Source organism: Heterodontus francisci, chromosome 2, assembly GCF_036365525.1.
Source record: "Heterodontus francisci isolate sHetFra1 chromosome 2, sHetFra1.hap1, whole genome shotgun sequence".
In the NCBI taxonomy this organism is placed as follows: Eukaryota; Metazoa; Chordata; class Chondrichthyes; order Heterodontiformes; family Heterodontidae; genus Heterodontus; species Heterodontus francisci.
In genome coordinates, this window is record NC_090372.1 from 214,108,738 (window position 1) to 214,252,916 (window position 144,179).

At 45.2% G+C, this 144,179-nt stretch overlaps 2 protein-coding genes across 4 annotated transcripts; both read left to right on the top strand.

Moving 5' to 3' along the window:
* Nucleotides 1–9,462: 9,462 nt before the first annotated feature.
* Nucleotides 9,463–16,812, top strand: si:dkey-12e7.1 (uncharacterized protein LOC557553 homolog). Its single transcript, XM_068052254.1, has 2 exons — nt 9,463–9,641; nt 13,506–16,812. Exon 2 carries the CDS (start codon nt 13,653–13,655, stop codon nt 14,784–14,786), a length of 1,134 nt encoding a protein of 377 aa, XP_067908355.1. The 5' UTR covers nt 9,463–9,641; nt 13,506–13,652; the 3' UTR covers nt 14,787–16,812.
* Nucleotides 16,813–21,880: 5,068 nt separating this feature from the next.
* Nucleotides 21,881–55,231, top strand: LOC137350958 (leucine-rich repeat-containing protein 14-like). 3 transcript variants are annotated; one of them, XM_068015732.1, is made up of 5 exons: nt 21,881–22,019; nt 30,485–30,856; nt 32,073–32,114; nt 39,779–40,420; nt 52,022–55,231. In XM_068015732.1, exons 2-5 carry the CDS (start codon nt 30,531–30,533, stop codon nt 52,593–52,595), a joined length of 1,584 nt encoding a protein of 527 aa, XP_067871833.1. In that variant the 5' UTR covers nt 21,881–22,019; nt 30,485–30,530; the 3' UTR covers nt 52,596–55,231. The 3 variants fall into 3 exon arrangements, with proteins under 3 accessions (XP_067871833.1, XP_067871834.1, XP_067871835.1); XM_068015733.1 differs by having other exon boundaries at nt 21,881–22,014; XM_068015734.1 differs by lacking the exon at nt 32,073–32,114.
* Nucleotides 55,232–144,179: the final 88,948 nt, after the last annotated feature.

A 144,179-nucleotide genomic window follows, 5' to 3' on the forward strand; every position in this document is an offset into this window, starting at 1 on the left:
CTCTGCGTCCTGTCCATTAACCAATCATCTACCAATGCTAATATATTACCCCCAACTCCATGAGCCCTTATCTTGCCAATTAACCTTTTATGTGGCACCTTATTGAATGCCTTTTGGAAATCCAGGTACACTACATCTACTGATTCCCCTTTATCTACCCTACTAGTTACATCCTCAAAAACTCTAATAAATTTGTTAAAATAAAGTAAAGCCATATTGACATGTTCTAATCATACTGTGCTTTTCTAAGTGCATTGTTAAGACTGCCTTAATAATAGATTCCAGAAGATTAGTGAAATGAATACGTGGCTCAAAGACTGGTGTGGAAGAAGTGGGTTTCGGTTTGTTGGGCACTGGTACCAGTACTGGAGAAATGGGGGCTGTACTGTTGGGATGGTCTGTACCTGAATTGTGCTGGGACCAGTGTTTTAGCAAACCGTATAACTAGGGAAGTAGAGAGGGCTTTAAACTAAAATTTGTTAGACATGATTTCCCCCTGACAAAGCCACACTAACTATCCCTATTTTACACCTACATCGTCCTTCTCCGTAGTGAACACAGATGAAAAGTAATCATACACCTACCCAAGCTTGATCCCTCTCCCCCCTTGTTTAGTTTAAAGCCCTCTCTACTTGCCTAGTTATACGGTTTGCTAGAACACTAGTCCCAGCATGTTTCAGGTACAGACCAGCCCAACAGTACAGCCCACATTTTCGAGGAGGTGACTAGATGTGTAGATGAGGGTAAAGCAGTTGATGTGGTCTACATGGACTTCAGTAAGGTTTTTGATAAGGTCCTGCAAGGGAGATTGGTTAAGAAGGTAAGAGCCCATGGGATCCAGGGCAATTTGGCAAATTGGATCCAAAATTGGCTTAGTGACAGGAGGTAGAGGGTGATGGTCGAGGGTTCTTTTTGTGAATGGAGGCCTGTGACCAGTAGTGTACCGCAGGGATCGGTGTTGGGACCCTTACTGTTTGTAGTGTACATTAATGATTTAGACGTGAATATAGGAGGTATGATCAGTAAGTTTGCAGATGACACGAAAATTGGTGGTGTCATAAATAATGAGGAGGAAAGCCTTAGATTACAGGACGATATAGATGGGCTGGCAAGATGGGCAGAGCAGTGGCAAATGGAATTTAATCCTGAGAAGTGTGAGGTGATATACTTTGGGACGACTAACAGGGCAAAGGAATATACAATGGATGGTAGGACCCTAGGAAGTACAAAGGGTCAGAGGGACCTTGATGTACTTGTCCATAGATCACTGAAGGCAGCAACACAGGTAGATAAGGTGGTTAGGAAGGCATACAGGATAATTGCCTTTATTAGCCGAGGCATAGAATATAAGAGCAGAGAGGTTATGATAGAGCTCTATAGAATGCTGGTTAGGCCACAGCTGGAGTACTGTGTGCAGTTCTGGCCACCACACTATAGGAAGGATGTGATTACACTGGAGTGAGTGCAGAGGAGATTCACCAGGATGTTGCCTGGGCTGGAGAATTTCAGCTATGAAGAGAGACTCGATAGGCTACAATAGTTTTCCTTGGAACGGAGAAGGCTGAGGGGGGACATGATTGAGGTGTACAAAATTATGAGGGGCTTTGATAGGTTAGATAGGAAGAAATTTTTTCCCTTAGCGAAGGGGTCAATAACCAGGGGGCATAGATTTAAGGTAAGGAGCAGGAGGTTTAGAGGGGATTTGAGGAAAACTTTTTTCACCCAGAGGGTGGTTGGAATCTGGAACACACTGCCTGAAGAGGTGGTTGAGACAGGAACCCTCACGCCATTTAAGAAGTATTTAGATGAGCACTTGAAACGCCATAGCATGCAAGGCGGGAAAATGGGATTATATTGGACGGGTGCTTGATGTTCGGCGCAGATGCATTGGGCTGAAGGGCCTGTTTCTGTGCTGTATAACTCCATGACTCTAAGTAGCAAATCATAGGGTTGAGTCAAGGCAGGAGAGCAGAATAGTAATATGGGAAATGAAGGTCAGAGAATGGCAGGAAGGGAGAGAGAAAAAAACCTTAAGACCACACCAACAGTCAAGACTAGATGTTACAAAGATAACAAAAAGACAAAACTAAAGGCTCTGTATCTGAATTCACGTAGCATTCATAGCAAAGTAGACGAACTGATAGCGCACATTGAAGCAAATAAATATGATCTGATAGCCATTACGAAGATGTGACTGCAGGGTGTCAAGGATTGGGTCCTGAATATTGAGGGGTATAGGACATTCAAGAAGAATAGGAAGCTAGGTAAAGGTGGAGGAGTAGCACTGTTAATGGTGCAATAGTTAGAGATGACCTTGGTTCAAGAGATCAGGATGTAGAATCAGTTTGGGTGGAGATGAGGAATAGTAGGGGAAAGAAGTCACTAGTGGGAATAGTCTACAGACCTCCTAACAGTAATCATAATGTAGGATGAAGTATAGAAGAAGCAATATTGGGTGCTTGTGATAAAGGGACGGCAATAATCATGGGTGATTTTAATCTACATATAAACTGGAAAAATCAGATTGGCAATCGTAGCCTGGATGATGAGTTCATGGAATGCTTTCAAGATAGTTTCTTAGAGCAGCACGTTCTGGAACCAACCAGAGAGCAGGTTATATTAGACTTGGTATTGTGTAATATTACAAGATTAATTAATGACCTCACAGTAAAGGCAACTCTGGGTAGTGGCGACCACAATATGATTGAATTTTAAATCCCGTTTGAAAGAGAGAAGAGTGGGTCTAAGCCTAGTATTTTAAACTTAAATAAGGGCAACAAGCATGAAAGCTGAGCTAGCTGAAGTGAACTGGGTTACTAGGCTAGGAGATAGATCAGTAGAGAAGCAGTGGCAGACATCTAAGGGGATATTTCAGAATACTCAGAATAAGTATATTCCTACCATAAAGAAAAATTCTAAGGGGAGGATCCACCATCCGTGGTTAACTAAAGAAGTTAAGGAAAGCATCAAACTTAAGGAAAAAGCATATAATTGCACAAAGATGAGTGGCAAGTCAGATGATTTGTCAGAATATAAAGAACAGCAGAGAATGACAAAAAGGTTAATCAGGAGAAAGAAATTAGAGTGTGAGAGGAAGCTAGCTACAAATGTAAAAACAGATAGCAAGAGTTTCTACAGGTATTTAAAAAGGAAAAGAGTAAGTAAAGTGAGTGTTTGGTCCTCGAGAGAGTGAGAATGGGGAGTTGATAGTAGATAATAAGGAAATGGCAGATGAAATGAATATCTTGCTTCTGTCTTCACTGTAGAGGATACAAAAAACATTCCAGTAATAGCTGTAAATCAGGAGGTGGAAGGAAGAGAGGAACTTGGTGAAATTACAATCATCAGGGAAGCGGTACTGAGCAAACTGATGGAGATGTGGGCTGACAAGTCCCCGGGTCCTGATGGACTTCATCCGAGGGTTTTAAAAGAGGTGGCTAATGAGATAGTAGATGTGTTGATGTTAATTTTTCAAAAGTCGCTTGATTCTGGAAAGGTTCCATCAGACTGGAAAGTAGCAAATATAACTCCTTGATTCAAGAAGTGGGGGAGACAGAAAACAGGTAACTATAGGCCAGTTAGCTTGACATCTGTCATGGGGAAGGTGTTAGAATCGATCATTAAGGAGGCTATAGCTGGGCACTAGAAAAACTCAAAGTAATCGGGAATAGTCAGAATGGTTTTGTGAAAGGGAAATCATGTTTAACCAATTTATTGGAGTTCTTTGCAGGAGTAACATGTGCTGTGGATAAAGAGGAGCCTGTTGATGTACTGTACTTAGATTTCCAGAAGTTATTTGACACGGTGCCACATAAAAGGTTACTGTGCAAAGTAGGAGCTTGTGGTGTAGGGGGAACACGTTAGCATGGATAGAGGATTGGCTGGCTGGCCGAAATCAGTATGCATAAATGGGTCCTTTTCTGACTGGCAGGATGTGATGAGTAGAATCCCACAGGGGTCTGTACTGGGGCCTCACTCTGCATTACGGAAGGGAGGGGGGGGATACACAGGGGTCTAACACCGCATTCTTAAAGAGAGGAGGGAGGGGGGATACACAGGGTCACACTCAGTATTCTGGAAGGGAGGGGGTCTGGGATTACTGGAGGGAAAGCTGTGCTGGCATGAAGGGAGGTACCATGTACCATCCCTTTGTTAACAGTGTACGCTCTGTGTTTGTGAGGGGGCAATGGCACACTAGGCACCTGGTGTGTGGGGAGGGTGCCAGAAAGGGCAGGAGTATGAAGGTTTTATGGATGGTGGGAGCAATCGATTCAGCTGGTAGGATCCTGATATGGTCATGCTGTGCCACTCTGAGTGTTGGCCAAGATGGGCAATGCCATGGCACGCCACATAGTTGATCCATGAAAGCAGCTGATGTACCCGTCAACACCAATCCCTGCCCTGTTAGGAACCTTCGAATACATGCAGGATTCAACTTTATTTATCACATGGAAATAGGTATGGCTCATCCTACATTGTGTGATCCTCTGCACGTGAGGATCTGTATGTGCCAGAGGCAATATCAACAGGCAGGTGTGATCCATGTAGAGGCCCCTGATTGTGAGCAGCAGCCCCCAAGGGTGGCCCACCATTACGGTTGCCGTGTATCTACAGGCCCCACATGACATGCCATCGGATGTCAGAGCACCAGTGTCAGAGGTGATTGTGCATAGAGAGAGGGTGGTGACACGTCTCTGTGCCCTGCTCAAAGATGACCTGCAGCCCATGGGCTCCTGTGGACATCCCATGCCTTTGTTCCTCATAGTGGCAGCGGTTCTCAAGCCTGACGCCTCTTAGAGGTCCTTTTAGAGGTCCACCAGAGATCTTTGTGGGGGTCACACAGTCAGCAGTGCACCGCTGCATCAGGACGGTCACCAATACCCTGCACCGGAGGGCCAGTGAGGATGTCTACTTCAGGACGGACTCTCACAGCCAGGCCCAGAGGGCCAGTGGTTCTGGCACCATTGACAGAGAACCATAGGTTGTAATGTTCATAGACTGCACTCATGCAGCTATCAGACCTCCCGCCAGGCAACCATCTACAGACATAACCATTACAGGAACTCTCTCAATCTAGGTGAAGCTGGTATGTGAACACCGCAGATGCTTGCAGCGAATGTGTGACCGTTTCTCAGGCAGCTGCCATGACACCTGGGTCTTGCACCAGTCTCGGCTGCCACCGCTGTTCACTGAACTGGCTCAGATGGGAGGGTGGCATCTTGGAGATAAGGGTTATCCTTTGCAGACATGGCTCCCGACACCGGTGAGAGACTCCACCACTGCTGCAGAGGAGAGATGCAGTGCCAGCCACTGAGCTACATGAGCCACCATTGAGCAGGAGATGGGCATGCTGAAAGAGCACCTCCAATGCCTGTATGGATAGGGTGATGCCCTGTACTACGGGCCGAAAAGGCCAGCTCCTTTCTTTGCTGCTCTGCACAATTACAGGCCTGGCATGATGAGGAGAGATGTCAACAGGATTCATCCTCGGACTATGAGGACGCTGAGGACCTACAACATGAAAGACGTATGGGAGGGCAGATGCACCCAGGCTCTGCACGCAGGGCTAGCAGTGAGCTAGGACATACGGAAGTGGCTTATCAGACAAAGGCTCTCCGCTCCATAGGAACCGACATGAGCTCTGCAAGCCACACATCACCCTCGCTCACCTGCTGTGCAACAGTCCACATCTGCAACATCCCTGTGTAAACCATTAGAGGCAGCAGCTGACTGAGACAATGTTCATGTCACTGATTCCATGATGGCATGGCAATGTTGTTATTGCATACGTTGGCTCTCCTGAAGGGCCAATGATGCAAAGGGATGTGACATTGGCACACATGCTGGCGGCACAGTGGCGCAGTGGTTAGCACCGCAGCCTCACAGCTCCAGCGACCTGGGTTCGATTCCGGGTACTGCTTGTGTGGAGTTTGCAAGTTCCCCCTGTGTCTGCGTGGGTTTCCTCCGGGTGCTCCGGTTTCCTCCCACATGCCAAAGACTTGCAGGTTGATAGGTAAATTGGCCATTAGCAATTGCCCCTAGTATAGGTAGGTGGTAGGGAAATATAGGGACAGGTGGGGTTGTGGTCGGAATATGGGATTACTGTAGGGTTAGTATAAATGGGTGGTTGATGGTCGGCACAGACTCGGTGGGCCGAAGGGCCTGTTTCAGTGCTGTATCTCTAAACTAAACTAAAATCATTCACACAGAGAAAAGGACACACATGTTGGTGAGGAACATTTAGTGAAAGACGTATTACATTGCTGTGATACCCGTGCATTCGCATTTGTGTCAGTGTGTTCTCTGTAAACCTCTGTAATACCTTTTATGGTCTTTTTAAGTCTCATGTCCTGGAATGTGCAAATTTAAGATTATTCACCCAGGTGCGGCATGCCTACAAGAAGGAATATTACACTTGAGTGGAAGAAGAGGATTGCAACTTCACAGGACACTGGGACACAGCAGGGTAAGTATGTGGCAGCAAAGCAGAAAGTGCTGGGGTAACTCAGCAGGTCAGGCAGCATCTGTGGAGAGAGTAGAGTTAACTTTCAGGTCTGTGAACTTGGTCAAGTTACTCTGCTTCTCTCTCTACAGATGCTGCCTGACCTGCTGAGTAACCCCAGCACTTTCTGCTTTGCTGCCAGATTGACAGCAGCCCCACTCTTCAGCAGTCAGGTAAGTATTCCTTTGACAGCTGTCAGGAAGCAGGTGCTGGGGTATTTAAAATAGAGCCTCAGCACCTGCTGCACAGCTGTCAAAGACTCTCTCTCTGCGCCGAATGTCCCGCCTCTCCTCACATAATATGGGGAGGGTGGCTCGGCGCCGTGATTCTAATGATATTAATTGCGGGGACTCGGCGGTGGCTGGTGAATGCGGTGGCTGGTGAATGCGGTGGCTGGTGAATGCGGTGGCTGGTGAATGCGGGCATGCCACCAAGTTCAAAGGGCGCTGCTGCACTTGGCAGCGCCTCAATAAAATTCAGCCCTCTGTCTCCTTTGTCATCCAGGGAGCTCTGGATTTGTTTACCCTATCTTTCCCCTTCGAGGGAACATAGCTTGACTGTGCCCGAACTATCTCTTCTTTGGAGGTAGCCCGCTTTTCCTGCCAATCTTTGATTTACTCATCCCAGATCCATTCTTACCCCATTGAAGTTGGCTTTCCTCCAGTTAATTATTCTTACTCTGAATTGTTCTTCGTTTCCACCGTCAGCCTAAACCTTATGATACAATGATCACTATCCCCTAAATGTTTTCCTACAGATATTTAATCCACTTGGCCCACCTCATTTCCAAGAACCAGGTCTAGCAGTGTCTCCTTTCTCATTGGACTAGAGACATACTGCTGTAGAAAATTTTCCTGAACACACTCTAGGAACTCTTGCCCCTCACTGCCCTTTACACTACTATTATCCCAGTCTATGTTTGGATTATTGAAGTCCCCCATTAGAACCACCCTATAATTTTTGCACCTCTCTGAAGAACTGGGGATGGTTTATAAACATTGCCCACATCCTGAAAAAAAGTTATTCGATATGTTTTTGAGAGTGAGACTGTTTTTTCTCTATTGTTGTTTTTCAATGAGATACTTTCTATGAAGGAGAAAAAGGTTTGAGGGTTGGTCATTCCAATTGAGAAATTGCCTGTGGGAGAGATCACTCTGAACCACACAGGTGAGTTGATTCCACCAGGGCTCCTTTTGCTGAAGTTAGCATTGGGACCATTCTCTTGTTATACTCCAATTAGTATTTACAAGGTCCTGTCTTGAGCTGTGAAAAGCCATAATACAGCATATGGAGCACATGCCAGGATAACCGGCTGATTAATCTGCTGCTGAAGGTGGTGATTTAAGTGCCAACTCACAATGTGAAAAAGATTGTCACATTTCTTTCAGCTTACCTAGGAGAGAGGATCTTCTTCAGTACATTGATAATACAGGGCATTGTATTGCAGTCAATCTTACCTCACTCCTTATTCCAGAGAAGGAAGCGATTATCTTCATCTACCCTCACATCGATCTTGGAGTCCACACAAGGACGAGGTGATTCCAAAAATGAGGTGGTGCCCTGTTTCATATGTGTTTCTCAAAGCCATAAGGGGACATGTCGTGACCCCACAGGTGAGATACTGTTGGGAACCACATAGTCTGTGCTCTCACCCTTTGGTAAGTTATCCACATGGGAGTTTCATCACTCCACAGGTGAAACACTAAATGGAACACCGCTGAATGGAATTTAACCTGGAGAAGTGAGAGGTGATGCATTTGGGGAGGTCAAACAAGGCAAAGGAATACAAGATTAATGGGAAAATACTGAGAGGTGTAGAGGAAGTGAGGGACCTTGGAGTGAATGTCCACAGATCCCTGAAGGTAGCAGGACAGGTCGATAAGGTGGTTAAGAAGGCATATGGAATCCTTTTCTTTATTACCAGAGGTATAGAATATAAGAGCTGGAACTTGATAACTCATTGGTTAGGCCACACCTTGAGTACGGTGTGCAGTTCTGGTTACCTCATTACAGAAAAGATGTAATTGCACTAGAGAGGGAACAGAGGAGATTTATGAGAATGTTGCCAGGACTGGAAAAATGTAGCAATGAGGAAAGATTGGATAGGCTGGGGTTGTTCTCTTTGGAACTGAGAAGGCTGAGGGCAGATTTGATTGAAATGTACAAAATTGTGAGGGACCTGGATAGAGTGGAGGTGAAGGGTCTATTCACCTTACCAGAGAGATCAGTGACTAGGGGCCATAGATTTAAAGTGATTGGTAGAAGGAGTTGAGGGGAAAATGAGGAAAACGTTTTTCACCCAGAGGGTAGTGGGGGTCTGGAACTTACTGCCTGAAAGGGTAGTTGAGGCAGAAACTCATTCAAAAGGAGTCTAAATATGCACTTCAAGTGCCGTAATCTGCAGGGCTATGGACCAAATGCTGGAAGGTGGGATTAGAATGGGTGGCTCGTTTTTCGGCTGGCGCAGACATGATGGGCCATAAACTTTCTATGATTGTTTGATTCCAAAGGGGGTGCTTTAACCCAAAGGCGAAACATTGCTGTACCTGCCGTGTCCACACGGGGGCGCTTTGCCCCACAGGCGAAATGCTGCTGCACCCACCGTGTCCACACGGGGGTGGTGTCGTTCCACAAGCGAAATGCTGCTGTACTCGCCATGTCCACACGGGGGCGCTTTGACCCACAGGCGAAACGCTGCTGTACCCGCCGTGTCCACACGAGGGTGGCGTCGCTCCACAGGCGAAACGCTGCTGTACCCGCCGTGTCCACACGGGGGCGCTTTGACTCACAGGCGAAACACTGCTGTACCCGCCGTGTCCACATGGGGGTGGTGTCGCTCCACAGGCGAAATTCTGCTGTACCCGCTGTGTCCACACGGGGGTGGTGTCACTCCACAGGCGAAATTCTGCTGTACCCGCTGTGTCCACACGGGGGTGGTGTCACTCCACAGGTCCAGGTCGATCTCCGCTGAATCGCGGAAGCTGCCTGGATTCTGGATCCACCTTCGGGGAGGTTCAGTGCATCGCAGGCACTTAAACAGGAGAAGAAATCTTAAGCAAGACTGAGGCCTGAAGTACTGAGACACAAAATGCTACCAGTGTACGTTGCAGAGAAGAGAGGGTTTTGCAGGGAGGAGCTGGTGAGTGTAATTTCTCTAAAGCAGCAGAATTTCTTTGTGTCTTTATTCAGGATTTCCCCCACAGGCAGGATTTGTAGGAAATAATTCCTCCTACTTTGACTTGTTTTTCTTCTCTCTGGTTACCTTGCCTTCTTCCCATAGGGAAACCGGTTGCTTTTAAAGAGGACCTGAACTCAACAAACAATAAACACACAAGGAGTCGATTACAATCGAGTGCAGCTGACGTGTCTGCCAGTGTCCTGGCTTCTGAGATGCCTGGACCTTGGTTATTGGTTGAATTCTGGTTCGGGGGCTGATTCTAACTTATTTTCACTGGATCTGACCCATCACACTGACCTGAGATTACACCAAGTCGTTGGGATATGACTGGGTGTGGGGGTAAAAGCTGGGGTAGATGGGGTAACACACAGGGAGGACTCGAATGAGTTTACCAGTAGAAGTGATCGCATTGAAACATAAAATTCTGAAGGGGCTTGACAGGGTAGATACTGGGAGGTCGTTTCCCCCTGGCTGGGGAATCTAGAAGACAGGGTCACAGTCTCAGGGTAAGGGATTGACCATTTAGGACCGAGATGAGGAGGAATTTCTTTACTCAGAGGGTTGTGAATCTTTGGAATTCTCTACCTCAGAGGGCTGTGGAAGCTCAGTCATTGAGTATATTCAAGATAGAAGTTGACAGATATTTGGATACTCAGGCAATTAAGGGATATGGGGATAGTGCAGGAAGGTGAAATTGATGTAGAAGTTCAGCCATGATCTTATAGTCATAAATAGTTCCAGCAGAGGAGCAGGCCATTCAGCCCATTGTGTCTGCGCCAGCTCTTTGCAAGACTAACTCACCTAGTCCCATTCCCCTTCCTTTTCCCTGCCGCCCTACAAATATTTTCTCTTTAGATAATTCCCTTTTGAAGACCATGATTGAATCTTCCTCCACCACACTCTCAGCCAGTGCATTCCAGATCCGAGCCACTCACTGTGTAAAAAGGTTTTTCCTCATGTCGCTGTTGTTTCTTTTGCCAATCACTGCCCTCTCGTTATTGAATGATGGAGCAGGCTCCAAGTGCAGAATGGCCTTCTCCAGCTCCTATCTCTTATGTTCTGAAGAAAAGTGGCTCGACAAAGGAAGACCAGGGTTCACCCACCATTCTGATAGTTACATATACCCATAATAATGTAGTTGTTAACTTGGGAGGCCTTGAAAAAGGAGATGGTTGAAGTACAGACTAGACACGTTCCCACAAGGAGGAATGGAAAGATAAAGATATGACTAAAGATATAGAGTTAAAATGAGATGGAAAAAGGAGGCTTATGATAAATGTTAAGTTCATAATTAAGTGGAGATGAAGCTGAATACAAAAAGTGCAGAGGGAACTGAAAAAGGTCAGGGGCAAAGAGAGAGTATGAGAATAGATGAGCAGGTTAACATAAAAGGAAACCCAAAAGTCACTTATAAACACATAATAGGGTAGTAAAGGAAGTGTGGGGACCAAAAAGGAAATCTTGGGTGGCAGAGAGCATGGCTGAGGTACTGAATGAGTACTTTGTATCTGCCTTCAATGAAGAAGAGGATTCTGCCAATGTCACAGTAAATGAGGAGGGAGTAGAGAAAATAGATAGGCTAAAAATAGATAAAAAGGAGATCCAAAGTCAATGGTTCTGGCTGGGATGCATCCTAGTTTTCTGAGGGAAGTAAGGATTGAAATTGCAGAGGCTCTGACCTCGATCTTCCAAACATCCTCAGATCTGGGATTGGGGCCAGAGGACTGCAAATGTAACAACACTGTTTAAAAAGGGGTGAGATATAAACACAGGCCAGTCAGCCTAATGTCAGTGATGGCAAAACGTTTTGAGGCAATAATGCGGGACAAAATTATTTAGTACTTGGTAAAATATGGGTTAAGTAATAAAAGTTAACATGGATTTGTTAAAGGAAAATAATGTTTGACTAACTTGATTGAGTTCTTTGAAGTAATGGAGAGGGTTGATGAGAGTAATGGGGTTGATGTGTATATGGACTAAAGCATGGCTACCCGACCCGAACACAACTGGACCCGACTACATGTGTCAGGTCCGGGTCAGATCGGGTCGAGTCGAAATTCTGAGTCCAGCATTCGGGCTCAGGTCGGGTCGGGCTGGACAGTGCTGCTTCCGGGGAAGTCATGGGATCAGGCTTACTCATGATTCCCCACAACTCCAACTGCAGGAATAGCCTGCTGTCAGTATGGGTGAAAGATATTCCTGTTGGGTCTTGTTGGGCGCGAAAAAAATTAAAGGACTCGGGCCTGGGTTGGGTTCGGGTTGGCTGTGGTCGGGTTTTAATTTTATACCCAAGCCAGGATTTAATATGGTCTTTCAAAAGGCTTTTGATAAAGTGGCACGTGATGAATTTGTTAGCAAAATTGAAGCACATGGTTTAAAGGGGTAGTGATAGTCTGGGTATGAAATTGGCTAAGGGACAGAAAGCAGAGAGTAGTGGTGAGCGTTTGTTTTGAGACTGGAGGGAAATGTGCAGTGGGGTTTCCCAGTTGTGGGCGGGGAGGGGGATGGGGGGAGTGAGTATTAGGACCACTGTGCCTTGTGGTATATATTAATCTTGTGTTCGATATACAAGGCATTAATTCAAATTTTGCCAATGATATGAAACTTGGAAATGTAGTAAACAGAAGGGCATTAAAAGACTTCGGGAGGGCATAGACAGACCTGGGGAAATGGACGGACACATGGCAGGTGCAGTTTAATGCAGGGAAGTATGAAGAAATTCACTTTGGTAGAAAGAATGAGGTGAGACAATATAAATTAAATGGTACAATTATTAAAGGGGATGCAGGAACAGACAGACCTGGGGGTGAATGTACACAAATGTTTGAAGGTGGCAGGACAAGTTGAGTTGGTTGTTTAAATGAGATTCTTGGTTTTATAAACAGAGGTATAGAATACAAAAAAAGTTATGATAAACCTTTATAAATGACTGGTTAGGCCCCAGCTGGAGTGCTGTGTTCAGTTCTGGGCACAGCATTTAAGGAAGTTATGTGGAGACTGGAGAACGTGGGATTGTTCTTATCAGAGCAGAGATTAAAACAAAATTCATTAGAGGCATTCAAAATTATAAAAGGTTTTGATAGAGTAAATCTGGAGAAACTGTTTCCTGTGGCAGGAAGGTCAGGGGATACAGATTAACAAGAAAAACAGAAGGGAGATGAGGAGGAATTTTTTGACACAGTGAGTTGTTGTGATCTGGAATGCACTGCCTGAAAGGGCAGTGGAAGCAGATTCAATTTCAAAAGAAAATTGGCGTTATAAAGGAAAAACTTTCAGGGCAATGGGGAAAGAACAGGATGGGAGAAGGACTAATTGGATAGTTCTTTCAAAGAACCAGAATTTTGAAAATCACTGATTTTAATCGCTCCACCATTAGCAGTTGTGTCTTCAGCTGCCTGGGCCCTAAGCTTTGGAATTCCCTCCCTAAACCTCTCCGTGCCTCCCTCCTCTCTCTCCTCTTTAAGACCCTCCTTCTAACCTATCTGTTTGATCAAGCTTTTGGTTTCTGACCTAATATCTCCTGATATGTTTGATAATCATCTTGCGAAACACCTTGGGACATTCTACTATGTTAAAGGTGCTATATAAATGCAAGTATACACTATATCAGTTAAAAATTCAACAAAGGTAAAAGGTACATTCATTGTCACAGGAACCCTTCCCTCTTTACCTATCCCCCACCCTTGTATATAGAGGTCACTTGGATATCAGAGGATACCTGCTGACTGCAGAATTGGAGGAAAGGAGGAATTGTGTGGACAGTAAACTGACATTCAGTTGAATCATTTTCTTTTTGTATTCCCCCTCCCCCCTCTCCCCCTTTAGGAGTTTCCATCAGTCAGGGGGGTCTGACACTGCTGATTCTTTTATATCCAGTTGGAAAGGGTTTGCTCCCCAGTGAGTGACGAATGGACGTCTCAGCCGGACTAAGACTGTGATGCCTCTGACCGCTGCTCTCAGGACCATCTGGCAATGCCACGGAAGAGGAAACGAGCTTGTATTCCTGCCAGTGACACGCAGAGGGGGGCGAGCAGAGAGGTGGTGGGACTCAGGCATTTCCTGTTTAACGCCTTGCCACCTGAGTGCCAGCTGAACTGTTTCTCATTCCTGTCAGAGATGGAGAAGTGCCGGGCAGCCCTGGTCTGCCAGGGCTGGAGCCGACTGATGAGGACCTCCAGGCTGTGGCGCCAGGCGGACTTTGCCTGCCTGGGTGCTTACCGCGATGGGGAGGGAGCACCACTGCCCACCGCCGGAGACCATGAGCGCTGGAAGGAACGGGTCAAAGACTATGCATACCACCTGATGTCCCGTGGTGCCAGCCTCCTGGTGTTGCGTGCCAGCTTTGACCTGGGGGATGAGCAGTCTAACTGGACTCAGTTTCTCCTGCAGTTCTTGGAGAGGGTGAACTGCCGGGAGCTAAGGGAGCTGAAGCTGAACTGGACACTCACTCCGCTGGAGCCCCTGCCCACTCACCGCCAGCCCAGCATGATCCAGGTGGGCTTGGCCAAAGCAGAGCAGGTCAACAACTTCCAGAGCCTACTGGAGAAGCTGGGCCGTATCTCACCAGGCCTGCAACAGGCCAGCCTGCCCTTTGATTGGTCTGAGCTCTCCGTGAAGCTGCTGACTGCCTTCCAGCAGCTGAAGAGTTTGGAGTTGAACTACTTCTGGGTCTTCAAGGGAATCTGTCCCAACAGCATGCAAGAGTTGACCCGAGCCCTGCCCAACCTGAAGAGCCTTACTCTGCACGTCATGATCCCTGTTAAAGACCTGGAGGTCACCTACACCTTGGAGTCCAGTTCATTGGAGTTCCTGGATGTTTCCCAGAGCAGGGGCCTGGTCTTCAGCCTATTAAACTTGCCTCAGCTGAAGGAGCTGAAGGTTAAGAAGACTATCAGGGGGATCATCCTGAATCGCCAGACCCATTTAGCTGTCCAGAGCCGCTGGCCTTGCCTCTATAACCTTCTCCAGGAAGGTGCGCCCAAGCTCCAGGCACTCAACCAGCACCAGCTGCTGCCATCTTGGCAGCAAGAGGCTGATGGGGAGCTGGCCGAGGTGCTGGCACAGGCGTGTTACTGTGTTCAGCATTCGGACACCTGGCTGCTGTGATCATCTGCAACCCAAACAGAAACGTCCACAACTCAGCATTCCTCTCTTCATTTCTATATTATGTTATTATGAATTATGTTACTCTCTCCCCCTCCCCCCCTCCTTCACTCCCCTCCACTCTCACAACCCCCCTCTCTCACTCCCCCTCCCTCACTACCCTCTCTCCCCCCTCTCACTACCCCTCTCTCTCTTCTCCTCCCCACCTCCCTGTCCACCCTTCTCTCCCCCTCCCTCTATAGTGTAGAGGGAGCTTGACTCTGTATCTAACCTATTTTAAATTTTTTTTTTTATTTGTAGAGGAACTTTACTCTGTATCTAACCAGGTGCTGTACCTGTCCTGGAGTGTTTGATGGGACAGTGTAGAGGGAGCATTCCTCTGTATCTAAGCCTATGCTGTACCTGTTCTGGGAGTGTTTGATGCTGAGGGAAGTGGAAAGTTCTATTTCCCAGCATTAACATCTTTTATCTCGATGAACACAAAAATGCCCCAATAAGTTGAACTTTAACCTGGAAGAGCTTGTGATCCAAGGTCAGGAGTCTTCAGCAGCAACACACCAGTTGTCTGTGGTTCATCAATCAGGACGTGTGATATAAACGCAGGAAATGTGTTAAAGGGATTAATGGTTTCTGCAGTAGCTGTGTGTCAGCATAAACTACAAGAACTAATCCTGGAATATTTAGACTGGGATCCTCCATGTTTGAGAATTAAAAAAAAAAATCACCACTGTGGTTATGATTCTACACTCTCTCAAGCTGCTACAATCCCTGTGTAATGGGTTTGTTGCATGGGTTTTTTTATTTGTTTGTTGGATGTGGGTGTCGCTGGCTAGCCCAGCATTTATTGCCCATCCCTAATTGCCCTTGAACTGAGTGGCTTGTTAGGCCATTTTAGAGGGCAGTTAAGAGTCAATCACATTGCTGTGGGTCTGGAGTCACATGTAGGCCAGACCAGGTAAGGATGGCAGATTTCCTTCCCTAAAGGATATTAGTGAACCAGATGGGTTTTTACAACAATCGACAATGGTCACCATTAGACTAGCTTTTTAATTCCAGATTTATTAATTGAATTTAAATTTCACCATCTGACGTGGTGGGATTCGAACCCATCTCTCCAGAGCAATTACCTGGCTTTCTGGATTACTCGTCCAGTGACATTACCACTGTGCCACCGCCTCCCCAACCTTCACGTTGTAATCGGGCCATCGAGTGCGGAGATGGCACTTTGTCCTTTGTTGTGACTGACTGCTGAGTGGCTGTTTGATGTGTTTTAAATTCAGATTCAGTAAAGATAAGAAAAAAGAAATCCAGAACCAGGTTTGATGTACTGTGCACAGCTCTGGTCTCCAATATTATAAAAACGATACAGAAGCACTTGAGGTACAAAAAGGATTTACAAGGATAATACCAGAACTGAGAGGTTAGATCGAGCAGCAAATACTGAACAGGTTGGAGCTCTTTTCCCTAGAAAAGAGAAAACTGAAGGGTGACCTGGTGGAGATCTTTAAAATGATGACAGTACACCAGGGTAGACACGGAGAAAATGTTACTGTGAGAGAGTAATATATTTGTACCTTGTCATCCAGTATTTGGTTGTCACAGATTAATGAGTCCTGCAGTAGGAAGGTCACTTACAGATTGAGGAAAGGCTTTTCCTAACACTTGTTTTTATTTATAAGTATGAGCTGAACATCAAGGAATAGGTAACAGTAGCAGAGTAGTTATGTTGCTGCCACGCAGTTTCTGTATTTCTTGACCAAGGGAACAATTGAACAGTTGCTCTCAAGCTACACCAAATGCGTCTCTGGCCACTGAAAGAGAAAATTAAATCAATGACTCCCCTTTCTCCGGGTATTTCATTTCCTCAATCGCCCACCAAGAGCCACAAATTAACTGCTACTAGATTTTGCTTTGTTGCACTTAGTCTACTTAAAAACAATATTCAACAAAAAGGGTTTTACTGCAAGAAATTTCATGTAAACCTCTGGTATTGTGTTTCTATTACTGCACTAAATAATGCTGATTAAAAATGTGATATTGTTTGCAAACTATCTCTCAATACTTACAATTCACTGGCTCTGAAGCACTTTCAGATATCCTGAGGTTATGAAAGGTGCTATATAAATACAAGCTCTTTATCAATTTTTTCTGTGCCCCCCCTTCCCCGAAGGCACTGGCTCGCATGACAGGTCTAGTTCCACAGATGCTGTACATGCAGTTATTATTACAACTATTGGAGGAGAGAACTCGGCAGTTACTGTGAATTCACTGCAAGATGTCTGCACAGCTCCTGTCGCTGTTTGCCAGTATTAGGTTCACATCACTTCCAGCCCCATACCCTCTGCCAGTAAAAAGGACAAGAGCACCAACATCCCCTACAAATAACACACCATCTTTTTTTATTCATTCATGGGGAGTAGGCATTGCTGGCCAGGCCAGTATTTATTACCCATCCCTAATTGCCCTTGAGAAGGTGGTGGTGAGCTGCCTTCTTGAACCGCTGCAGTCTATTTGGGGTAGGTACACCCACAATGCTGTTAGGAAGGGAGTTCCAGGATTTTGACCCAGTGACGGTGAAGGAATGGCGATATAGTTCCAAGTCAGGATGGTGTGTGACTTGGAGGGGAACTTGTAGATGGTGGTGTTCCCATGTATTTGCTGCCCTTGTTCTTCTAGGTGGTAGAGGTCGCGGGTTTGGATGGTGCTGTCTAAGGAGCCTTGGTGCATTGCTGCAGTGCATCTTGTAGATGGTACACACTGCTGAACGCTATGCGTCGGTGGTGGAAGGAGTGAATGTTTGTAGATGGGGAATCAATCAAGCGGGCTGCTTTGTCCTGGATGGTGTCGAGCTTCTTGAGTGTTGTTGGAGCTGCACGGATCCAGGCAAGTGGAGAGTATTCCATCACACTCCTGACTTGTGCCTTGTAGATGGTGGATAGGTACTGGGGAGACAGGAAATGGGTTACTCACCAGAGAATTCCCAGCCTCTGACCCATTCTTGTAGCCACAGTATTTATAGGAAAATAGGAACATAGGAGCAGGAGTAGACCATTCAGCCCATCGAACCTGCCCCACCATTCAATATGATCATGGCTGATCATCCACTTCAATACCTTTTTCCCACACTATCCTCATATCCCTTTATGTCATTTGTATTTAGAAATCTGTCAATCTCTGCTTTAAACATACTCAATGACTGAGCTTCCACAGCCCTCTGGGGTAGAGAATTCCAAAGATTCACAACCCTCTGAGTAAAGAAATATCTCCTCATCTGTGTCCTAAGTGGCTTCCCCCTTATTTTGAAATTGTGTCTCCTGGTTCTAGACTCCCCAACCAGGGGAAACATCTTAGCTGCATCGACCCTGTCCATCCCTATAAGTATTTGTAGGTTTCAATCACCTCTCATTCTTCGAAACTGTAATGAATACAAGCCCAGTTTCCCCAATCTCTTTTCATAGTACAGTCCCGCCATCCCGGGAACAAGTCTGGTGAACCTTCGTTGCACTCCCTTTATGGCAATAATATCCTTCCTAAGGTAAGGGGACCAAAACTGCACACAGTACTCCAAGTGCAGTCTAACCAAGGTTCTATACAACTGAAGCAAGACTTCACTACTCCTGTCCTCAAATCCTCTTGCGATAAAGGCTAATATACCAGTAACCTTCTTAATTGCTTGCTGCACCTACATGTTAGCTTTCAGTGACTTATTGACAAGGACACCCAGGTCCCTTTGTACATCTACACTTACTAATCTCTTACCATTTAAGAAATACTCTGCACATCTATTCCTTCTACCAAAGTGGGTAAACCTCACATTTTTCCACATTATATTCCATCTGCTACATTCTTGCCCACTCACTAAGTCTGTCCAGATCCCCTTGAAGTCGCTTTGCATCTTCCTCACACCACACATTCCCACCTAGTTTTGTGTCATTCGCGAACTTGGAAATATTATAATTGGTCCCCACATCCAAATCATTGATATATATTGTAAACAGCTGGGACCCAAGTATTGATCCTTGCAGTACCCCAGTAGTCACAGCCTTTAAATTAACTACCTTGTTGCAAATTCTGCATGCATTCAGGTAGAGTGCTCATAACCTTGGCTTTTTGACATTCTGCATTCTAAGCCTAGTTGATATTCGCCTTTGTTTCGCCTGCCTTCTAATTTCGCTTGCTACTTTTCTACTTCCTGTTACCAGCTTTACTTCCTTCCAATTTGAGCTACCCCTCAGGTTCCTATCCCCCTGTCAAGCTAGTTTAAACCCTCCCCAACAGCAAATCTCCCTGCAAGGATATTAGTCCCAGACCTGTTAAGGTGCAGCCCATCCATCTTGTATGGGTCCCAGAATCGGTCCCCATGTCTCAGAAATCTGATGCCCCTTGTCCTACACCAACTCTCCAGCCACATGTTCAATTGCTCAATCCTCCTGTTCCTATGCTCACTAGCACGTGGCACTGGGAGTAATCCTGAGATTGGCTGGTGGCTGGTCCAGTTCAGTTTCTGGTCAATAGTAACCCCCAAGATGTTGATAGTGGGGGATTGCGCGATGGTAATGCTGTTGAAATGTCAAGAGGAGATGGTTAGATTCTCTCTTATTGGAGATCGTTATTTCCTGGCACTTGTGTGGCACGAATGTTACTTGAAACTTATCAACTCAAGCCTGAATGTTGTCAAGGTCTTGCTGCATATGAACACAGACTGCTTCGCCCCTGTCTCTTCTAATTATTGTTCACTCCTGCAAGGTTCTGATGAAATTGGACTAAATAGGAAGTAGAGAGTAACAGTGCAAAATGCAATAAGGGGAAGTTTTGAGTGGAGTACTGCAGGGGTCAGTGCTTGAATCCTGTTTACATAAATGACCAAGATACAGGTTGTAAAATCCCCAGAGAACAGTAAAACAGTGAGTGCTACAGGAACGGTCAAACAGGGAGTGCTGTAGGAACAGAGGATGCCTTTAAACGTCTGCAGAATGATTTGGAAATTTTAGGTAATCGGATAGACAAATGACGAACTAAATTTACTACTGATTGATGTGAGGTACTGGTAGAAAAAATGAGAATGAGTGAAGGAAGTGGAATTAGCACAGGGAGACTTAGAAACAGATCTTTGAAAGTCACAGTCGATTCCTCACTTTCAATATGGAACCAATCAACCACAACTGGGCCTGAATGATTCAGTACCATTCCATACAAATCTCCTGCTTCGACAGAAAAACTAATTAGAAAGGATGATGTACCCAGATATTTTACTGATGCAGAGTTTACTGTAGTTCCTGAATAAAAGTTCTTTGAAATACTGTCAGTATGCACAAATTACATTTACTGAAGTGAATAAAACTAACCAGTGCTTTAAGTCAGCAGCACTGATTAAGTCTGATGGTACTTAAAATTGACTTAAACTTCTTTGCTTAACAGGCAAAGGATAAAGTTTATCGTCTACTAGTAGCAGTAGAACATTAGATGACTTAAGGACAGTCTGATTAACCACTTCCTTGCCTGCTCACGTTTCGACCTTCTCCTGACCTCTGTACATTACCCATCGCTTTCCAACCCATGATAGATTTTTAGATTAGATTAGAGATACAGCACTGAAACAGGCCCTTCGGCCCACCGAGTCTGTGCCGAACATCAACCACCCATTTATACTAATCCTACACTAATCCCATATTCCTACCAAACATCCCCACCTGTCCCTATATTTCCCTACCACCTACCTATACTAGTGACAATTTATAATGGCCAATTTACCTATCAACCTGCAAGTCTTTTGGCTTGTGGGAGGAAACCGGAGCACCCGGAGAAAACCCACGCAGACACAGGGAGAAATTGCAAACTCCACACAGGCAGTACCCGGAATCGAACCCGGGTCCCTGGAGCTGTGAGGCTGCGGTGCTAACCACTGCGCCACTGTGCGCATTTTGTTTCATAATTGTTAACCAAATATTAAATCTATTATCAGCCTCACTGTAAATGTAGTAATTAATACCTTTTAAAAAGGAACTGAATAAATCTTTGGAAAGGAAGTTTGTAGGGAAAGAGGAGGGGATGTGAGACTACTTGAAAAGAAAGAGCTGGCACAGACACAATGGGCTCCTCTGTCCTTTTTTTAATTATTTGTTTGTGGGATGTGGGTATTGCTGGCTAGTATTTGCCCTTGAATGGAGTGGCTTGTTGGGCCATTTAAGAGTCAGCCACATTGCTATGGGTCAGGAGTCACCTGTAGGCCAGACCAGGTAAGGATGGTAGACTTCCTTCCCTAAAGGGTATTAGTGAACTAGGTGGGTTTTTACAACAATAGTTTCATGGTCACCATTAAACTAGTTTTTAAATTCTATATTTTTATTAATTGAATTCAAATTTCACCATCTGCCATGGTGGGATTTGAACCCGTTCCCAGAGCTTTAGAGTATTCGTCTAGTGACATGACCAATATACCACCACCTCCTATGAGTCTACGGTTCTACTTTGTACATCTGAACTATTATTCTTTTGTAATTATCACTTTCCTGTTATTTTTGTCGGTTTTATAAAAGGGCTCATACTGTTCTATAGCTGTTCTGAAACTGTCCCACCTGAATTTATATTCTTTCATGATGTGGGTATCACTGGCTAGGCCAGTATTTATTGCCCATTCTGAATTGCCCTTGAGAAGGTGGTGGTGAGCTTCTTGAACCGCTGCAGTCCATGTGGTACGGCTAGATCCACAGTGCTGTTTGTTGCAATCGTTTGATATAACCGTGTGGCTGGTTAGGCCACATCAGAGGGCAGTGCAGCGTCAACCACATTGCTGAGGATCTAGAGGCCAGACTAGGTAAGGTTGGCAGATTTTCTTTCCCGAGAAACATTCATAAGTTGTTAACCTGCTCTGTCAGGTACTGAGGCCTGTGCTGCACTTTCTCGCCTGGAGCTGCAGTTCCAGTAACCACCTGGACTTGGCCCGCAGTGAAGAAGCGGCGGTTGTGACCTCCAGCCTGCAGGTGGCGCTGTGGGCGGCAGGCAGTCATGGGCCCGGCCTGGCGAGGGCGCTCTCTTCCTCTGTCCCGTTGGCAGCCGCCATTTGTCGCCGGGCGCTGACGTCACAATGCGGAGAGCAGGCCGGGAAGGCAATGTAGTGCGCAGGCGCCTCCCCGCCCCCGGGGACATGGCAACGGCCCCGTAGTCATGGAGTCTCAGCGTTAAGGGAGCAGTCGGCCTGTCCTACTCAGTCTCAAGCGCGGCCGAAGAACAGGCAAGGTGCGGCCCTGGGGAGAGAGCGGGGCCGCGTGGGAGGGAGGGAGTGAGTGAGTGAGTGTGAGGCGGTGGCCTGAGTTAAGCTGACGCCTGGGGGTGTGGGAGTGGATAGGCCGCCCTGCGCTCCTGGCCGCAGGAGCTTCCAACCTGCTGGGCCAGGGTGCAGAGAGCGAGATGATCACCCAACCACACCTTATATTCCCCACAGTGTATCATTTGTATATCGGTGTCTCCCACAGAACTGTCACAGTCACATGAAATCTCAGCTTTCTTCCCATTTCAAGTAGCAGCTGCTTTTATTTGACGGGTCTTCCTGCATTTCACATGTTTCCTTTTGAGGAAGGAAACAAACTGTTTACAGCCTCTGCCTCCCAATCCTCTTAAACTTTCCTGCTCGTGTCCGAACTCCAACCAACTCCATTCCCCTATCACCCCTGTGCTCGCTGACCTACTTTCGCTCCCGGTCAAGCAATGTCTTGATTTTAAAATTCTCACCCTTGTTTTCAAATCCCTCCATGGCCTCATCCCTCCCTGTCTTTGTCATCTCCTCCAGCCCTACAACCCTCCGAGATATCTGCGCTCCTCTAATTTTGGCCACTTGAGCATCCCGAACTTCACCCTTGGTGGCCGCGCCTGTGTTGTTACAGTCTTTGCCCACCAACTCTAGGGAAGGTGCCCATTTCAGTATCTACTACACTGATATCTGTGAGTAATGTCAGGCTTCATCTGACCAGGTTCTGCTCAGCACTGAAGCAGTTTAAATTTGGCAACAGAATTCTGATCAGGTTCATTGACTACCATAGAAATTAACAGTACAGCCTGTTGGTCGGGATTTTGCCACCACAAGGTAAGTCCCAACATCGGGAACCAATGTGGGATCCGAGCCTCGGGCAGCAGGACTGCGGCAGCAATCTTCTTGGCGGCAGCCAGTTAAGAGGACGCCACTGCGAATGTTGTCAGCCTGCTGTCTTCGAGCTGTTGGTCCAATTGGAGGGCTGGCAGCTCTGCAGTCTTGGCAGTGCCGCTGAGTGGCCATGTCTCGGGGAAAAAAATGCCTCCGTAGTGAGGAGTCCTCGAAAGGGAGGCAAGAAATTTTGTTGTTGTGCTGAGACCAGGCAGGACCTGCCGATCAAAAGTGACCCCCTCCAGCGTTGGGATCACAGGGGTGGCCGTTGCTGCTGGAAGTCCCCTCTTGGGGGCATGGAGCCTCTGAAAACAAGGTCTCCGCTGGGAGGACGCCACCATGCAGGTGGCGGCCTCCCCTTGCGGTTTGGTGGGGTTGGGGCTGTGCTGTTGCTGGCAGCCCCGGAAAATGGCCGTCAGTTGGTCTTTTAATTATGTAAAGTGGCCAAACCACTGTGAATATCTCCCGATGGCATAAACATGTTGGGCTTCCCTCCCGATGCCTTTCACTGCCATTTTCCCATCCCTTTCTCCTCTCAGCCTATCTCCAATGGGCTGGTAAAAACACGGCCATTCTGTCTGTGTTGCATTTTTGTTTGCGTAATCCAAACCAGTCCCATAGCCTTGCTTTCTCTACTGCTCTATATTAGCTTCAAATACTTAGCCAGTTTTCCCTTAAACAAAGCAATGGTGCATGTGGCAAAGCATTACCACCTCATATGCAGGGCTGTTTACCGCCTGGTACCTTGTCCAAGTGTCCACTACTTTTTTGCAGATAGACTGAGCATTTTTTCATATTTTGATTGTTTGTAGTATGTGGATGACGTTGATGAGGAATCTTTTATTGTCCATTCCGGGTTACCCTGAGGGAGGGTCCCTTTCTTAATTTATATCCTGAAGGGTATGAGTGAACATGTTGGGTTTTTAAAATAACTGACCTTTTTTTGTCAGCTTTCCTACGTGGGATTTGAAATTCCAACCTCTGTTGGTCCATTCCAGTAGCTCCATGCCCATTGTAATCCTGTGTGCTGTCAGGATATAACAACCAAACAGATTCTTTCTTCACCCGAGGTTGGTATATGCACTTCAGTGGGTGGCTGGATAGTTGATCAATACATTTGTACTTTGGGGGTTTATATATGTAACACTTCCTATCTAATGCGTATCTCGTTCACACTTTGGGCAGGAGTACAAAGAAAGAAAGGCAGTCAACGGCATCAACAAATACTCCTGTACTAGAAAATGCCAGAGCCATAAACTCTTTCACTAAAGAGCACTTTGACCATATAGGTTTGTACATCTCCCCAAGAAAGCTGTTGATGCTGGGGCATCAGTTGCAAATTCCAAAACTACTGATAAATTTTTGTTAGGCATGGGTATTATCGGATGTGGAACTAAGGCGATTAAATGGAGTTAAGATACAGATCAGCCATGATCTAATTGAATGATGGAAGAGGCCCAAGGGCCTATTCCTCCTCTGAAATGGGACACACCTACACTTTAGCAGAAAAAGAGTACACTCCAAAGGGTTTCTGCTTTTACTTTCACTGAAACCCTACTTGGCACGGCCCAGTGGTGGAACAGGAGGAGTTCTGAGGAAATTCTTGGTGACTATGTTTTAAGAGAGTGCATCCTCTCATTGTTAGCAGTACCACAGGAGATTTGCTGCATATTTTATATAAGATGCTAGCAGATCTAATTACAGTGTAGGCATGTTATGCTTTGTAACAATGCATTATCAAATTTGCAGTGACTGATTCAAGTTCTCGTTCTAAGTGATTTTCTGCGATATATATTGGTGCTTTGTCGATCTGTTGTACTGTCGCTCAGGAGCAGTTGGAGGATTACACAATGTCAAAGTCCCTGCTTCAATCAGTAGTGAATTCCACAGACATGCAATCCTCTATATATAAAAAAAAATACAGTTCCTCTTTCTGGGTTTCAGGTTTACAAGACATTAAAAGCAGCACTTCAAATGGGTAAGGTTAATGAAATGCTGAGTTTTATGAATGGAGGAAAGAATGTAAGAGTTGATATGTAATGGTAAACCTTAGGAAGACCACAATTGGAGTACTGTGTGCAGTTTTGATCTTCACGATACAGACTGAGGATGATGAGGAAGTAGGGAGGGTCCAGCAAAGACACTCTCTGGTATGAGGAAATAATCTAGACAAACTCTGAGAAAAAATGGTTTTCATTAAGGGATGATTTAATTGAGGTGTATAAAATTCTAAACAATAGGACAGAGTAGATACATTGAACCAATCTAAGAAATTTAGGACCGAGCGAGAGCACAGATTTGGTGATTGAAGCAGTGACCATGTCAATATTTAAGAATAGGTTAGATAATTGGGATTAGGAGGGGCATGTGGAATTAGGACTCCTCATCTGTAATATGGACCTGTTGGGATGAATGGCTCCTTCTCTGTTATTTTTACATAAGTCTATGTTTTCTATCCTAAATTTCTTACCTTTATCTTATGTCTATGTACCCTTGTTCAAGGCCCCTTCAATCACTGGGAACAATCTTTCCCACCCCGTTGTGATTTTAAGAACTTAGACCAAATCACTCCCTAATCTGCTTTCCAATGAAACCAGCCCCAGTTTGTCTCACATGCAAATCAGGATAAAACATTCTGGCATAGGCAACCATTGCATGAGATCCAGCTCTCTGAAAGAGCCATGCACTTAGACCCATATCCTCAAAAAAATTTCAAAAATGTAATCACTATACCTTTAAAAATTATTCAGAATCTTTGTTTCTGGTCGAGCATTTCATCTCCAAACAATCTTCTGCACGTAGATAATTCTCCCTAATTGTTCTTTTAATAATCTTTAAATCTTTAACTCGACAGTTGGTGCAAGTAACTTTTTTTTTACCTTATCCTTTGATACCTTTGATTTACCTTATCAAAACACCCTTTTTTTGGAACATCTCCATCATGTCTCCTTGTAACCATCTCTGTTCTAATGAAGGGAGCCTCAGTTTATCCAGTAAAGTGCCTATGTAAACAGATGCTTGTACAAAAATGAGGATCTTTGAGAGAAGGATTCCTTGTGCATTAACATGGTTGTATATTGAGGCACAGAATTTAAAATGCTGCTGAGTAATTATATAGAAATTGAAGTTGAATAAACTGGTAAATGTGATGAGAAGTATTGAGCCATAGTCATTTACAGCACAGAAGGAGCCCATTTGGCCCATCGAGTCCATGCCAGCTCTCCATGGAGCTATCCGATCAAAGAACAAAGAAAATTACAGCACAGGAACAGGCCCTTCGGCCCTCCAAGCCTACGCCGATCCAAATCCTCTATCTAAACCTGTCGCCTATTTTCTAAGGGTCTGTATCTCTTTACTTCCTGCCCATTCATGTAACTGTCTAGATACATCTTAAAAGACGCTATCGTGCCCGCGTCTACCAGAAGGCTTTCAACAAAGTCCCACATAAGAGATTAGCGTGTAAAATTAAAGCGCATGGATTGGGAATAGTGTATTGCGATGGATAGAAAATTGGTTGGCAGACAGGAAACAAAGAGTAGGAATAAATAGGTCTTTTTCCGAATGGCAGGCAGTGACTAGTGGGGTACTGCAGGGATCGGTTCTAGGACCCCAGCTGTTCACAATATATATTAATGATTTAGATGAGGGAACTAAATGTAATATTTCCAAATTTGCAAATGGGACAAAACTGGGTGGGAGGGTGAGTTGTGAGCTGGATGCAGAGAGGCTTCAGGGTGATTTGGACAAGTTGAGTGAGTGGGCTAATATATGGCAGATGCAGTATAATGTGGATAAATGTGAGGTTATCCACTTTGGTAGCAAAAACAGGAAGGCAGATTATTATCTGAATGGCTATAAACTGGGAGAGGGGAATATGCAGCGAGACCTGGGTGTTCTCGTACACCAGTCGCTGAAGGTAAGCATGCAGGTGCAACAGGTGGTAAAAAAGGCAAATGGTATGTTGGCCTTCATAGCGAGAGGATTCGAGTACAGGAGCAGAGATGTCTTGCTGCAATTATACAGGGCCTTGGTGAGGCCACACCTGGAATATTGTGTGCAGTTTTGGTCTCCTTGTCTGAGGAAGGATGTTCTTGTTATAGAGGGAGTGCAGCGAAGGTTTACCAGACTGATTCCTGGGATGGCGGGTCCGATGTATGAGGAGAGATTGAGTCGGTTAGGATTATATTCACTGGAGTTCAGAAGAGTGAGGGGTGAGCTCATAGAAACCGATAAAATTCTAACAGGACTTGCCAGGGTAGATGCAGGAAGGATGTTCCTGATTGTGGGGGAGTCCAGAACCGGGGGTCATAGTCTAAGGATACAGGGTAAACCTTTCAGGACTAAGATGAGGAGAAATTTCTTCACCCAGAGAGTGGTGAGCCTGTGGACTTCGCTACCACAGAAAGCAATTGAGGCCAAAACATTGTATGTTTTCAAGAAGGAGTTAGATATAGCTCTTGGGTCTAAAGGGTGTGGGGCGAAAGCGGGAACAGGCTACTGAGTTGGATGATCAGCCATGATCATAATGAATGGCGGAGCAGGCTCGAAGGGCCAAATGGCCAACTCCTGCTCCTATTTTCTCTGTTTCTACGTATTTATATAGCACCTTTCATAACCTCAGGATGTCCGAAAGTGCTTTAGAGCCAGTGAATTGTAAGTATTGAGAGATAGTTTGCAAACAATATCACATTTTTAATCAGCATTATTTAGTGCAGTAATAGAAACACAATACCAGAGGTTTACATGGAATTTCTTGCAGTAAAACCCTTTTGTTGAATATTGTTTTTAAGTAGACTAAGTGCAACAAAGCAAAATCTAGTAGCAGTGGTGGGTGATTGAGGAAATGAAATACCTGGAGAAAGGGGAGTCATTGATTTGATTTTCTCTTTCAGTGGCCAGAGACGCATTTGAGTCAGAGTCATAGAGTTATACAGCACAGAAACAGGCGCTTCGGCCCACTGTGTCCATGCCGGCCATCAAGCCTATCTATTCTAATCCCATTTTCCAGCACTTGGCCCGCAGTCTTGTATGCTATGGCATTTCAAGTGCTCATCTAAATACTTCTTAAATGTTGTAAGGGATCCTGCCTCGACCACCTCTTCAGGCAGTGTGTTCCATATTCCAACCACCATCTGGGTGAAAAATGTTTTCCTCAAATCCCCTCTAAACCTCCTGCCCCTTACCTTAAATCTATGCCCCCTGGTTATTGACACCTCCGCTAAGGGAAAAAGTTTCTTCCTATCTACCCTATCTATGCCCCCTTATAATTTTGTATACCTCAATCAGGTCTCCCCTCAGCCTTCTCTGCTCTAATGAAAACAACTCTAGCCTGTCTAGTCTCTCTTCATAGCTGAAATGCTCCAGCCCAGGCAACATCCTGGTGAATCTCTTTTGCACCCTCTCCAGTGTAATCACATCCTTCCTATAGTGTGGCGACCAGAACTGTACACAGTACTCCAGCTGTGGCCCAACTAGCGTTTTATATAGCTCCATCATAACCTCCCTGCTCTTATATTCTATGCCTTGGCTAATAAAGGCAAATATCCCATATGCCTTCCTAACCAACCTTCCTACCTAAGCTGTTGCCTTCAGTGATCTATGGACAAGTACATCAAGGTCCTTCTGACCCTCTGTATTTCCTAGGGTCCTACCATCCATTGTATATTCCCTTGTCTTGTTAGTCCTCCCAAAATGCATCACCTCTCACTTCTCAGGATTAAATTCTATTTGCCACTGCTCTGCCCATCTTACCAGCTCATCTATATTGTCCTGTAATCTAAGGCTTTCCTCCTCACTCTTTGAGACACCACCAATTTTCGTGTCATCTGCGAACTTACTGATCATACCTCCTATCTTCATGTCTAAATCATTACAAACTGCAAGGGTTCCAGCACCGATCCCTGCAGTACACCAATGGTCACAGGCTTCCACTCGCAAAAACAACCCTCGACCATCACCCTCTACCTCCTGCCACTAAGCCAGTTTTGGATCCAATTTGCCAAATTGCCCTGGATCCCATGGGCTCTTACCTTCTTAACCAATGTCCCATGTGGGACCTTATCAAAAGCCTTACTGACGTCCATATAGACTACATCAACTGCTTTACCCTCATCTACACACCTAGTCACCTCTTCGAAAAATTCAATCAAATTTGTTAGACATGATCTCCCCGACAAAGCTATGCTGACTATTCTTGATTTATCCCTGCCCCTCTAAGTGGCGATTAATCCCGTTCCTCAGATTTTGCCAATAGTTTCCCTACCACTGATATTAAACTCACCGGCCTGTAATTACCTGGTTTATCCCTACTACCCTTCTTGAATAATGGTGCCACGTTTGCTGTCCTCCAGTCCTCTGGCCCCTCTCCTGTGGCTGGAGAGGATTTGAAAATTTGTGTCAGATCCTCTGTAATCTCCTCCCTTGCCTCACATAGCAGCCTGGGATACATCTCCTCTGGGCCTGGGGATTTATCCACTTTTAAGCCCGCTAAAACACCTAATACCTCCTCCCCTTCAATGCTAATTTGTTCAAGTATTTCACAGTCCCCCCCCTCCTTGACCTCTACACCTACACCGTCCTTCTCCATAGTGAACACACAGATTACCACTTTGGTCCTTAATGGGCCCTACTCTTTCCCTGGTTATCCTCTGGCCCTTAATATACTTATATAACGCTTTGGGATTTTCCTTTATCTTGTCCGCCAGTGTTTTTTCATGCCCCCTCTTTGCTCTCCTAGTTAATTTTTTAAGTACCCCCCCCCCCCCCACACTTTCTATACTCCTCCAGGGCCTCTGCTGTTTTTAGCCCTCTGAATCTGCCATAAGCCTCCTTTTTTTTTTTCCTTATCCAATCCTCTATATCCCTTGACATCCAAGGTTCCCTGGACTTATTGGTCCTACCCTTCACCTTTACAGGAACATGTTGGCCCTGAACTCTCACTATTTCCTTTTTGAATGACTCCCACGGTCTGATGTAGACTTTCCTACAAGTAGCTGCTCCCAGCCCACTTTGGCCAGATCCTGTTTTATTATATTGAAATCGGCTTTCCCCCCAATTCAGTACCTTTATTTCCGGTCCATCTTTGTCCTTTCCCATAACTAGGTTAAATCTTAGAATTATGGTCACTATCCTTGAAATGCTCCCTCACTGACACTTCTACCACTTGTCTGGCTTCATTTGCCAAGATTAGGTCCAGTACCGCCCCTTCTCTTGTAGGACTTTCTGCGTGCTGGCTCAAAAAGCTCTCCTGTATGCACTTTAAGAATTCCGCCCCCTTTAAGCCTTTGGTGCAGCTTGAGAGCAGCTCCCTTGGTCAAGAAATATTGAAAGTGTGGCAAAAATGAACTATTTGAAACAGAGTAATGTAGAATTAATGAAGCTCATTAATGGACCACATTAATCTCCTGCATGGCTCTGCGAAGCATTTGACCACAGTTCAGCTGGGATCAGATACTCCTGTATGGTAACTACCTGTCTATACAAGGTGCTTGCACAGAGATTCAGTAGCGATAAGATACAAAAAAAGTATTTCTTGGGACTGACACGTCTTTTTCTCTCCCTCCAGCCATCCACTGACTGCAACGTCAACTTGATCTGGGCTGTTTGGAAGGATGCATTCTCTGGTCTTCTTCTGTGCACAGAAAGTAATCTCAGACCACGTCTCAACCCGCAAAGCCCTAGACTACATCCCCCGTGAGATCTACCCAGTGTTGTTTAAAGCTGCATTCCTGGACATACGAACACTGGTGCTGCGCGATGTGGTGCAGAGGTGGCCCTTCAGCATTCTCAACTTCTCTACCATCCTGAAGAGGTGCAAGCACTGTGACCGTGATGTGATCCGGGAGAAGCCCAACAAGCAGTGCTTGCAGGCGGTGATAATGGGAGTGAAGGACTATCTAATGAACGAGCTACGACAGAACCGCACCCCCACCAACAGGTACTAACTAGGATGCTTCCACTTGAAGTGTACTGGTTATTAGTGTTTATTATTATTGGCGCCTGTTAATGATTTGACAACTGGTAAATTTGTTTTTAAAAAATTAAAACAATTTTGGTTGCTCCACTGATGCCTTAACCAGCTGAGTGACTCAGACGAGGAACTTCGCAACACTGTGCTCTGCTGAAATTTCTAATCTCAGCGGTGGGCACTATTAGAATTGAGCTTGCCTATTCCACCCTAGCCCGTGGGGAGTAATCGGCCAGAGTTTCCTGCCTTCTCCACCCCATGTATGAATAGCTGCTGACACTCATTGACTTGTCTCACACATGAGGAATGGCTTCTTAGCTGAGGTGCCCTGGGTGCCTGTTGTTATGTGAACCTATACCCCGGAAGTGAATGCCTTCAGTAGAGGACTGGCAGCAATAGAAGCAGAACAATATCCAGCTGAGCTGGACTGAAATTTGTATTGTGGTTGGACAGCTGATCTGGAGGGAGAAGCTTCTTATATTTATACGAAGATTAATCTGGAGCAAGATAGGTTTTTGGGAACTGATGAAAATTACAGTTGGGGTTTCGCATGATCCCAGTTCTTTCACAGGCCATGCTCAGGCACGGCATGACCTTGCTGTCTGGTTCTGCTGTAGTTGCCAGGCACATTGTGACTACTTCTCTATTTCTGCTGGGCTCCTCTCTATCAGTGTCTGTCCTGGCATATCACAGAGCATCAGGCTGCTGGAAAGTGGACCTGAGTCTTGTTTTTCTTGGCTCTCCATCTCAGCCATGCTGCTGTGAGGAGGGAGAAAGGAGGGAAGTAAAATTGCAAGGAGTAGCCTTGTTCATGCAAACAGCAGCCCTCAGTGTCGCCACACCATGCAGTGATAAGTCAAAGGGATGCACGAAAATAAGAATTTTGACACCTTCCTGAAAAGAAATCCTCTTCCTGTTAGTTTTACATTCATGCACACTCAGTCCATTAGACTGGCTGACCTCTACTTATCCAGGGTGTAGTGTGTGGTTTATTACATTTTTAGTTGGACTGTAACCCTTCATGGAAATGGAGGGTTGGATTAAAGCAGGAAGTCTGGCAGATGGAACTAGGGTTTTGGTGATCTTAGGAGGGGACTGGGAGTGTTCCTCCACTTGTAGAAATGTAAGGGTGGGGGCAAAGGAGAGAGGAGCTGGAATTTTTAACATCGTTTTTGTTATTTTGCAGAAAAACAAAAGCATCAACATCTCAGGACAATTTCAAGCTTAGGTACAGCAAATGTTATTAATCTGTATGAGAGAAAGCACAGAGAGAGAGTACTTTGTGATGTAAAGGGCTTCTCCTTTATGTATCTCAGTGCAAGTCTTCAAAACAAATCCTTACCTGCTCAGAATAATTTGGGATGAAGTCCTGTTCCTGCTTGTACTGCTTTACAGGCGAGTCTTTGAGCTTGTTCCCTCCTCTTAAACTGGAGGAGGGTACTCTACCTGTCTGTGGTGTGCTGTGTGGGGGAGTCTTGACCCTTCCTTCTATCCCAGGGTCCTTTATACAGCCCAATGCGAGAGTTGTAGACCCTTTCCATCCTCTGGAAGGCTGCCCTGGAAGGGAGGAGAGGGAAGGAAGTAATTTGGCTGTTCTATGCCAAGTTAGCATTAATGCCCTGTTGGAATATTCTCTTGCTGATAACTGTAAAAGTCTTGATGGAGAATGAGGTTAAAAATGAAAAATGTGGTTCCTGTTTAGCCAGTGACTAGTGCATCTGCCCCATCAGCATTTCCTTTCCCTGCCGGATGCTGTTGAAATATATCTAACTGTCCAATGTTAGGCAGCCAGGATGTGCAGAGGAGTGCTTTCAAAAGACTTGTGGTTCTATAACATAGATGAGAAAAGACCTTGCATTGAAAGTACTCTGTCCATCCTAAACCCTCCAGTTACCTAAAGGTAAGCTTGCTGGTAGAATTGACGTGTAGATTCTTTTTACATTGAGGAGGGTGCGATGTATTGGTTGTCCAACCCAGGGTGGTAGGACATAATGACCAAGATTCCTGATCTCCGGTCTTGAATCTCGAAGGAGCTCTCAACTATTTCCTTTCGAGAGTGGTGAATCTGAAGACACGTCCACATCTCTCTTTACTGCCAGACCCAAGACTAGTAGCAGACTTGGGCAGGTTTTTACTTGTTGACACTCTCGGTAAGGGAATGGTACAATGCAAAGGGCGGCACAGTGGCGCAGTGGTTAGCACTGCAGCCTCACAGCTCCAGGGACCCGGGTTCGATTCTGGGTACTGCCTGTGTGGAGTTTGCAAGTTCTCCCTGTGTCTGCGTGGGTTTTCTCCGGGTGCTCCGGTTTCCTCCCACAAGCCAAAAAAGACTTGCAGGTTGATAGGTAAATTGGCCATTATAAATTGTCACTAGTATAGGTAGGTGGTAGGGAAATATAGGGACAGGTGGGGATGTTTGGTAGGAATATGGGATTAGTGTAGGATTAGTATAAATGGGTGGTTGATGGTGGGCACAGACTCGGTGGGCCGAAGGGCCTGTTTCAGTGCTGTATCTCTAATCTAATCTAAATCATTTCAGATAGCAAAAAAAAATGCATATAGCTGTAAAAACAAAAAAGAGGATTTTTTCCCTCTAATTTATCACACTATTTAGTTGCTGGATGAGAGATGTTTTGCAGTCTAATCCAGTTGAGAGAGCTTTTATAGAACAATGCGACAGCAATATAAAACTATAATGGAGAATGGTCAATTTAACAAGGAAAGGTCAAGGCTCACAATGAAATGTAAGGTGAAAAAGAGCAAAAGAGAAGATAGGTTGGGTCAGGTATTGGCTGGTTGAGGTCCTGTGAAAGGAGATTCAGTTCATTCACAGAATGTGAGTATCATTGGCAAGACCACATTTATTGCTCATCCCTAATTGTCCTTGAGAAGGTGGTGGACCACCTTCTTGAATACATTTGTGTGGCTTGCTGGGCCATCTCAGCGCAGTTAAGACATTGCTGTGGGTCTGGAGTCACACATAGGCCAGATCAGGTATGCACGGCGGATTCAGATGGGTTTTTATGACAATCTGGTAGTATCATGGTCACCATTACTTGGCTTTGAATTTCAGATTTATTTAATTATTTGAATTTAAATTTCCTAGCTGCCTCTTCAAAAGAGCTACCAAATTAGTCCCACTCCGCTGCCCTTTCCTGATAGCCCTGCAAGTTTTTCTTCAATTCCATTTTGAAAGTTGCTATTGAATCTGCTTCCAACCCCCTTTCAGGCAGTGCATTCCAGATTACACTTGCCTGCTTAAGAATGTTTTCTCCTCATCTTGCCTCTGTTCGTTTGCTCACTATCTTGAATCTATGTCCTCTGGTTACCAACCCTTCTGCCAGTGGATACAGTTTCTCCTTATTTACTTTATCAAAACCATTGATGATTTTGGATACCTATTAAATCTCACGTTAACCTCCTTTGCTCCAAATACAACCCCAGTTTTTGTAGTCTCTCCATGCCGCTGAAGTCCCTCAAGCCTGGTACCATTCTAGTAAATTTCCTCTGCACCCTTGATATCCTTCCTAAATTGTAATGCCCAGAATTGGGCACAATATCCAGGTGGGGCCTAACTAGTGTTTATAAAAGTTTTGCATAACTTCCTTACTATTGTACTCTATGTCTCTGTTTATAAAGCCAAGGATTCTATTATGTTTTTCTAATAGCCTTTACAACTTTTCCTGACACCTGCGAAGATTTGTGTACATACGCCCCTCAGGTCTCTGCTCCTGCATCCCCTTTAAAATTGTCCCATTTAGTTTATGTTGCCCTTGTCATGCTGGGAAAAATTTGAATAGTTCTAGGTATAGGATCTTAGAGTCATTTTTGGCACAGAGGCGGCCGTTCAGCCCATCGAGTCCACGCTGGCTCTCCATGGAACTATCCAGTCAGTTCCACTCCCCCGCTCGATTCCTGAAGCCCTGCAAGTTATTTCCTTCAAGTGGCCATCCTTTGGAATTCATTGATTGTCTCCACTTCCACCACCCTTGTGGGCAGCGAGTTCCAGGTCATTACCACCCGCTGTGTTTAAAAAAAAGTTCTTCCTGATATTCCCCCTGCATCTCTTGCCAAAACCTTCAATCTGTATCCCTTAGTCCTTGTACCATTAGTTAATGGGAACAGGTTTTCCTTGGCTAAGTTATCTAAGCCTGTCATAATCTTGTACACCTCTGTTAAATCTTCCTGAATCTCCTTTGATGTAAGGAGAACAACCCCAGCTTTCCCAACCTAACATTGTAACTAACATCCCCCATCTCTAGAATCATTCTGGTCAATCTCCTCTGTACCCTCTCAAGGACTCTGACATCCTTCCTCAAGTGTGGTGACCAGAACTGAATTCAGTACTCCAGTTAGGGCCTAACCAGAGCTTTGTAAGGATTCAGCATAACTTCCCTGCTTCTGTACTCTGTGCCTCTGTTTATGAAGCCCAAGATCCCATATGCATTACTAACAACTCTCTCAATATTTCCTGCCACCTTCAATGATCTATGCACATGCACCCGCAGGTCCCTCTGTTCCTGCACACTCTTTAGCACTGTGCCATTAAGTATATATTGCCTCTCCCTATTCCTTCTGCCAAAAATGCAACACCTGACATTTGTCAGTATTAAATTCGATCTACCACCTGCCTGCCCATTCTGCTTGCTTATCTATGTCCTGTTGCAGGCGGGTCATATCATCCTTACTGTTTGCTACACCTCCAAGTTCGGTATCATTGGCAAATTTTGAGATTCTGCTCTGTATTTTAAAATCCAGGTCATTTATATATAGCAAAAAAGCAGTGGTTCCAGCACTGACCCTTGGGGAATACCACTGTTGACCATCCTCCAGTCTAAAAAGAAACCATTTACTATGACTTGCTGTTTTCTGCCCTTAAGCCACTTTTTTATCCGACTGGACACTGACCCTCCTATTCCATGAGACTCAATTTTTTAACCAGCCTTTTACGTGATACCTGTAAAATCCACATAAACAACATCCACTGCATTTCCTTCATCAACCTTCTCTGTTCATCAAAAAATTAAATCAGATTAGTCATACTTGATCTGCCTTTTACAAATTGTGCTGGCTATCCTTAATTAACTCAAACCCCTCCAAGTGTCATTTTTTCCCTGATTATTATTTCTAAAACCTTACCCACCATTGATGTTGAACTAACTGGCCTGTACTTGCTAGGACTGTCTTTACACCCTTCCTTGAATAAGGGTGCCACATATGCCACACTCTCACTCACACTCATCACCTCCCCCAAAATTCGGTACCTGGACATGCACCTGAAGTGCTGTAACCTGCACAGTTAGGGACCAGGTGCTGGAAGGTGGGATTAGATCGGGCGGCTAGTTTTTTCAGCCGGTGCAGACACGGTGAGCTGAATGGCCTCCTTCTGTGCCGTAACTTTTCTATTGTTCTATGGTATCCAGGGAAGATTGGAATTTTATGGCATGTGCTTCTGCTATCTCCATCCCCATTTCCTTTAGCAACCTGGAATGCAAGCCATGCGGACCAGGTGATCTATCTACCCTAAGGATAGTCTGCCTTTTTAGTACTCACTACAATTCATATTGAGAGGGGGGAGAAAATGCATGAACTCACCTTGGCAAGGGGGGAAGGGGGAGATTAGCTCGCTGAGTGAAGTGAGTTAAGCTGAGAAGCAGAGATGTCAGAACTAATGTGTGCACATGCACCTCTGTTGGATTGTGGATTGTTGTAGAAAGGGTGTGAGTCAAAGAAGTGAACCTTGGGCTTCAGTGAAAATAGTTGAGGGTGAAACTGGAAATAGAAATTGAGAGATTACAGAAACTGGAAATATTTAAGATAAAGGTCATGGAGAACTTCTTAAAAGGATACACAATGGTAAAAGTAAAGAGAAGCTTTAAAGAGAAGTTAGGGGCCGCGCAGTGGCTAGCACCGCAGCCTCACAGCTCCAGCGACCCGGGTTCAGTTCTGGGTGCTGCCTGTGTGGAGTTTGCAAGTTCTCCCTCTGACCGCGTGGGTTTCCGCCGGGTGCTCCAGTTTCCTCCCACAGCCAAAGACTTACAGATTGATAGGTAAATAGGCCATTGTAAATTGCCCCTAGTGTGGGAAGGTGGGGATGTGATAGGGAATATGGAACTAATGGATTGATGGTGGGCCGAACGGCCTGTTTCAGTACTGTATCTCTCTATGACTCTAAGCTGATCTCTAATACTGAATAAGGGACACAGATTCAAGCACAGAAGCAGAAATGTGTACAGAGGGTTTATATAATTTTTACAGAGACTGGTGAACATGTGGAATAGACTGCCAGGTCAGGTCTTGGACTTGCATTGTGTTAAGTTTGAGAGCTTGGTGGACATTTGGCAAGGGAAGTGATTGACTGGTAAGGTAAGATGGACTGCAGAGGTCTTCCTGCAATTATATAGGGCTTTTGTGAAACCAAACCTGCAGTACTGTGTACAGTTTTTGTCTCCTTACCTAAGAAAGGATGTACTTGCCTTAGTGGGGTGCACTAAATGTTCACTGGACTGTTTCTAGGGATGAGAGGGCTGTCCTATGTGGAGAGATTGGAGTAGAATGGGCTTATATTCTCCAGAGCTTAAAAGAATGAAGGGTGATCTCACTGAAATGTATAAAATTCTTAGAGGGCTTGACAGGGTAGATGCTGAGAGGCTTTTTCCCCTGGCTGGGGAATCTAGAGCTCGGGGTCATGGTCTCAGAATAAGGGGCCATTTAGGATAGAGCTGAGAAGAAATTTCTTCACACAATGGGTTGTGAATCTTTGGAAGTCTCTCCACAGAGTGCTGTGGTTGCTCAGCCATTGAGATTGATAGATTTTTGGGCACTATGGGAATCAGTGTGAGAGTGTAGAGTTGAGGTCGATTAGCTACGATCTTGTTAATGGTGGAGTGGGCTTGAGAGGCCATATGGCCTACTGCTTATGTTCCTACTGTGTTCCAGGATTTTAATATTCACAACAACTGCACCTTGTTGTATTGACATTTGACTGTTAAGTAACAGTGTTGGTACTCCCTAAATCTTTCTCAGTTGTGATTATAATTAAGATGTAAAACCTTTCTGAAAAATTAAATTCCTTTAATCATCAGGGTTTATGCCAAGATGTCCTTTATTTTTAACTCCCATCTTTAGGTGAATTTTGCGCCTGTTATGGCCAGGGATATCACTCTTCAGGCATGACACGCTTTCCAATTACTATGTCAACTGAACCCAAGTCAGTTATAGGGTGAGATGCAAAATAACACTGCCTGATAATTGCATTTTAATCTCTAGGTCAGAAGAGTATCCTGCAATTTTAATTGTAATGTGGACTATTTCACATAGGAGCCTTGCAATAAATCTGGCCTCTGGTTGAATCTCGTCTCTTCTCCCTGCTGGCTGTAAGGATCCAGTGTGAAACGGACAATAAAAGTGTTGCCCTTCAACCTGTTGTTCAGACCACTGGCAGACTGGATGGCACAGTGAAGTAGCTATTTTGTGGATTGGTATTTTAATCTGAATATCTGGCTTAACACTAAAAAGAAGCAGGAGGAATACCTGAAATAAAAACAAAAAATGCTGGAAATACTCAGCAGGTCAGGCAGCATCTGTGGAGAGAGAAGCAGAGTTCTGATAAAATGTTAACTCTGCTTCTCTCCACAGATGCTGCCTGACCTGCTGAGTATTTCCAGCACTTTTTGTTTTTACTTGATCTCCAGCATCTGCATTATTTTCCTTTTTATTTTAAGGAAGAATACCTGCACTGGAGGTCTGTTGGCATCTGTAAAGAGAATTCAATATCTCATGTTTTAACATTGAGGTGCAATAAAAAAAAAAGGCATGCAGAAGAGTGACCAAAAGCTAAGTCAAAATGGCGATGGAGTTTAGGAATTACACAGATGGAGCCTAGGTGGCTGAGGCATAGCCACTCATGGTAGGGGACAAGGAGGAATGTACAAGATGTCAGAGTAAGAGGGAGTTTGGGAGGTAATGCAGATCTAGAGGAGGTTACAGAGATGGGGAGTAACAAGGCCTTGGAGATATTTAAACACAGGGATAAGAATTTTGAGTTTAAGATGTCAGGGGTTCAGAAACCTGTTTGGCCAGCAAGGACCAGGATTGGACGATTGAGATCTGATGTGGGATTACATGCAGTAGAGTTTTGGATAAACTGATGACAGGTTAACATTTTGGTTGTAGACCTGAGGTTCTCCCTGCTGATGCTGACTGACCAACTATACTTTAATAGCACATTTTGTGTTTTAAAGAGCACTATCACTGGCCAAGTAACAGTTACTGGTTTAAATTCACAGCTGGCAGCAGTAATTTGTAAAAGAAATTGATTCCCTTTCACTTTTGGGAATTAAAATTACACAGAAACAGGCTGTTTGGCTGATGTTTATACTCCAAAGGAGCCTCCTTCCATTATACTTCATCTCACCTTAACAGAATATCCTTCTGTTCCTTTCTCGCTCATGTATTATCTAGCTTCCCCTTAACTGCATTGATGTTATTCACCTCAACTACTCCATGTGATAACCCAAGTTTCACATTCTAACCATTCTCTGGGTAAAGAAGTTTTCCTGAATTCCCTGTTGGATTCATTAGTGACTATCTTATATTTATGACCCCAGGTTTTAGTCTCCCCCACAAATCCAAACATCTTCTAGATCTACCCTATTAAACGCTTACATAATCTTAAAGACTTCGAGCTCATCCTTTCCTTTTCTAGAGAAGAGAGCCCCAGCCTATTCAATCTCAAAACCTGTAACACACCATAATAGTTTTTTTTATTCATTCTTGGGATGTAAGTGTTGCCTACATGCCTAATTAGATAGTTGAGTCATTGCAATGGGACTGTGGTGTTTTTAAGCCTGTGTAACGGTGATCCCATTGGTTTCAATCCTTGGTCCGTAGGAAACACCGATCGCTCCGTGTTGTCGATCTCACAGGACTCCAAGATGATGGCGACAGGCAAGATGCAGATACCATTGGCCAGTGGTCCCGAACTGTAGCTTTGGCCAAAGCTTGCATTGATATATCTCGGACTAGCAGGAGGGACGAGTATAGTTCATCTAAGCGGAGGAAGGGCAAAGGTGGTGCCCTGTTGGAAGGAGCCAGCGACAGCCAGATGTGCGTAGAGATACACGCCAATCTGTTCATCACAAGTAACTCTTACGCGACAGTAAAGGATGCACTGCAAATCAGCAAAACCTCTCCCCTATGTTTGAAATGCCGGGACCTTCGAGCGGAGGAATTATCTGCAAAAAAGACAGTCAGTATCCTGGAGCTCTTGGACACAGTGGTTCTCAGGAAGATCGAGCTGCGTTACAACAATCTTGGTCTCTGTGGGCTCAGTACAGTGTTCCCTTACTTCTCGATGTTTGTGAATCTGATCAGCCTGAAGCTTCCCTACAGTAATATCGATGTGAGGCACATGACTTCAGAGATGGAAGAGTCCTTCCAGAGCATGGTGTCAGTGTTTAGTCAGCTACCTAATGTGAAGGAGTTAAACCTGGCATCCTCCAGACTATCTGGACGAATCCGTGAACTGCTGAGGTAAGTGACCAAACAGGTCTTTTGCTCCAGCTTTTGTCCCGTCGCTCCCATTCCCACACAGGTCTTCAGGTTGGCACAGTTGTGACATCAAAGGTAGGGTGATGGTGTAGAAATAAAGGATAGGGGCTTTTGGACTGGGCAACTGTACCCTTCATAACCACACCTTGTGAGGACCATCTTTGTGTGGGTAATAGTGAATAGAATCTAAGGTGGGAGCCTTTTATCTAGTCTCAGGCAACTCAGTGTTCAAAAGTTTATTTTTCTTTCCTCAATTCTCTTCATTTTATGTACAAAGTGTCAGCCTTGGCTCAGTGATTGAACTCTTGTTTCTGAGTCAGAAAGTTGTGAATTGAAATAAAAACAAGAAATGCTGGGACCACTCTGCAGGTCTGGCAGCATCTGTGGAAAGAGAAGCAGAGTTAACGTTTCAGGTCAGTGACCCTTCATCAGAAAAAAAAGATTAACTGGTCATTTATCTTGTTGCTGTTTGTGGGATGGCTGTTATGCCTGCTGTCAAAGCAATAGTGACTGCACTCTTCTGAATCTCTTTGGGGGCTGTGTGAGCACCATTTTGTGCTGAGCTGAGGCTTGGGTGGGTGATAGAGAACCTGGATTTCAATAGAGAGGTGAAGGTACCAGAGGAGTAGGGGGACAGAGCAAGGTGAGATTTAATGATGAAGCTCACATTGTCACCATGGCAGTTTGGACTGGGAAGCTGGTTGGAATTCTCTACCCCAGAGGGCTGTGGAAGCTCAGTCATTACGTATGTTTAAAGTAGAGATTGACAGATTTCTAAATACCAGTGACATAAAGGGATATGGGGATAGTGTAGGGAAAAGGCATTGAAGTGGATGATCAGCCATGCTCGTATTGAATGGCAGAGCAGGCCCGATGGGCTGAATGGCCTACTGCTCCTATGTTCCTATGAAAGTAAAGTCAGGTAGGGAGTAAGAGGCAAGATGTATCCATGAGCAAAGTTTCAGTCAAGGCCATGATGCCAATGCAATCATCCACCTCATCATGAATGGCAAAGGCTGTGTCACAATTGAACAAATTCTAGAGACAGATGCAGAGATAGGTGATTGTAGATCCATGGGGTCAGTGGTGGGATGGGTTATATTCTCTCTTGTTGGAGATGGTCATTGCCTGGCACTTGTGTGGCTTGAATGTTACTTGCCACTCATCAGCCCAAACCTGGTTGTTGTCCAGGTCTTGTTGCATATGGACATGGACTGTTTCAGTATCTCAGGAGTTGCAAATGGTGCTGAACATTGTGCAATCATCAGAAAACATCCCCACTTCTGAACTTATGATGGAGGGAAGGGCATTGATGAAGCAGCTGAAGATGGTTGGGCCCAGGACACTACCCTGAAGAACTCTTATAGTGAGATGCTGGGGCTGAGATGTTTGGCCTCCAACAACCATCTTCCTTTGTGCTAGGTATGACCACAGGCAGTGCTGAGAGTACAGTTCTGTGGGTACTGCCAATGATCTGGTACCTTGCTGAAATAGTCATTCTACATATGCAAGCAGAGGTAGTATGTGCTAACAGGCAGCTTGATTGAGGGAGGAGGGGCATATAGATCCAGTCTCCACATGCACTTTTTAAGTAGGGTCATTGGCTAGTGATTAGGAGCAAGTATCTTTACTGACTTGCTACAGCATTACAACGTAGAAGCCAGCTGTTCAGCCTCTACATAAGCCTTCATCCAAATCTTAAGAACCTGAGGTAGGAGCTGAAGTAGGTCCTTTGAGCCTACTCTGCCATTCAATTAGATCATGGCTGATCTACCACAATTCCACTTTCCTGTACTACTCCCATCTTGAATATATTCATTGAGCATCCACAGCTCTCTGGGGTAGAAAATTCCAAAGATTCACAACCCTTTGAGTGAAGAAATTTCTCATCTCAGTCCTAAACAGCTAACCCCGTGTTCTCGACTCTCTGGCCAGGGGAAGCGGGCACTCTGCATCCACCCTGTCAAACCCCTTAAGAATGTTATACCTTTCAATTAGATCATCTCTCATTCTTCTACACTCCAGGGAACATAGGTCTAGTCTCTCTTTATAGGAATAAGGAAGGATGTAAATACGTTGGAAGCAGTTCAGAGAAGGTTTACTAGACTAATAACTGGAATGACGGGTTGTCTTACGAGGAAAGGTTGGACAGGCTAGGCTTGTATTCGCTGGAGTTTAGGGGAGAGTAAGAGGTGACTTGATTGAAACATATAAGATCCTGAGGGGTCTTGACAGGGTGGATGTGGAAAGGATGTTTTCTCTTGTGGGAGAATCTAGAACTAGGGGTCACTGTTTAAAAATAAGGGATCATCCATTTAAGACAGATAAGAAATTTTTTTCTCAAAAGGCAGTGGAAGCAGAGTCTTTGAATATTTTTAAGGCAGAGGTCGATAGATTCTTGATGAGCAAGGGGGTGAAAGGTTATCGGGGGTAGGCGGGAATGTGGAGTTGAGATTGCAATCAGATCAACCATGATCTTATTGAATGGCGGAGCAAGCTCGAGGGGCCGAGTGGCCTACTCCTGCTCCTTGTTTGTATGTATCCATTCTGAGGTAAGAAGACCAAAACTGCACACGGTACTCTAGGTGTGACCTTACCAATGCCCTGTACAATTGTAGTGAGACTTCTTTACTCTTATACTCCAATCCCTTTGTAACGAATGCTAACATACCATTTGTCTTTCTAATTGTTTGCTGTACCTGCATGTTAAACTTGCTGTGATACATGCAAACATTTCCTAGTCTCTCACCAAAGTGGATAGTTTCACACTTTTCCACATTGTATTTCATCTGTCATAGGAACGTAGGAGTAGGCCATCTGGCCCCTCGAGCCTGCTCTGCCATTTTCTTGCACTATCTCCATATCCCTTGATATCTTTAATATCTAGAAATCTATTGATCTCTGTCTTGAACATACTGAATGACTTGAGCCTCCACAGCCCTAGGGTAGAGAATTCCAAAGATTCACCACCCTCTGAGTGAAGAAATTCCTCCTCATCTCAGTCTTAAATGGTCTACTCCTTATTACGAGACTGTGGTTCCAGACGCCCCCCCAGCCAAGGGAAACATCCTTCCTGCACCTAACCTATCGAGCCCTGTAAGAATTTTTTTTTTTCGGGATACAGCACTGAAACAGGCCCTTCGGCCCACCGAGTCTGTGCCGACCAACAACCACCCATTTATATAACCCTACAGAAATCCCATATTCCCTACCACCTACCTACACTAGGGCCAATTTACAATGGCCAATTTACCTATCACCTGCAAGTCTTTGGCTGTGGGAGGAAACCAGAGCACCCGGCGAAAACCCACGTGGTCACAGGGAGAACTTGCAAACTCCGCACAGGCAGTACCCAGAATCGAATCCGGGTCCCTGGAGCTGTGAGGCTGCGGTGCTAACCACTGCGTCACTGTGCCGCCCCATTTTGTATGCTTCAATGAGATCACCCGTCATTTTTCTAAACTCTAAAGGATATAGGCCCAGTCTCCTCATAGGACAATCCTGCCATCCGAGAAATTAGTCTGGTGAAACTTCGTTACACTCCCTCTATGGCAAGTATATCCTTCCTTAGGTAAGGAGACCAAAACTGTACACAATACTCCAGGTTTCACTGAGGCTGTATACAATTGCAGCAAGACTTCTTTACTCCTGTACTCAGATTCTTTTGCAATAAAGGCCAATGTACCATTTGCCTTCCAAATTGCTTGCTTTACCTGCATGTTAGCTTTCAGTGACTTATGAACAAGGACACCAACACTTCTCAATCTCTCATGTTCCGACCGAGGCGAGAGGAGTGCACTGTTTATTCTAATCCCACTTCTCCACAGGTCACAACAAACATTTCAGTTTTCCTAATTACTGATCCAGTCAATCATAGAATCTATTTTTCCCAGAATAAAATACACCAAAATTATCAGTTTGTTATAAAACAAGTCTTAACCAGTAATGAAGCAAAGCATAAACACACAGATTGAATTATAACAGTTCCCTTTTTACCTTAGCCTCTCTCTCTCACACACACACACACACACACACGCTGGTTAACCTGAAAAATAAAGGGATTTGCATTTTAGAGCTCTCTTACAAAAAAGGACAAAAAAAAACACGGGTTAAATACTTGCTAATTCTTGAAGAAGAAAGCGAAGATATGGAAAGATGTCCTTTGTTTTAGTTTGGCATCCCATGTGCATATAGACGACTGTCACTGGGATCTTCCTAGAACTGTTCTTTCCAGGTGACGTTGAAGATCAGTTTGGGTAGGCTTTCCCAGAAATGCAGCAACAGAGGTTTCACATAGGCCTTAAAGCAGAAATGCAGCAACAGGATTTCATATCCCACACATGCGATATGCAGGCATTCTTCACATTTAGGAGGAAAGAGGAGACTGACACATTGGAGATGAGCTAGGTTTTCTTAGCAGGCGAAAAAACAACTTGTTTTTCACAATTTAAAGTGGAACCAAAAGCTTTCAAGGAGTTGAGCCTCTTGACCTGTATAAATCTTGACCGGTCACTTCTCCGTAAACATCTTCTCCAGGTCAAAACAACAAGCTCCATTAACCAATTCTCAATCTATGCCAGTATATACCTTCAATCCCATGTGCTCTAATTTTGCTTACTAACCTCTTGTATGGGACCTTATCGAAAGCCTTCTGAAATCCAAATGCACCACATCCACTGGTTTCCCCCATAGCATTCTGGTATTTTATCTGAAAACAGGTGCCTTCCAGTAAGAGCTTGTTTACAAGCCAAGTCCAAGAAGCCTTCGGGTGGCCTCTTTTTAAAAAAAAACACAAATTTCAGCATTTCTTCAAGCTTCCAGATGAATCAATGTTTATAATTCAACTATAAGTCCTTAAAAACATATTTCACCATGAAAAGCACTCTTGTAACACTCACCATTTAAGAAATACTCTGCATTTCTGTTTTTCCTGCCAAAGTAGATAACTTCACATTTTTCCACATTATATTCCATCAGCGGTGTTCTTGCCCTCTCACTTGGCCTGCCTAAATTCCCTTAAAGCCTCTTTGCATCCTCCACACAACTCACATTCCCACCGAGATTTGTATCATCAGCAAACTTGAAAATATTACATTTGGTCCCCACATCCAAATCATTGATATAGATTATGAATAGCTGGGGCCCAAGCACTGTTCCTTGCAGTACCCCACTAGTCACAGCCTGCCAATCTGGGAATGACCCATTTATTCCTACATGTTGTTTTCTGTCCATTAATCAATTCTCAATCCATGCCAGTATATTACCTCCAATCCATGTGCTCTAATTTTGCTTACTAACCTCTTGTGTAGGACCTTATCGAAAGCCTTCTGAAATCCAAATGCACCACATCCACTTGTTTCCCCCATATCCATTCTGCTAGTTACATCCTCAAGATCTTAACAGGTTTGTCAAACATGATTTCCCTTTCATAAATCCATGTTGACTGCCGAATCCTACCATTACTTTCTAAGTGTCCAGTTATCATATCCTTCTAGCATTTTCTCTACTACTGATGCTAGGTAATGGGTCTGTAGTTCCTTGTTTTCTCTCTCCCTCTTTTCTTAAATAGTGGGGTTACATTTGCTACCTTCTAATCTTCAGGAACCGCTCCAGATTCTATAGAATTTTGGAAGATGATCACCAATGCATCCACTATCTCTACAGCCACTCTTTCAACACTCTGGGATGTAGATCATCAGGGATTTATCAACTTTCAGTCCCATTAATTTCTCCAGTACTTTTTTTTTTTTACTAATACTAATTTCTTTCCGTTCCTGATTTTCACTAGTCCCCTGTTCTCTTTAGTATTTCTGGGAGGTGTTTTGTGTCTTCCTCTGTGAAAACAGACACAAAGTATTTGTTTAATTTCTCTGCCATATCCTTATTCCACATTATAAATTCCACTGTCTCTGCTTGTAATGGGCCCACATTTGTCTTTGCTAATCTTTTCCTTTTTACATACCTACAGAAGCTATTACAGTCCGTTTTTATGTTTCTCGCTAGTTTCTATCCATATTCTATTTTCTCTTTATCAGTTTCTTGGTCCTCCTTTGCTGAATTCTAAAATGCTTCCAATCCTCAGGCTCACTACTTTTTTGGCAACTTTATAAGCCTCTTCCTTTGATCTAATACCATCTTTAACTTCTCTTGTCAGCCACGGTTGCATCAATTTTTCTGTTGGGTTTTTGTGCCTCAAAGGAGTCTATATTTGTTGTAAACTATGTATTATTTCTTTAAATAGCAGTTGTCTTCTACCATTGTACCTGTTGATGTAGTTTCCCAATCTACCACAGCCAACTTGCCCCTCATACCTTCGTAGTTTCCTTTGTTTAGATTTAAGACCCTAGTTTCAGATTGAACCTCATCACTTTCAAACTTAATGTAAAATTCTATCATATTGTGGTCACTGTTCCCTAAACGCTCCTTTATGACGAGATTATTAATTAGTCCTTTCTCATTGGACAATACCAGATCTAAAAAAGCCCGTTCTCTCGTTTGTTGCTCAACATATTATTCTAGAAAACCATCTCGAATACCTTCCAGGAATTCGTCCTCCAGCATTAGTGCTAATTGGGTTTACCTAGTCTGTATGCTGATTGAAGTCCCCCATGATTACTGTATTACCCTTGTTACATGCACCTCTAATTTCCCGATTTATACTGAGCCCTACATTATCACTATGGTTTGGTGGCCTATAAACAACTCCTACCAATGTTTGCTGCCCCTTGCTGTTTCTTAGCTCTACTCAAACTGATTCGACATCTTGATCTTTCAATCCAAGAACGCCTCTCACTAATGTACTGATCTCATCCTTTATTAAGAGTGGTATGCCACCTCCTTTTCCTTTTTGCCTATCCTTCCTAAATGTTGAATACCCTTGACATTCAGTTCCCAGCCTTGGTCACTCTGCAGCCACGTGTCTGTAATGCCAATTAGATGATACCTGTGCTGTCAATTCATCTACCTTGTTGTGAATGCTGTGTGCATTCAGATTGCATTGCAGCCAGTGTTTATATGGCTGGTCCAGTTCAGTTTCTGGTCAATAGTAACCCACCGGATGATGTTTATGGGGGATTTAGTGCTGGTAATGCCATTGAATGTCAAGGGGAGATGATTATATTCTCTCTGGTTGGAGATCGTCATTGCCTGGCACTTGTGTGCTGCGAATGTCGCTTGCCACATCAGCCCAAGCCTGAATGTTCTCCAGTTCTTGCTGCATGTGGGCATGGACTGCTTCAGTATCTGGGGAGTCGCGAATGGTACGGAGTACTACAATCATCAGCAACATTCCGACTTTTGACTTAATTATGTAGGGAAGGTCAATGGTGATGCAGCTGAAGATGGTTGGGCCTAAGAGACTACTCTGAGGAACCTCTGCGGTGATGTTCTGGGGCTGAGATAATTGACGCCAACAACCATCCTCCTCTGTGCTAGGTATGACTATAACCAGTGGAGTTTTCTTCCTGATTCCCATTAACATCAATTTTGTTCAGGCTCCTTGATATCAAGGATAGTCAGTCTCACCTGACTTCTGGAATTCAACTCTTTTGTCCATGTTTGAAACAAGGCTGTAATGAGGTCTGTAGCTGAGTGTCCCTGGTGGAACCCAAATTGAGCATTGGCGAGCAGGTTTTTGCTGTGTAAATGCTGCTTGATAGCATTGTCGGCGACACCTTCCATCACTTTACTGATGATTGAGTAGACTGATTGGGTATTAATTGGCTGGATTGGATTTGTCCTGCTTTTTGTGGACAGGACATAGCTGGGCAATTTTCCACATTGTCAGGTAGATTCCAGTGTTGTAGCTATACTGGAACAGGTTTGTGAGGGGTGCGACCAGTTCTGGAGCAGAAGTACTACAGCCGTATATTGTCAGGGTCCATAGCCTTTGCTGTATCCGGTGCCTTCACCTATTTCTTGATATCACGTGGAGTGAATAGAATTGGCTGGAGACTGGCATCTGAGCGTGTGGGGACCTCAGGAGCAGGCTGAGGTGGATCATCTACTCGGCACTTTTGGCTGAAGATGGATGCAAATGCTTCACCCTTTACTTTTGCACTAATGTGCTGGGCTTCCCCATCATTGAGGATAATGACATTTATGGAGCTTCCTCCTCTAGTTAATTGTTTAATTGTCCGCCACCATTCATGACTGGATGTAGCAGGACTGCAGAACTTTAATCTGATCCATTCTTGGTGGTATTGCTTTGCTCTTTCTATTGCATGCTGCTTCTGCTGTTTAGCATGCATGTAGTCCTGTGTTGTAGCTTCACCAGGTTTGCACCTCATTTTTTTGTTATGCCTGATGCTGCTTGTTTGATCGGCATCCCATCCACCACCTTAAATATTTACTCCATCCACCACCGGTGCACAATGACAGCAGTGTGCACCACCTACAAGATGCACTGCAGCAACTCACCAGGTCTCCTCTAACTGCACCTTCCAAACCCATGACTTCTGCCACCTAGAAGGACAGGGACAGCATGGGAACACCATCACTGCAACTTCCCCTCAAGTCGTAAACCATCCTGACTTGGAGCTAAATTGCTGTTCCTTCACTGTCACTACGTCTAAAGCCTGGAATTCCCTCCGTAACAGCTTGCGGGTGTACATGCACCAGATGTACTGCAGCGGTTCAAGAAGGTGGCTCAGCACCACTTTCTCGAGGTTAATTGAGGAAGCGAAACAAATGTTGGCTTTGCAGGCTACATTGTCTTGGATGGTGTCGCGCTTCTTGAATTGCACTCATCCAGGCAGGTGGCAAGTATTCCATCACACTCCTGAATTGTGCCTTGGACAACAGGTTTTGCAGAGTCGGGAGGTGAGTTAGTCACTACAGAATTCCCAACCTCTGACCTGCTCTTGTAGCTGCTGTATTTATATGGCTGGTCCAGTTGAGCCTGATCAATAGCAAACCCCAAGATTTTGATGGTATGGGATTCAGCGATGTTAATGCTGTTGAATGTCAAGGGGAGATGGTCAGATTCTCTCTTGTTGGAGAAGGTCACTATCTGGCAGTTGTGTGGCATAAAAGTTACTTCAGAATTTTCCAACAAAGAGTTTCTTTTTAGTATCTGCCTGCATCCATTTAGCCTATAAAGACCAACTGGTGTAACCCCTCCCCACAGAGCCGTCGTAGCTGAGGATGTTGGATATAGACTGGGGACCTTCTGTTATATCACATGGTGCATTTACCCAGGGACCTATTGTGAAGCCTTCTTTGTTTTAGTTAAAATATTCCGATCAACATTCTCATTGAAAGACTTGGAGAGAGATACAGGTCCTTCAGCCCACCAAGTCTGCGCTGACCATCAACCCACCCATTTATACTAACCCTACATTAATCCCATTTTCCCTTTCACATCCCCACCTTCCCTCAATTTTCCTACCACCTATCTACACTACGGGCAATTTTTACAATGGCCAATTTACCTATCAACCCGCAAGTCTTTGGCATGTGGGAGGAAACCGGAGCACCCAGAGGAAACCCACGCAGTCATAGGGAGAACTTGCAGTACCCAGAACCTGACCTGGGTCGTTGGAGCTGTGAGGCTGTGGTACTAACCACTGTGTTGTCCGACTTGAGATCCCGTTGACTCTTAAATGTAGTGTTTGACTATTGTTCAAGGTGAATGTTTCTGTGCTTCATTGTTGCAAATCGAACAACTGGGTACAATCCCAGTGTACAACAACCAGACTGTTGCCCAGAAAGCAGTTGTTTGCTATGTGCTTCACCAGCCTCCTACTTTCACTACCCTGCAGTCACCACCAGTGGCTAGACAGCCTGGTGCTGCTTGTAGCTCAGGATGGCGATCAGGCTGGGTTGTGATGCCTTCCAGCTGAACAAATGCACCTTCCTAACAGCACTCTGCGTGTACCCACACCAGATGGACTGCAGCGGTTCAAGAAAACGGCCCACCATCACCTTCTCGAGGGCAATTAGGGATCGGCAACAAATGTTAGTCGTGCCATCGACACTCACAACCCATGAACGAATAAAACAAAAGCCTGAAGAATGCCCACATGGGTGTGATCCTGGGGCACTCACTGAACTGTTGTATTGTGAGAAATGGGGTTTGACACCCATTTTAAGTGATGTTGGTTGAGGGATAAATATTGGCCAGGACACTGGAAAGAACTGCCCTGTTATGTCCATCTAAGAGGGGCTTGGAGCACAGTCTCAGGATAAGGGGTCAATCATTCAGGACTGAGATGAGGAGAAATTACTTCACTCAAAGTGTTGGGTGTCTTTGGAATTCTGTACCCCAAAGGGTTGTAGATGCTCCATCGTTGAATACATTTAAGCCTGTGATAGATAGATTTTTGGTCCTAAGGAATTGAGGGTTATGGCAGGCGGTGGGAAAGTAGAGTTGAATCCTGAGATCAGCCATAATCATATTGAATGGCAGAGCAGGCTTGATGGGCCATATGGTCTACTTCTGTTCCTATTTCTTGTTTAACATCTCAAGCAAAAGATGGCACCTCTGATGGAGCACTGGTGTGAGGCTAGATTTGGCGCTGAAGTTTCTGGAGTGGGATTTGAACTCGCAACTTTCTGACTCGGGTGAGAGAGTGAGCCATGGCTGACACCTTTAACTGAAAGGTGAAATGTACTTGTGCATAGGAGTCATGTAGTGTCCTGTTGCAGTTTCTCCTTGGTATCATGTTTTATGTATTAGTGCTGTTGGTTAGAGGCAACTAGGAGCAGTGATTTTTTTGATGGTACATCCCCTCTTGTGGCATTGCAAAGGAAGTTTTGCTATAGAGAAACTCAGTCCTACCATTCCGGTTGGTATATTTTGGTGGTATCAGAATTTTGTGGGTTCAAGCAATTAGGGATGGGCAATAAATACTGGCCTAGCCAGCGACACCCACATCCCATGAATGGATAAAAAAAATTTTTAAAAGCCCCACTCCAGAACTGCCACTGGTGCAGTACTGACCAAGTGCTGTACTGTCGGCCTTCAAATGAGAGATTAAAGCTGTCTTGATGTAATTGTGCCAGTGGTGTTTTACCTCCACTAAAGCCAGGACTCCTCCCAATGTTCCTCCTTCCCAGCACCGCCAAATAACTTAATGGCCTGTTGTGCATAAGTTGGGCAGTGTTTACTGTGTGAAGGTAATTGTAAGAGAACCAGAGGGGAGAGGAGATTTTTTTTTACACTGAGTCATGATGATCTGGAATGCACTGCCTGAAATGCGGTGGAATCAGATTCAATAGTAATTGAAGGGGTTGTGGGCAAAGAGCAGGGGGACTGGGACTATTTAGATATCTCTGCTAAAAAAAGAGCTGACACAGGCATGATGAGCCAAATAGCCCCTACTGTGCTGTATGAATTCTTTGGAGGGCTGTGGGATCTTCTGAGCGGTGTGATGAGGCAATATATGAACACAAGTTCTTGTCTGTCTTTGTCTCACTGATGGTGTCCATCCCTTATTTAAAATAAAAACTTCTCTTAGGCTGCCTCTGACGTGCTACTTTCAGTAAGCAATTTGATTTTCTGCTGTTTGCTGTCTGATATAGAATGACTGTGTCATAGATTGGCCCTGCTTATGTGGAGTGTAATGGATTTGTTTCAAATAGTGTCTTGCAGAAACCCTTGGAAAGCTTGGAACTCGCTTACTGCTACCTTCTACCAACTGATGCAACCTACCTGGCCAACAGCCATCACGCCCCTTCCCTAAGGAAGCTGGATCTAAGTGGCAACAACCTGTCCGATGTCCTCCTCGGCCCCTTTTGCCAGATCCTGCAGCACTCCTCCACCTCGCTGGTCTACCTGGACATCATGGAGTGCAGAGTGATGGACAGACAGCTCACTTCCTTCCTGCCTGCCCTCAGACAATGTTCTCAGCTCCAGTACTTCAGCTGTTTCTGTAATCCTATTTCCAGCCAGGGCCTCAAGGCTTTGCTTCACACCGCAGTGCAGCTACCAGTCCTTAAAATCGTTGTACACCCTATCCCGGTCGACTGCTACGAAGAAGGACTCCCCTGGCCCCCATCCACATATGACCTTATTGACTACAGTATTGATCAAGAGAAACTCAGTAGGGTTGATGCAGAACTAAACGAGATACGGTTAAAGGCAGTGCGAACAGATATTGTTACAACAGTTGAGTTATACAATGACTTCTCACTCGATATGTTGCAGTTGTACTGAAGCAAACACCTTTTGTTTTTAACAACAGGAACAACTTGTATTAAATGCTTTTGAGACACATACAATTTATATGAATTGGTTTTATGTGTTAACTATTACCTGGTTAGATAGTTATATATCTATGTCTTATATATAGTTTAAAAGCATCGGCGCATTTGTAATAAATTTCATTTCATTTACTTACCTTTTCAAGGAAGCAATAAGATGAACCATTTTCTTCAATGTCTTCGCCTGCCCTGTGCATATACAGGATGCATAGTGGAACCAATTCTCATTCCGTTCCCTCTCCCCACCGCTGCAAGTCAGTCCATTAGCCAGTGGGTTCAGTTTGAAATGGAAGGTGTTGGTTACAGGAATGAGAGGGTGGTTTGTAGATTGGGGAGGGGCAGGCTGTGAAGTGAATTGACTAAATACCTCTTGACCAGTGAAGGGCCGGTTGAGCGACGGTGCATTTCAATAAAGAACGAGTCTCGTGCTGGTTCTTGTCTAGCCTTGAGTGGATGTGGAAGAAATAAAGAAACAACTGTAGTCAGGGTCTCTGGAATTATGCTGCACCTCTGGGCCAAATTGTGCAGCCCCAATCAATTTGTGCATTGTGAAATTGTAAATCTGGAGAGAAGTTTATCCCAGGTGGGAAATGTCTCAATGTATATAGTAGTTTTTTAAATGTTGAGAGAAGTAGCTTACTGTACACTTATCAGTTCACCCATGTGCTGCTCAGCTGTTTAGTAACAGCAGCCAATGAACCATTAGTCCTACTTTTCACTGACTCAGGTAAATCAGTTTGAAGTTCGGAGGCAGCTTGCCAAATTGGTGCCTTTTTTAAAGGTGGTGCTTTCAAGTGTAGCAGCCGTTAACCATGTTGTTAAACTGTTTGTGTCAGATTAGAGGTTAAAAATGAAACATTTTATTACTTGGTGTGTTTGAAGTGCTGGTGTCAGCCCTTGTTGGCAGATGGATGCAGTAACTAGCTGGTATTATGGTCAACCTGTGTTTAGCTGATTGTTAAATTAAACAAACCAAGGGGCTACAGTGTTGTAATTATATATGGGTAGAAACCTAATGCTGAGGCTGTGTTCACCATAGAGGAATGCGTAACTTGAAATTCCTGGTGTGTTTTGAACATAGGGGCTGAATATAGCATCAGAGGCTGAACCCAATTGAATTGCTCTACAGAGAGCAGGTGTGGACTTGATGGGCCAAATGGCCTCCTTTTGTGTCGTTATGACTTGATAACGCAGCTGGTTGAAGAGCTGAAGCACCAAGGTTACTGAGTGTTCTACAAACCAAGTGTAGAGATTAGAAGATTGGTGTTGGCCGACACATCAGATTGAAGCCACCAACTCTGGGCGCAGCTATTTAATACAACATAGTGGCTGATGATACAAATCATAATTTACAGTGCCATGGAATTGCAGGATACCAGGGACTCCAATGGCATCTTAGGGAGCAGTAGCAGAGACTGAGAGAAGTGGCAGCTCGTTAAATGCTTAACCAAAAAAACAGTAGCGGCTGCTCACGCGAGACTGAAAACCCACTGGGTAAGAGAATCGTGGACCAATCATCAATATTCCCTCTAATTTTTGTTTGCTGTGAATGCTTGTCTTGTTGCACTGTATGGTCCCCTTAAGATTGACACCAAGCTGCACATCTTAAAAGGAACATTACTTGTGCACATTCCCAATTGGTGCATGGCTACGCACTTGCGCAGCTTAGAAGGAAATTTGGTCGCCACCAGTGAGTGACTGGGATTGGATTTGCTACATGGAATGCAAACTTCATAGGGAGCCTGTAACAGGAGATATATATCACTTTTTATTCATTTGTGGGATTGAACATTGCCAGCATTTATTGTCCATCCCTAAAGCTGATTTGCTACCATTTATCTGTACCCTGAGCCCTCTAACAACTGCTTGTGTGCAATATTGCATTCTGCCAGACACGAGGAGCTGCTTTTTCATTGACAAACAGACACTGCAAAAAGCAACCAGGCTATCCAAATTAGACAGCTTGTGGATTAAAAAGATGTAGCCTAGCACCAATGGGAAGTACTTGATGGTTATGAAGTAAAGATAAAAGCAAAATATTGCAGATGCTGGAAATACTCAGGTCAGGCAGCACCTGTGGAGAGAGAAATAGTTAGCATTTCAGGATGATTATCTTTCCATTTGTCCTGCTCCCCCTTTGCACTTGCTTAAAAGATGTTACATCTCCTAACCTCCAGTTCTCATGATATGAAACGTTAACTGTTTCTGTCTCTGCAGATGCTGCCAGACCTGCTGAGTTTTCAGCATTTTCTGCTTTTGCCTCATAAATGTAATTGGCAACTGGGGCAGATATCATCTCCAGAGTAACCTTTTCTCCAGCTTGCCTCACTGAATCTGGTATTGGCTTTCTGAAGATTGGGACACTAAACTGCAGAATAAAACCTCCAGTGATGCTCACTGCCATCTTGAATTACAATGTTGAAGTTTGTGGGCAGCCCAGCCCTATTTGATTTATCATTGTGTTTGTATAAAATACACTTTTTTTTAAAAGGGCAAAGACATTTTAGCTGCTCTGTAAAAATGTGGGTTAGATTTGAGCCGGTGTTCTTATTTACCATTATTGTACTTCAGAGATGTATACAATAAAATTGAACTATTTTTTTCTCTGAAAATGAATGTGCCATTATACCTGTCGATCTTGCTGTATTGCTACATCACTGGGGCTGCACATAAATATGGGGAAGTCCATTACTGATATACCACATCATCCTACACAGAGCAAGAGTTGATGTACTGTGGTTTGCTTTGCATGCGGTTTCTACCTTGTGTATCACATCTTGGCCCATTTAAGACAACGCTTACTGCAGGTTGGATTTGTGGGTGGAGTTTGAGTTTCATTAATTTCAGCTGCTGATTGATGCAGAGACTGGTTGGGCCAATGGCCGGTTACTGCACTGTAACCTGTATCCGCATTTATCTGTTGCACAGGCAAATAGTCCTAATCATACATACTGCCCTGTTCCCATAACCCTTCATCCAATCTCATCTTGTTAGTGAAGCCCTGGATTGGAATTTCCTAATTTCGAGATTCATCTCTGCTGGTGCACAGAAATATAGGGAAGTGCCTGCTTGATGTATCATATCCTCATTCCTCTTAAACTGCTCTTTGGCCTCCTTGTCTCGTGAGACAATGGGTAAGCGCCTGGAGGTGGTCAGTGGTTTGTGAAGCAGCGCCTGGAGTGGCTATAAGGCCAATTCTAGAGTGACAGACTCTTCCACAGGTGCTGCAGATAAAATTGGTTGTCGGGGCTGTTACACAGTTGACTCTCTCCTTGCGCTTCTGTCTTTTTTCCTGCCAACTGCTAAGTCTCTTCGACTTTCCACACTTTAGCCCCGCCTTTATGGTTGCCCGCCAGCTCTGGTGATCGCTGGCAACTGACTCCTACGACCTGTGATCAATGTCACAGGACTTCATGTCGCGTTTGCAGACGTCTTTAAAGCGGAGACATGGACGGCTGGTGGGTCTGGTACCAGTGACGAGCTCGCTGTACAATGTGTCCTTGGGGATCCTGCCATCTTCCATGCGACTCACATGGCCAAGCCATCTCAGGCGCCGCTGGCTTAGTAGGGTGTATATGCTGGGGATGTTGGTCGCCTCGAGGACTTCTGTGTAGGAGATACGGTCCTGCCACCTGATGCCAAGGATTCTCCGGAGGCAGCGAAGATGGAATGAATTGGGACGTCGCTCTTGGCTGACGTACGTTGTCCAGGCCTCGCTGCCGTAGAGCAAGGTACTGAGGACACAGGCTTGATACACTTGGACTTTTGTGTTCTGTGTCAGTGCACCATTTTCCCACACTCTCTTGGCCAGTCTGGGCATAGCAGAGGAAGCCTTTCCCATGCGCTTGTTTAATTCTGCATCGAGAGACAGGTTTCTGATGATAGTTGAGCCTAGGTTGGTGAACGCTTGAACCACTTCCAGAGTGTGGTCGCCGTTATTGATGAATGGGGCATTTCTGACGTCCTGTCCTATGATCGTTTTCTTGAGGCTGATGGTTAGGCCAAATTCGGTGCAGGCAGCCGCAAACCTCTCGAGTCTCTGCAGACACTCTTCAGTGTGAGATGTTAATGCAGCATCATCAAACTGCAGGGCAGCGATTAACCAGTTAAATGGAAACTTTTTTTTTGTTTTGTTAAGGCCATATGGTGAGGGATGTGGGCGGTTCCCACTGTTAAATTTTTCTTTATTTCTTTCATGGGATGTGGACGTCGCTAGGCCAGGATTTATTAACCATCCCTAATTGCCCTCGAGAAGGTGGTGCCTTGAACCGCCGCAGTCTATGTGGTGTAGGTACACCTACAGTGCTGTTAGGAAGGGAGTTCCAGGATTTTGGCTGCAGCGTGTTTTTTTAAATTTTATTTGTCAAACAGATAGCAACAGTTTTTCATGTAAATTTAAAACAAAATTATTTATTGAGCAATATGTCTTAGCCCAAAATTGTTGCAACTGCATCCATTCACGCATGCACACACAAGAGACACAGAGAGAAAAAGGGGTAAGTGGTTTTCAAGTGAGGTAGGGTTTTGGGGTTCACAGTAAACCTGTTGAATTTGAAAGTCAAGTTCTCATTGGTTGCAGACCTGAGATGTTTGTCGATATATCTCTTAGTTGAAAGTTCAGTTTGAAGACAGAGGGATCGCTTTCAATTCACTGCTGCCTAAGTTAAAAATGTAGAATTCACAGCAGGGCGCTCCCCTTCTGGCTTGCTGGATTTCCTCCCCAGCTTCTTCGCTGGACAAGCTTCTTGGTGATGCTTCTTCTGGGTGTCAGTCTCTCCAAAGAGCTACTTTTAGGGTCAAAATGGACTTACATCTTGCCTCTATTGGGAGACGTCTGTGGTGATTCCCAACGGCCCAGGATGTGACTACTTCACACCTTCTTTGTTTCAGAAGAATTCAACTCGGGAATGTTTCAGGATGGGTGTAATTGACATCTCTCAACCTAGTTAGGCATCCTTTGTTCTAAACACAGTGTAGCAATGGTCGAATACACGTGACCATCTTTAGCAGCATTGTCTGTTTTTTTTCAAAAGGAAAAGTCCATTTTTATAACTCTTCAGTTTGAGTTTGCACTTTTTCATCGTTGCACTTATAAGCTTCACAATTTATTGACGGGATGTGAGTGTCACTAGCAAGGCCATCATTATTTCCCATCCCTAACTGCTCTTCAGAACTGTTATGACTGAGGCAGGAAGAGTGCATTGTTCATTCTAGTCCCACTTCTCCACAGGTCACAACATATATTTAAATTTTCTCACTTACTGATACGGTCAATCATACACACTATTTTTCCCAGAATAAAACATGCAGATTGAAATATTAAAGTTCCCTTTTTACCTTAGCCCCTCACACGCATACACCAGTTAACTGGAAAAATAAAGGGATTTTTGTTTTCAGAGCTCTATTACAGACGAAAAAAAAATCACGGACTGAATACTTGATCATTCTTGAAGAAACAGCAGATGAGATATGGTGTGCTCCAAAACTGGCATACAGTCTGGCCTCCGAGTACATGTAGACGGGTCACTGGGATCTTTTAGAACAGTTCTTTTCAGGCAGCTTTGAGAATTAATTTAGCAGGCTTTTTTCAAAGACAGGAGATGAGATGAGTTCATACAGTGTACTTCTCAGGGTCTTTTAGAGAGGTGCTGGAAAACTCAGTTGGGTTGTGGTCTTCTTTCCTTCCTTGGGAATTGTCTTCTCTCCTTGGAAGTTCTCTCCCCTTTTATACAGTTCAATCCTAACTCAAAACAATTTAAAAGCGAAATCGACAATAGGTCGTCAACCTTTTGACCTCCATCAATCATGACCTGTCACATCTTTGTAAACAACTTCTTCAGGTGTCCAAAGTTCTCTGTTGTTTATTGAGCTGGAAGTCAGGTGGTTTCCTGGAAAGGCTTGTTGCTGGAAGTGAAGTGGTTTTCCGGAAAGGCTTGTTTTTCTCACAAGATGCCTCAGTGCCCCTTTTAAAAAACATTTCCAGGGAATGTTTTTCAAAGTCAAGTGGCCTTTACATTGACCCCCTTTGAAAACCCCTAAGTTTAACATTTCTTCAATTTTTCAAAAATGAACCCTCAAAAAATATATTTAACAAAACAGAGGCACTTTTGTAACAAAACATAGTGGTGAACTGCCATCTTAACAACCTTGCTAGGCCTGGAGTCACATGTATGCCTAACCAGGTAAGGTCAGCAGGTTTTCTTTACTAAAGGACGTTAATAAACTAGATGCGTTTAAAAAAAAAATCAGTAGTTACATGGTCACCATTACAAATATTAGCTTTTTATTCCAGATTTATTTAACTGAATTTAGTGGGAGTTGGACTCGAGTCTCTTGATTATTAGTCCAGTCCTCTGGATTGCTAGTCTAGTAATATAACCACTATGCTAATATACCTATAGGTGTATGAATGGAGGTATGTTGATGGTTATGTTGTAAGATTTCAGGACCAATTAAAAAGGTTTTATTGAAGAGTTGCCTTGGTATTGGACTGTTCAATAGTTGGATATATTTTTGAAAAGGAAAATGTGCAGGGCATAATGGGCTGTATGATTGCTGATATTCTGACCATTCATCTTTTAACCAATCCCACAAGAACTAGATTAACATACCATTTTGTATCAGTTGTGTGAGCTCAGTATATCAGTTATATCAAACAGCACCAAGATTCTTCAGTGACACAATTAAGACAGAATGAATAGTGATAATGACGTGGAAGCAAAGGCTCTCCTGATTTGATTAGAACTGAAATGACCCGATTGCTTGCTTTTTAAAAAATATATATAATTCAGCGGTGATTGATTTAAAATATTGCTTTCTTTGCACAAAGGGTTAAATGGACCCTACAATAGTCTCTTAACCATTGAGAAATTTGGCAAGTGATTGCGTGTTAAAGGTGTTTGGCAACTGCAAACGATTGCAAAACAAATGTACAGATGGTTCAGCAAAGGACAAAATAGATAAGTTAATATGTCAGAACCAACCCTGGACCTTCTTTCATATTCCTTCTATCTCTCCCTTCCATCAACTCAAACCAAAATAATAAATACATGGTGACTTTGTCCATTATGATTGCACTGGCTCTTGGAAAGATTTCCATCTCAATTCATCTCTCTTCATCCCCTCATTCTCTGCTTCACTGCCTTAAAAGTCCCATTTGTACATTAACCGCATAGAGCCAATATAGTCATCCTTATTTTTCACATTCCTCTTCCCCCACCCCCTCATTAAAGCCTAAAGGTGCCTGTGCAGTGTGTCTTGGAATTCTCTCTCTAAATGTCCAACCTTTCTGCTTTAAAAACAGCTCGAACATGAATTTAGACAAACTGTTGGCCCTTTCCTTTTAAATTTCTTTATTTGCTTCCCTGACCAGATTTGTGAAGGTAGGTTATGTTCCATCTGAGGAGGTCACGCAAATAGGTCATGAGTAGAAATGCAAGTGCACGGAATTGGAGGCAACTCTGGGTTGTGGGTCAGCAATTGGTTGGAGTTTGGAGATAGGAGATAAGGGTTTGTTCCGATTGCCAGAATGTGACAAGTGGTGTTCCTAGGGATCTGTACTGGGATCAGAAGTTGCAATGGGGCATTGTGGAGTCGGTTTTTTTTACGCACTTGATACTGAGAAGTGCAAGATTAGCTTAGAGACAAACTAACTTTATTATTTGTTTATAAAAACACCAAAATCCTTTCACTACAAGTGCATGTGTTGCTACCTCTAAAAAGTAGGTGTAGCCATGCATTGTTAGAGCCTTAATGTTTTATGTGCATGAAACAAGCTAACTTACAGAAGTTGCAGGAGCTAACACTGAGCTCCATGAGTCTGCAGGCCACCCGTGCATGCCCACATATGGAGGAGAGAGAGAGAAAACATAGGGAGTAAGTAGCACAGAGTCCAGCTTTCCAGAGCACTACTTCGACAAGGTACTAAATTCAGGAATTTGCTTAGTGAGGGAAGAGGTGCTGCTCTGGTATTTTAAAACAAGGAGTGGTCCAAGAGAGGGAGCTGGACACTGCAAGACCTGAGGTGGTGAGGTCCAGATGCATTTATAATTTAAACAAGGTAATAACTAGATTCTAAAAGAGGAATTTTTTTAGATCATGGCTAGGCAGCTGAGACCTGTTGCTTGCAATTCCTGCGCCATGTGGGAACTTCAGTACATTTCATGTGTCTTGAGGGGCCACGTGTGTAGGAAGTGTCTCTGACTGCTTCAGCTCAAACTCAGGATTTCTTAATCGATAGGTGGCTATCTGGAAGAGTAGGACGAGGCAGGAAAGTGTAGCAGTCAGAATCAGGCGCAGTGGTTAGCACTGCAGCCTCACAGCTCCAGCGACCTGGGTTCAATTCTGGGTACTGCCTGTGTGGAGTTTGCAAGTTCTCCCTGTGTCTGCGTGGGTTTCCTCCGGGTGCTCCGGTTTCCTCCCACAGCCAAAAGACTTGCAGGTTGATAGGTAAATTGGCCATTATAAATTGCCCCTAGTATAGGTAGGTGGTAGGGGAATATAGGGACAGGTGAGGATGTGGTAGGAATATGGGATGAGTGTAGGATTAGTATAAATGGGTGGTTAATGGTCGGCACAGACTCGATGGGCCAAAGGGCCTGTTTCAGTGCTGTATCTCTAAATCTAAAATCTAAATCTTACAGTACAGAAGGAGGCCATTTGACCCATTGAGTTCATGTCAGCTCTCCACGGAGCTATGCAGTCAGTCCCACTCCCCCGCTCAATCCCCATAGCCCCACAAGTCTATTTTTCTCGTGGCCATCCAACTTCCTCTTGAAGTCTTTGATTGTCTCTGCTTCTACAACCTTGTGGGCAATGCATTCCAGGTCATTTCCACCTGTTGCATAAAAAAGTGCTTCCTCATATTCCCCTGAATCTTTTGAAAGTTTTAGGCAATCTGTATCCCCTAGTCTGTGTACCATTAGTTACTGGGAAAAACAAAGTCAGGTCCCAACAGGACAAATGAGCATGCCGCAAAGCCAGTGAGTCTTCATGGTGTGTGCCACTCAGCATTGGAGACTGCTGGAAGTGATGACACCTTGAAGGAATGTAGACCAGACCATGACACCAAAGGGCAAAGGACCGAACGGGGTAGGAGGAAAGCAAAGCATAGAAATGCAATTGTTACAGGAGATTCCATTGGTAGGGGGTGTTACGAAAGTGCTTCCTTTTTTTGTTAAAATTTTTTTGAGGGCTTTGGGTTTTAAAACTGAAAAGGAGTCCATAGATGCTGGACTTTGACCTCTTTAAAAAAAAAACACATCTGACAGTCTTTTGGACTTGGTTTGTAAACAACCCTTACTGGAAGTCAGCCGTCTTCTGATAAATACCCAACGGGGGACTTTTGACCTGGGGAGGATGTCTACAGAGAAGTGGCAGGGTTTTGGTTTCACTTTGGACAGGGAGTTGGAATGTGGACAGTGTTTTGAAAGGAGTTTAAAAATCAACCAGCTAACGATAAAACCCCAGCTCAGCCTGTTCAATCTCTTTGAAAAGCCGTCTAGTTTTTCCATCTCTTTGAGAATCAAGTGTAAGAAATAGAGAAACTGATGCTGCATTTCTCCTGGAAAGCCTGCCAAACTGATCTTCAATGTCGCCTGAAAAGAACTGTTCTAGAAAGATCCCAGTGACAGCCGTCTACGCATATTTGGGATGCCAAACCAAAAAGAAAGGGGGAGAGAGAGAATAAAGGACATCATGGAGAGGGTGCAGAATATTCTGCAGAGGGAAAGGAGTGAGCCAGATGTTGTCCTATATGTTGTACCAACGAAAGAGAGAGGGCAAGTATTGAGGTCTGACTGTCAGACCTTCAGGAGCTTGGGAGGAAGTTAAAAAGTCTCTGGATTACTCCCAGTACCACGTGTCAGTGAAAGTAGAGGTAGGAAGACAAGGAGGATCAATGCTTGAGGCATGGTGCAGGAGAGAGGGCTTCAGATTCTTGGGGCATTGGGATCAGTTCTGGGGCAGGAGGCACCAATTCAAAAGGGACCTCAACAGGACAGGGACCAATGTCTTTGTGGGGTGGCTGGGGAGGGGTTAAACTAAATTGGCGGATGGGGGTGGTGGGCACCAGCATATAGAAGTAGAAAAGAGGAATAAGGTACATAAAGGAGTCAATGTTGGATCGTACTAAAGAGGGAAATTGTAGCATATTAGATAGGAGCGAACTAAGAAGGACAAAAGGACAAAAGAAGGACAAAGGCCAGGTTTAGAATGCATGTATGTAAACGTACAAAATGTGGTGCATAAGGTTGGTGAACTACAAGTGTAAATAGCCATGTGGGAACTTGATGTAGTAGCATTAACAGAAACATGGCTTAAAAATGGTGAGGACTGGGCCCTCTTCCAATTTAGAACTTCCACTTTTGATTGTTCCTTGCTCTTCTCCACTAGTAATTTAAACCTTATGATACAATGATCACTCTTACCCAAGTGTTCCCCCACAGACACTTGGTCCACTTGGTCCACCTCATTCCCCAGCACCAGATCTGGCAATGCCTCTTTTCTAGTTAGACCAAGAACAGGCTGGTCAAGGAAGTTCTCCTGAATGCATTTCAGAAATTCCACCCAATCCAATTGAAAGAGAGCTAACTTCAAATGGGATGGCAGGGGATTTAGCCAAGATAAATAGAACCAAAGTTTGACAGGAAAAAATGTAATGGAATAATGGGTGATCTTTAAGGAAGAGATCTTTCAGGTACAGGCTAGATACATTCCAACAAGAGGGGAAGGAAGGCGAACCAAAGCCAAAGCTCCTTGGATGACGAGGGTGATAGAGAAGAAACAAAAAGTGGGTGCAAGATTCATGTCAGCTGAATTCTTCAAGCGAAAACTGTAGTCAAGAGTCAATCTATGAGGATTTAACCCCTTACCATGGGATCAGATGTGTCAAAAGTTCAGTTGTGAAGTTACTTATTGAGACAAAGTCAGAACAAGTTTATTAAGTTTTATGCAAACTATGGCAATAAACTTGGGCAGTGATTTACCATCTTACTCGGCCTAAATACTTCCTGTATTATTCCTGGATGGGAAGCACACATCTTCTCTTGCAGCTTTTATAACAGTATAACAGGTAAGGCAGATGAACTTAGAGCTTGGATTAGTACTTGGAACTATGATGTTGTTGTTATTACAGAGACTTGGTTGAGGGAAGGACAGGATTGGCAGCTAAATGTTCCAGGATTTCGAAGCTTCAGGCGGGATACAGGGGGATGTAAAAGGGGTGGGGGAGTTGCATTACTGGTTAAGGAGAATATCACAGCTGTACTGTGGGAGGACACCTCAGAGGGGTCATGCAGCGAGGCAATATGGGTGGAGCTCGGGAATAGGAAGGGTGTAGTCACGATGTTGGGGGTTTACTACAGGCCTCCCAACAGCCAGTGGGAGGTAGAGGAGCAGATATGTAGACAGATTTTGGAAAAATGTAAAGGTAACAGGGTTGTAGTGGTGGGTAATTTTAACTTCCCCTATGTTGACTGTGACTCACTTAGTGCTAGGGGCTTAGATGGGGCAGAATTTGTAAGGAGCATCCAGGAGGGCTTCTTGAAACAATATGTAGATAGTCCAACTAGGGATGGGGCCGTACTGGACCTGGTATTGGGGAATGAGCCTGGCCAGGTGGTCGAAGTTTCAGTAGGGGAGCATTTTGGGAACAGTGACCATAATTCCATAAGTTTTAAGGTACTTGTGGATAAGGATAAGAGTAGTCCTCGGGTGGAGGTGCTAAATTGGGGGAAGGCTAATTATAACAATATTAGGCAGGAACTGAAGAAGTTAGATTGGGGGCGGCTGTTTGAGGGTAAATCAACATCTGACATGTGGGAGTCTTTCAAATGTCAGTTGATTAGAATCCAGGACCAGCATGTTCCTGTAAGGAAGAAGGATAAGTTTGGCAAGTTTTGGGAACCTTGGATAACACGGGATATTGTGAGCCTAGTCAAAAAGCAAAAGGAAGCATTTGTAAGGGCTGGAAGGCTGGGAACAGACAAATCCCTTGAGGAATATAAAGACAGTAGGAAGGAACTTAAGCAAGGAGTCAGGAGGGCTAAAAGGGGTCATGAAAAGTCATTGGCAAACAGGATTAAGGAGAATCCCAAGGCTTTTTATACATATATTAAGAGCAAGAGGGTAACTAGGGAAAGGGTTGGCCCGCTCAAGGACAGAGAAGGGAATCTATGTGTGGAGCCAGAGGAAATGGGCGAGGTACTAAATGAGTACTTTACATCAGTATTCACCAAGGAGAAGGACTTGGTGGATGATGAGCCTAGGGAAGGGAGTGTAGATAGTCTCAGCCATCTCATTATCAAAAAGGAGGTGGTGTTGGGTGTCTTGCAAAGCATTAAGGTAGATAATTCCCCAGGGCCTGATGGGATCTACCCCAGAATACTAAGGGAGGCAAGGGAAGAAATTGCTGGGGCCTTGACAGAAATCTTTGCATCCTCATTGGCTACAGGTGAGGTCCCAGAGGACTGGAGAATAGCCAATGTTGTTCCTTTGTTTAAGAAGGGTAGCAAGGATAATCCAGGAAATTATAGGCCGTTGAACCTTACGTCAGTGGTAGGGAAATTATTAGAGAGGATTCTTCGGGACAGGATTTACTCCCAATTGGAAACAAACAAACTTATTAGCGAGAGGCAGCATGGTTTTGTGAAGGGGAGGTCGTGTCTCACTAATTTGTTTGAGTTTTTTGAGGAAGTGACGAAGATGATTGATGAAGGAAGGGCAGTGGATGCTATCTATATGGACTTCAGTAAAGCCTTTGACAAGGTCCCTCATGGCAGACTGGTACAAAAGGTGAAGTCACGCGAGATCAGAGGTGAGCTGGCAAGATGGATACAGAACTGGCTCTGTCATAGAAGACAGAGGTTAGCAGTGGAAGGGTGCTTTTCTGAATGGAGGGATGTGACTAGTGGTGTTCCGCAGGGATCAGTGCTGGGACTTTTGCTCTTTGTAGTATATATAAATGATTTGGAGGAAAATGTAGCTGGTCTGATTAGTAAGTTTGCGGACGACACAAAGGTTGGTGGAGTTGCGGATAGTGATGAGCATTGTCAGAGGATACAGCAGGATATAGATCGGTTGGAGACTTGGGCGGAGAAATGGCAGATGGAGTTTAATCTGGACAAATGTGAGGTAATGCATTTTGGAAGATTTAATGCAGGTGGCAGGTATACTTTTTAAAAAAAATTTTATTATTAGAGATACAGCACTGAAACAGGCCCTTCGGTCCACCAAGTCTGTGCCGACCAACAACCACCCATTTATACTAACCCTACAGTAATCCCATATTCCCTATCACCTACCTACACTAGGGGCAATTTACAACGGCCAATTTACCTATCAACCTGCAAGTCTTTGGCATGTGGGAGGAAACCGGAGCACCCGGGGAAAACCCACGCAGACACAGGGAGAACTTGCAAACTCCACACAGGCAGTACCCAGAATTGAACCCAGGTCGCTGGAGCTGTGAGGTTGCGGTGCTAACCACTGCGCCACTGTGCCGCCCCGAAGCTTTATACAGTAAATGGCAGAACCCTTAGGAGTATTGACAGGCAGAGAGATCAGGGGGTACATGTCCGCAGGTCACTGAAAGTGGCAACGCAGGTGGATAAGGTGGTCAAGAAGGCATACGGCATGCTTGCCTTCATCAGTCGGGCATAGAGTCTAAAAATTGGCAAGTCATGTTGCAGCTGTACAGAACCTTAGTTAGGCCACGCTTAGAATATTGCGTGCAATTCTGGTCGCCACACTACCAGAAGGACGTGGAGGCTTTGGAGAGGGTACAGAGGAGGTTTACCAGGATGTTGCCTGGTCTGGAGGGCATTAGCTATGAGGAGAGGTTGGAAAAACTTGGATTCTTTTCACTGGAACGACGGAGGTGGAGGGGCGACATGATAGAGGTTTACAAAGTTATGAGCGGCATGGACAGAGTGGATAGTCAGAAGCTTTTTCCCCGGGGTGGAAGAGTCAGTTCCTAGGGGACATAGGTTTAAGGTGAGAGGGGCAAAGTTTAGAGGGGATGTGCGAGGCAAGTTTTTTTTACACATAGGGTGGTGAGTGCCTGGAACTTGCTGCCAGGGGAGGTGGTGGAAACAGGTACGATAATGACGTTTATCTTGACAAATACATGAATAGGAAGGGAATAGAGGGATATGGGCCCCGGAAGTGCAGAAGGTGTTAGTTTCGGCAGGCATCAAGATCGGCGCAGGCTTGGAGGGCCGAATGGACTGTTCCTGTGCTGTACTGTTCTTTGTTCTTTATTTTACAATTAGGCACTCTACAGCCTTCTGGACTCAACATTGAGTTCAATAACTTCAGAGCAAGGCTGTCCCTTTTTATTATATTTTATTTTGTTGTATTTTTTTTTAAACCATGTGCCTGCCTTAAACTTGCTTTTTCAATTTTGGATAGAGCTGGTCATTATTCTATTAACACTCTCTCTGCATTAATGCTTTGTCTTTCACCACACCATTAGCACACTCCCTTTGCCTTTGCCCCATGACCTCCTTGTCAGTTAATCTCTCCTGCCCTATCACACTTTTCCTTTTGTTCTCTTTCCCCCACCCCTGCTTCACTTGTTCAAAGCCTATTTTGTCACATTTCTAACCTTTGCCAGTTCTGAAGAAGGGTCACAGACCTGAAACATTAACTCTGCTTCTCTCTCCACAGATGCTGCCAAACCTGCTGAGTATTTCCAGCACTTTTTGTTTTTGTTTCAGATCTCCAGCATCCACAGTATTTTGCTTTTCTATTATTTATATGTTATAAATCCTGATGCTTTGGCAAACATTGCAGATTTGTCTGATCAGGATTTCTGGTAGTCCAACTCAAATTTTTTTAAAATATTCATTTCATGGGATTGCTGGCAAAGCCAACATTTGTTACTCATCCTTCATTGCCCTTGAGAAGTGGTGGTGAGCTGTCTTCTTGAACCATTGCAGTCGCTGTAGGCATTACACGTTGGAAGCAGGGTATGGCCATGTAGCTCCGCCTAGTCAAACCCAATCTTGTGCTGTAGTAGTGGTTCCTTCCTACTTAGAGAACTACAATGAGCCGAACAGATATCACACTTTGCAATATATTGTTTAAATGAGACTGTCGCAGCCATCATGGATACAACTTCCTATGCCATTGTGTGTTGTATGTGCTGACATTAATTCCTTATGTAATACATATGGAACCGTGAGTTGCCATTCCTTAAATATCAATTCACCTTGGACAGTTAGTGTGGAGTCATTTTGACATTTCTAACTTGGTCAGCCTTGCTGAATGATCCCAAAACAATTGCTTCTGAACGAGATCTTCTGCTCGAATGAGTGTCTCCAACTGGAAGTGATTTGCGATGATCAGTTTCAGTTTTATGGATCAGTTTACATAATACTCACGGGTGTTAATTTGCAGCAGGTATGCTCTATGTGTTATGTGCTCGGACCATCTTCTCCCTTTTTTGCATGAAACGCTTAGACTGTATTGCTGGAGTCTTAACAGTATTCTCTGAAGCTGTTTAGTGACTTGAGTATTTGATTCCAAAGGACAATGGTCTGCTTCAGTATTCATCATGTCCGGCCATAGATTTAGGCTTCAAATTTAACCACAGACAAACACGATTGCTAGAAGTTCTTTCTTGTCTGTGCATAGCTGATAATGCTCTTCATGCATAGGCATCATAGACTGGTTGTCCAATCTGTATCAATGCTGCTCCAAATCTAGTTTGAGATGCATCATGTTGTAGAATGATTTCTTCCTTGAGATTATCATGCTGGTAATTGCTACTTTGAGTCATTGCAATATTAATTTTTGAGATTCTCCACAGAACCACTCTTAAATTGCTGAGTGGCTTTGTGATGTCTGTCTGATGTGGAGAAACTTACTCTGATATTGAACAAGTCCAAGGAGTTGCTGGATTCATTACATCAGTTGGTGATGCCATCTCCAAATCCAGTTTAACTATTGCTGGATTCACACAGTCTTCTTCCCATAGCAATGTGTCCTACAAAAAAGCATTTCTTGCCTACAAAGTTTCATTTTGCCCATGTTTAACACTATAATTATTGGATCATGGTCTCAAATTGTTACTTAACGTTTCTCCAAAACAGAGTTGAAAAATGACCTCTAACCCTTGCAGTCCTTTCTTGCATTGGAGGACCTCTGGTGCTGAGCTCATCTCAACTGGCCTACTCTTCCAGTGATATTAACCAAAAGGTGTGTGAAATGTAGTTAGCTATAATGATTATGATTCAAGACTCATTTGCCAAAACCATTGTTGATGCCAAGAATTGTGAAGACTGGAGGTGTGTACTAGCTACATCTTCAGTGTTCATTAGGGAATAGCCGACATGCAGATGATTCTTCTCCACAGCACTCCACTGCAAAATGGTTGCTTTTTCCACACTTGTGCATCTTCCCAAAAGCAGGGCAAAGCTTTCTCTTGTGGAACTTGTACTCCTCCCCACAGTTCCAGCACTCAAGTCTTGGTGTTGACCCGAGCTTGCCTTTGTCTCACTTTGGGTTCTCCTTGGCCTGCTGTACTGCACTCACATTTTGTCCACTTGAATCCTTGATGACTTTGACTTTACACCCACCATGCTTTTCAGATGTGTAACACATCTCATCCATCTTCAACAAAGTTAAAATTAGTCTCTCGAAACAGTCTGTCTTACACCTTCCTGTCCGTTATCCCGAAAATGAGTCAGTCTTAGATTATTTCCTCAGAGTGGAAATCACACACTTTGCAGAGTTTTCGCAGTGCTATATGTTACCAGTCGTACGTCTCACCAGTTTCTTACATCCTTTTTAGATATAGGTTCAACAGGAGAATGTAACAGGCAGGGTGGATAAAGGGGGACCAGTAGATGTAATGTATTTGGATTTCCAAAAGGCATTCGATAAGGCACCACATAAAGGGCTTACTACAAAGTTTAAGAGCTCATGGTGTTGAGGTTTTTTAAAAAAAATCATTTCATAGGATATGGGTCTCACTGGTAAGGCCAGTATTTGTTGCCCATCCCTAATTGCCCTTGAGAAGGTGGTGAGCTACCTTCTTGAGGCACTGCAGTCCATTATATATTAGCATGGAGAGGGGATTGGCTAACTAACTGGAAAGATTCAGAATACATGGGTCATTTTCAGGTTGGCGAACTGTAACCAGTGGAGTGCCAAAGGGATCAGGCCTCAACTATTTACAATCTATATTAGGGATGAAGGGACCAAAAGTATTGTAGCTAAATTTATTGACTATGTAAAAATAGGTAGGAAAATAAGTTGTGAGGAGGACACAGAGTCTGCAAAGGGACGTAGACAGGTTAAGTGAATGGGCAAAAATTTGGCAGATGGAGTATAATGTGGGAAAATGTGAGGTTGTCCACTTTGGTAGGAATAGAAAAGCAAAACTTATTGAAATGGAGACAGACTACAGAATCCTGTGGTACAGAGGGATCTGGGTGGCCTCGTACATGAATCACAAAAAGTTAACATGTAGGTACAGCAAGTAATTAGGAAGGTAAATGGAAATTTGGCCTTTATAGCAAGTGGTGTGGAGTATAAAAGTAGGGAAGTCTTGCTACAATTGTACAGGGCATTGGTGAGAGCGCACATAAAGTACTGTGGACAGTTTTGGTTCTCCTTACTTGCATTGGAGGCAGTTCAGGGAAGGTTCACTGGGCTGATTTCTGGGATGAAGGGGTTGTCTTATGAAGAAAGGTTGAGCAGGTTGGGCCTATACTCATTTGGAATTTAGAAGAATGAGAGGTGATCTTGTTGAAACATATAAGATTCTGAGGGGGCTTGACAGGGTAGATGCTGAGAGGACGTTTCCCCTCATGGGGGAATCGAGAACTAGCGGGCACAGTTTCAGAATTAGGGTCTCCCATTTAAGACCGAGATGAGGAAGAATAATTTACTCTTAGAGAGTCTTTAATCTTTGGAATGCTCTTCCCCAGAGAGTAGTGGAGGCTGGGCCAGTGAATATACTGAGTTAGACAGATTTTTGATCTACAAGGGAATCAAAGGTTATGGGTGGCAGGCAGGAAAGTGAAGTTGAGGCTATGATCAGATCAGCCATGATTTTATTGAATGGTGGAGCAGACTCGATGGGCAAAATGGCCTACACCTGCTTCTATGTTCTTATGAACATTCTTGCATGATTGGCAGCATAGAGAACTTAGTCAACAATGACACCATCTTATCTGTTTCCATCTTTGGTCCAGTCTGACCACATGTAGTAGACATCTTGATCTTCTTCCGATTGCTGTGAGAAGAGTCACTACTTGTGCCAGTTCTGTCTCCCTAATGAGCTTCATCGCAAGGGAATAATTTTTCCAGGCTTACTTAAATCTCTTCAAGCATTCACATTGCAATAGAACCGGAGCAGATAGAACCAGAGCATATCCTGAACAAAACACACTAATTTTTGAGTAACTTCTAAAGTTTTGTAGGGCATTTATATCCATGTAAAAGTTGCCACTTCTTTCACCATCACCCTTTAAAGAATAGCCATAGCTGTGCATTTAGAATGAGGAAGTTATGTGGCCAGAGATGGAAGATGTATCGGCTGTGGTCTTGGAATGGGTATGGTCAGACCCCATCTGGAGTAGTACGTTCAGTTTTAGAGAAGGGGTACAGTGCAGGTTCAGCTTAAATGGTTAGAATTGTGGAAAGATTACGTAAACATGGTGGGGCAAGTCAAAACAAGGCACCACCTTAAACACAAAGGAAATCTTTCAGGACTGAGATTGATAGATTTCTGTAAGGTAAGGATACAAAGGGATTATGCAGCAAAAAACTGGTAAACATGATCTAATTGAATGGTGGAACAGGCTTGAGGGGCTGAATTGCCTACTCCTGCTAAGGCATCTGTTATGTAAATTAGAAACCAGCTCAGCCAAACCTATAGCTCCAACACTTACTACCTGGCCAGAATTACCAGCCCAGTCATTACTCTCCCTTGAAATATATACATTCCCAATGAATCAACCGATTGGGGATTTGATTGAAAAATACTATTTGTGCCTCTGGAGTTGCAACAGGCAGAGCCCCCAATTCAATTCATAGCCTGGAATATGCCTTAGCTTGAAAAAATATGGAGTCACAAATGAGCCAACAGCCATGCCCCAGCTCATGAACATTTGATGCAACATCCAGCCATACAGATTGGCTCAGGCTGATATTCATATTAAGTGCACTGCGAAGACATACTCTTTCTTACACACCTATGCATATACCACCACCTATCACTGCTCTAAAAGGTAATGGTAGGCCTTCTCCTTGAACCACTGCAGTTTCTTGTGATAGTACTCCTTCAATGGTGTTAGGTAGGGAATTCAATGGGTTCTTGGAGCTCAGGATAAGTGGACTGTAACACCGCACCAAACAGCACGACAAAAAAGGGAAAGAAGGTACCAGCCCTTCGTTTTGCAAGCTGGAACATCAGAACTGTGTGTCCTGGCCTGCCGGAAGACCTTACACAAATCAACAACTCTCGGAAGACTGGCATCATTAACAACGAGCTCAGTAAACTCAATGTGGACATTGCAGCACTTCAGGAGACACGCCTCCCTGCGAGCGGATTTCTAAGAGAGCAAGACTACACCTTCTACTGGCAGGGTAGGGATCCTGAAGAACCAAGACAGAATGGAGTGGGCTTCGCCATCAGAAACTCTGCTCAGCATGATTGAGCCACCTTCAAATGGCTCGGAACGCATATTGTCCATCTGACTGCTCACCGCCTCTGGTCCAGTACACCTACTCAGCATCTATGCTCCAACACTCTGCTCCCCACCTGAAGTTAAAGACCAGTTCTACGAGGAACTCCATAATGTCATTAGTAGCATTCCTAATACCGAACATTTGTTCCTGCTGGGGGACTTTAATGCCAGGGTTGGGGCCGACCATGACTCATGGCCCTCCTGCCTTGGGCGCTATGGCATTGGAAGGATGAATGAGAATGGACAGAGACTGCTGGAGTTGTGTACCTATCATAACCTCTGCATCACCAACTCGTTCTTTCATACTAAACCCTGTCACCAGGTTTCTTGGAGGCACCCAAGATCACGTCGTTGGCACCAGCTGGACCTCATCGTCCCAAGGCGAGCCTCGATAATCAGTGTCCAAATCACACGCAGCTTCCACAGTGCGGACTGCGACACTGGCCACTCCCTGGTGTGCAGCAAAGTTAGACTCAAACCAAAGAAGATACATCACACCAAGCAGAAGGGCCACCTGCGCATCAACACTAGCAGAATTTCTTATCCACAGCTGTTAATTAATGTTTCTAAATTCACTTGGAACAGCCCTTCAAAACACTGCTGCAGGGGATGCAGAGACCAAGTGAGCCCACATCAGAGACACCATCTATGACTCAGCAATGACCACCTTTGGCAAACGTGAGAAGCAGAATGCAGACTGGTTTCAATCTCATATTGAAGAGCTGGAACCTGTCATAGCCACTAAGCGCATTGCACTGTTGAACTACAAGAAAGCCCCCAGCGAGTTAACATCCGTAGCACTTAAAAGCAGCCAGAAGCACTGCACAAAAAACAGCCAGGCGCTGCGCTAATGACTACTGGCAATACCTATGCAGCCATATTCAGCTGGCCTCTGACACCGGAAACATCAGAGGAATGTATATTGGCAATAAGAGAGCTTTTGAGCCAACCATCAGAAGATCGCCCCCCTCAAGTCTAAATCAGGGGAAACGATCACTGACCAACTCAAGCAAATGGACTGCTGGGTGGAGCACTACCTAGAACTGTACTCCAGGGAAAACGTCGTCACTGATACCGTCCTCAATGCGGCCCAGTCTCTACCAGTCATGGATGAGCTGGACGAACAAAAATCGGAACTGTGATGCCATTGATTCTCTAGCCAGTGGAAAAGCCCCTGGAAAGGACGGCAATATCCCTGAAATAATCAAGAGTGCCAAGCCTGCTATACTCTCAGCACTCCATGAACTGCTTTGCCTGTGCTGGGATGAGGGAGCAGTACCACAGGACATGCGCGATGCCAATATCATCACCCTCTAAGAACAAGGGTGACCGCGGTGACTGCAACAACTACTGTGGAATCTCCCTGCTCAGCATAGTGGGGAAAGTCATCGCTCGAGTCATTTTAAACAGACTCTAGAAGCTCGCTGAGCATGTCTACCCTGAGGCACAGTGTGGCTTTCAAGCAGAGAGATCCACCGTTGACATGTTGTTCTCCCTTCGCCAGCTACAGGAGAAATGACGCAAACAACAGATGCCCCTCTACGCTGCTTTCATAGATCACACCAAAGCCTTTGATCTAGTCAGCAGACGTGGTCTCTTCAGACTACTAGCAAAGATCGGATGTCCACCAAAGCTACTAAGTATCATCACCTCATTCCATGACAATATGAAAGGCACAATTCAGCATAGCGGTGCCTCATCAGACCCTTTTCCTATCCTGAGTGGCGTGAAACAGGGCTGTGTTCTCACACCTATACTGTTTAGGATCTTTTTCTCACTGCTGCTCTCACATGCGTTCAAGTCTTCAGAAGAAGGAATTTTCCTCTACAAGATCAGATGGCAGGTTGTTCAACCTTGCCCGTCTTAGAGCGAAGACCAAAGTACGGAAAGTCCTCATCAGGGAACTCCTCTTTGCTGACGATGCTGCTTTAACATCCCACACTGAAGAGTGTCTGCAGAGACTCATCCACAGGACTGCAGCTGCTGCAACGAGTTTGGCTTAACCATCAGCCTCAAGAAAACGATCATGGGACAGGACGTCAGAAATGCTCCATCCATCAATATAGACGACCATGCTCTGGAAGTGGTTCAAGAGTTCACCTACCTAGGCCCAACGATCACCAGTATCCTGTCTGTCGATGCAGAAATCAACGAGTGCTAGGGAAAGGAGTCTGCTGCTATGTCCAGACTGGCCAAGAGGGTGTAGGAAAATGGCGCACTGACACGGAACACAAAAGAACGAGTGTTTCAAGCCTGTGTCCTCAGTACCTTGTTCTACGGCAGCAAGGCCTGGACAACGTATGTCAGACAAGAGCGACGTCTCAACTCATTCCACCTTCGCTGCCTCCGGAGAATCCTTGGCATCAGGTGGCAGGACCGTATCTCCAACGCAGAAGTCCTCGAGGCAGCCCACATCCCCAGCATATACACCCTACTGAGCCAGTTCGAGATGGTTTGGCCATGTGAGCCACATGGAAGATGGCAGGATCCCCAAGGACTCATTGTATCAGACCCACCAGCCGTCCATATCTCCGCTTTAAAGATGTCTGCAAACGCGACATGAAGTCCTGTGACATTGACCACAAGTCATGGGAGTCAGTTGTCAGTGATTGCCACAGCTGGCGGGCAGCCATAAAGGCAGGGCTAAAGAGTGGCGAGTTGAAGAGACTTAGCAGTTGGCAGGAAAAAAGACAGAAGTGCAAGGACAAAGTCAACTGTGTAACAATCCAGACAACCAATTTTATCTGCAGCGCCTGTGGAAGAGTCTGTCACTCTAGAATTGGCCTTTATAGCCACTCCAGGTGCTGCTCCACAAACCATTGAACACCTCTAGGAGCTTACCCATTGTCTCTCGAGACAAGGAGGCCACAGAAGAAGAAAAACAAGAAGGTGCTCCTTCAATGGTGTTAGGTAGGGAATTCTAGGATATTGAGCCAATGATGAAGGAATAGTGATATGTGTCCAAGTCAGCTGTTGGTGTACAAGAGCATAGGTGAGTAAACAAACCATAGTTGAATTGAGACACTGAATGGTCCACTCCTGTTCTCTTGTCAGATACGACTTCAGCCATTGGGTGATTTTACCTTGGACTATTCCACTCCATTTCTCAGGCGCCCTGGTTGAACTTGGCCTTGCTAACTGATAGCTAAAATTAAAGCTCATGGAATTGAAGGCCAATTATTGGCCTGATTAGGAGTTTGGTAAGGCAATAGAAGACAAAAGGGATAATGGCGTATACTCAAATTGGAGGGAAGTGACCAGTGGTGTCCCATAAGGATCTGTGCTGGGGCCTCAACTACTCACTATTTAAAAATGACTTGGGTAATGATGACAAATATTGGTGGTTCTGGATGGCTCCCGGGCAGGGAGCTCCTCACTGTGCATCCTTGGCCATCTACTGCCATCATTGCCCTTTCTCACCCTAAATCCTCTCTTCTGCTGTTTAGCTTTCCCTGATTCTAACAGTAGTTGTATTTAAGCCCAGACTTCAAGTTAACTATTAGGTTAAACAGCCTCTGTTAGTTTAAACCCCATCCCCGGACCTTACCTTGTGAGATCTGGAAAGTTCTGGACCTGGATTTGCTCTCAAACTTGACATCAAATCCATGCTTTTGCTCTGGAATACATTGGCTCTACAGTAAGACCCAGCTTCTGATCTGCTGCTCTTATGCAATATTTTAAAGTAACAAATTCATTTACAGCCCTTCCCTCACTGTGACCGGCCACTGGATTTTCAGATTCAGTCTGTTCCTGACCAGAAAATCACTCACCTGAGCTGAATTGCAAACCTCTGCTGCCTTTGGATTTTATGGTGTCTTCCAACTCTTCATCATCTGACTGATCTTGCAACTGACTCTGTACACCTGGTGCTATGGACCTGGTTTGCACTTTTTCTCTTTTAAAAACTTTTCTCTTCACCACTACTAGGCCGCTTCCTTCCATCATCATGGCTTCTTTTACTTCCCTCCCTAACAGCACTGTGGGTGCGCCTACACCCCATGGACTGCAGCGGTTCAAGAAGGCAGCTCACCACCAGCTTCTCAAGGGCAATTATGGATGGACAATTAATGCTGGCCTAGCCACCGACACCCACATGCCCTGAATGAATGAATAAAAAAAAAAAACTTCGGTCCCTCTAAGATACTCTTCTCTCCCAATTCCCTACTTGGAGTGCGGCAGGAAGAATGCGCTGTGCGGGGCATAAATAGCGGCGGAGAGCAAGGGCAGAGTTCAAAATGTGACATCAGGAATAAAAAGTGATGTCAGCACAGGGGAAGGAGCTGATTGGTGAGTAATTCTACTTTCCACTCTCCAGTTTATAATAGATAGTCTGTAAAGTTAAGGCATGGCAGGGCAGCTCGGCTGTGTGGAATGCACATCCTGTGACGTGGGATGTTGTGGACACTTCCTGTGGCCTAGATGATCACATATGCAGGAAGTGTCACCAGCTGCAGAAACCTGAGCTCCGGTTTTCAGAACTCTATCAATGGCTGGAGTCACTGTGGTGCATCCGCGAGGCTGAGAACTGTGTGGAAAACACGTTTAGGGAGGTGGTCACACTGCAGGTTGAGAGTGCAGGCAGAGAGGGAATGGATGACAGTCAGACAGTCTAGGAACACCAGGCAAGTAGTACAGGAGTGCTGAGTGTATCGTGCTCACTAACTGGTTTTCCGTTTTGGAAACTGGCGAGTGTGAGGGTTCCTTAGAGGAGTGCAGTCAGAGCCAAGTCCGTGGCACCACGGGAGGCTCAGCTGTACAGGAGGCGAGGAAGAGGAGTGGAAGAACTAGTGGTAGGGGATTCGAAAGCTAGGTGAACAGACAGGAGTTTCTGTGGCCAGACGTGATTCCAGAATGGTGTGTTGCCTCCCTGATGCAAAGGTCAAGGATGTCACTGTGTAGCTGCAGGTTCTTCTTATGGAGGAGGGTGAACAGCCAGAGGTCATGGTCCACATCGGTACCAATGACACAGGTAGAAAGAGGGAAGAGGTCCTGAAAGTAGATTTGAGAGAGCAAGAGAGAGATTAAACAGCTGGACTTCAAAGGCAGTAATCTCAGGATTACTCCCAGTGCCACATGCTAGTGAATACAGAAATAGGAGGATAGAGCAAATAAAGGTGTGGCTGGAGAGAGGGCTTTCGATTTCTGAGGCATTGGGATCTGTTCTGGGGGCAGGCGGGACCTGTACAAGGACAGATTGCAGCTTAGCAGGACTGGGACCAAGATTGTCACAGGGAGATTTGTCAGTGCTGTTGGGGAGGGTAAGCAAAAATGCTCACTACCCATCCTTCCCAACCTTTGTTGCCTAATTTCTGTGCAAGTTTTATAATTACGTAAGTGTATAAATGTGAACCTGATCTGAGTGTTTCTCATCCGTACTAGTCCAGTGTAAGGCTCCAAGCTTAAAAGAAAGATTTTCACATCCTACAGGGAGGGTTTAAACTAACTTAGGGCAGCACAGTGGCGCAGTGGTTAGCACCGCAGCCTCACAGCTCCAGCGACCCGGGTTCAATTCTGGGTACTGCCTGTGTGGAGTTTGCAAGTTCTCCCTGTGTCTGTGTGGGTTTTCTCCAGGTGCTCTGGTTTCCTCCCACAAGCCAAAAGACTTGCAGGTTGGTAGGTAAATTGGCCATGATAAATTGCCCCTCGTATAGGTAGGTGGTAGGGAAATATAGGGACAGGTGGGGATGTGGTAGGAATATGGGATTAGTGTAGGATTAGTATAAATGGGTGGTTGATGTTCGGCACAGACTCGGTGGGCCGAAGGGCCTGTTTCAGTGCTGTATCTCTAAATAAATAAATAAATTTAAACTAAACTCTAAACTCTAACTTGGCAGGAGGATGGGAATCACAGAGGGATTTCAGGTAGGAGAGAAACAAAGCTGGTAATGGTAGAAGGAAAAAGAGATAAGCAAAATTGGAAGGAAGCAGAAACAAAAGGCCAGGATCAAATAGGGTCAAAATATGGAGAAAAAAAAAAGTTAAACAAACAAAATTAAAGGCACTCTATCTGAATGCTTGCAGCATTCACAAAGTAGATGAATTGATGGCAGATATAGAAGTAACTGTGTATAATCTAACAGCCATTACAAATACATGGCTGCAGAGTGAAGGACATGACCCCCAAGCTGTAAGAATATAAAATAGCACAAAACCACAGAGAGAGGTAAGCTGTACGGACACTAAGGGGTTAACTAAGAGGGGTGAGCTCTGGCTGATCAAGAGACTGAGAGCGCCATGATCATGGACAATGGCACAGGGCAACTGCCATTACATATCATAATTATTTCCTGCTGGGAATGAAAGGAGCATTCACACCCCAGTCAACCTTGGAGCCAGGTAACCCTCACCATGAGGTGGGCTGTGTAAACAGCAGAAGAATTGACTATGTCCATACAGTCCTGTCTAGACCAGGGCATGGATTAAACCAAGGTAGAGGTGCTAAGCACCGGACAACTCAGCGGAATGGTAACAGGATCTGTGCCTGTGATATGAATCATCATAAAAGAGGACGACATCGGAGTGCGGGCAATGCAGTCAGGAGGAGGAGAACAGAGACTGGTCATCTCCAGATCCAGGCCCACAATCAATAATGATAATGACCAGCCAAATCGTAGAGGGGCTTGTGTTGAGGTATTTTGTAAATTTCAGTCAATCTTGTCTAGGGATTTGTACTGTGGGGTATTAAGGTATGGTTAATGCTTGTCAAATCACAGAGGGGTTTGTACTGTGAGGGGAGGGGGGGGAATTTTGAGAGTCCAATAAATGAATGAATCGGAGGTTGAGTCAAACCCTGGGTCATGTGCATCTTGTTCTCGTAATTCCTGGAGTCCACCGCTATTATAAGGGGGGAAAACTAGAATAGAATCTCTTACAAGGGAGATCAAAGCTGGGAACTGAATGATGAAAGGTCACAGACCTGAAACATTAACTCTGCTTCTCTCTCTACAGATGCTGCCTGACCTGAGTATTTCCAGCACTTTTTTTTTATTTCAGATTTCCAGCGTCTGCAGTATCTTGCTCTTATATTACTGGTTATTCAAGATTTAGGAAGGATAGGCAAAAAGGAAAATGAGGTGGGGTAGTGCTAGTGGTTAATAAAATATGAGATCAGTACATTAGTGAGAGGATTTTAGATTGGAAGTTCAAGATGTAGAATTAGTTTTGTTGGAGCTAAGAAACAGCAAGGGGCAGCAAACATCGACGGGAGTTGTTTCTAGGCTAAACAGTAGTGGTAATGTAGGGCACGGTATAAGTCAGGAAACTAGAGGTGCATGCAACAAGGATAATACAGTAATCATGGGGGACTCCAGTCCACATATAGACTGGGTAAAACTTATTAGCACTAATGCTGTGGAGGACGAATTCTTGGAATGTATGTTGAGGAACCAACTAAAGAACAGGCTAGTTTAGATCTAGGATTGTGCAATGAGAAAGGGCTAATTAAAAATCTCATTGTAAAGGAGCCTTTAGGGCAGAGTGACCATAATATGATAGAATTTTACATTAAGTTTGAAAGTAATGTATTTCAATCCAAAACCAGGTTCTTAAATCTAAACAAAGGAAACAATGAAAGTATGAGGGCCAAGTTGGCTGTGGTAGATTGGGAAACTACATTAAAGGGTATGACAGTAGACAGGCAATGGCATGCATGCATTTAACTAATTAATATATGGTTTACAACAAATATACATTCCTTCGAGGTACAAAAACCCAACAGGAAAAGTGATCCAACCATGGTTAACAAGAGAAGTTAACGATTGTATTAGATCAAAGGAAGAGGCTTATAAAGTTGCCAAAAAAGTAGTAAACCTGAGGATTGGGAGTATTTTAGAATTCAGCAAAGGAGGACCAAGAATTGATAAAGAAAGGGAAAATAGAATATGGAAGTAAACTAGCCAGAAACATAAAAACAGGCTGTAAAAGCCTCTATAGGTATGCAAAAAGGAAGAGATTAGCCGAGACAAATGTAGCCCAGTACAGGCAGATAAAGGAGAATTTATCATGGGGAACAAGGAAATGGAAGACAAACTAAACAAATACTTTGTGTCCATCTTCACAGAGAAAGATACAAAATACCTCCTAGAAATACTAGAGAACCAAGGGACTAGTGAGAATGAGGAACTGAAAGAAATAAGTATGAGTAAAAATAAGTAGTACTGGAGAAATTAATGGAACTGGAAGTTGGTAAATCACCTAGACCTGATGAGCTACATCTCAGTGTTGAAAGAGGTGGCTGTAGAGATAGTGGATGCATTGATGGTCATCTTCCAAAATTCGATAGATTCTGGAATGGTTCCTGCAGATTGGAAGTTAACAAATGTAACCCCACTATTTAAGAAAGGAGGGAAAGAGAAAACGGGGAACTGCAGACCTGTTAGCCTGACATCAGTTGTAGGGAAAATGCTAGAATTTATTATAAAAGGATGTGATAACAGAACACTTAGAAAATAATGGTTTGGGCAGAGTCAACATGGATTTATGAAAGGGAAATCATGTTTAACAAACCTGTTAGAATTTTTTGAGGATGTAACTAGCAGAATGGATAAGGGGGAAAAAACCAGTGGATGTGGTGTTTTTGGATTTTCAGAGGGCTTTCCGATAAGGTCCCACACAAGAAGATAGTAAACAAAATTAGAGCACATGGGATTGGAGGTAATATACTGGCATGGACAAAGAATTGGTTAACGGACTAAGAACAGAGAGTAGGAAAAAAAAGCATATAACTATGCAAAGATGGGTGGCAGGTCAGAAGGTTGGACAGAATATAAAAAAACAGAATAAAAGATTGATAAGGAGGGAAAAATTTGAGGATGGGAGAAAACTAGCTAGAAATATAAAAAGATAGTTTTTATTGATATTTAAATAAAGAAAAGTTAACAAAGTGAGCATTGGTCCAATAGAAAAAGTGAGTCTGGGGAATTAATAAGGGAAATAAGGAGATGGCAGATGAATTGAACAGGTATTTTTCATCAGTCTTCACTATGGAGGATACAAGTAACATCCCAGAAATAGCTGTAAATCAGGAAATGGAAGGGAGGGAGGAACTCAAGAAAATTACAATCACCAGGGAAGTGGTACTGAGTAAATTGTTGGAGCTGCAGATCGACATGTCCTTGGGTCCTGATGGACTTCATCCCAGAGTCTTAAAAGTGGTTAGTGAGATAGTTGATGTGTTGATTTTAATTTTCCAAAATTACCTAGATTTGGGGAAAGTTCCATTAGATTGGAAAATAGCGAATTTAATTCCTTTATTCAAAAAGGGAGGGAGACAGAAAGCAGGAAACTGCAGGCCAGTTAGCTAACATCTGTCTTAGGGGAAATGTTAGAAGCTATTAAAGATGGCATAGCAAAACACTTAGAAAAATTGAAGGTAATCAGGCAGAGTCAATATGGTTTCGTTGAAGGGAAATCATGTTTAACCAATTTATTGGAGTTCTTTAAAGACGCAAGATGTGCTGTGGATAAATGGGAAGCGATGGATGTATTGTACTTAGATTTCCAGAAGGCATTTGATAAGGTGCCGCATCAAAGGGTATTGTGGAAATGGTGTAGGGGGTAAGATATTGGCATGGATAGAAGATTGGTTAGCTAACAGGAAACAGGGTAGGCATAAATGGGTCATTTTCTGGTTGGCAAGATGTAATGAGCGGTGTGCTTCAGGGATCTGTGCTGGGGCCTCAACTTTTTACAACTTATATAAATGACTTGGATGAAGGGACTCGGGTATGGTTGCTAAATTTGTTGATGACACAAAGATAGGTAGGAAAGTAAGTTGCGAAAAGGATATAAGGAGGTTACAAACGGATTTAGATAGGTTAAGTGAGTGGGCAAAGATCTGGCAAATGGAGTGCAATGTTAGAAAATGTGAAATTGTCCATTTTGGCAGGAAGAACAAAAAAAGAATCATTATCTAAATGGTGAGAGATTGCAGAGCTGATAAGCAGAGGGATCTGGGTGTTCTAGTACATGAATCTCAAATGGGTTGTATGCAGGTACAGCAAATAATTAGAAAAGCCAGTAGAATGTTATCATTTATTGCAAGGGGAATTGAATACAAAATAGGGAGGTTATGCTTCAGTTACACAGGGTATTGGTGACACCACATCATAGTACTATGTATAATGTTACGAGAGTGCCTCTATTTTTTTGTAAAATATGTTTCAAGGACTTATAGTTGAATTACAGACCCTGATTCATCTAGAATCTTGAGGAGATGCTGAACTTTGTGTTTTTTAAAAAAAAAAGGAGTCACCAGAAGGTTCCTGGATTTAACTTGTAAACAAGCTCTTACTGGAAGGCACCCGTCTATGGATTTTCACCCAGCAGAGTATTTTTTTTTTGACTTGGGGAAATGTTTACGAAGAAATGACAGGTCATGATTTATAGGAGGAGATCAGGAGGCTTGATTTCTGGAATGTTTTCAATTTGAATTGTTACAAAAAGACAGTTTTTTTGTCTGCCAAGACCCCTGAGCTCATCTCTCTCTCAAGAAGAAACAACCTTGTATATCCAGTGTCAGATTCCTATTTCCTCCTGTATTTGAAGAAACCCTGCATATTGAATGTGTGGGAACTGAAACCCTTGTTGCTGCATTTCTGCTGTTAGATCTATTTGAAGCCTCTGTAGCTGCATTTCTTGGAAAGCCTACCCAAACTGATCTTCAACATTGCCTGGAAGGAACTGTTCCAAGAAGACCCCAGTGACAGTCATCTATATGCATTTGGGACACCAAACTGAAACAAAGGACATCTTTCCACACCTTCATGTTTTCACTTATGAGCAAGTATTCAGCTGGAGTGTACTTTTTCTCTTTTTTGTAACAGCGCTTTAAACAAGAATCCCTTTTATTTTTCCGGTTAACTGGTGTATGTATGTGCGCGTGAGGAGCTAAGGTTAAAAAAAAAGAGCTTTAATATTTCAAACTGTGTATTTATACTTCACTTAATTACTGGTTAATACTTTAACAACAAAATTATCAGTTTATTATAAAAGAAACCTGGTTGGTGTGTTTTATTCTGGGATAAAAAGAGTCCATGATTGACTATCAGTAAGTGGGAAAATTTAAATATATGTTGTGACCTGTGGGAGCAGTGGGACTAGAATAAAACAGTTCACTCCTCCCACCTCAGTCATAACAATAGTATTGGTCTCCTTATTTAAGGACGAATGTAAATGAGTTGGAAGTTGTTTAGAGAAGGTTTACTAGACTAATACATGGGATTGGCGGGTTGTTTTATGAGGAAAGGTTGGACAGGCTAGGCTTGTATCCACTGGAGTTTAGAAGAGTAAGAGGCGACTTGATTGAAACACAAGATCCTGAGGGGTCTTGACAGGTTGGATGTGGAAAGGACGTTTCCCCTTGTGGGAGAATCTAGAACTAGGGGTCACTGTTTAAAAATAATGGATTGCCCATTTAAGACAGATGAGGAGAAATTTTTTCTGAGGGTGGAGTCTCTTTGGAATTCTCTTCCTCGAAAGGCAATGGAAGCAGAGTCTTGAAATATTTTTTAAGGCAGAGGTTGTTTGATTCTTGATAAGCAAGGGGGTGAAAGGTTATTGGGGGTAGGCGGGAATGTGGAGTTGAGGTTACAATCAGTTCAGCCATGATCTTATTGAATGGCAGAGCAGGCTTGAGGGGCAGAGTGGCCTACTCCTGTTCCTAATTCATATATTCGTATAATGAGGAGAGGCAATATAAATTAAAGGGTACAACTCTAAAGGGGTGCAGGAACTGAAGGACCTGGGGGTATATGTGCACAAATCATTAAATGTTGCAGGGCAGATTGAGAAAGCAGCTAATAAAGAATATGGGATCCTGGTCTTTTTAAAGAGGGGCATAGAGTACACAAACAAGGAAGTTATGATAAATCTGTATAAAATACTGGTTTGGCCTCAGGTGGAGTATTGTGTCCAATTCTGGGCACCGCACTTTAGGAAGGATGTTAAGGCATTAAAGGGGCTGCAGAAAATATTCACAAGAATGCTTCCAGGGATGAGGAACTTCAGTTACGTGGATAGATTGGAGAAGCTGGGGTTGTTCTCCTTGAAGAGAAGATTAAGAGGAAATTTTGATAGAGGTGTTTGAAATCATAAGGGGTCTGGACAGAGTAGATGGGGAGAAATTATTCCTGTTGGCTGAAGGATCCAGAACCAGTGGACACTGATTTAAGGTGATTAACAGAAGAACAACGTCTGGGCACCAATACTTTAGAAAAGATGTGAGGGCATTAGAGAGGGTGTAGAAAATCACAAAAATGGCTCCAGGGATGAGGAACTTCAGTTACGAGGATAGATTGGCAAAACTGGGACTGTTCTCCTTGGAAAAGAGAAGGCGGAGAGGAGATTTGATAGAGGTGTTCAAAATCATGAGGGGTCTGGACAGAGTAAATAGAGAGAAACTGTTCCCATTGGGGGAAGGACAGAGAATCAGAGGACACTGTTTTAAAGTAAATAATACAAGAAGCAATGAAGTGAGTGGTTAGGATCTGGAATGCACGGCCTGAGATTGTGGTGGAGGGTAGGTTCAGTCATGGCATTCAAGAGGGAATTGGATTGTTATCTGAAAAGGAAAAATGTGCAGGGCTATGGGGAGAAGGTAGGAGAGTGGTGCTAGGTAAACTGCTCCTTCAGAGAGCCAGCACAGACACGACAGGCTGAATAGCCTCTTTCCGTACTGTAACAATTCTGTGATTATGAAACAGTCGTTTTAAACCCCTGTCCCCTCCCCGCTCACCTCCAACGTTAAGTGCGAAGAGCTCAAACTCTTCTTTTGTTACTAAGATTGAGACTGTACAATCACCTGTCTCTGCCACATCCATCCCTTCTATTACTCCACCTGGCCATACTTCCTCTAAGGTTTGCCTCTACCCTAGCTCTGAACTCACATCTTTAATGTTTTCTGTAGCTAATTCCCTCTCTGAGCTGGTCTTGTCCATAAGGCCCACCCTCCTGTTCTATTCCCAGCCAATTTCCCTCCTGGTCCCCATCGTAGCTGATGTTGTAAATGGTTCTCTTCAGGTCCTCTCTCCTTTAAATTTGCAGTCATCACCCCTCTCTTCAAAAAATAACCAACACTTGACACGACAGTCCTTATAAACCACTACCCCATTTCTGAACAGCGGTAGCAGTGAGTGCGTGAGCCAGGGGGCAGCTGGGAAGATAAGTTTCAGTATAAAGTACTTACCTAGCGATTCGGCAGCTTCGACAGGGTAGGGAAAAAAACCTGAAAAAGTGACGTCACAGGAAAGCTGTGACCTGATTGGCTGGTAGGGAATCTATACCGAATTTGAAAATAAAACTGATAAAAATTGATTAAAACACTAATTAACTAAATAAGTAGAGTAACTAAACCAGAGGGAGGAGATTACTGTATTTAGACAGCATTTAATATTTATTGTAGAAATCTAGCACGAGGGACCACATAGTGAAGTGCATCATAATTTAGTAAGGATTTAATAAGTATTTATTTATTTTATATCAATTAACTAATTAGTGATAGAAATGACAGTTAGAGGGGTGAAGTGCTTCACCTGTGAGATGTGGGAAGTCCGTGACGCTTCCAGCGTTCCGGGCGACTACATCTGCAGGAAGTGTAACCAGTTGCAGCTCCTCACAGACCGCATGGATCGGTTGGAGCGGCAACTGGATGCACTTAGGTGCATGCAGGTGGCAGAGAGCGTCAGACAGGAGTTTTAGAGAAGTGGTTACACCCAAAGTGCAGGCAGATAGATGGGTGACCGCTAGAAGGGGCAGGCAGTCAGTGCAGGAATCCCCTGTGGCTATCCCCCTCTCTAACAAGTATACCGTTTTGGATACTGTTGGGGGGGATGGCCTATCAGGGGAAAACAGCAGCAGCCAGAGCAGTGGCACCACGGTTGGCACTGATGTTCAGCAGGGAGGGACAAAGCGCAGAAGAGCAATAGTTATAGGGGACTCTATAGTCGGGGCACAGATAGGCACTTCTGTGGACATGAAAGACTTCAGGAAGGTATGTTGCCTCCCTGGTGCCAGGGTCAAGGATGTCTCTGAACGGACAGGGGGCATTCTGAAGGGGGAGGGTGAACAGTCAGAGGTTGTGGTACACATCGGTACCAATGACATAGGCAGGAAGAGTGATGAGGTCCTGCAGGGGGAGTTTAGGGAGTTAGGCAGTAAGTTAAAAGACAGGACCTCTAGGGTTGTAATCTCTGGATTACTCCCTGTGCCACGTGCCAGTGAGGCTAGAAATAGGAAGATAGTGCAGCTAAACACGTGGCTGAGTAGCTGATGTAGAAGAGAGGGTTTCAGATATCTGGATCATTGGGCTCTCTTCAGGGACAGATGGGACCTGTACAAGAAGGACGGGTTGCATCTAAACTGGAGGGGCTGCGAGGTTTGCTAGCGTCACTCTGGAGGGTTTAAACTAGTGTGGCAGGGGGGTGGGAACCAGATCAGGACAGCTAGTGAAGTAAATGAGGAGGACACAGTAAATAAGGCCAGTAGGCCTAAGAGGAAGAGCAGGCAGGGAGATGTTGCTGAGCACAGCGGGACTGATGGTCTGAAGTGCATTTGTTTCAATGCGAGAAGTATAACAGGTAAGGCAGATGAACTTAGAGCTTGGATTAGTACTTGGAAATATGATGTTGGTTGTGGGAAGGGCAGGATTGGCAGCGAAATGCTCCAGGCTTTAGAAGCTTCAGGCGGGATAGAGGGGGATGTAAAAGGGATGGGGGAGTTGCATTACTGGTTATGGAGAATATCACAGCTGTACTGTGGGAAGACACCTCAGAGGGGTCATGCAGCGAGGCAATATGGGTGGAGCTCAGGAATAGGAAGGGTGCAGTCACGATGTTGGGGGTTTACTACAGGCCTCCCAACAGCCAGTGGGAGGTAGAGGAGCAAATATGTAGACAGATTTTGGAAAGATGTAAAGGTAACAGGGTTGTAGTGGTGGGTGATTTTAACTTCCCCAATATTAACTGGGACTCACTTAGTGCGAGGGGCTTGGATGGGGCAGGATTGTGAGGAGCATCCAGGAGGGCTTCTTGAAACAGTATGTAGATAGTCCAACTAGGGATGGGGCCATTCTGGACCTGGTATTGGGGAATGAGCCCAGCCAGGTGGTCGAAGTTTCAGTGGGGGAGCATTTCGGGAGCAGTGACCATAATTCCATAAGTTTTAAGGTACTTGTGGATAAGGATAAGAGTAGTCCTTGGGTGAAGGTGCTAAATTGGGGGAAGGCTAATTATAACAATATTCGGCAGGAACTGAAGAATTTAGATTGGGGGCGGCTGTTTGAGGGTAAATCAACATCTGACATGTGGGAGTCTTTCAAACGTCAGCTGATTAGAATCCAGGACCAGCATATTCCTGTGAGGAAGACAGACAAGTTTGGCAAGTTTCGGGAAGCTTGGATAACACGGGATATCGTGAGCCTAGTCAAAAAGCAAAAGAAAGCATTTGTAAGGGCTGGAAGGCTAGGAACAGATGAAGCACTTGAGGACTATAAAGACAGTAGGAAGGAACTTAAGCAAGGAGCTAGGAGGGCTAAAAGAAGTCATGAAAAGTCATTGGCATACAGGATTAAGGAGAATCCCAAGGCTATATAAGAGCAAGAGGGTAACCAGGGAAAGGGTTGGCCCACTCAAGGACAGAGATGGGAATCTATGCGTGGAGCCAGAGGAAATGGGCGAGCTGCTAAATGAGTACTTTGCATCAGTATTCACCAAGGAGAAGGACTTGGTGGATGATGTGTCTAGGGAAGGGAGTGCAGATAGTCTCAGTCATCTCATTATCAAAAAGGAGGTGGTGTTGGGTGTCTTGCAAAGCATTAAGGTAGATAATTCCCCAGGGCCTGATGGGATCTACCCTAGAATACTGAGGGAGGCAAGGGAAAAAATAGTTGGGGCCTTGACAGAAATCTTTGCATCCTCATTGGCTACAGGTGAGGTCCCAGAGGACTGGAGAATAGCCAATGTTGTTCCTTTGTTTAAGAAGGGTGGCAGGGATAATCCAGGAAATTATCGGCTGGTGAGCCTTACGTCAATGGTAGGGAAACTATTAGAGAGGATTCTTCGGGACAGGATTTACTCCCATTTGGAAACAAACGAACTTATTAGCGAGAGACAGCATGGTTTTGTGATGGGGAGGTCGTGTCTTACTAATTTGATTGAGTTTTTTGAGGAAGTGACGAGGATGATTGATGAGGGAAGGGCAGTGGATGTTGTCGATATGGACTTTAGTAAAGCCTTTGACAAGGTCCCGCATGGCAGACTGGTGCAAAAGGTGAAGTCACACGGGATCAGAGGTGAGCTGGCAAGATGGATACAGAACTGGCTCGGTCACAGAAGACAGAGGTTAACAGTGGAAGGGTGCTTTTTTGAACGGAGGGATGTGACTCGTGGTGTTCCGCATGGATCAGTGCTGGGACCTTTGCTGTTTGTAGTTGCTATAAATGATTTGGAGGAAAATGTAGCTGGTCTGATTAGTAAGTTTGCGGACGACAAAGGTTGGTGGAGTTGCGGATAATGATGAGGATTGTCAGAGGATACAGCAGGCTATAGATCGGTTGGAGACTTGGGCGGAGAAATGGCAGATGGAGTTTAATCCAGACAAATGTGAGGTAATGCATTTTAGAAGGTCTAATGCAGGTGGGAAGTATACAGTAAATGGCAGAATCCTTAGGAGTATTGACAGGCAGAGAGATCTGGGCGTACAGGTCCACAGGTCACTGAAAGTGGCAACGCAGGTGGATAAGGTAGTCAAGAAGGCATACGGCATGCTTGCCTTCATCGGTCGGGGCATAGAGTATAAAAAATGGCAAGTCATGCTGCAGCTGTACAGAACCTTAGTTAGGCCACACTTAGAATATTGCGTGCAATTCTGGTCGCCACACTACCAGAAGGATGTGGAGGCTTTGGAGAGAGTACAGAGGAGGTTTACCAGGATGTTGCCTGGTCTGGAGGGCATTAGCTATGAGGAGAGGTTGGATAAACTCGGATTGTTTTCACTGGAACGACGGAGGTGGAGGGGCGACATGATCGAGGTTTACAAAGTTATGAGCGGCATGGACAGAGTGGATAGTCAGAAGCTTTTTCCCCAGGGTGGAAGAGTCAGTTACTAGGGGACATAGGTTTAAGGTGCGAGGGGCAAAGTTTAGAGGGTGGTGAGTGCCTGGAACCTGCTGCCAGGGGAGGTGGTGGAAGCAGGGACGATAATGACGTTTAAGAGACATCTTGACAAATATATGAATAGCAAGGGAATAGAGGGATATGGGCCCCGGAAGTGCAGGTGGTGTTAGTTTCGGCAGGCATCAAGATCGGCGCAGGCTTGGAGGGCTGAATGGCCTGTTCCTGTGCTGTACTGTTCTTTGTTCTAACCACCCTTTCCTCAAGTCCTTGAATATGTCGTTGCCTCCCAAAATCAGTTTTCATCTTTCCTGGACCTCCATGTTTGAATTCCACCCCCACCCCACCAAATCAGGTTTCTGTCCCTGCCACAGTACCGAAACAGCTCTGATCAAAGTCACAAATGACATCCTCTGGTGATTGACAAAAGTGAATTATTCCTCCTCATTCTTCTCAATCTGTCTGCAGCCTTTAACCACATCATCCTCCAACACCTCCCCACTGTTATAAAAGCAAAATACTGCAGATGCTGGAAATCTGAAATAAAAACAAAAAATGTTGGAAATACTCAGTAGGTCTGGCGGAACTGATCAAGGGTCACTGACCTGAAACATTAACTCTGCTTCTCTCTCCACAGATGCTGCCAGACCTGCTGAATATTTCCAGCATTTCACTGTTGTGCAGCTGGGTGGGACTGTTCTTATCTAGTTCCTTCTTACCTAATCATAGCCAGAGTATCACTTGCAATGGCTTCTCTTCCTGCTCCCACACCATTACCTCTGGTATCCCAAAAAGATGTATCCTTGGCCCCCTCTTACTTCTCATCTCCATGCTTCGCCTTAGTGATGTCATTCTAAAGCACTGTTAGTTTTCACATGTATGCTGCCGATACCCTGCTCTCTCTCATCACCACCTTTCTCAACCCCTTCACTGTTGCTAAATTATCAGACTACTTATGTGACATTCAATACTGGATGAGCAGAAATTTCCTTCAATTAAATATTGGGAAGACTGAAGCCATTGTCTTCAGTCCTGTTTCTAAACTCCATTCCTTAGCTAGTGATTCCATCACTTTCCCTGGCAACTGTCTGATTCTAAACTAGTCCGTTTGCAACCTTAGTGTCAATATTTGACCTTGAGATGAGTTTTTACCAACATATTTATGCCATCATTAAGACTGCCTATTTCCACCTCGAATATTACCCCTGCCTCAACTCATGTCCCTGCTGAAACCTTCACTCATGCCTTTGTCTGTATTGAGTGCTGCTCGACGGCAGAGTGTGAAGAAGTGAGCTTGGTAAGTGAGGGGATTTTAAGGGTTAATCTCTCAAGTCTAGGTTTTGTTTGTTTACATGTTGCAATTAACTCTTACCTTCCGGGAGCGGAGAGGAGCTCTTCCAGCGTGCCGGAATTTTGGGGAAAAAAAAGCCAACAGTGACGTTAGAGGGGAGCTGCAAGGTGATTGGTTGGGAGAAGACTCAGAGGGCGGAGTTCCGGAGTGGTGAGTAACTTACCTCGGGTGGAAAAAAACCTGAAAAAGTGACGTCACAGGAAAGCTGAGACCAGATTGGTAGGGAATCTGCACTGAATTTGAAAATAAAACATTGATAATTAGTTCATTAGGATTAATTAGTTTAAGTATAGGAGTAACTAAACCGGAAGGAGGATATTACTGTATTTAGCATTTAATATTTATAGTAGAAATCTAGAGCTAGGGACCGTATAGTTAATTGTAACTTAATTTAGTAAGGATTTAATAAGTATTTATTTTAAATTAATTTATTAATTAGTGCTAGAAATGTCAGTTAGAGGGGTGAAGTGCTTCACCTGCGAGATGTGGGAGGTCCGTGACGCTTCCAGCGTTCCGGACAACTACATCTGCAGGAAGTGTACCCAGTTGCAGCTCCTCAGACGGCATAGATCGTTTGGAGCAGCAATTGGATGCGCTTAGGAGCATGCAGGTGGCGGAAAGCATCATTGACAGGAGTTTTAGAGACATGGTTACACCCAAGGTGCAGGCAGATAGATGGGTGACCGCTAGAAGGGGTCCCCTGTGGCTATCCCCCTCTGTAACAAGTATACTGTTTTGGATACTGTTGGGGGGGATGACCTATCAGGGGAAAACAGCAGCAGCCAGAGCAGTGGCACCACGATTGGCACTGTTGTTCAGCAGGGAGGGACAAGGCGAAGAGCAATAGTTATAGGGGACTCTATAGTCAGGGCACAGATAGGTGCTTCTATGGACGTGAAAGAGACTCCAGGATGGTATGTTGCCTCCTTGGTGCCAGGGTCAAGGATGTCTCTGAATGGACAGAGGGCATTCTGAAGGGAGAGGGTGAACAGCCAGAGGTTGTGGTACACATCGGTACCAATGACATAGGCAGGAAGAGTGATGAGGTCCTGCAGGGGGAGTTCAAGGAGTTAGGTAGTAAGTTAAAAAACAGGACCTCTAGGGTTGTAATCTCAGGATTACTCCCTGTGCCACGTGCCAGTGAGGCTAGAAATAGGAAGATAGTGTCTCTCAACACATGGCTAAACAGCTGGTGAAGGCAAAGTTTAGAGGGGATGTGCGAAGCAAGTTTTTTTTTTTACACAGAGGGTGGTGAGTGCCTGGAACTTGCTGCCAGGGGAGGTGGTGGAAGCAGATACGATAGCGACGTTTAAGAGACATCTTGACAAATATATGAATAGGAAGGGAATAGAGGGATATGGGCCCCGGAAGTACAGAAGGTTTTAGTTTCGGCAGGCATCAAGATCGGCGCAGGCTTGGAGGGCCGAATGGCCTGTCCTGTGCTGCACTGTTCTTTGTTCTTTGAGGGAGGGTTTCAGATATCTGGATCATTGGGATCTCTTCCGGGACAGGTGGGACCTGTACAAGGACGGGTTACATCTAAACTGGAGGGGCACAAATATCCTGGCTGCAAGGTTTGCTGGCATCACTCCGGAGGGTTTAAACTAGTGTGGCAGGGGGGTGGGAACCATGGCAGTAGGACAGCAGGTGAAATAACTGAGGGGGAACTAGTGAATAAGGCCAGTAAGACTAAGAGGGAGAGCAGGCAGTGAGATGTTGCGGAGCACAGCAGGACTGGTGGTCTGAAGTGCATTTGTTTCAATGCGAGAAGTATAACAGGTAAGGCAGATGAACTTAGAGTTTGGATTAGTACTTGGAACTATGATGTTGTTGCTGTTAGAGACTCGGTTGAGGGAAGGACAGGATTGGCAGCTAAATATTCCAGGATTTAGATGCTTCAGGCGGGATAGAGGGGGATGTAAAAGGGGTGGGGGAGTTGAATTACTGGTTAAGGAGAATATCACAGCTGTACTGTGGGAGGACACCTCAGAGGGGTCATGCAGCGAGGGTAGATTTATTTGATTTATTCCACGTGATATCAAGAAACGGCTGAAGGCACTGGATACTGCAAAGGCTATGGGCCCTGACAACATTCTGGCAATCGTACTAGGATATACCACATCAGGACAGTGAGGAGACCGAATAAGAGGAGAGTACCTTTTATTTCACCACCTGTAGTTAGGAAAGGTCCACCTCACAGTCGCAGGACTGGTAATTTAAGTGGGTATCGAGTCGAAGAGACTGAGCAGTTGGCAGGAAAAAAGACAGAAGCGCAAGGAGGACCAACTGTGTAACAGCCCCGACAACCAATCTTATCTGCAGCACCTGTGGAAGAGTCTGTCACTCTAGAATTGGCCTTTATAGCCACTCCAGGTGCTGCTGCACAAACCACTGACCACCTCCAGGCGCTTACACATTGTCTCTCGAGACAAGGAGGCCAAAGAACAAACCACCAACACCTGGAGACTTGAGTGCCAAGCGATCCAAGCACGCGCCAGGGTAGAAAGCCGCGAGTTGAGAGAACCGGGCAGAGAGTTGCGCTGAGAAAGGCGCAGTGCAGAGCCGCATAGTAGGTGAAGTCGCACAGGGGATTTAGAGGTATCCCATAAGCCATTACCTCACTGAGACCGCAAAACAGACCTTCACAAGAGGTTGAGCTGCGCAGAGGATTTAAAGGGTATCCCGCAGGTCAATACACCTCGGCCAGACCACACTGACAGAATAACCAATAGTGCAGAAGGGCTAGACTGGGGACCGGAGGGGTCCCTTATCGGGTTTATAGCAGATAAATGAAAATTTGATCAGTAAAATGAAAAAAGGTGAGTGGAAATCTAATGACCTCCCAGAAGCACAAAGAGCATGGTGGAAGGGCCAAAAGAAAGATAGGAAGGACAAGGCGATAATAATTATGATAGAGTCCTAGGTGCGAGTTAGTCAGCAAGTCTATAAATAAACCCAAAACCAGAAACCAATTCCCAATATATAACCCACAGCTGTATGTGAAAGTGACAAAGGGAAATTGAGTGCGCGTCAGTTGTAGGGATATTTGTAATTCTCAGGTCTGTCTGATTTTCATTGTGGTTTGGTTCTTTATATTGTTTTCAGGTTAAGGAGTGAATGCAATTGTTTTTTTCCCTGAAAGGGAGACAGATGGACACCTCTAGGGGGTCAGTAAGTAATGGCACTTAGGGGCCATGTGGCTGAGGTTATAAACTTTGTCGCTTTGATTGTTCTGTAAAGTGAACTCTTGAAGACTCCCTTTGTCTCCCCTATGCTACGTGAGGCTACTGTAAGTCACTTTTTCTTGAGTTTTTACTTGGTTGTTTGAAAATGTACCTAGAAGAACGAAGAGCTAAAGAAAGAACTAGGACTCATGGTTTAAGTTATTCCTTTGCTTGCTTTTCTTTTAAAATAAAGGCACATGCTATTTCTGTTGTTTTGATTTAGTTTTAAGGTGTTAAAAGTGTGTAAATGGAGCATGCCAGGTATAGTGTGGGAAGCTTCCAGACAGAATGTGTGTATGTAAAAAACAAGATTTTGTGTGGATGAGGTGTGTTTTAAATTTGTTTCAGCACTTTTGAGTTTAAAAGGAATTTCACAATGGGAATTGTTATCTAGAGTGAGAGAAGTAATTGAAACAATGTTAACACTTCTGATCAAAGTTGCAATTCAAATTATTTTGTTAGACATATGGGAATCTTAATCTGGACAGTAGGTTCTCGCATGTGATGACCATGTGTGCAGGAAGTGTATCCATCTGTAGCTATTGGCTACCTGCATTATGGAGCTGGAGCTGTGGGTGGAATCACTGTGGAGCATCTGTGATGTGGAGATTGTCGTGGATAGCACGTTTAGCGAGGTGGTCACACCGCAGGCAAATGCAGAAAGGGAATGGGCAGAGTAGAGGAAGGCAGGTAGTGCAGGAGTTCACTGTGGCCATCCCCCTCTCTAACAGATATACTGCTTTGGATATTGTTGGGGGAGATTGCTCAGGGGAGAGCAGCAAGAGCCAAGTTCATGGCACCATGGGTGGCTCTCCTGCACAGGAGGGGAGGAAGAAGAGCGGCAGGGCTATAATGATAGGGGATTCAATCGTAAGGGGAACAGGCATTTCTGCGGCCTCAAAAGGGACTCCAGGATGGTATGTTGCCTTCCTGATGCTAGGGTCAAAGATGTCTCTGAACGGCTGCAGGGTATTCTAAGGGTGTGGGGCAGGGGAACGCAAGCAGCTAGTTGTCGTGGTACATATCGGTACCAACGACATAGGTTAAAAAAAGGGATGAGATCCTACAAGCTGAATATTGGGAGTTAGGACGCAAGTTAAAAAGTAGGACCTCAAAAAAGGTAGTAATCTCAGGATTACTACTGGTGCCACGTGCTAGTGAGAGCAGAAATAGCAGGATATAGGAGATGAATATGTGGCTGGAGAAATGATATGGGGGGAGGGATTCAGATTCCTGGGACATTGGGACCAATTGCATTTGGGCAGGACCGGGATCAATTTCCTCGGGGATGTGGGGGGGTATTTGCTAGTGCTGTCAGGGATGGTTTAAACTAGAATGGTGGGGGATGGGAATCTGAGCAGGGAGACAGAGGAGGGGGAAACAAGGATTGAAATGAACGACAGAAAGGCAAGAAGGAAAAGTGGAAGGCAGAGAAAACAAGAGCGAGAAACAAATGGGGCCATAGTGCAAAATAAAGCTAAGGTGACTAACAATGTTGAAAAGACAAGTCTAAAGGCAGTGTGTCTTAATGCACAGAGCATTCACAATAAGGTAGATGAATTAACAGCGCAAATAGATATAAACAGTTATGATATAGTTGCGATTACGGAGACATGGCTGCAGGGTGACCAAGAATGGGAACTGAACATCCAGGGGTATTCAATATCTAGGAAGGAGAGGCAAAATGGGAAAGGAGGTGGGGTAGCCTTGTTCGTAAAGGAGGAAATCAATGCAATAGTGAGGAAGGATATTGGCTCGGAAAATCATGTCAAATCTGTATGGGTGGAGCTAAGAAACACCAAAGGGGCAGAAAACAGTAGTGGAGACGTAAGTGATGGCATTAAACAGGAAATTAAAGACACATGCAATAAAGGTACAACTGTAATCATGGGTGACTTTAATCTACATATAGATTGGTCAAATCAAATTAGCAATAATACTGTGGAGGAGGATTTCCTGGAGTATGTACATGATGGTTTTTTAGACCAATATGTTGAAGAACCAACTAGAGAATAGGCTATCCTAGACTGGGTATTGTGCAATGAGAAAGGATTATTTAACAATCTTGTTATACGGGGTCCCTTGGGGAGGAGCATGATAGAATTCTTCAGTAAGATAGAGGGTGAAGTAGTCGAATCTGAAACTAGGGTCCTGAATCTAAATAAAGGAAACTATGAAGGTATGAGGCGTATGAGGCATGTGTTGGCCATGGTAGATTGGGGAACTTTACTAAAAAGGGTTGACGGTGGATAGGCAATGGATAATATTTAAAGAACGTGTGCATGAATTACAACAATTATTCATTCCTGTCTGGCGCAAAAATAAAACCGGAAAGGTGGCTCAACCGTGGCTTACAAAAGAAATTAGGGATAATATTAGATCCAAAAAGAGGAGGCATAGAAAATTGCCAGAAAAAGCAGTAAGTCTGAGGATTGGGAGCAGTTTAGAATTCAGCAAAGGAGGATAAAGAGGTTGATTAAGTGGGGGAAAATAGAGTATGAGAGTAAACTTGCGGGGAACATAAAAACTGTCTGTAAAAGCTTCTATAAATATGTGAAGAGAAAAAGATTAGTGAAGACAATTGTTGGTCCCTTACAGTCAGAAACAGGGGAAATTATAAATGGGGAACAAAGAAATGGTAGAATTAAACACATACTTTGGTTGTCTTCACAAAGGAGGATACAAATAACCTCCCAGAAATGTTAGGGAACCAAGGGTCTAATGAGAGGGAGGAACTGAAGGAAATCAGTATTCGTAAAAAAAAAGTGCTAAGGAAATTAATGGGGTTAAAGGCTGACAAATCCCCAGGACCTGATAATCTACATCCCAGAGTACTAAAGGAAGTGGCCCTGGAAATAGTGGATGCATTGGTGGTCATCTTCCAAAATTCTATAGATTCTGGAGCAGATTGGAGGGTGGCAAATGTAACCCCACTATTTAAAAAAGGGACAGAAAAAAAAAAAACAGGGAATTACAGACCAGTTAGCCTTACATCAGTAGTGGGGAAAATGCTAGAGTCTATTATAAAGGATGTGATAGCAGAACACCTGGAAAGCATAAACAGGATTGGACAAAGTCAGCATGGGTTTACCAAAGGGAAATCATGCTTTACAAATCTGCTGGAGTTTTTTTTTTGAGGGTAACTAGTAGAGTAGATAAGGGAGAACCTAGGATAGATGCAGGGAGGATGTTCCCGATGGCTGGGGAAGTCCAGAACCAGGGGGTCACAGTCTCAGGATACGGGGTGTGCCATTTAGAACAGAGATGAGTAGAAATTTCTTTACTCAGAGGATGGTGAACCTGTGGAATTCTCTACCGCAGAAGGCAGTGGAGGCCAAGTCATTAAATATATTCAAGGAGATAGATAGATATATTTCTTAATGTCAAAGGGATCAAGGGATATGGGGAGAAAGCGGAAACAGGGTACTGAATTAGATGATCGGCCATAATCTTTTTTGAATGGCGGAGCAGGCCTGAAGGGCCGAATGGCCTACTCCTGCACCTGTTTTCTATGTTTCTATGAGCAAAGACTTTGCCCCACACACACATATACATGCCTTGATCTTTCAATGCGATTAAGTGAAGTCCGGAAAGAGCAACATGATACTGGAATTCCAATACGCATGTGCAGTTGTAGTTGGACAAGTGTCTGTCACAAACACATGGACTGACTAACCTGTGAAAATACATGGCACTGAAGAATGGTTTCAAACATGTTTAGCTACTGGACAATGGCAGAACATGGTTAAGGTGCTCAGTATAATATGAAGGAATTTTTAGATCATCAAGGCATTGACATACTTTATGGAGAAACTGATTTCATAATATTTGGGATAAGATTTAATACAAGAATAGAGGGAATAGAACAAAGTTGAGTATGTTGGATAATTAAAGGGTTAGGAAAATATAGGGATGATTAAAAACAAGGGTATTTTATGAAATACCTACACTGACTAAAATTGCTGAAATTTATGTAGCATAATGCAAAGTATCAATCCCAGACTAAGCTTGGTCACTGGGACACAGGTGAGGTTGTAAGAGGATTCTAGGGAAGGATCCGAAGCTCATTGAAACCAGTAGGATCCCCGGATTATTCGACGGGCAGAGAATTCTAGGGTAATGGCTACCATAGGTCAGGCCAGACCTCATGGGATATTTGGCATAAAACCAAAGTGGCTAAAACTTTAGAAAAACTTGTCTGTGAGATGCAGAGAAATACATGAATAATCTAATCAAGTGGTAGACAAGGTCAGGGGTGGGGGGGGGGGGGGCGGGTTGGTTGGTGCGGGTGAAGGGACAGGGAGCCATATTTGATATGATCAAGGAAAGATGAGGAGATCAGTGGAGAGAAAGATGGGAAGACAATGTCATTAAAGAAACAGCTCGTCAAGTAAACCTCCTGTAATTGTATAAACTGATTGCTCAAACATTGTACTAGTAGAATCCCCACGATCATCCGTGAGAGTAGGACTTCTCCTTGAATGTTCAGAATAAAGATTGCTCATTTGAACAAGACATCCACTCATGAGGTGTTTTTGGGTACTGGGGCGAGCCCTCACCCCTTACAAAGTGGCTGCACCCCCTTCTCCTCAAATCCTTCACCCTCCTCGTCTGAGGATGCCTCAGACAATGAGGTTAGCATCCAGGACCTCCCCCTCTGCAGCGCCAGATTATGTTAAGTGCAGACAACCACAATGCAAGATGTCCTTCAGTATTCTCCAGCAAGGGTACCACCTGAGTGATCCAGGCACTTAAATTTCATCTTAAGCAGACCGATGGTTTGTTCAATGGTGACTCTGGTCATCTGCTTCATTCCATGGGTTTGTCACGGGTGTCGTCAGCCATGTCTTCAATGGGTAACCCCTGTTACCAAGTATCCATCCTTGCAGGCACTCGGGGGTTGAAAAGAAGTGGCAAACGAGTGCTCCGGAGAATGAATGTGTCGTGACAGCTGCCAGGATAACAAGCACACACCTGCAATATATTCTTGTGGCGGTCACAGACAAATTGGACATCTGAGTAAAATCCCTTCTGGTTAATGAAGGCCCCTAGCTGGCCTGCAAAAGCTCTTGGGGGAACCCAGCGATGGCACTTAGGCTCCTGGCACACTTGGCCTGACTGGCCGCATCAGTCTTGAACTTGATCTGCCTGAATATGTCATCACCTTTATGCAGTGATGTACAGATGATTGAGAGATGCCACACATCTCCTGTGGCAGCCTGGTATGAGCCTGATGTTCAGAGGACTGTGGCCTTCAGAGCCACCAGTATCGGATGGTCACCCACACAGTTGGAGCTAACCTCTGCTGAGATGTCAGTGTCTCTCAGGACAGGCACAGACTAAGGCACTGGCACTTGGACATCTGCAGGAAGCTCAACTGCTGCCGGTACACCCTGCCTGCTGGGTAGCCTCGTCTCCTCAAGTCTTTGCTCCTGGTCCACTCTCTGGCCTTCTGCCCCTCCCCCATTACCAGGCTGCACCTGCAGCTGGCCAGCAGGTCACTTGTTCCCTTGTTCAGTTCTCTTCCTCACTGGAGGACCCTCCTCCATAATGGACAATGCCCATGACAGCAATATCCCAAAAATGTAATGGGGACAGCTTTTTACTGCCTGCTGAGGAAAGGCACTTGCACCACCCCCCCGGGATAACACTCAAACTGGCCCTGCCAGGAGTATTACTCACTCATGTGAGCCCTGGTGAGCCAGCAATATCAGCCCAGACTTTGGAATTTACTGCTAAACAAAAATCCAGTAGTTCAAACTCCTTCAGTGAGAAAGCGGTTGACACTCATTTAAAAGCTGCTGGGTCTACACATAACAAAATGGCAATTAATTGGCTGTTTAATTACTACAAATGGCCATCCCCATCTCGCCTGCCGTTAGAGCGTAAAATGGCGATCTGGCGTTATGATGTTGGTGATCTGTTCTGACGTCATTGCCTGCCATATTTCGCTGAAGCCCCTCAGAGGACGCCTGATTTGACAAAGTAAAATTCCAGCCCATTGGTCAGAGACCACATACAGATTCACTAAATGATATCAGGGTTGTATAGACTGTGGCCGCAAACATGACTCCAAGATGATATGTTGCCTCCCTGGTGCTCGGGTCAAGAATGTCATGGAGCGGCTGCAGGACATTCTGAAGTGGGGGGGGGGGGTGAACAGTCAGAGGTCATGGTACACATTGGTACCAACGACATAGGTAGAAAGAGGGATGAGGTCCTGCAACAAGAATTTAGGCAGCTCGGTAGCAGATTAAACAGCAGGACCTCATCAAAGGTTGTAATCTCTGGATTACTCCCGGTGCCACATGCTAGTGAGTATAGGAATAGGAGGATAGAGCAGATGAATGTGTGGCTGAAGTGATGGTGCAGGAGGGAGGGCTTTAATTTCCTGGATCACTGGGTCTGTTTCTGGCAAAGGTGGGACCAGGACAAGTTGGATGGGTTGCACCTGAACAGGAATGGGACCAACATCCTTGCTGGGAGGTTTGTTAGTGCTGTTGGGGGGTGGGGGGGGGGTGTGGTTTAAACCAATTTGGCAGGGGGATGGGATACAGAGTGAAGGTACAGTAGGGGGTAATACACAGTCAAATATAGAAGAGAAACGGAGTCAGTCTGGAAGGCAGAGCAAATATAGACCTGTTAAGGCACGAGCAAATAATGCAAGGCTGGATTGCATCTATTTTAACGCAAAGAGTCTTACTAGTAAGGCAGATGATTTGAGGGTGCTGATTAGTAAATGGCATTATATTATTGCTATCACAGAGACATGGTTGAGGGAAGGACAGGACAGGCAACTCAATATTCCAGGGTATAGAATCTTCAGGCGTGACGGGGGGGGGGGGGGGGGGGGGTGTAAAGGTGGGGGTGGCATTGCACTGTTGATCAAAGAGTCAATTACTGCAGTAAGGAGGGATGATATCTGAGAAGTTTCCTGAAATGAGGCCATATGGGTAGAACTTAAAAACAAAAAGGGGGCAATCACATGGCTGGGCGTGTACTACAGGGTATAGTCAGGGAGAGATAGAGGAGCAGATATGTAGGCAAATCTCACAGGTGTAAAAATAATAGGGTACTAGTAGGGGATTTAAACTTCCCCTATAATAACTGGGATAGTCTTAGTGCAAAAGGCTTAAAGGGGGACGAATTCCTAAAATGCATACAGGAGAGCTTTTTGAGCCAGCAGTTAGAAAGTCCTACAAGAAAAGGGGCAGTACTGGACCTAATCCTAGGGAATGAAGCTGGACAAGTGACAGAAGTGTCAGTGGGGGAGCATTTCGTGGAGAGTGTCCATAACTCTAACATTTAAGGTAGTTATGAAAAAGGACAAAGATGGACCGGAAATAAAGGTACTGAATTGGGGGAAGGCCAATTTCAATATAATAAAACAGGATCTGGCCAAAGTGGGCTGGGAGCAGCTACTTGTAGGAAAGTCTACATCAGGCCAGTGGGAGTTATTCAAAAAGGAAATAGTGAGAGTTCAAGGCCAACATGTTCCTGTAAAGGTGAAGGGTAGGACCAATAAGTCCAGAGAACCCTGGATGTCAAGGGATATAGAGGATTGGATAAGGAAAAAAAAAAAAAGCAGGCTTATGGCAGATTCAGGGGGCTGAAAACAGCAGAGGCCCGAGGGGAGTATAGATAGTGTAGTGGGGTACTTAAAGTAATTAGGAGAGCGAAGAGGGGGCCTGAAAAAACATTGGCGTGCAAGGTAAAAAGCAAAGCCCCAAGGCGTTTTATAAGTATATTAAGTGCAAGAGGATAACCGGGGAAAGAGTAGGGCCCATTTGAGACCAAAGTGGCAATCTGCGTGTGTGGAGCCAGAGGATGTAGGTGAGGTTTCAGATGATTACTTTTCATCTGTGTTCACTATGGAGAAGGACGATGTAGGTGTAGAGATCAGGGAGGGAGTTTGTGAAATACTTGAACAAATTAGCATTAAAAGTGAGGATGTATTAGCAGTTTTAAGTGACCTTAAAAGTGGATAAATCCTCAGGCCCATATGAAATGTATCCCAGGCTGCTTTGTGAGGCAAGGGAGGAGATAGCAGGGGTTCTGACACAAATTTTCAAATCCTCTCTGGCCACAGGAGAGGTGCCAGAGGACTGGAGGACAGCAAATGTGGTACCATTATTCAAGAAGGGTAGTAGGGATAAACCAGGTAATTACAGGCTGGTGAGCCTAACATCAGTGGTAGGGAAACTACTGGAAAACATTGAGGGCCAGGATTAATCTCCACTTGGAGAGGCAGGAATTAATCAAGGATAGTCAGCATAGCTTTGTCGGGGGAGATCATGTCTAACAAGCTTGATTAAATTTTTCGAAGTGACTCGATGTGTAGATGAGGGTAAAGCAGTTGATGTAGTCTACATGGACTTCAGTAAGGCTTTTGATAAGGTCTTGCATGGGAGATTGATCAAGATGATAAGAGCCGATGGGATCCAGGGCAATTTGGCAAATTGGATCCAAAATTGGCTTAGTGTCAGGAGGTGATGGTCAAGGGTTGTTTTTGTGATTGGAAGCCTGTGACCAGTGGTGCACTGCAGGGATTGGTGCTGGGACCCTTACTGTTTGTAGTGTAGGTTAGTGATTTTGACATGAATATAGGAGGTATGAACAGTAAGTTCACAGACGGCACTATAATTGGTGGTGTCGTAAATAGTGAGGAGGAAAGCCTTAGATTACAGGACGATATAGATGGGCAGAGCATTGGCAAATGGAATTTAATCCTGAGAAGTGTGAGGTGATGCATTTTTGGAGGACTAACAAGGCAAGGGAATATACAGTGGACCCTAGGAAGTAGAGGATCAGAGGGACCTGGGTGTACTTGTCCATAGATCACTGAAGGCAGCAGCACAGGTAGATAAAGTGGTTAGGAAGACATATGGGGTACGTCTTTATTAGCCGAGGCATAGAATATAAGAGCAGGGAGGTTATGATGGAGCTGTATAAAAAGCTATTAGGCCACAGCGGGAGTACTGTGTACAGTTCTGGTCACCACACTATAGGAAAGATGTGATTGCACTGGAGACGGTGCAGAGGAGATTCACCAGGATGTTGCCTGGGCTGGAGTATTTCAGCTATGAAGAGAAACTGAAAAGGCTAGGGTTGTTTTCCTTAAAGCAGAGAAGGCTGAGGGGGGACATGATTGAGGTATACAAAATTACAAGGGGCATTGATAGGCTAGATAAGAAACTTTTCCCTTCGCAGAGGGGTCAATAATCAGGGGGCATAGATTTAAGCTAAGTGGCAGGAGGTTTAGAGGGGATTTGAGGAAAAATGTTGTCACCCAGAGGGTCATTGAATCTGGAACACACTGCCTGAAGGGATGGTAGAGGCAGGAACCCTCAACATTTAAGTATGTAGATGAGCACTTGAAACGCCATCGCATACAAGGCTACGGGCCAAATTCTGGAAAATGGGATTAGAATAGATAGGTGCTTGATGGCTGGCGCAGACACGATGGGCCGAAGGGCCTGTTTCTGTGCTGTATAACTCTATGACTTGGCTGTATTTCTTAGAGTAAGGATGATTGGGGGGAGGGGGGATCTGATTGAGGGGCTAAGATGATTAAAAATTTGACAGGGTAGATAGAGAGAAACGATTTCCTCTGGGGGGGGAAAGAGTCCAGAACAAGAGGACAGAACCTTCGAATTAAAGCTGGGCCATTCAGGAAGGATGTTAGGAAACATTTCCTCACACGAAGGGTAGTGGAAATCTCTCCCCCCAAAAGCTTTTAAGGGTTGGGGACCAACTGAAATGTTTTAAAACAGATTTGTGTTAGGTAACAGTATGAAGGATTACACAACCACAGTTAAGGGTTAAGAGTTAAGATACAGATCAGCCATGATCTAATTGAATGGCAGAACAGACTCAGTTACAAAATCAGCTGAAACTGGACATCCTCAAAAGGGGGGGGAGGGGGGGGGAAAAAGAGAGAGAGACTATTGAAAAACTAGACGCCAAATCACCAAAAGGCTTGAATCAGAAAATGCCGAACTCCTCTGACCCAGATCAGAATTCAAAACCTTAAATCCTCCCAACCAAAAAATAAGAGCCTAGGCTGTGAAGGTAACTAGAGTCAAGGACGATGTCAGAGGAGCAGCTTGTTTGTCAGATGTCTGGGTGCTGCATCAGTGTTGATTATGATTGGCCCCTACTCCACTAGGTGCAATGAGGCTGAAGTGTGTGGAAAGATCCCGATCGAGCCGACCCCCGTCCAGGTGAAATTGAGAAATACCATGAATCATTAGAAACTCCATCTCACAACTTAAGCCTTTCCACTGTGTGGATGGGCTTCCTGCACTCCATTGTCCTATTTTCCCTCCGGATACCTTCCAGTGGGGAGTTAAACAGAGCGGGGGTGGGGGGGAAAGGAGCGAGCACTGTGCGGGGCATAAATAGCAGCAGAGAGAGAGAGGAGCACAGGCAGAGTTTGAAATGTGATGTTAGAAATAAAGAGTGATGTCGGCACAGGGGAAGGTGATGATTGGGGAGTAATTCTACTTCCTGGTCTCCAGGTTAGAATAAATAGTCTGTAAAGTCAAAACATGGCTGAGCAGCTCAGCCGTGTGGAATGTGTAACCTGTGACATGTGGGAAGTCGTGGACACTTCCCATGGTCTGGATGGCCACAGGTACAGGAAGATTCACTGGCTACAGAAATTTGAGCTCTGGGTTTTGGAACTCAAGCGATGGCTGGAGTCATTGTGGTTCATCTGCGAGGCGGAGAATTCCTAGGGAGGTGGTCACACCGCAAGTTAAGACAGGTGTAGGCAGGGTGTCTGCCAGACAGTCTGAGAGGACCAGGCAGGTAGTGCAGGTGTCCATCTCACTCACTAACTGGTTTTCCGTTTTGGGAGCTGGTGAAGGTAATGGTTCCTCAGATGAGTGCAGCCAGTCAAGTCTATGGCACCAAGGGAGGCTTAGCTTCATAGGAGGGGAGGAAGAAGAGTGGAAGAGCAACAGTGGAAGGGGATTCAATAGTTACTGGAACACTCAGGAGTTTCTCTGGCTGTAGATTTGATTCTAGGATGGTGTGTTGCCTCCCTGATGCCAGGGTCATGGATGCCACTGTGCAGCTGTAGGACCTTCTTATGGGGGAGGGTAAACAGCCAAAGGTCTTGATCCACATCAGTACCAATGAAATAAGTAGAAAGAGGGATAGGTTCCTGAAAGCAGTTTTGAGGGGGTGAGGAAAGAGATTAAAAATCAGGACTTAAAGCAGTAATCTCAGGATTTTTCAGTGCCATGTGCTTGTGAGTACAGAAATAGGAGCATAGAGCAAATGAATGCATGGCTGGAGAGATAGTGCAGGAGGGAGGGTGTTAGATTTCTGAGGCAGGTGGGACCTGTACAAGGAGGATAGGTTAACCTTAGCAGGACTGGGACCAAGATCCTTGAAAGGAGATTTGCTAGTACTTGTTGGGGAGAGTTTAAACTAGCTTGGCAGGGGGATGGGAACCGGAGGTGGATTTCCAGCAGGAAAGAAACTAAGCTGGTAATGGTAGGAAGAAAAGTAGTAAGGCAGTGGAAACAAAGGCCGGCGAATAGGGTCAAAATGCAGAAAAATGTTAAGACAAAATTAGAGGCACTCTATCTGAATACACACAGCATTTGCAACCAAGGTAGATGAATTGGCAGCACAAATAGAAGTAAATGGGCATGATCTGATTGCCATTACAGACATGTGGCTGCAGGGCAACCAAAGCTGGGAACTGAATATTCAAGGGTATTCGACATTTAGGAAGGATAGGCAAAAAGGAAAAGGTGGTGGGGTAGAGTCCTCGAAATAACACATGAAAGAGAATTCTGAGGCAGAAAAAGGAAGATACTGATGAATCTGAATGAATTGTACTAGTCACAAAGAATCTTAGTCCTGTGATGAATGCGTTAGTTGTGGATTCATTCAACTGTGCTGTATTAGATAGTGCTTACATGTCGGCAGTATGTGGAATTGATTGGTTACAATGTTATCTGGATTCAATTAGTAGTGAGGATTGATGCACAGGTTGAGGAGTATAAAAATACTACAAGCTTTAAGTTTGATGACAACACATTAAAGTCACTGAAGAGAGTAGTAATTCCATGTAAAATAGCTGGAGTAAGCCACTTTATCAACACCGATGTAGTCTTTAGTGAAATACCTTTACTGTTGAGTAACGGAAAGTATGGAAAGTCCTCATCAGGGAACTTCTCTTTGCTGACGATGCTGCTTTAACATCTGACACTGAAGAGTGCTTGCAGAGTCTCATCGACAGGTTTGCGGCTGCCTGCAATGAATTTGGCCGAACCATCAGCCTCAAGAAAACGAACATCATGGGGCAGGACGTCAGAAATGCTCCATCCATCAATATTGGCAACCACGCTCTGGAAGTGGTTCAAGAGTTCACCTACCTAGGCTCAACTATCACCAGTAACCTGTCTCTAGATGCAGAAATCAACAAGCGCATGGGTAAGGCTTCCACTGCTATGTCCAGACTGGCCAAGAGAGTGTGGGAAAATGGCGCACTGACACGGAACACAAAAGTCCGAGTGTATCAAGCCTGTGTCCTCAGTTCCTTGCTCTATGGCAGCGAGGCCTGGACAACTTATGTCAGCCAAGAGCGACGTCTCAATTCATTCCATCTTCGCTGCCTCCGGAAAATACTTGGCATCAGGTGGCAGAACCGTATCTCCAACGCAGACGTCCTCGAGGCGGCCAACATCCCCAGCTTATACACACTAGTGAATCAGCGGCGCTTGAGATGGCTTGGCCATGTGAGCCGCATGGAAGATGGCAGGATCCCCAAAGACACATTGTACAGCGAGCTCGCCACTGGTATCAGACCCACCGGCTGTCCATGTCTCCGCTTTAAAGACGTCTGCAAACGCGACATGAAATCCTGTGACATTGATCACAAGTCGTGGGAGTCAGTTGCCAGCGTTCGCCAGAGCTGGTGGGCAGCCATAAAGGCGGGGCTAAAGTGTGGCGAGTCGAAGAGACTTAGTGGTTGGCAGGAAAAAAGACAGAGGCGCAAGGGAAGAGCCAACTGTCTAACAGCCCCGACAACCAATCTTATTTGCAGCGCCTGTGGAAGAGCCTGTCACTCTAGAATTAGCCTTTATAGCCACTCCAGGCGCTGCTTCACAAACCACTGACCACCTCCAGGCGCGTATCCATTGGCTCTCGAGATAAGGAGGCCAAAGACCTCCTTCAATGAAAAAGGCACAAATGTAACTTGATTTGGAGCATGATAGGACAATAGTTTTTGGAAAGTCAGTGAATTTGCAGTTTACCCCAGTCAGGGCATTATTGTCTCCCCTTAACAAAACCTGATGTTTCTGGTAAGTGTTAGTGAGGTTTTAATGGCATCAGGTGATAAGAATCAGAGATAAAAAACAAATGGTCTTAAAAGTTACACAGACAATTTACTCACCAGTGTCAGAGATTTAAAAACCCTGCTAAAGGATGCTGATATGATTGATGAAGAGTATAAGATTAATAGAAGAGATTAGTGAAAAGTGTGAAATCTGTAAAAAGTTTCAGAAAACTCCATCACATCTATTGTCAGCTTTCGTGACTAACGAGGTAGTTGCCATGGATTTAAAAGGGATAGAACAAAGTCAAGAAAGTTTTCATTCTACATTTTATAGACTTAGCTAGACTAAGATTTATTTTCAGGCAGGAGATTAGAATTGGAGTTACTTTGTGAGAAGACTGTAATTGGAGTTTTTTTAAAAAAACGATAGATGACAAACCAGGTGCAAGGTTATGATTTTCCACCGCTATTTTGTGAAGCCGAACCTTTACAAATCAATGGAAAATGAAGTTGATCTATGGACACGGGTTACGTCTTTACCAAAGAGAAAGCAAGGAATAGCCCTTGCATTTTCACTTCCCGCCAGAAGCAAAAATCAGGTGTAAAATGTTCTTGGCTACAGGCTCATCATTTGGACAATGAGGAAGGTTTGGACAATCTCAAAATTTATGAATAACATTTATATGAAAGATAAACGATTGAATGCCTACTAGGTGTGGTCAGACTTTGATAAATTAAGAAAAATGGATGGTTCATTCATAGAATATATCATGGAGTTTAACCGACTATGCCAGACTGCAGCAATTCTACTTGGAAATTCCTAGATCAGTACTTGCCGTCAAATTGTTCGATTGTGCTCGGATATTGAACATGGATGGGCTCTTGGTCTTAACCAGAGTTAGATTCAAAGAAAGAGGTATGCTTTTTGATCAGATGTCTGAAGCCTTTAAAAAAAAAAATTGGGGGGGAAACTTTTCCGGCCGCTTTCATGGCACAAATTGGCTCTTCAGCGGTGACCCTGAAGGTGGAGGATACAATGCTAGCAGCATTGAGGCCAAATATGGGGCCCAAATGTCAGTACAAAAGATCAAACAAAAAGAATGAGGATAGAGACCCTTTTGGCAGCTTTAACAGATGGCAGGAATTGGGTAATTATGGCAGAACGATGAAGCCCAGGAATAACCAAGGGATGGTCAACAGGTGTTTCCGATATGACTCAAAGTATTATACATTGAATTATAGAAAAGGAACAACAGGGTTTTTGGCGATGATACAAGATGTGGAAGGTTCGGAAGGCGAGGACGATACTAATCAAATCGGAAGGAATTGTACTTGTCATGAGAAGCTTCAGTCCGGTAATGATTGTCCTAGTCACAGATTCATTCAATTGCACAGTACTAGACAGTAGGTGTACGTTCACGCTATATGAAGTGGACTGGTTAGGGTGTTAAATGGATTCTTTAAGTAAGGAAGACCGAAGTAAGGTCAAAGAATATGACCGTTCTACCCGTTTCAGGTTTGGGCATGACGTGTTAAGATCACTTTAAAAAAAATTAATGGTAATTGTGTAATTCACTTTTAGTACAGATGTAGATCCAGTGAAATAGACTGCTTACTTCACAGCAAAGGTATGAAAAAGGCTAAAATGAAATCAGATAAGGAACGTAAGGCGATTGTCTTTGGGAAATCTGTAGATTTGTAGTCAGGACATTATCATATTCCTTTAACAAGACCCAACATCTCGAAGCAGGATGTTAAAGAGGTAATAATGGTTAAGGATTTAAAGGTGAAAAGGCAGATTATATCAAAACTACATCGACAGTTTGCACATTCATCTCATCATTGGTTGAAGATTCTGTTAAAAGATGCAGGGGTGATAGATGACTATACTGAACTTTGAGAATCAGTGAAAAATGCAATCGCTGTAAAAAAAAAAATACAGGAGGACACCATCGCGACAAGCAGCGCATTTCCCTTCGCAAGAGACTTTAATGAAACCATAGCGATGGACTTGAAGGTATGGGATAAAGACAAAAACATTTTTCTTCTACAGTTTAGAGACATAGGCTGGAATTTTACCTGTGCCGGCAGGTCCATGGTCCAGGAGGCAGAAACGGGTGCCCAGGTCGCTCCCACTCCCTGCTCAGCTGCCACCCCGATCGAGCGCTAACTGTTCAATTAGTGTCTTGGCGGCAGATTACTGTTAGAAAAAGACATGTACAAGTGGGAAGGTGAGTGTCGGGGGTAGGGCTAGAGCCGGAAGAAGGTGCTGATAGCTATTTAATAGGGCAGCAGGCACCTTCAGTGGCTCGGAAAGGACTGCTTTCATCATTGAGGATGGTAGGAGGAGCAACAGCTGAACACTAAGCATATAACTGGCTGAGGGGGAAAAGGAGTTGTCATTTCAATTAAAGGGGCAACCCAGTCAATTTCCAGAAATCTACCAGGAACTTTGGAGGATCAGAACCCACTTGTGGCAATGTCAGAGAGAGATTCAACCGCATGGCCCCAAGGTTCACAGAAGACTCCCTGCATATCCTCCTCCAGACGGAGGGAGGCAAGGTGGAGGTCCTCTTCCCAGCAGGCAGAAGCAGCAGGAGGCCTCCCCAAGTCACCAAGACATGGATGAAGGTTGCGGAGGTGGTCAGCAGCCATGGGGTTGTGAGGAGGACATGGCTCCAGCGCTGCAAGCGGATCAATGACCTACTCTGCTCTGCCAGGGTAAGGGGCATGTCTCAGTCATCGTTGCTTTGTACTTATACGGGAGGGTCACCAGGTGTTGATGCTGCAAAGTTGAAGCCATCCATCTGGAGTGAATGGCTGCAGCCCTGTCAAGGGCCATCTGCTGGGCCCATCAGAGACACACAATGATCCAGAAGTGTGCCAACTGTACACTTGAATGGTAATGGTTCCAGAGGCAGCATGCAGCACAAGGGATGAGTGGCTGCTCCTTTAAGTCAAGTTACTGGAAACATTTGGCAATCAGTACACAGGAGAAGAGGGCCCAGAATGCCGGAGAGGGGGCACAGACTGGTGCCAAAATCACAATTCTCACCAGTGTAAAAGGAGGCAGCATTTCTGCTTGCTGGGGAGGACAGAGGCCACTCAGTAACGGATGGTGAGGCCGGAGCATCTGGCCAGGAGGGTGAGTTCCCCAGCGTGCGGGCAAGGGTGGGGGGGGGGGGGGGTGGTGGGGGGCTGGCGCAAGCAATGAAGGTTGTTTGTGAGTTCAAAGTCACAGACGTGTGGGCAGACTGCAGTCTATGACATGTCCTTCAGTCCAGAGTGTCGCTCACACATGATCAGTGTTTTTCACTGCAGGTGAAACACAGCAGCGGCCAGGCAGCATCTCCGGGGCCCATTCATCCATCTGAGGAGGAGAGGGGGGGGAAACTCAGATGGTGCAGCGTCACATCCTCTCCCTGCACCAAGCACCAGCTCAGTTGGACTGTTAGCATCCTTGGATTTGTGGTCATAACCTGGTGCCAGCATCGCACAAGTGCCGGACCAGCTGCCAGAGGCAGTATTGGCCGATGCCCCTGACACGGAGGACTGTGGGAGGCCAGGCCATTGCTGAGCCCCATGTGGATGGTCAGCCTCTGAGGACATCCATTCGGCAGGAGATGCCACAGGTTCAGCATGAGGTGCGTGGAGATCTGGTGGAGTTACCAGAGACCATGTGTGCTCAGGCTTGGACTTGGTGCCCTTCCAGGCCATGAGTTCAGCACATCTGCGCGACTGGCCTTCTCCATTGACAGATTGGCAGCTGCAGTGGAGGGCCTGATCCAGCAGGCCATCCAGAGCCTGCCAGGAGTGCACAGAGACCTGCAAACCCTCAGTCAGTGAGCTCTATGCAGTAGTGCATCAGCGAGCTGTCGACGAGGCTCCTGCGGTATCCAACAGCTGCTCATCCCTTGGAGATCAGCAAGGAGGGCCAACTGAGCCTCATGAGGGCAAAAGGAGCAACAGCAGAATGCATCTGGGGGCTCCTCTCACGGCGTTCCTGATGCATTCAGCAGCTCTGGCCCCTCTGCCACTGACATTAGCACCTCAGAATCCCAGGATGAGAGAGGGTAGTCCTGAGACTGCTCAGGGTCACCTCAATATGCCAGGGCCCTCATGGCCTCGGGCTGTCAGAGAACGCCTGCCAGAGTCATCCCAAGCCACAGGGAACTCTGAACAGCCACCTGCCTCTACTGTAGCTGGTGGTGAGGGGTCGACATGCGTGAACTCCCGCAAACTTTGAGAAATCACATTAACTGCACTTGGGGGTCACTGGTGCAATTTTGAAGCGGTGGCATAGTGGTAACATCACTGGACTAGTAATCTTGAAGCCTAAGCCTCTAGGGACATAGGTTCGAATCCCACCAGATTTAAATTAAAAGCTAGTCTAACGAGAGTCAATTGTCAATTGTTGTAAAAACCCATCTAGTTCACTAATATCCTTTAGGGAAGGAAATCTGCTGTCCTTACCTGGTTTGCATGTGAATCCAGACACTCAGTTGTATCAAACTGCTACAAAGTGTAAGAAAAGGAATGAAACTGGACGGACCACCCAGCATCGACCTAGACATTGGAAATGACAACGGAAAACCCAGCCCTGTTGACCCTGCAAAGTCCTCCTTATTAACATCTGGGGGCTTGTGCCAAAATTGGGAGAGTTGTCCCACAGACTAGTCAAGCAACAGCCTGACAGTCATACTCACAGAATCATACCTTACAATGTCCCAGAGGTAGCGGCACAGTTGCTCTGGGCATCCTCAACATAGACTTCGGACCCCATGAAGCGTCATGGAATCAGGTCAAACATGGGCAAGGAAACCTCCTGCTGATAACCGCCCACCGCCCTCCCTCAGCTGATGAATCAGTACTCCATGTTGAACACCAATTGGAAGAAGCACTAAGTAACAAGGGCACAGAATGTACTCTGGGTGGGAGATTTCAATTTCCATCACCAAGACGCTCAAGTAGCACCACTACTGTGTTTGCAGTGAGGGGAGACATCTGCCTGAGTGAGACATTGCCAGAGCGAAGCTAGAAATTTGGCACATGTGCTAAGCTCTTGTAAGTTTTTGTCAAGTTTAAATTTTAGATTAAGAGTCAGGTTTGAAAATCTCCTGGTTAGGTAAATCATAGAAAGTGTAAGGCACAGAAAGAGACCACTTGGCCCATTGTATCTGTGCTGGCCGAAAAATGATCCACCTATTCTAATCCCACTTTCCAGCATTTGATCTGTAGCCCTGCAGATTACAGCACTTGAGGTGCATATCCTGATTCCTTTTGAATGAGCTGAGGGTTTCTGCCTCAACTACCCTTTCAGGCAGTGAGTTCCAGACCCCCACTACCCTCTGGGTGAAAAAGTTTTTCCTCATCTCCCCTCTAATTTTTCTACGTATCACTTTAAATCTATGTCCCCTAGTCACTGACCTCTCTGCTAAGATGAATAGGCCCTTCACCTCCACTCTATCCAGGCCCTTCAAAGTTTTGTACATTTCAATCAGATCTCCCCTCAGCCTTCTCTGTTCCATGGAGAACAACCCCAGCCTATCCAATCTTTCCCCATAGCTGCATTTTTCCAGTCCTGGCAACATCCTCAAATCTCCTCTGTATCCTCTCTAATGCAATTCCATCCTTTCTTCAATGAGGTGACCAGAACTGCACACAGTACTCAAGTTGTAGCCGAATCAATGAGTTATACAGTTCCAGCATAACCTCCCTGCTCTTGTATTCTATACCTCTGGTAATAAAGGAAAGGATTCCATATCTCTTCTTAACCACCTTATCGACCTGTCCTGCTACCTTCAGGGATCTGTGGACATTCACTCCAAGGTCCCTCACTTCCTTGACACCTCAGTATTTTCCCATGAATCATGTATTCCTTTGCCTTGTTTGACCTCCCCAAATGCATCACCTCTCACTTCTCCAGGTTGAATTTCATTTGCCATTTTTCTGCCCAGACCATCAATATCTTCCTGCAGTCTACAGCTATCCTCCTCGCTATCTACCACACAGCCAATCTTTGTCGTCTGCAAACTTCTTGATCATGCCACCCACATTTATGTCCAAATTGTTAATATATACCACAAAAAGCAGGGGAACCAGTACTGAGCCCTGCAGAAAGCCACTGGAAACAGTCCTCCAGTCACTAAAACAGCCGTCAACAATTACCCTTTGTTTCCTGCCACTGAGCCTTTCAGTGCAGCAGCTTTTTCGGGAGCAGAGTGTGAGCGAGTGAGCAGCTGGGAAGGTCAGTTTGAAAGTAAATTTAATTTCCTTTTGTTTTTCGGCGGAGGCCAGGGGGCTGCTGGGTAAGTAAAACACTATATATTTGGGCGGTTTAAAATAACTTTCCTTTCATTGCAGCAGCTTTTTCGGGAGCAGAGTGTGAGCGAGTGAGCAGCTGGGAAGGTCAGTTTGAAAGTAAATTTAATTTCCTTTTGTTTTTCGGCGGAGGCCAGGGGGCTGCTGGGTAAGTAAAACACTATATATTTGGGCTGTTTAAAATAACTTTCCTTTCATTGCAGCAGCTTTTTCGGGAGCAGAGTGTGAGCGAGTGAGCAGCTGGGAAGGTCAGTTTGAAAGTAAATTTAATTTCCTTTTGTTTTTCGGCGGAGGCAAGGGGGCTGCTGGGTAAGTAAAACACTATATATTTGGGCGGTTTAAAATAACTTTCCTTTCATTGCAGCAGCTTTTTCGGGAGCAGAGTGTGAGCGAGTGAGCAGCTGGGAAGGTCAGTTTGAAAGTAAATTTAATTTCCTTTTGTTTTTCGGCGGAGGCCAGGGGGCTGCTGGGTAAGTAAAACACTATATATTTGGGCGGTTTAAAATAACTTTCCTTTCATTGCAGCAGCTTTTTCGGGAGCAGAGTGTGAGCGAGTGAGCAGCTGGGAAGGTCAGTTTGAAAGTAAATTTAATTTCCTTTTGTTTTTCGGCGGAGGCCAGGGGGCTGCTGGGTAAGTAAAACACTATATATTTGGGCGGTTTAAAATAACTTTCCTTTCATTGCAGCAGCTTTTTCGGGAGCAGAGTGTGAGCGAGTGAGCAGCTGGGAAGGTCAGTTTGAAAGTAAATTTAATTTCCTTTTGTTTTTCGGCGGAGGCCAGGGGGCTGCTGGGTAAGTAAAACACTATATATTTGGGCGGTTTAAAATAACTTTCCTTTCATTGCAGCAGCTTTTTCGGGAGCAGAGTGTGAGCGAGTGAGCAGCTGGGAAGGTCAGTTTGAAAGTAAATTTAATTTCCTTTTGTTTTTCGGCGGAGGCCAGGGGGCTGCTGGGTAAGTAAAACACTATATATTTGGGCGGTTTAAAATAACTTTCCTTTCATTGCAGCAGCTTTTTCGGGAGCAGAGTGTGAGCGAGTGAGCAGCTGGGAAGGTCAGTTTGAAAGTAAATTTAATTTCCTTTTGTTTTTCGGCGGAGGCCAGGGGGCTGCTGGGTAAGTAAAACACTATATATTTGGGCTGTTTAAAATAACTTTCCTTTCATTGCAGCAGCTTTTTCGGGAGCAGAGTGTGAGCGAGTGAGCAGCTGGGAAGGTCAGTTTGAAAGTAAATTTAATTTCCTTTTGTTTTTCGGCGGAGGCCAGGGGGCTGCTGGGTAAGTAAAACACTATATATTTGGGCGGTTTAAAATAACTCTCCTTTCATTGCAGCAGCTTTTTCGGGAGCAGAGTGTGAGCGAGTGAGCAGCTGGGAAGGTCAGTTTGAAAGTAAATTTAATTTCCTTTTGTTTTTCGGCGGAGGCCAGGGGGCTGCTGGGTAAGTAAAACACTATATATCTGGGCGGTTTAAAATAACTTTCCTTTCATTGCAGCAGCTTTTTCGGGAGCAGAGTGTGAGCGAGTGAGCAGCTGGGAAGGTCTGTTTGAAAGTAAATTTAATTTCCTTTTGTTTTTCGGCGGAGGCCAGGGGGCTGCTGGGTAAGTAAAACACTATATATTTGGGCGGTTTAAAATAACTTTCCTTTCATTGCAGCAGCTTTTTCGGGAGCAGAGTGTGAGCGAGTGAGCAGCTGGGAAGGTCAGTTTGAAAGTAAATTTAATTTCCTTTTGTTTTTCGGCGGAGGCAAGGGGGCTGCTGGGAAAGTAAAACACTATATTTGGGCGGTTTCTGAACCCGAGACACCACACTTGTCGTGTCTCCCACCCGCCCTCCTCCTCTAACCAAAAAAAAAGGACTCGGTGGGGTGTTTATAAGGTAAGGCTTTTTCGATTTCTCTGGTTTTATTGTGATTGGTAAAAACTTTTCGTTCCTTTTTCATTTAACTAAGTTAAGCTTAAGATTAAAAATGGCAGGAGATCTCAGACCCGTGTCATGCTCCTCTTGCTCAATGTGGGAGCTCAGGGACATGGCTGATGTCCCTGACTCCTTCACGTGCAGGAAGTGTGTCCAACTGCAGCTCGTTAGACCGCATGACGGCTCTGGAGCTGCGGATGGACTCACTTTGGAGCATGCGCAACGCTGAGGAGGTCGTGGATAGCACGTTTAGTGAATTGGTCACACCGCAGATTAGGATTGCTGAGGGAGAAAGGGAATGGGTGACCAAAAGGCAGAGAAAGAGCAGGAAGGCAGTGCAGGAGTCCCCTGCGGTCATCTCCCTCCAAAACAAGTATACCGTTTTGGATACTGTTGAGGGAGATGGCTCACCAGGGGAAGGCAGCAGTAGCCAGGTCCATGGCACCGTGGCTAGCTCTGCTGTTCAGAAGGGCGGGAAAAAGAGTGGAAGGGCTATAGTCGTAGGGGATTCGATTGTAAGGGGAGTAGATAGGCGGTTCTGTGGTCGAAAACGAGGCTCCCGAATGGTATGTTGCCTCCCAGGTGCACGGGTCAGGGATGTCTCAGATCGGCTGCAGAACATTCTGAAGGGGAAGGGTGAACAGCCAGTTGTTATTGTGCACATAGGCACTAATGATATAGGTAAAAAACGGGATGAGGTCCTACAAGCAGAGTTTAGGGAGTTAGGAGCCAAGTTAAAAAGTAGGACCTCACAGGTAGTAATCTCAGGATTACTACCAGTGCCACGTGATAGTCAGAGTAAAAATGAAAGAATAGTCAGGATGAATGCGTGGCTTGAGAGATGGTGCAGGAAGGAGGGGTTCAGATTTTTGGGACATTGGGACCGGTTCTGGGGGAGGTGGGACTATTACAAATTGGACGGTCTACACCTGGGCTGGACTGGAACCAATGTCCTTGGGAGTGCTTTTGGTAACGCTGTTGGGGAGGGTTTAAACTAATGTGACAGGGGGATGGGAACCAATTGAGGTCAGTTGACATTAAGGAGGTAGTAACAAAAGCCTGTAAGGAACTAGATAATGAAGTCAGTGTGACTAAGGGGAAGAGCAGGCAGGGAGCAGATGATGAATATAAAGGGACTGGTGGTCTGAGGTGCATTTGTTTTAATGCAAGAAGTGTAGTAGGTAAGGCAGATGAACTTAGGGCTTGGATTAGTACCTGGGAGTATGATGTTATTGCTATTACTGAGACTTGGTTGAGGGAAGGGCATGATTGGCAACTAAATATCCCAGGATATCGATGCTTCAGGCGGGATAGAGAGGGAGGTAAAAGGGGTGGAGGAGTTGCATTACTGGTCAAAGAGGATATCACAGCTGTGCTGAAGGAGGGCACTATGGAGGACTCGAGCAGTGAGGCAATATGGACAGAACTCAGAAATAGGAAGGGTGCGGTAACAATGTTGGGGCTGTACTACAGGCCTCCCAACAGCGAGCGTGAGATAGAGGTACAAATATGTAAACAGATTATGGAAAGATGTAGGAGCAACAGGGTGGTGGTGATAGGAGATTTTAATTTTCCCAACATTGACTGGGATTCACTTAGTGTTAGAGGTCCAGATGGAGCAGACTTTGTAAGGAGCATCCAGGAGGGTTTTCTAGAGCAGTATGTAAATAGTCCAACTCGGGAAGGGGCCATACTGGACCTGGTGTTGGGGAATGAGCCCGGCCAGGTTGTTGAAGTTTCAGTAGGGGACTACTTTGGGAATAGTGATCACAATTCCGTAAGTTTTAGAATACTCATGGACAAAGACAAGAGTGGTCCTGAAGGAAGAGTGCTAAATTGGGGGAAGGCCAACTGTACCAAAATTCGGCAGGAGCTGGGAAATGTAGATTGGGAGCAGCTGTTTGAAGGTAAATCCACATTTGATATGTGGGAGGCTTTTAAAGAGAGGTTGATTAGCGTGCAGGAGAGACATGTTCCTGTGAAAATGAGGGAGAGAAATGGCAAGATTAGGGAACCATGGATGACAGGTGAAATTGTGAAACTAGCTAAGAGGAAAAAGGAAGCATACATAAGGTCTAGGCGGCTGAAGAAAGACGAAGCTTTGAAAGAATATCGGGAATGTAGGACCAATCTGAAACGAGGAATTAAGAGGGCTAAAAGGGGTCATGAAATATGTTTAGCAAACAGGGTTAAGGAAAATCCCAAAGCCTTTTATTCATATATAAGGAGAAAGAGGGTAACTAGAGAAAGGATTGGCCCACTAAAGGACAAAGGAGGAATGTTATGCTTGGACTCAGAGAAAATGGGTGATATTCTAAACGAGTACTTTGCATCGGTATTCACCGAGGAGAGGAACATGACGGATGTTGAGGTTAGGAACAGATGTTTGATTACTCTAGGTCAAGTCGGCATAAGGAGGGAGGAAGTGTTGGGTATTCTAAAGGGCATTAAGGTGGACAAGTCCCCAGGTCTGGATGGGATCTATCCCAGGTTACTGAGGGAAGCGAGAGAGGAAATAGCTGGGGCCTTAACAGATATCTTTGCAGCATCCTTAAACACGGGTGAGGTCCCGGAGGACTGGAGAATTGCTAATGTTGTCCCCTTGTTTAAGAAGGGTAGCAGGGATAATCCAGGTAATTATAGACCGGTGAGCCTGACGTCAGTGGTAGGGAAGCTGCTGGAGAAGATACTGAGGGATAGGATCTATTCCCATTTGGAAGAAAATGGGCTTATCAGTGATAGGCAACATGGTTTTGTGCAGGGAAGGTCATGTCTTACCAACTTCATAGAATTCTTTGAGGAAGTGACAAAGTTGAGTGATGAGGGAAGGGCTGTCGATGTCATATACATGGACTTCAGTAAGGCGTTTGATAAGGTTCCCCATGGCAGGCTGATGGAGAAAGTGAAGGCGCTTGGGGTCCAAGGTGTACTAGCTAGATGGATAAAGAACTGGCTGGGCAACAGGAGACAGAGAGTAGCAGTAGAAGGGAATTTCTCAAAATGGAGACGTGTGACCAGTGGTGTTCCACAGGGATCCGTGCTGGGACCACTGTTGTTTGTGATATACATTAATGATTTGGAGGAAAGTATAGGTGGACTGATTAGCAAGTTTGCAGACGACACTAAGATTGGTGGAGTAGCAGATAGTGAAGAGGACTGTCAGAGAATACAGCAGAATATAGATAGATTGGAGAGTTGGGCAGAGAAATGGCAGATGGAGTTCAATCAGGGCAAATGCGAGGTGATGCATTTTGGAAGATCCAATTCAAGAGTGAACTACACAGTAAATGGAAAAGTCCTGGGGAAAATTGATGTCCAGAGAGATTTGGGTGTTCAGGTCCACTGTTCCCTGAAGGTGGCAACGCAGGTAAATAGAGTGGTCAAGAAGGCATACGGCATGCTTTCCTTCATCAGACGGGGCATTGAGTACAAGAGTTGGCAGGTCATGTTACAGTTGTATAGGACTTTGGTTCGGCCACATTTGGAATACTGCGTACAGTTCTGGTCGCCACATTATCAAAAGGATGTGGATGCTTTGGAGAGGGTGCAGAGGAGGTTCACCAGGATGTTGCCTGGTATGGAGGGCGCTAGCTATGAAGAGAGATTGAGTAGATTAGGATTATTTTCATTAAAAAGACGGAGGTTGAGGGGGGACCTGATTGAGGTGTACAAAATCATGAGAGGTATAGACAGGGTGGATAGCAAGAGGCTTTTTCCCCAGAGTGGGGGTTTCAATTACTAGAGGACACGAGTTCAAAGTGAGAGGGGAAAAGTTTAGGGGGGATATGCGTGGAAAGTTCTTTACGCAGAGGGTGGTGGGCACCTGGAACGCATTGCCAGCGGAGGTGGTAGATGCGGGCACGATGGAGTCTTTTAAGATGTATCTAGACAGATACATGAATGGGCAGGAAGAAAAGAGATACAGAACCTTAGAAAATAGGCGACATGTTTAGAGAGAGGATCTGGATCGGCGCAGGCTTGGAGGGCCGAAGGGCCTGTTCCTGTGCTGTAATTATCTTTGTTCTTTTGTTTTTTTTTGAGCCAATTTTATATCCACCTTGCTGTATTTCGCTGGATTCCATAGGATATTATTTATTTTTAAAAAAGTGACTCCTGACAACACAATGGCCCGCCAACTTCAGAGCCCGGCAAACTGCGCACATGCGCAAACGAGCTCCTGCTCTGAGATGCTGCACATGCGTGGCCTGCCACCTTGCCAGGACTGGTTGGCGCATGCGCAGGAAGCAGTCATCGTGTACTGCAACGGCATCGGGTATCCAGCCCCCCCACTCGGCTGCTTTGGGGTCTTTGTGATTAAGGTAGACACACGCGTGGGTTTCTGAAAGTGGTGGAAGGCGGAGAGGTTTTGTTGTGGTTGCAGTCGTATTTTCTGGCATTTTTATTGGCAAGAGGAGATTGAAGTTGAGTTGATCTGTTGTTTGCTCCAAGATGCATTCCATTTCCAGCACACTACACTGAAATCCCTTTCCATTGTCTGCATCTGTATGGAGGCAGTACATTGTGCTCCAGTCCAGCACACTGCACTGCAATCCATTCACGACTAGCAACAGTTCTACAGCACAACGGTCACTTTCATTTCTCTAAAGTTTCTAAGGAGTGCCTTCTGTATTTCTCATCTCATGTTTCCCATGTGGTCCCTCAGTAGCTTTCCTGAACTGCAAATGTCGATGATGGCTACTTCAGTAGATTCCACAGAGCAGTTCCTTGCCACCTTCACAACCCAGGAGTTAGAGAGTTATGACGACTTTAGCAGTAAGCGGGAGAAGTTTCAACAGGTAGCATGGTCTGCAAGCACAACCTATAATGAGCCTCATATGTTCAACTGTGTTAACAATGCTGTTCAAATGCACTTTGCTGTTGTGCTCACCAGCAACAGGGAATCGATTTAAGAAAGTGAGCCCCCATACATTTGAGAGGGAGAACAAGACACAGCGAATCGCAATTCCCAGCCGCTTTAAGTATGCCTCAGTGAGGCTGTGCTGTGTCCACTATGAGCAGCCACACATCCGTTCCACTGGGGTGAGACCGAATCAGAGTTAGGTGCTGCAGTTGGTACATTTCCAGTTGTGTAGTGTCAGTCCTGTAACGCTGTTCCTATTGAACCAAGATTAAATTTGCAGCAACACATCTCATCAAAGAGATGCTGCGCTCACAAAGCCATGTGTATGCTGCCCCCTCCTTGGGTGAATTTGATTTCTCTTAAGTTTCTGCCGAGTGCCTTCTTCGTTATCTCCTGGATGGAGCAGTGGATGGTGAACCACCTCTGCACTGTGAACCAGGCACGCACAAGCTTTTGGAACCTAGTCATGGTGTGCATGTAAACAGCTGCCATCAACACACTGGGGGATGATTGAGGTTTTGCTGAGGGTTCGAGGATTTTGGGCATGCTCATTGAATGTCTGCGTAACTTTTCAGGTACCTTGCCCTGGCTGTGAGGCCTTCATCACTGTGAAATTTGATGCGATCAAGAACAAACTGTGTGTCAGCTCCTACCATCTTGTACATACTAGTCATGTTTCGGATCCAGAACGTTTATGCTTCTATGCCAGGAGATGGCAACTGAACCAGGATGAAAAAACAAAAACGTAGAAGAGTTGCTCAAGCTGCAAGCTGGAAACCAACAGCTGAAGGATGACATTGAGCGTTCATTCAACAAGACTGTGACCCTAAGTGATATCAGAAATGTAAAGACCCGGCTCAAAACGGGATGACTCTGATCTGCTGAATCTTCCCCAGTGTGACGGGGCCATGGCGTGTGTTGGCCTGCAAGGAAACATCCTCTATATTGCCTTCATGACACCAGCCACGAAGGCCCACCTGCAGGCCTTTCCTGAACTGCTATTCACGGACGGAAAGTACAAAGTTAACAAACTCGGCTACCCTCTGTACCAGGTGATGGTGCAGGACAGGGCTGTGTTCTATGCCATGGTGAGGAATGAGATGGCTGATATGCTGGACGAGATTGAGTGTTTTTGTCGATTTTATGGGATCCAGCACCAGCCGCGTGAAGTCGGCCATTGTGGATAAGTACATCAATGAGGTCAATGAGATCAGAAAGCATCTCCCAGCTGCCACGGTTCTCCTCTGTCAGTTCTATGTAATGTAGAGCATGAGGAGGAAGATCAGCAGCTACCCATTGAATGGTGAACTGAGGGATGAGTTGTTTATGACCTGCAGAGAAATGGTTCATGCACTTTGAGGATAAAACAAGTTCCTTCAAAGGATTGGACACCTCTACCCATCCCTGCAGGACTACCTGCTTACAAACTGGATTCTACAGGAGATGTGGGCATCATGTTCACGTGGTAAAGTCCTAACATTTGGGAACACCACCAGAGAATGGCAAGATAAAGCATCTGCTCCACTCCTCCTCATCCATGAAGGAATGCATCTCAGCGCTGATCTTCCACAATGATGTCCTGGATTGGGAGCACTCCTGCTCCACATTCCTACAAGGAGCTTCTTTCAAGCACATTGCAGAGGCACCAGCTGATCTACAATAATTCTGTAGAAGATTCATCAGTCACACTGTGAAGCTGATGCATCAGGATCATAGCCACCTTCATCGAGTAAGTGTCAAGCAGCAGGACAAGGGCACAGTGACTGAATTCCAGTGCCAAACAGTACACACTGCAGACACGTGATAGCTGAGCTCCCTGCAGTTGCATCTTCTCCATTCAGACTTTGTTGCCCTGCAAATATGCTACTGTTGTGCAGAGGCATCTCGGCCTGTCTTTGGAGAGGCTCGCCCCCAACCACCGCTGGCATGCATCTCAGTCACCCACGAGGAGACATGGCTGCTGTCATTGCAAATTACAGTGGATAGCACGTTTAGCGAATTGGTCACACCGCAGATTAGGATTGCAGAGGGAGAAAGGGAATGGGTGACCAAAAGGCAGAGGAAGAGCAGGGAGGCAGCGCAGGTGTCCCCTGCGGTCATCTCCCTCCACAACAGGTATACCGTTTTGGATACTGTTGGGGGAGATGGCTCACCAGGGGAAGGCAGCAGTAGCCAGGTTCATGGCACCATGGCTGGCTCTGCTGTTCAGAAGGGCGGGAAAAAAAAGAGTGGAAGGGCTATAGTCATAGGGGATTCGATTGTAAGGGGAGTAGATAGACGGTTCTGTGGTCGAAAACGAGACTCCCGAATGGTATGTTGCCTCCAAGGTGCACGGGTCAAGGATGTCTCAGATCGGCTGCAGAACATTCTGAAGGGGGAGGGTGAACAGCCAGTTGTCATTGTGCACATAGGCACTAATGATATAGGTAAAAAACGGGATGAGGTCCTACAAGCAGAATTTAGGGAGTTAGGAGCCAAGTTAAAAAGTAGGACCTCAGGAGGTAGTAATCTCAGGATTGCTACCAGTGCCACGTGATAGTCAGAGTAGAAATGAAAGAATAGTCAGGATGAATGCGTGGCTTGAGAGATGGTGCAGGAAGGAGGGGTTCAGATTTTTGGGACATTGGGACCGGTTCTGGGGGAGGTGGGACTATTACAAATTGGACGGTCTACACCTGGGCCAGACTGGAACCAATGTCCTTGGGGGTGCTTTTGCTAACGCTGTTGGGGAGGGTTTAAACGAATGTGGCATGGGGATGGGAACCAAATGAGGAGGTAGTAACTAAAGCCTGTAAGGAACTAGATAATGAAGTCAGCGTGACTAAGGGGAAGAGTAGACAGGGAGCAGATGATGAACGCAAAAGGGAGTGGTGGTCTGAGGTGCATTTGTTTTAATGCAAGGAGTGTAGTAGGTAAGGCAGATGAACTTAGGGCTTGGATTAGTACCTGGGAGTATGATGTTATTGCTATTACAGAGACTTGGTTGAGGGAAGGGCACGATTGGCAACTAAATATCCCAGGATATCGATGCTTCAGGCGGGATAGAGAGTGAGGTAAAAGGGGTGGAGGAGTTGCATTACTGGTCAAAGAGGATATCACAGCTGTGCTGAAGGAGGGCACTATGGTGGACTTGAGCAGTGAGGCAATATGGGCAGAACTCAGAAATAGGAAGGGTGCGGTAACAATGTTGGGGCTGTACTACAGGCCTCCCAACAGCGAGCGTGAGATAGAGGTACAAATATGTAAACAGATTATGGAAAGATGTAGGAGCAACAGGGTGGTGGTGATAGGAGATTTTAATTTTCCCAACATTGACTGGGATTCACTTAGTGTTAGAGGTCTAGATGGAGCAGAATTTCTCAGGAGCATCCAGGGAGGGTTTTCTGGAGCAGTATGTAAATAGTCCAACTCGGGAAGAAGGCCATACCGGACCTGGTGTTGGGGAATGAGCCCGGCCAGGTGGTGGAAGTTTCAGTAGGGGACTACTTTGGGAATTGTGATCACAATTCCGTAAGTTTTAGAATACTCATGGACAAAGACGAGAGTGGTCCCAAAGGAAGAGTGCTAAATTGGGGGAAGGCCAACTATACCAAAATTCGGCAGGAGCTGGGGAATGTAGATTGAGAGCAGCTGTTTGAAGATAAATCCACATTTGATATGTGGGAGGCTTTTAAAGAGAGACTGATTAGCGTGCAGGAGAGACATGTTCCTGTGAAAATGAGGGATAGAAATGGCAAGATTAGGGAACCATGGATGACAGGTGAAATTGTGAAACTAGCTAAGAGGAAAAAGGAAGCATACATAAGGTCTAGGCGGCTGAAGAAAGACGAAGCTTTGGAAGAATATCGGGAATGTAGGACCAATCTGAAACGAGGAATTAAGAGGGCGAAAAGGGGTCATGAAATATCTTTAGCAAACAGGGTTAAGGAAAATCCCAAAGCCTTTTATTCATATATAAGGGGCAAGAGGGTAACTAGAGAAAGGATTGGCCCACTCAAGGACAGAGGAGGAAAATTATGCGTGGAGTCAGAGAAAATGGGTGAGATTCTAAATGAGTACTTTGCACCGAGGAGAGGGACATGACAGATGCTGAGGTTAGGGATAGATGTTTGATTACTCTAGGTCAAGTCGGCATAAGGAGGGAGGAAGTGTTGGGTATTCTGAAAGGCATGAAGGTGGACAAGTCCCCAGGTCCGGATGGGATCTATCCCAGGTTACTGTGGGAAGCGAGAGAGGAAATAGCTGGGGCCTTAACAGATATCTTTGCAGCGTCCTTAAACACGGGTGAGGTCCCGGAGGACTGGAGAATTGCTAATGTTGTCCCCTTGTTTAAGAAGGGTAGCAGGGATAATCCAGGTAATTATAGACCGGTGAGCTTGACTTCAGTGGTAGGGAAGCTGCTGGAGAAGATACTGAGGGATAGGATCTATTCCCATTTGGAAGAAAATGGGCTTATCAGTGATAGGCAACATGGTTTTGTGCAGGGAAGGTCATGTCTTACCTTAATAGAATTCTTTGAGGAAGTGACAAAGTTGATTGATGAGGGAAGGGCTGTCGATGTCATATACATGGAATTCAGTAAGGCATTTGATCAGGTTCCCCATGGTAGGTTGATGGAGAAAGTGAAGTCGCATGGGGTCCAGGGTGTACTAGCTAGATGGATAAAGAACTGGCTGGGCAACAGGAGACAGAGTAGCAGTAGAAGGGAGTTTCTCAAAATGGAGACGTGTGACCAGTGGTGTTCCACAGGGATCCGTGCTGGGACCACTGTTGTTTGTGATATACATTAATGATTTGGAGGAAAGTATAGGTGGTCTGATTAGCAAGTTTGCAGACGACACTAAGATTGGCGGAGTAGCAGATAGTGAAGGGGACTGTCAGAATACAGCAGAATATAGATAGATTGGAGAGTTGGGCAGAGAAATGGCAGATGGAGTTCAATCCGGGCAAATGCGAGGTGATGCATTTTGGAAGATCCAATTCAAGAGTGAACTATACAATAAATGGAAAAGTCCTGGGGAAAATTGATGCACAGAGAGATTTGGGTGTTCAGGTCCATTGTTCCCTGAAGGTGGCAACGCAGGTCAATAGAGTGGTCAAGAAGGCATATGGTATGCTTTTCTTCATTGGACGGGGTATTGAGTACAAGAGTTGGCAGGTCATGTTACAGTTGTATAAGACTTTGGTTCGGCCACATTTGGAATACTGCGTGCAGTTCTGGTCACCACAGTACCAAAAGGATGTGGATGCTTTGGAGAGGGTGCAGAGGAGGTTCACCAGGATGTTGCCTGGTATGGAGGGCACTAGCTATGAAGAGAGGTTGAATAGATTAGGATTATTTTCATTAGAAAGACGGAGGTTGAGGGGGGACCCGATTGAGGTGTACAAAATCATGAGAGGTATAGACAGGGTGGATAGCAAGAAGCTTTTTCCCCCCAGAGTTGGGGATTCAATTACTAGGGGTCACGAGTTCAAAGTGAGAGGGGGAAAGTTTAGGGGGGATATGCGTGGAAAGTTCTTTACGCAGAGGGTGGTGGGTGCCTGGAATGCATTGCCAGCGGAGGTGGTAGACGCAGGCACGATAGCGTCTTTTAAGATGTATCTAGACAGATACATGAATGGGCAGGAAGCAAAGAGATACAGACCCTTAGAAAATAGGCGACAGGTTTAGATAGAGGATCTGGATCGGCGCAGGCTTGGAGGGCCGAAGGGCCTGTTCCTGTGCTGTAATTTTCTTTGTTCTAGTGTAGTGTACCATCTACAAGATGAACTGCAGCAATTTGCCAAGGCTCCTTCAACAGCAGCTTCTAAACCCGCGACCTCCACCACCTAGAAGAACAAGAACCGCAGACGCATGGGAACACCACCACCTGCCAAGATTCCCTCCAAGCAACACAACATCCTGACTTGGAACTATATCGCTGTTCCTTCATGGTCACTGCATCAAAATCCTGGAACTCCCTTCCCTAGCTGCACTGTAGGTGTACCTACACCACACGGACTACAGCGGTTCAAGAAGGCAGCTCACCTTCTCAAACATAGTTAGGGATGGGCAATAAATGCTGCCTTTGCCAGCGACTCTCACATCCCATGAATAAAAAAATCCAACTTTTAATGAATTTTAGGCCCTGGCCAATTCCGAAGTTATAACACTCTCGCCTCCATTCTTTCCTCTATTCTCCTTTACCCCTAATGCCCACCAGACTGAGATAATTCACTGGACTTTATTCCATGGGCAAGCCATGGAAGTACTCAGAGCACTCATGTAGCCAAATGCCTAGACGTATAATGAGTGACGTGTATGGATGGATGAACGAGATTCCTACTGACCCTACCTATCTAGTGAAACTACAGCTCAACTAAGGGCATGACAGAATCAGTAGGGAAAGAAGATCCTGTTGAGTTTTTAAAAAAAACTCTAATCTGACACTGAAGTGAAATGGGAGGGAAGTGTACAATATGGAGTCCTCATTTCTGGTGAAACACCATTACTCATCGTTTCTTCAATTAGCTGGTGAGACTGCCGCAAGGGGGACCTGCTTCTGTTTGGAAGCTCCCAGGTGAGACCCGCTCCAGGTACAGTGGCAGGTATGAAGTTTGACTGGGGTGGGGAGCATACTTGTCACATGGCATCACACTTGTGTTAGAGTGTTCAGGACAGAAACCTCCCATTGGGAAGATCAAAAGCTATTTGGAACTATATTGCCATTACTTTACTGATCTAACCTTGGTCCCCTCCTATTTCTCATCTATGGAGCGATGGGCGCAAGGAGTGGAAAATTAGGAGAGAGACATAGTGGCCGGAATTTTTCGGCTGTCGTCAACTCTGGGGCGGACGAGGTGGAAGCAGCCAAGTGACCTGAATCTGCTCTGTGCTTCCCACCCACTGGAATCACACTCAGGGCAGCCAATTAGCAGCCCCGTGGCGTATTCGGCACCCGAAAGGGCACGCGCAGGTCGTTTAATCATTGGCTTTGAGGACAGGACAAAATCTGGGAATGGATGCTTTAAGCCCTTTAAAAAGGCTTACAGCATTGAAATTGACCAGCTACATAGGGGATTACATCGGATGAAGAGCATTGAGTGATAGAACTGAAAGTTTTGAGGTGAACAAGTGTATGTGAATTCAGGAAGTTAAGGAAGACTGGCAGTGCCCAGGGGCAGGAAAGAACAAATCATTTGAACAGGCTGCAGAACATATCCAGAGTGATGGGGCGGGGCGGGGGGGCGGTGGTAGGTTTCACCACAGCCCCCAGATTCTCAGAGGAATCTCTGCAGGTCCTCCTCCAGGCAGTGGAGGCAAGGCATCATGTTATATTCAAAGCTGATGGCAGAAGGCGGCCCTCACAAGCAACCAAGAGGGCTTGGCTGGAGGCCGCTGAGGATGTGGCTCAATGACCTGCTTCGCTCTGCCTGGGTAAGGGGTACTGCTCATTAATCCCATTGTGAATGTGTCAGGGAAGGGTCAGTCTGTCTTAACGATGCAAGGTGGAAACCAGCAATGAGCAGTCCTTGCCTGCTGCATTGTATTGGGACGCAAGATGGGCAGGTCTGGGATGCATGGTGATCCATAGGTGTTGGGCACTGCATTGCACTAGCGGTGAAATGCAACAACAAACCCAATGGGTGAGTGAGAGATACCAAATAATATGTCTAAACTAGGTGTTTGATTAAATAGGAAAAGAGGGCACAATGTCCAAGGGGGATCCCAGACCGTTGGTGGCTTTGGCAATCAGGCGTACCTGACCAGGATGGAGGAGGATACCTTGATGCTGGCAGGGGAGGATGGAAGACGTGCCATAGCAGATGGCGAGGTTGATGGACCTGGCCATTAGAGTGAGTGACCCATAATGTGGTGGGAGGGTATAAGGGGGAGGGGGTGGCAGTTGAAGGTGATTATCTCCTGCACTGAAGTGTGCTAATAAAAGTTGATTCACACAAATGTGATCAAAATGCAGTAAGGGACATTGTCCTTAAATCTATGGTGCTGATCAAACTGATCAATCTGATTTTCCCTGCAGGTGAAACACATCAATGGCCAGGAGGGGTCTCAGTGGCTCATCAGTCCACCTGTGGATGAGGAGATTGCCTCAGAGTGCACTGTCACATCATCACACCTCACCAAACGCCAGTGCAGAAACTTCCACCACAATTGGGATTAGTGTATCCACAGAAACGATTTCACTAACAGGTGTCAGACCAGCTACCAGAGGGAGAAATGGCCAATGCCTCACACACACTGAACGGTGTGGGATGCCAGACCAGTGCAGAACCGCAAGCTGATGACGAGCCTCTGAGAACATCAATTCGGTGGGAGATGTTGCATATGTAGCATTGAGTGCATGGACATCTGACCAAGTTGCCAGAGATACTGCAAGCTATATCTCATACTCTGGAAATGTCCATCCAGGGCATGAGTGCTGCAAACTCTCAGACATTAGTCTATCTGGCATCCTCCGTTGCGAGATTGGCGGCTGCAGTCTGTGATCTCAGGGGAAGTGGAGCCCCCCCCCGGACCAGGCCATCAGAGCGCAATTTCAAATGCGCATGCGGCAGGTCGAGGCTGCTCATCCCAAGGTCAGCTTTGAGGACCAGTCAGTCAATCTTCAGGAGGGCACAGGGGCAGCAGCCAATAGCACATGGGAGCTCCTCTCAGGGCACTCCTGATGCATCCTGCAGCTCCTTTCTCCCTCCGCTAATGACATGAGAACTGCAAACTTCTAGGGTGTTAGAGGGTGCTCCTGATATTTCCGATGAGTACAGTGATATGCCACAGTCTGCACTACCGTGAACAGGCAGAAGACATCAGCCAAAGTCATCAAGAGCAGGGCGACAGCCCAATCAGCCACCTGCCTCTGGTGAGTCTGGTGGCGAGGGATCGTCCACACGCAAGAGCACCTGCAAACGTATTAAGAAATCACTAACATCACACCTGGTTCACTGGATTACCTTCCAACTATTTAGATGAATTGTACATGAGATAATTGTAAATAAATTTGTTCTTTGAACATTTAACTTTGCATGTCATCCATGAGGTTGCATCAGACATCATTGCGCTGTTCAAGCGGTTATATATGAGATGACACACTTGGGCTGGGTTCATCGTGATATGAACTTGTTTTTAATCAGATCATCTCTTCCCTTTGATGTGCATGTCCTTCCCCTCTCGCAATCCCACAATGACTCACTGCATGCCACAATGTCAAATCTTTGCATGTAGCGATCCTCTCAAGAGAAACGCCTGCCTATTAGGGCATCCCGGGTCTCTCTCACTCTTAATTCCAGAATACATTCTGCTTCCTCTCCCCTGCCATCATATGGGTATTGCCCATCGTCCTCATCAGAAACTCCACCTTCATCTGATGATGCCTCACTGTTACCTTGAACCTCCTCAATGGTGTTTCCCCTTTCCATCACCAGGTTATGCAAGGCGCAGCAAACAATAATCCTGGAAACCGTGCTGGCAGTGATCCACCTGAGTGGTCCAAACACCTAAATTTCATCTTGAGCAGGCCAATCATTTGTTCTATTGTCACTCTGATTGGCTCTCATTGAAGCGTTCCTCAGCATGACCCCTTGGGATTCTCTCAGGTTTCATCAGCCATGTCTTCAAAGGATAACCCTGTCGCCAAATATCCAACCTTCCAGTCTGTCCTGGGGATTGAAAAGAGCAGGCACCTGGGAGTTTGAAAATGTATGCATCGTGGCAACTCCTTGGGTAATGTGCACAAACCTGCATGATTCTCTTCCAATGATCATGTACAAGCTGAATGTTCAATGAATGGAAGCCTTTTCAGTTAATGAATGCCCCTGAATGACTTTCTGGTGATCTTATTGTCACATGCGTACAGTCTATCACACCCTGAACCATTGAGAACCCAGCTATTGTGCTGAATCCCCTTGCTCTTTCAGGCTGGCTCGTGTTGTCCGTTTTGAAACAAATAAAATTGTTAGCACGTCTGAACAATGCATCAGTCACAACCTTTATGCAGTGGTGCACAGCTGCTTCGGAGAATCCGCACAAGTCTGCCGTTGAAGCCTGGAAAAAGCCACACTCATGGAAGTTAAGAGCTAGGGTCACCTTTAGAACGACCGATATTGGATAGCCACTGAGGTAGTTTGAGGCTACATTCACTGCCAGCATCTCACAAAAAGATGTCGCAGTCTCACGTGACAGATGCAGCCTTCTTCTGCACTGGCGTTCTGACAGCTGCAGGTAGTTCGGACGCGGCCGGGATTGGGTAGGCGCGTCTCCTGACCAGTGTTCGCTCTTGCCTGACACTGCCGCCTGCCTGCCCTCCCACATAACTAGGAGGCACATGACCAGCTGGTTGTGCGCTCCCATGCCCAGCTGTCCTTCTGTCCCTGCTTGCAGCACAGTCCTCCTCATCTGAAGTGCTGCCTCCAGAATGCACAATTCCCATCGTTGGACTGGTTACCAGATTCAATGCCAATATCTCTTAAGTTCCAGTTGTCAGGACGAGAACACACCCCCTTCCTTCCACTTGCTGACTCAGGACAGATAGGTCCCAAGCTGCAGTGAGTCAGACTCAGTTACAGCCCTTTACACGAGCTACAAATGTCTACAATTTTTATAACATAAAAACTCTCAGTGCTAAGCAACACCATAAACTGTACCTCCAACACCCTCACTGATTAAAAGGGCGGAAGGCAGGCAAAGTTGCTGGGTCCCCGATACGATGTGACCCAATTTATGGCGTAAAATCAGACGGCCCATGTAAATTTGCAGTCAATTGGGTTTTCAAGGACTTTAATTGCATTTAAATTACTTGCGGTCGGGCAGCAAGTGGCAACTCGATCTCGCCCGACTTCCTGGGCTCTGAAATGGCGTCTGTGCGTCATGACGCCGGGGACCCAACCTGATGTCATTGGACACCATTTCACCACCTGGACACCTTCAACTTCACTTTCGGAAGGTCAAATTCCAGCCAGTGTGAAGGTGGGAATTTGGTTCATGTGGAAATTTGGTGCAGAGGGAGAAAGAGAAATTGATGTATGAAGTTCCAAAGAAGGTAAATGATTGGTTAGTTGGTGAGCATCTTCTCTTATCTTAAAAAAAGGAATTTTAATTGGGGTTAATACATTAATTGAATTGATAAGAATCTTGAGACTCAAGGTTTTATTAGTTCTAGTAAGGTTTACCAGCAGTAGTAAAGCTTACTAGTGCGGCCTATTATAAATTTTAAAAATAATTAATACATTATAAAGTTGGCAGGGCAGGTGATGTGTTGTATTTGCAGTATGTGGGAGCTGGTGGGCACCAGTGTGATCCACTGCAAGCATATTTGCAGTGTCTGCAGCTCGAGGAGCTTCGGCTCAGTCAACGACACTGCGATGCATCAGGGAGGGGGAAGTTACTTGGACACTTTGTTCCAGAAAGCAGTCACACACCTTAGGATAGGGTCTTCCGATTTGGTCAGTGACAGGAAAGTGTGACTGTGAGTAAGGAAGGTAAGGGGATTGAGAAGGCAAAAGTGGAATAGTCTCAGCCCTTGCAATTGTTCATCAGGTTTGAGGTTCTTTCAGCTTGTATGGATGAGCAAACTCACCATGACACTGCAGTACAGGAGGCCATTCAAAAGGGAGTAACTAGTGGTAGGAGACAGTATAGTCAGGAGGATAGATACCATTCTCTGCAGCCAAGAGCAAGAGTCCAGAAAGCTGTGTTGCCTGCCCAGTGCCAGGGTTCAGGACATTGATACAGGGCTGGAGAGGAACCTGCAGTAGGGTGGGAGGGGGGAAAAAAAAAAAAAAAAAAAGAGGGGGAAAAGAGGACCCAGTTGTTGGTCCAGGTGGGTAACAATGACAGATAGGACTAGGAAAGAGATTCTGCATAGAGCGTATGAGCAGCTAGGGACTAAATTAAAAAGCAGAACCACAAAGGCAATAATCTTTGGATTACTACCTGAGCCATGAGTAAAGTGGAGTGGGGTAAATAAGATTAAAGTTAAATGCATGGCTCAAAGATTAGTGTGGGAAGAAAGTGTTTTGATTCATGGGGCACTGGCACCAGTACTGGGGAAATTGGGAGCTGAACCGTGCTAGGACCAGTGTTCTGGCAAGTCGTACAACATGAGCAGTACTGAGGGCTTTAAACTAAATAGTGGGGTGGGGGTGGGAATCAAGTAAAAGGAAGGTGTGATAATTTACAGAGGAGAAGGCAAGAGAGCAAGATAGCAATAAGAGATTTGATTTCCTGCCACACTCAGGTTGAGAAAAGATTGGAGGGCAGCAAAACTGGTAACAGGAAGTAGAAAAGTAGTAAGCAAAATTAGGAGACAGACGAAACAAAGGCAAGAATCAAATAGGATCAGAATGTGGAATAATGTTAAAAAGACAAAAAGTTAAGGGCACTCCATCTGAATGCAAGCAACATTTGCAACAAGGTAGCTGACTTGAAGGCACTAAAAGGTAAATGGGTTTGATTTAAATAACATTAGAGAGATGTGGGCCGGAATTTTGTGCTCTGGGTGGCTCCGGGGCGGATGAGGCGGAAGCGGATGAGGACTTCGATCCTGCTCCGTGCCTCATGGCCACCGGCGGGGCAGCCAATTAGTGGCCCTGTGGCGTATTCGGGACGCAAAAGGGTGCGGGCAGGTTGCTGAGCAGCGTTGGGGGTGGGGCCACACCTGGAAAAGGCTGTTGTAAACCCTTTTTAAAAAAAAAAACTTACAGCATTGAAGTGGACCAGTTGATTCTTACCTGACAGAGGAAGACAGTTGGTGCTTACTGTAGAAAGTTTACAGGAGGATGCCAAGGCTCTGCACCTGCAAGGATTAGAGGACTGGCAGTGTCCAGGAGCAGGAAAGAAAGAGAAAACATACAAGCTGCAGAACCACAGTAATGGAAGGGAGAGCTTTCCGCACGGCCCCCAGATTGAGGAATCACTGCAGGTCCTCCTCCAGGCGGTAGAGATGAGGTGGGAGGTCCTCTTCAATGCAGAAAGAGGTTCCCTCCCTAGTGCCAAATCATCCCTGGCTGGAGGTCGGGGAGGTGGTCAGCAGCCGTAGCATTGTAAGGAGGACAAGGTTCCAGTGCTGCAAGTGGGTCAATGGCCTGCTTTGCTCTACCCGGGTAAGGGGCATTCCTCATTCATCTCATCGTTAATGTGTCAAGGGAGGGTCTAGGTGTCCTCATGTTGCAAGGTGGAAGCCATCAATAATCATTGCTTGGCACCTGCCATGCATTGGGATGCAAGATGGGCAGGGCTGAGATGCAGGGTGATCCAGGAGTATTCAAGTTGGGCACTTCACTAGCATAGCAGTGAAAAGAGGGCACATAATGCCGGAGGAGTCCCGGACCAGTGGTGGCTTTGCCAATCAGGCATACTGAACCATAATTGAGGAGGATGAGTTGATGCTGGCAGGGGAGGACAGGCCATAGCAGGTGGCAAGGCTGGCAGACCTGACCATGAGAGTGAGTGACCCAGTATGCAGTGTAAGGTGTATTGGGGGGCTGTGGGGGTGAGGAAAGAGGGGGGCAGGGGGCGGGCAGTTGAAGCAGTGATTGTCTCCTGCATTGAAGTGTGTTATTAAAAGTTGAAATCACACAGATGTGACAAGATGCTGTCAGTAACACGTCCTTAAGTCTGGAGTGATCAAACTGATCAATATGATTTCCCCTGCAGGTGGAACAGCAGTGGCCAGGAGGCATCTCAGTGGCTCAACTGTCCACCTGAGGATGAGGGGGGCACCTCAGAGGGTCCATCAACACAGCCTCACACCTCACCAAGCACCAGAGCAGAAACTTCCATCACAGTTGGGATTAACGTGTCCGCGGAGAAGTGTTCACATACAGATGTTAGCACAGCACAGTTGCCGGGCAGCTGCCGAAGCAAGAACCGGCCAATGCCTCACACTCGGAGGGCTTTGGGAGGCCAGTGCAGAGCCGCAAGCTGATGAGCCTCTGAGAGCATCCATTTGTGGGAGATGTTGCAGGTGCAGCATGCAGTGCATGGACACCTGGCGGAATTGCCAGAGACACTGCGAGCTATGACTCACTCTGGAAATGTCCATCCAGTGTATGAGTTCTGCAAACTCCCAGGCATTTGTACATCTGGCTTCCTCCATTGAAAGACTGGCGCTGCTGTGGAGGGGCCAGTACTGGATGCTATTAGTGACCTCAGAGTGAGTGTGGCCTCCTTGGACCAGTGCGCATCAGAGAGCAGAATCGGATGTGCAGGTGACAGGTCGAGGCTGCTCATCCCTCTGAGGTCACAGGGGCAGCAGATCACACAGGGGAGCTCCTGATGCATCATGCAGCCCATTGCTCCCTCCGCTAGTGACAGGTCAACTTCAAACCCCATGGGTGTTATAGGGTGCTCCTGATATGCCCGTAGCCTGCATGACCACGAACAGACAGGGGACGACCGCCAAAGTCATCAAGAGCTGGGCGGAAGCCCAATCAGCCACCTGCCTCTGGTGAGTCTGGTGGCGAGGGATCGTCCACACGCAAGAGCACCCGCAAACGTATTTAAAAAAAATCACTATCACACCTAGTCCACTGGTTAACTTTCCAATTATTTGTCAAGGAAAAAAATGTAATAAAATTTGTGAAATGAAAATTTAACGTCATTGGTCATTCCTGAAGTTGCATCCGACATCGTAGCTCAACGAGACGTTTTATATGCAAGGTCACACATTTTGGTTGGGTTCATCATGTGAGAGTGTGCATCTTCAGATCATCTCTCCTCCTGAAGGTGGGTGTATTTTCCCTTGCAGCACCCCACAATGACTCCTCTCCATCTCAATTTATATATTATGATCTTCAAGAGAAACATCTGCTTATTAGAGCCTCCCGGGTCTCTCTTGCACTCAACTCCAAATGACATTCAGCTTCCTCTCCCTGATCATGTGACTGCTGCCCATCTTCCTCATCTGAAACTCCATCCTCATCTGATGACACCTTGCGCTGACCTTGATCATCCTCCAGGGCCTCTCCATTCTCCATAGCCAGGTTATGCAAGGCACAACAGACGATAATTCTGGAAACCCTTGATGGCTCGTACTGCAGGGCTCCACCTGAGCAGTCGAGACACCTACATCTCATTTTGAGTAGGCCAATAGTTTGTTCAATGGTCACTCTGGTGGCCGCATGGCTCTCATTGTAATGTTCCTCAGCATGACCCCTTGGGATCCTCACCAGTGCCATTAGCCATGTCTTCAGAGGATAACTCCTGTCATCAAGTATCCATCCCTCCAGGCTGTCAGCAGGACAGAAAAGTGCAGGCACCTGGGAGTTTGAGAATGAATGCATCGTGACAACTCCCAGGGTAGCATGCACACGCCAGCATGGTTCACTTTCGATAATTGCAGACAAGCTGAACATTCACTAAATGGAAGTCCTTTTGGTTAATGAAGGCCCCTGACTGACCTGCTGGTAATCTAATGGCCACATGAGTACAGTCTCTCACGCCCTGAACCATTGGGAACCCGGTTATTGTGCTGAAGCCTCTGACTGTCTCAGTCTGACTGGTGTTGTCTGTCTTGAATGTGATGAAATTGTTTGCAGGTCGGAACAATTCATCAATCACAACCTTTATGCAGTGGTTTGCTGCTGCTTGGGAGACTTCACACAAGTCTGCCATTGAAGCCTGGAATGAGCCACACACAGACGTTAAGGGCAACAGTCACCATTAGAGCAAATCGGCATTGGATAGCTACCGAGGCAGTTTGAGGCGACATCCACTGCCAGCATCTCACAAAGAGATATGACAGTCTCACGTGACAGACGCAGGCTTCTTCTGCACTGGTGTCCTGACAGCTGCAGGCAGCTCAGACGTGGGTGGTATACCCTACCTGTTGGGTAGGCATGTCCCCTGACATGTGTTCGCACCCACTCTGCCACCTGCTCTCCCTCCCACATAACGAGGAGGATGCACAGGGCCAGCTGGCTGCACGTTCCCCTGCCCAGTTGTCCTTCTGTCCCCCTCCAGAGTGCACAATTCCCATTTGCTGTACTGATGACCACAGGTATTAGCTTCCAGCTAATGACACAACCCCCTTCCTTTCACCCAATTACTCAGAGCAACTGGGGCCCGAACCGCAGTAACACTCAGGTGAACCCTTCTGCACAAGCTGCAAACAACACCAATTGGTAGGATACACAAATATCAGAATAAACAGCAAAACCAGTACCCCCAACTCCCTCACCGATTCACTGCCTGCCGTCCTTTTAACCTTGCTGGGTTCCAGAGATGCCCCACGACCCGATTTACAGCTGTAAAATTTGACTGCCCATGTAAAATTGCTTTCTCAATGACCTTAACGAGCTCTCAATTGCTTTTAGTTGGGCGATGAGCAGGGACCCTAACTTGCCCGACTTCCTAGGTCGGTGAAATGGCATCTGTGTGTCATGACGGCAGGACCTGACGTCACCGCTTGCCATTTTACCTCTCGGACACATCCAACAGGACCTGATTACTGAAGGTAAAATTCCAGCCATGGTTACAGGGTGATCAAGACTAGGAACTGAATATTCAAGGATGTGTCATTTAGGAATGATAGGCAGAAAGGAAAAGGAGGTGGGGCAGCACTCGATCATTACATTAGTGAGAGGATCTTAGATCAAAAGATCAAGATATAGAATCAGTTTGGGTGGAACTATGAAACAAGAGGCATAAAACATTGGTGGGATTTGTTTATAGGCAAATAGTAGTAATGTTGGGTACAGCATAAATCAGGAAATTAGAGTTACATGCAACATGGGTAATACAGTAATAATAGGTGACTTCAATTTATACAGAGACTGGGTAAACCTTATAAGCACTGCGGTGGAGGATGAATTCATAGAGTGTGTACGAGATAGGGTTCTGGAGCAGTACGTTGAAGAACCAGCTATTAGTTGGTTGCGCTATTTCAGATTTAGTATTATGTATTAAGGAAGGACTAATTAACAACCTTGCTGTAAAAGGAGCCTTTGGGAAATAGTGACCATAACATAAAATAAAATATTAAGTTTGAAAGTGATATAGTTCATTCTGAAACCATGGTCGTAAGTATGAAGAAAGGAAATTATGGAAGTATGAGGGGCAAGTTGGTTACGGTGGATTGGGAAACTGCACTAAGAGATTTGACAGTAGACAGGCAATGGCTTGTATTCAAAGTAGTGCTACATGGTCTACAACAAATATACATTCCTGTGAGACAAAAACCCAAGAAAGATGAATCAACTGTGGCTAACAAAAGTAGTTAAAGATTGCATTAGATCAAAGCAAGTGGCTTATAAGGTTGCCAGAAAAATAGTGGTAAGCCAGAGGATTGGGAGCAATTTAGAATCCAGCAAAAGGATGACCAAGAAACTGACAGAGAAAAGAGAAAACGAATGCAAGCTAGTGAGAAACAAAGGCAGATTGTTAAAGTTTCTTTAGGTACGTGAAAAAGGAAAGGATTAGCAAGAACATTACAGGCAGAGACAGGAGAATTTATAATGGAGAATAAGGAAATGGTGGAGAAACTAAACAAACAAATTACTTTGTCTCTCTTCAGGGGAAAATACAGAAAATCTCCCAGCATCAGTGCTGGGCTCACAACTGTTCACAATCTACATAAATTATTTGGATGTGGGGACCAAATGTAATATTTCAAGATTTGCTGATGACAAAACTAGGTGAGAATGCAAGTTGTGAGGAGGAAGCAAGGGAGGTTTTAAGGGGACCTATACAGGCTAAGTGAATGGGCAAGAACATGGCAGATAAAATAATGTGAATAAATGTGAAGTTATCCACTTTGAGAAAAAAAAACAGTAAGGCAGAGTATTTCTTAAATGGAGAGAGGTTGGGAAGTGATGTCCAAAACGACCTGGATGTCTTGTTCATGAGTCACTAGCATGCAGGTGCAGCAAGCAATTAGGAAGGCAAATAGCATGTTGGCCTTTATCACAAGGGGTTTTGAGTACAGGAGTAAAGAAGTCTTGCTATAATTGTATAGAGTCTTGGTGAGACTGCATCTTCAGTATGGTGTACAGTTTTGGTCTCCTCATCCAAGGATATACTTGCCAGAGAGACAGTGCAAAGGTGGTTCACTAGACTAATCCTGGGATGGCAGGATTGTTGTATGAGGAGAAATTGAGGAAACTGGGCCTGTATTCTAGTCCAGAATCAGTGGACATAGTCTTAAATGGCCGACCCTTTATTCTGAGACTGAGATGAGGAGAAATTTCTTCAGAGGGTGGTGAATCTTTGGAATTCTCTACCCAAGGGGGTTCTGGAAGCTTATTGAGCTTGTTCAAGACAGAAAATTAACAGATACTAATGACATCGAGGGATATGGGGGCAATGTGGGAAAATGACTGAGATAAATGATCTGCTGTGATTTAATTGAATGGTGCAGCAAGCTCGACAGGCTGAATGGCCTCCTTTGCTCCTACATGCTGTCCCTCTGACATCATCCAAAAGGACACTTTGGTTTCACATGTATGCTGATGACAACTCCTCCACTGCTGCTAAATTATCAGATTGCTCATCCAACATACAAGGTGTTTGGTCTTGATGCTGATTTCAGTCCAAAGTCATGAGCCAGGATGCAGAGACTATACCTTCCATCAACAACCACCTCACTTTGGAGGTCGACAGCTTCACATGCCTTGGATTATCACCAGCAATCTGTCCCTTGATGCCAAAATCAGCACCGTGATTGCCAAGGCTGCAGCGGTCATGTCAAAGTTGTGACGACAAATGTAGACCAACAGCAAACTAACTGAAATGACAAAGATCGTGTGTACCAGGCTTGTATTCTCAGCCACCTCCTTTACAGTAGTGAAGCATGGACAACTTATACAAGCCAAGAAAAGCAGCTGAACAGCTTTCACCTCCACTGCCTCAGATGGATACTGGGTATCTCCTGGCAGGACAGAGTGCTGAATACTGAAGTACACCAGCGTGCTGGGATCCCCAGCATGTTTGCCATCTCGAATCAGCAGCGACTCCGTTAGCTGGATCATGTGTGCTGAATGGATCTCGGCCACATCCCCAAAGACATGCTCTATGGCGAGCTTGCTATTGGCACGAGACCAGCAGGTCACCCACAACTGCGATACAAGGATGTCTGCAAGCAAGAGCTCAAGTTGACCGGGATCAGTGTCAATGTATGGGAAGTCCTTGCTGTTGACCAGAGTTCCTGGAGAATGGAAAAAGCAAAGGGTAAAAGTAGTGACCAGATGGCGGAAGAGAGTGCCTGCGGAAGGAGAAAACAGAAAACAAAGTTGTCCTTGGGCCAATGATATTCATCTGTGTCAATTGTGGGAGGGATTGCCACTCAGGAGTCTCTACAGCCACAACAGGTGATGTTCAACTCAAATGACACAGACTGTGCTAGGGGTCTATCGTGTTGCGATGGACAAATACCTATATCCAACATCCAGTATTGGATCAGTAGAAATTTCCTCCAATTAAATATTGGGAAGACTGAAGCCAATGTTTTCAGTCCCTGCTTCAAACTCCATTCCCTAGTTACTCACTCCATCCTCTCCCTAGCATCTATGAGATTAAGCCAGTCTGTTTGCAACCTTGGTGTTGCATTTGACCCCGAGATAAGCTTCCAACCTCATTTGTGCTATCACTAAAACTGCTTATTTCCGACTTTGCCCCCGTCTCAGCTCATCTGCTGCTGAAACCGTCATTCATGCCTTTATTACCTCTAGACTTGACTATTCCAGCACACTCCTGGCTGGTCTCCCACATTCTACCCTCTAAACTTGGGCAGCAGAGCTTTGGATGACCATGTTTTAACCTGCACCAAGTCCTTTTCCTCCATTACCCGTGTGCTCGCTGACCTACATTGGCTCCTCGTCAAGCAATGTCTTGATTTTAAAATTCTCGTCTGTAGTACTTTATAATAGCTGAGCATTCAGTTAAATTGCCCTCTCTGCTGGGGAGGTGTAGATAAAGTTAGTTCAATAATGGTTGTTGCTGTGAGTCCACATGTTAGTTTATGATGAGATAGGATTGATTTTTTATTTTACATTCCAAATTACAATAACATTGCGACACATTTTGGAACTCAGTTGATTGAGGAAGTTCAGGCAATTTGAAAGATTGCTCCATGTCTGTACATAGTGCTCAGATACAACTGAGTGAGCATGGTACGTAACAGAAAAAAAATGGCACTGAAGACATATTTTGGGACAACGGGCAAATTCAATCCTTACAAAGCGGACTGGTGTAATTATGAACGAAGGTTACACATTTGGCTGAAAGCAAATAAAATAGGAAATGAAGATAAAGTGAAAGTTCTCCTCACTATGATGGGGCAAAATGCTTTTGAGGTGTCTCAGCAGTGTTACCCACAAAACCCCAGTACAATGGACTATTCTGAAGTTGATGAGATGTTGGATTCATACTATGGCATAATTAAGAATGAAATTGCACTGAGACTTGCATTCCATGAAAGGAAGCAGTTGCCAAGTGAGACCATTGCAGATTATATTCTCGAATTTAAGAAACACACTTATCACAGTATGGCACGAACTTAGAAGTCCACCTTAGGAGACACATCCTTTTGAGGTCTAAAGAACAGTAAAATTCAGGCCAAGTTTTTGAGTAAAGGCAATAAGCTGACGTGGAAGGAGGCCTGTGATGAGGCCACAGCCATGGAAATGACGAGAGATAATTGCAAGGAAGTTCTTTTCCTGAGCAGGCAGGAGAGGTCCACTGGATTTCAGCAGGAACCAGGACATGGCAGCCAAGTTCACAGACTCAGTCAGAAATTTAGATGCTAATGTTGCCATGGTAGCCACCAACCATCTAAGAGCACCTATTTCCAGTCAAAGTGCTACGCCTGCAGAAAAATCTCATATCCAGAGGTCATGCAGGAGTTGAGAAAACAGTAATATTCTGGGTCGCGGTAAAACTCCAGGTTGCAGCAATGCACTAAGTCAAAGTCATGGTAGATCTAAAGTTATATTTCAGCACCTGGAAGTCCTCCTATGCACATGATAAATATGGAAATAGATGTTGATGGTATCTAGCAGGAAGATCAAGTACTCTACTCGGCACAGAAAAAAAAAAGCACATGGAAGAAGAGAGTAAAAGTGAAGATATAATTGCAATGCCACAGTAAAAATGAAAGCTGGAGATTCGCAACTTACTTTCATCATTGATACAGCTGCAGCAGTGTCTGTTATCTCAGAAGGAGTGTACAAGTAGTCCCTAAGTTACATTCCCTTATGCAAAACTGGCATGAAACGGACTAGTGATTCCAATAATAGCATTCCAGAGTTAGGGGAAGTTAGTGTCAGGGTGAAAAAAATGATGCATCTTATTACTTGCCATTGGTAGTAGTAGGAGGAGACAAAGTCTCCCTGATGGGAAGGCATTGGCTTAAGAAAATATGGTTAAACTGGGCAGAGCTATTTACAGCAGGGATCAGTATGAATACGTCTGACATTTGAGCAAGTGCTAAGAGAGCACAGTGATCTTTGAGCAAGGAGGACCAAATGATAAAGTTAGACATCACAAGGCCCAAGATAAAAGGACAATGTACAGCTGACATTTTGCAAAACTAGGCCAGTGCCTTGTACACAGAAGCGGTAAGTAAAGAGCTGGATAGATTAGAAAGAACAGGGGCAATTAAGGTGACGAGTAGTGAGTGGTCCAGACCCATTGTGGTAGTTCAAAAAGCAGACTGGTCCATTCAGATTTGTGGAGCTCATAAAAAAAATGGTAAATAAGGTGATTGAAAATTCTGGTCGCCACACTACCAGAAGGATGTGGAGGCTTTGGAGAGGGTACAGAGGAGGTTTACCAGGATGTTGCCTGGTCTGGAGGGCATTAGCTATGAGGAGAGGTTGGAAAAACTCGGATTGTTTTCACTAACGACGGAGGTGGAGGGGCGACATGATCGAGGTTTACAAAGTTTCAGGGGGCTGCTGGGTAAGTAAAACCCTATATATTTGGGCCGTTTAAAATAACTTGCCTTTCATTGCAGCAGCTTATTCGGGAGCAGAGAGTGCGAGCGAGTGATGAGCTGGGAAGGTCAGTTTTAAAGTAAACTTAATTTCCTTTTGTTTTCAGCGGAGACCAGGGGGCTGCTGGGTCGAAAAAACCCTATATATTTGGGCCGTTTCTGAACCCGAGACACTACACGGGTAGTGTCTCCCACCCGCCCTCCTCCTGTAACCAAAAAAAAAAAAGGACTCTGTGTAGATAAGGTAAGGCTTTTTGTATTTCTCTTTTTTTTTTTTAAATCGGGTGATTGGTAAAAACTTTTCGTTCCTTTTTCATTTAACTAAGTTAAGCTTAAGATTAAAAATGGCAGGAGATCTCAGACCCGTGTCATGCTCCTCTTGCTCAATGTGGGAGCTCAGGGACACGGCTGATGTCCCTGACTCCTTCACGTGCAGGAAGTGTGTCCAGCTGCAGCTCGTTAGACCGCATGATGGCTCTGGAGCTGCGGATGGACTCACTTTGGAGCATGCACGATGCTGAGGTGGTCGTGGATAGCACGTTTAGTGAATTGGTCACACCGCAGATTAAGATTGCAGAGGGAGAAAGGGAATGGGTGACCAAAAGGCAGAGAAAGAGCAGGAAGGCAGCGCAGGAGTCCCCTGCGGTCATCTCCCTCCAAAACAAGTATACCATTTTGGATACTGTTGAGGGAGATGGCTCACCAGGGGAAGGCAGCAGTAGCCAGGTTCATGGCACCGTGGCTGGCTCTGCTGTTCGGAAGGGCGGGAAAAAGAGTGGAAGGGCTATAGTCATCAGGGATTCGATTGTAAGGGGAGTAGATAGGCGGTTCTGTGGTCGAAAACGAGACTCCCGAATGGTATGTTGCCTCCCAGGTGCACGGGTCAGGGATGTCTCAGATCGGCTGCAGAACATTCTGAAGGGGGAGGGTGAACAGCCAGTTGTCGTTGTGCACATAGGCACCAATGATATAGGTAAAAAACGGGATGAGGTCCTACAAGCAGAATTTAGGGAGTTAGGAGCCAAGTTAAAAAGTAGGACCTCAGAGGTAGTAATCTCAGGATTGCTACCAGTGCCACGTGATAGTCAGAGTAGAAATGAAAGAATAGTCAGGATGAATGCGTGGCTTGAGAGATGGTGCAGGAAGGAGGGGTTCAGATTTTTGGGACATTGGGACTGGTTCTGGGGGAGGTGGGACTATTACAAATTGGACGGTCTACACCTGGGCCGGACTGGAACCAATGTCCTTGGAGGTGCTTTTGGTAACGCTGTTGGGGAGGGTTTAAACTAATGTGGCAGGGGGATGGGAACCAAATGAGGAGGTCAGTGGACAGTAAGGAGGTAGTAACGAAAGCCTGTAAGGAACTAGATAATGAAGTCAGCGTGACTAAGGGAAAGAGTAGGCAGGGAGCAGATGATGAATGCAAAGGGAGTGGTGGTCTGAGGTGCATTTGTTTTAATGCAAGAAGTGTAGTAGGTAAGACAGATGAACTTAGGGCTTGGATTAGTACCTGGGAGTATGATGTTATTGCTATTACAGAGACTTGGTTGAGGGAAGGGCATGATTGGCAACTAAATATCCCAGGGTATCGATGCTTCAGGCGGGATAGAGAGGGAGGTAAAGGGGTGGAGGAGTTGCATTACTGGTCAAAGAGGATATCACAGCTGTGCTGAAGGAGGGCACTATGGAGGACTCAAGCAGTGAGGCAATATGGGCAGAACTCAGAAATAGGAAGGGTGTGGTAACAATGTTGGGGCTGTACTGCAGGCCTCCCAACAGCGAGCGTGAGATAGAGGTACAAATATGTAAACAGATTATGGAAAGATGTAGGAGCAACAG

Excerpts from the sequence above, each read along its gene's own strand:
- si:dkey-12e7.1 (XM_068052254.1), top strand. The coding sequence starts at position 13,653 with ATGCCACGGAAGAGGAAACGAGCTTGTATTCCTGCCAGTGACACGCAG.
- LOC137350958 (XM_068015732.1), top strand. The coding sequence starts at position 30,531 with ATGCATTCTCTGGTCTTCTTCTGTGCACAGAAAGTAATCTCAGACCAC. Across the intron at positions 32,115-39,778 it reads CAGGACAATTTCAAGCTTAG|GAAACACCGATCGCTCCGTG; the intron begins GTACAGCAAATG and ends CTTGGTCCGTAG. Across the intron at positions 40,421-52,021 it reads CGAATCCGTGAACTGCTGAG|TGTCTTGCAGAAACCCTTGG; the intron begins GTAAGTGACCAA and ends TGTTTCAAATAG.